The 132,500-nt window shown below is 37.6% G+C and overlaps 6 protein-coding genes across 14 annotated transcripts in view; 3 read left to right on the forward strand and 3 right to left on the reverse strand.

Moving 5' to 3' along the window:
* The window catches only part of LOC127657957 (tyrosine-protein phosphatase non-receptor type 6-like), a 28,542-nt gene extending 7,884 nt beyond the window's left edge, over nt 1-20,658 (reverse strand). The window contains exons 1-7 of one of the 5 annotated variants that reach the window (XM_052146992.1): nt 20,625-20,658; nt 17,140-17,168; nt 15,899-16,021; nt 13,651-13,845; nt 4,993-5,173; nt 2,184-2,300; nt 1,725-1,856 (exon numbers count right to left, since the gene is read on the reverse strand). In XM_052146992.1, coding sequence (XP_052002952.1) covers nt 1,725-1,856; nt 2,184-2,300; nt 4,993-5,173; nt 13,651-13,845; nt 15,899-16,021; nt 17,140-17,147 — 756 coding nt within the window. In that variant the 5' untranslated portion in view covers nt 17,148-17,168; nt 20,625-20,658. Of the gene's footprint in view, nt 1-1,724; nt 1,857-2,183; nt 2,301-4,992; nt 5,174-13,650; nt 13,846-15,898; nt 16,022-17,139; nt 17,169-17,456; nt 17,862-17,906; nt 18,040-20,624 lie in introns of those variants that run through there. The other 4 variants (XM_052146990.1, XM_052146991.1, XM_052146989.1 and 1 more) reach the window with 4 other exon arrangements.
* A 1,746-nt stretch (nt 20,659-22,404) lies between these two features.
* On the reverse strand, nt 22,405-62,606 carry LOC127657595 (chromodomain-helicase-DNA-binding protein 4-like). Of its 3 annotated transcripts, XM_052146454.1 has the most exons (41): nt 62,364-62,606; nt 61,727-61,799; nt 55,509-55,624; nt 53,405-53,662; nt 51,912-52,030; nt 51,453-51,757; nt 51,158-51,276; nt 50,920-51,040; nt 47,217-47,386; nt 46,798-47,046; nt 46,366-46,569; nt 46,028-46,239; nt 45,802-45,933; nt 45,610-45,706; nt 43,702-43,893; nt 43,300-43,500; nt 42,943-43,080; nt 42,710-42,831; nt 40,189-40,362; nt 39,784-39,925; nt 39,519-39,650; nt 39,270-39,387; nt 39,000-39,124; nt 38,758-38,850; nt 38,356-38,497; nt 37,381-37,550; nt 37,115-37,292; nt 36,989-37,021; nt 34,136-34,222; nt 33,942-34,033; nt 33,722-33,855; nt 33,479-33,623; nt 33,078-33,234; nt 31,971-32,068; nt 31,514-31,763; nt 30,021-30,083; nt 29,774-29,938; nt 29,581-29,689; nt 29,088-29,220; nt 28,542-28,737; nt 22,405-23,729 (listed from the first exon to the last, which is right to left on the reverse strand). In XM_052146454.1, the coding sequence occupies exons 2-41, from the start codon at nt 61,773-61,775 to the stop codon at nt 23,554-23,556; spliced, it is 5,916 nt and encodes a 1,971-aa protein (XP_052002414.1). In that variant the 5' UTR covers nt 61,776-61,799; nt 62,364-62,606; the 3' UTR covers nt 22,405-23,553. The 3 variants fall into 3 exon arrangements, with proteins under 3 accessions (XP_052002414.1, XP_052002416.1, XP_052002415.1); XM_052146456.1 differs by lacking the exon at nt 36,989-37,021; XM_052146455.1 differs by lacking the exon at nt 36,989-37,021 and having other exon boundaries at nt 37,103-37,292.
* Nucleotides 62,607-69,681: 7,075 nt separating this feature from the next.
* LOC127657596 (protein Wnt-4-like) lies at nt 69,682-75,208 on the forward strand. Its single transcript, XM_052146457.1, has 8 exons — nt 69,682-69,891; nt 70,300-70,453; nt 71,234-71,318; nt 71,597-71,728; nt 71,817-71,959; nt 72,326-72,466; nt 73,146-73,308; nt 73,885-75,208. The coding sequence occupies exons 1-8, from the start codon at nt 69,803-69,805 to the stop codon at nt 74,052-74,054; spliced, it is 1,077 nt and encodes a 358-aa protein (XP_052002417.1). The 5' UTR covers nt 69,682-69,802; the 3' UTR covers nt 74,055-75,208.
* Nucleotides 75,209-75,339: 131 nt separating this feature from the next.
* On the reverse strand, nt 75,340-82,311 carry LOC127657597 (cell division control protein 42 homolog). Its single transcript, XM_052146458.1, has 6 exons — nt 82,242-82,311; nt 81,158-81,262; nt 78,316-78,388; nt 78,076-78,185; nt 76,963-77,160; nt 75,340-76,856 (listed from the first exon to the last, which is right to left on the reverse strand). The coding sequence occupies exons 2-6, from the start codon at nt 81,260-81,262 to the stop codon at nt 76,767-76,769; spliced, it is 576 nt and encodes a 191-aa protein (XP_052002418.1). The 5' UTR covers nt 82,242-82,311; the 3' UTR covers nt 75,340-76,766.
* Nucleotides 82,312-86,141: 3,830 nt separating this feature from the next.
* Nucleotides 86,142-94,884, forward strand: LOC127658230 (myeloid leukemia factor 2-like). Its single transcript, XM_052147411.1, has 8 exons — nt 86,142-86,904; nt 88,821-88,929; nt 89,537-89,578; nt 92,239-92,292; nt 92,754-92,882; nt 92,969-93,128; nt 93,255-93,472; nt 94,448-94,884. Exons 1-7 carry the CDS (start codon nt 86,861-86,863, stop codon nt 93,467-93,469), a joined length of 753 nt encoding a protein of 250 aa, XP_052003371.1. The 5' UTR covers nt 86,142-86,860; the 3' UTR covers nt 93,470-93,472; nt 94,448-94,884.
* Nucleotides 94,885-102,280: 7,396 nt separating this feature from the next.
* Nucleotides 102,281-120,102, forward strand: LOC127657519 (atrophin-1-like). Of its 3 annotated transcripts, none has more exons than XM_052146345.1 (10): nt 102,281-102,616; nt 104,959-105,102; nt 105,487-105,588; nt 106,478-106,597; nt 106,698-109,390; nt 111,987-112,203; nt 112,629-114,066; nt 114,428-114,571; nt 114,667-114,847; nt 119,385-120,102. In XM_052146345.1, exons 2-10 carry the CDS (start codon nt 105,076-105,078, stop codon nt 119,416-119,418), a joined length of 4,956 nt encoding a protein of 1,651 aa, XP_052002305.1. In that variant the 5' UTR covers nt 102,281-102,616; nt 104,959-105,075; the 3' UTR covers nt 119,419-120,102. The 3 variants fall into 3 exon arrangements, with proteins under 3 accessions (XP_052002305.1, XP_052002308.1, XP_052002307.1); XM_052146348.1 differs by having other exon boundaries at nt 112,632-114,066; XM_052146347.1 differs by having other exon boundaries at nt 106,701-109,390.
* Nucleotides 120,103-132,500: the final 12,398 nt, after the last annotated feature.

Consider the following 132,500-nt stretch of genomic DNA (forward strand, 5'->3'; position numbering starts at 1 on the left):
TGTGTTTCATTTTTTTAAATGTATTTTAAAAATTCATATAATCAGTTATTTCATTAGAACTGATGGTTTTGGCTAAACAAAAATTGGGGCAAATGGAAAAAAGGGATAAAGAATAATGCTACATGGTAAACCAACAGACTTCTGTTAGGGTGTGTGAATGTACCTGAAGCATATGACCTCTCAACTACCACACTAAAACCATTCAGAAATTCGACCATGGGATAGAAACATTTACTCTGCATGCATTTGCGGTAAGACTACTGTAGTCTACAGAACTCTTTGGTTTTGTTGTATATAATGGCGCCAAAAGATATTTGGACAATTTTGGACATTAAAGTCACACTTAAAAATGTCTGAATGTCATTGCATCAGATAACAATATATCAAACCAAGCATCATTTGCAAACAAATGATTACCTTTTCTACATATCTACACCTCTCTCAGCCATTTCTCTAATGATTTCTATTAAGAGATTTCTAGCAGGTGCCGATTTGTAATGGATGTATGAAGTCTGTTCCCCTTAAGTTCAAACAAGTGTCCTAGCCAGGTTGGTCCTAGCAGAGTTACCACAGGTATAGTTTATCACATTAAAGAGATAGTTCACCCAAAAAGGAAAATTCACTCATCATTTAATCACCCTAATGCCATCCCAGATGTGTATGACTTTCTCTCTCCAGCAAAACACAATCAAAGATTTTTAGAAAAATATCTCAGCTCTGTAGGTCCATACAATAAAAGTGAACTGTGGCCAGAACTTTGAAGATCCATAAAATTCAAATAATCCATAAGACTCCAGTGGGTTAATCATTGTCACCTGAATCGATACAATTGATTTTGGGTGAGAATAGACCAAAATATAACTCCTTTTCACTATAAATCTTGACAGCAGTCTCCTTGCAGATCATTATTTCAAGCTCGATTACACTTCCTATAGCGCCATCTTGCATTCTGCTCATGTGTCAAGCACTAGGAAGCGTAATCGAGCTTGAAATCATGATCGTGTCTAGATATTGCAATGGCGAGATGTATAGTGAAAAAGGAGTTACATTTTAGTCTGTTCTCACCAACTGGTTTAAATGAATGGATTTGAATGGATTACTTAAATGTTGCCTTTATCTGCTTTTTGGAGCTTTGAAATGGCCTATAGAGCTGAGATATTTTTCTAAAAAATCTTTGTATTCTACAGAAAAAAGAAAGTCATGCACATCTGGGACGGCATGAGGGTAAGTAAATGATGAGAGAATTTTTATTGTTGGGTGAAATATTCCTTTAACAATGGACATGCTCCACAAAGTTTGACAACCAGAAAGTGTCAAAATATGTTTTGCCATAATTTTGAACAATATTTGAAGTGTTTTATAGTTTGAAGTCTAATAAACTTTTTTGGGGTGAAATGTTTTGCTCAAAAATTGTGTTTGTGACAACTTTTTCCAAAGTAAATGCCACTCAATTTAATATTTTGTTATATAATGCAAACATACTCATAATGTACATTTTGTAGTGTCAGTTAAGTATAAAAATACTTTTTGGGGACATTGTGTATAATATATTGTAATTTCTGTTTGTAATTATGTTATGTGTTATAAATGAATTACTGCACAATTATTTAAATGCATTGTTGAAACTAATTCAACGTAGTTGTGATTCCAATGAGAATAGAACTTGGTTGATCCAAAGCATATTTGAGGAGCACTGATGTAGAACCTTTAAATATGCCACTCACATCAAACTCTTCCCAGAAGCCAGCTTTGAGCTTTTTATCAGCTCCATCCATGTTCTCTCTTTCTGAGGTCAGATCGAGCTGCTTTACTCTACTCTCAATGTCAGCTGCATTCAACCTCGTGGAGTAATACGGCTGTGGAAAAGAGAAGTGGGTAGACACCAAAAGACATAGGGAGAAAAGGCAAGATGTCAGCAGAGACAGACAGCAGAGAGTAGGAGATAGATAGACAGACAGAGAGGGCAAAGATTAATCACAACATTAAAGGTTCTTCCCACAGTCATTTGTGATGTGCCATTGTGTCACATTGTAGCGCACAGTAAATAACTGAGTTTTACAGATATTTTCCAGTCCAATCTGTTTATGTAAGCAGAACAAATGTTATTAAGTTTACATTTAAGTGTAGGTTGTCACTTAAACACATATTGGGACTAGATAAGAACAACCTGAAAAGTTATTTACTTGTTTGAGGTAAACCATTGTGCCAGATATCTCCTCGATACCAGTGCGTTTGAAATGCTCCACAAGGTCTGTCAGTGTGTCAAAAATCTCTTTACCGCCAACTGTGTAGCGGTCATTCTGAAAATGAATAAAACATAAAATACGTTCAGAGGGAGTCTTGCATATCGAACCTGCTCTTTGGGTAATTTCAGGTTCTGTGGCACCTTCCAACGTATTCGCTCTCACACATTAAGAACACACAAACAGTTGTTCTGCAATTGATTCTACATTCAGTTTACAACCTCGAACTCAAATATAAGTCAAATACTGTATATACTTGACAGTAATGACTGCATCTGTCTGTGCTGTGGAGTAGATAGTAATTTGTTTGCATATGTTTGATTTTCTGTCTCTAATGTCCCCTAAATAAAAAAGGGCACCACACTTTTCATTAAAACTTCAAATAACATAAACGAAAAAGTCACAGAGAAAGCTCTATGTGTCTTTAAATCAGATTAACACAAGCTGGCCATTGGTGAGGGCTTACAACCTCTTGGGGGAAAAATAGGGTTAACTTTGGCTGGTTTAATATGTTTAGGCCTTAACTGCATTGTTTGGTTCTCTGAGCTGATTAGAACCTTCTTCACAGAACTGAGTTTGTTCTGTTAATCTGTTCACAGGGCACGAAAATGCCGTGATGGGTTTTTTTCTTTGAACCTCTGGTAAAGTACACAAACGCACATACAGTGCTTACTAATGGAATATATAAAACAAAAGAGTAGCAGTGTACTGACTTGATTTTGCCTGAGACTTTGGTCATAATCTTCCACTCACATTTCCACAGCACTACAATATAACTCTTTACCTGAGTGGAGCATAGCCACCCCCACTACCATCCACACACACTCATTACTCATGTCCAGTCCAGTTGTTTAGGTAAGTGCAAAAATCTCTAATGCCGATGTGTGTATATGTATATATATATATATATATATATATATATATATATATATATATATATATATATATATATATATATATATATATAAATACTACCATGTACACAAGTGCAACAGCAGGTGAAAGGACAAATATACACAGTGTGAAAGTCACACTGTGTATATCTGTCCTATTCTTCCCCCAAGCAATCAGACTTTTGAACACTTGATCTCTCATGATCAACAATCAGCACTGCACTTTATTTACCTTCTTAATCTTCATCTTATTATCTCACACTGGACTGTCAAATATATTCCCCTCAATACAACTACTGCATATATATATTTTATGTACTCTTATTTTTAAATGTTTTATTTTATGTGTATTCTATATTGTGTGTATTGTTTACTGTACATTGTATATTATTATTGTGTTGTGTAAGTATGTGTACATTTGATATGTAAATTGTGTTTTGTAAATATGTTGTTTACTGTAATTGGTATATGTCTCATCACTGTCATGACTGCTATGTTGCTCGGAACTGCACATAAGACTTTCACCTACTGTTGCACTTGTGTACATGGTAGTGTGACAATAAAGTGATTTGATTTGATTATAACTATTATATCAAAAAAACGTTTAGTGGGTCCAAAAAGGCATTTATGAGTAGGGTGGCCAATGGGGTCACGGCCAACTCCCCTATTATCGATGCCGCTGAAAAAAATTCACTTTTCTCATAATTTTTTTCCATATAAGACATCATAAAAGAGTTTCAAGTCATGAACAATATTAACAGCGAGGTGAATCTAACATTGCAAACTTTAATTTGAACCAAAATAATTTGAAAATTGGATAAAACGTCAAGGGAACATGACTTAACGTCTTTAATTTCGTTATTATTACCCCATGAAGTATTGCGAATTATGTAATTAAAAAGATTGAAAATATAAAACTCTTTATTTAAATTTTTTTATTAGAAGTATATAAACAATATATTTACATTTTATTGAAAAATGTACAGATATATGCAAATATATAACTAGTTTGAGATTGTAGGGAGACCGTCTTGATGTGTTTTGTCATTCAAAGTGCGTTGCTCGTTTGTGCGATGCAGAGCTTGTTTGGCATGCTTTGTTTGCTGCTATTCTCTGATTGGTGGATTGTTTCCCTTCAGGATCATGGGTAGTGTAGTTCTTCACCCAAAAAATATCTGCCATTAAAAAAGGTCTGTATGTAAAAGTTTATAAGTTATCGTTAAAAATCTATTTGCCTATGGATAAAATTAATAGGGTTTTTACTTCTGAAATCCTACTGTTGTGTTGTATAACTGAGGGGTTACTGAGATAAAGTGAGTAGTATTTGGCTGGTTATGTGATCTCAATGTGGCGGTTTCCATGAGGCAGCTCACCTCCACGTAAAATAAAACAGCCTTTGTTAGGGTAATGATATGACTGGAGTCTTTATATTGTGTGAGTGTACATCTTTTTATATAATTAAAAACTATATTATCAGTTTCTTCAGTAGTAAAACTATTCGAATTAAGAAAGAAAAAAAAAACACCATACCTTTGATCACAGTGCTAAGATCTACAAAACTTACATTTATTACGACACTCAAGAAATCATAGTTTCAGGTGACCTAAGAATTTATTTGTCTCCTCAACATGTAACAGGTTTCACACTGAATTGAACCATTCATGCTATCTGACAAGACTGTGTCAAAGTAGGTTTGTGTAACATTTTTGTCCAGCCGCTTGCTTTTAAAATGATATCACAGTGGTAAGCTTGGCAGATTTGGATATAAAATGCCACAAAGGCGGACACATTAGTGGCTTTCTTTGACTCACAATCATACTGTGCACGTGTATGAGCTCAAACACACAAGCACTTACATTGCACATAATCTTGATGTGGGAGACCCTCCTGCCAGCACTGGTCTGATCATCAGTGAGTACAGACAGCACAAAGTCTCCTGGTTTAGAGAGCGATTCCCTCACCAGGAACGTTCCAGGCTCATCACGCTCACGGAGCAGTTTCTCAGCATTTGGCCCTGACAGGTGACCATGATACCATCTGAACAAAGACACAGAGCATACAAAAAGGTTTGGCCACTGTGATGTTCATATTAGGTACTAGTTATATTGTTCTAGATGTTCTCATATTAGAAAACGTAGAAAGTAAAATAATGTTATTCTTATGTGAAAGTGAAAGATGTTTTCCTGTGCTGTATACTGTATCTAGAGGAGACCTGAGCTAGTTTTACTCCAGTGAATATTTCTCAAGGTAGGTTTATATTTCAGTCAGTTTCTGTACAGGCACATACCTTAAAGTCTTGGCTACCAGAAAGCTAACAGAACATTAGCATGTTATTGCCCAGGAAAAAAAGATACAATAAATAAAAATATATGATGGTAAGTTGTCACAATGGAACCTGCCATTGAACAACCTATTATAGGAGTTTCAGCAAATGTAAAATTTGTAACATATAAAACTCTTGTGACAATTTGCCCCAATATATATATTTTAAACCAATATACAAAACCTCTGCTATTGAAAACATTTGTGCATTTGGACTTTCAACTCAAAACCTTATAGTTACTGAGAAATAGCACATTTCAGGGCCATAACCACAATATAATTTGTGACACAATAATCAGATATGGTCAGCAGTCGAACACGCTCATCAATGTCATATAAGAGAGCCAATCAAATTGATGAAGGCGGGACTCAAGTGTTTGACACTAAGCAGGAACCTTGCGGATTTTCAGCAAACAGATCTGATTAAGAGTCTTTGTTATGTGAGATTTAAGTATCTAACTAAACATGCATTATTTGCCCAAAATGTTATGATTGAAATGTTGTACAGACCAACGGTAATTTCCAAGGGTGCAAACTATTCACCAATTGGTGAAATTTGACATGTACAGAATGTACAGAATGTGATTTGTATGTCATTCATAACTGTGAATAGCTGAGTAGTTTTCAGCATATCAGGCTTAAGACAAGGAGCGAATGTGGGTTTATTGTACAGGAATTGAATGAATGTGGTAATCTGGCTGGCTGTTGAAGTAGCTTTTAAGAAATGTATCTAGAGCATTATCACCCAGATCAGAACAACAACATGATGAGACCAGTGACTTGTGACTTCTACTGTGCTTTTAGGTTTTGGCAAATATTATTAGATAATAATTTAAAATCAATTTAAGATTTTCTAAATAATATCTTTGTCTTTAATTCATTTAGAATTTTGTACAGCATCTTCTAAGAGTCTTAATTTTAAGAGACCGTTTTTATTTTGAGTATGTCTTGTCAGGTTTGTGCTGCCGCCATTTAAAGGAGAAGTTCACCTAAAAATGGAAGTTGTACTTTTACTCACTTATTTACTCACCCTTATGTTGTTCAAAACCCATATGCTGGAATTTTGCTTGGAACATAAAAATAGATATTTTAAGCAGCTCTATACCATAGAATAACCATTTATAGTGAGCAGCAGTTTTCAAGCTTCAAAAAGGACAGATACTATAAAGCACTATTAAATGTTCAGTATAAAGACAGTATACTGTAGTCCATATGACTTGTGCACTATATTTCAAGCTTTCTGGGGCATACAACAGCTGTGTGTTCCTATTGACCACTGCTGTCGAGGTCCAAAAGAGAAAATAAAATAATTATAAAAATACCAAAAAAATTGTCCATTATGGTATTTTTATAATGATTTTATTTTCTCTTTGGACTTTGACAGCAGTGGTCAATATGAACTGTTTTTGTATGGAAAAGAGCAGCGTTAGGATTCTTGAAGAAAATATTGAGTTAAGATTCTACTGTGAGGAAAAAACAATGAGGGACAAGTTGAGGGCAAGATATACAGTCATTTTGTGTATTTTTGTTTTTGCTAGCCAGCTGATCTAGTCATGCCATTTTACAGATACATCAATGATGAAAAGAAATAGAAATTATATTCATCTTTTCTATGAGACAGCACAAAAAAGAAAGAAAACATGACTGAAACAGGCAAATTGCTAGCAATACAGACACAGTGTTTGTCTTGTACTGTGTTAACTTTAAAAATACATGTAACTTTTAAAACCAAATATTTTAACATTTTGGGCCTTTATCACATTTCAAGCCTTTATTCGGATCTCCTCTGTTCATTTTACTGAAGTGAATAATTAAAGATTTGGACACAATGAAAAGAAACTGAAGCCTCTGATGCACACAACCCAAAACAGGATATTTAAAGGTTAGCATAGCTTAAAAATAAAAGCCCTTAGATCCAAATTCAGAAGCACCACAAACCATTGCAGACATAGACTCAAAACTCAAATACAGTAGCCTATTTTTTCCAGATATAGATTTGCAGTGTAAATATGTTTGAATTTAATACACCATAATCGGGATCATGATGCCAAAATACAATGGCCCTGAAGCACTGGCATGCTAAAATGTGAGCTAACAAATAGGTTCAGTTCTCAATTTCTACATCTCAGCTTCCTGTACTGCGGTCGGAAAATTTTCTGATGACAAGATTTCTTGACTCGAGACTATGGTGTATTTTTAGCTTGTCCTTCCTTCTCTCTTCGTTTGAGAAAAAAGGCTTGCTAAATCACCCTTCTGGGGGTTCTTCCATGATTGCTCTGACATCGAATTGTTGTCACTGTTGTATAATATTCAAACAATCTTGATTAAAATCCTGAATATTAGACTGTACAATAAAAGGGTAGTTCAGTTATAATTATATTCTAAAATAAAATAAAATCTATTATAAAATGCAATTTGGAAAAAAAAAACTACGGAAATAAATATTAGCAATTGGTAATATAATAGTGCAAACTGTGGTCAACTGCATTTTGTTAATGCTGATTCTGAAGTCCACTAACCCTGGCTAAAATTGCCTGCTGAGACTGAGCAGTAATAAGCTTGTAATAGAGCTGTTACAAATAGCTTATTAAACATTGTCAGTTTTCCAACTTTGCATTACAACACAAAGTGAAAGTTCCCTATAAGTTAGTTTAAGGACACAAAGACCACAAACTAATTGAAAATGTGAAGCAGTTTCATTCACATTTTATGTGCAGTGTGTATACTGCATCTCTGGTAAGCATTTTTTCCATTTTGATTCAATGACCAGCTAATTAGAGGAACCAAGTGTGAAAAATTTTTGAAACGCAAGCTCAAATTCATCAAGATTTACATATCGCGTGATGATATGGGAAAATATTCTTATCTTAATCAAGAAACAGTGCTGTTAAATTGAAGTCATTTTAAACATGCATGAAATCACCGACAACAGCTTTAACATAATTTATGTAATAGTTTTATGTTTTTTTATATACAGTATATATAGCTCAGTAACACTTCACAGAAAGGTTGCAGACAGGTTCTTTTTTTACATTAAGATTAGTTAACGCATTAGTTAACATGAAATAACTCCAGTCAACACTTTTACATCATTAATAAATGTTGGTTAATGTTAATTTATGTTGACTATTTCTACATATACTAACACATTTTTAACATTAAAAGTTGTAAAAAATGTTAACACCAGTAAATGCATTATGAACTAACAAGAACTAACAATTAACAATAATATATTTATATATTAACATTATTAATCTAGATTAATAAATGCTGTAAGAATGATATAGTTTAATGTTAATTCATGGCACCCAATTATATATTATATAATGTTAACTTATACAACCTTATTGCACAGTGTATCTAATATCTCTAAAGTTTTGAGAATGCCAGAAGTGCCGTTGTCTGCGCAGAAAGTTTATGGAACATAATGTGACAAAGAAGAATGACTTTCAGAGAAGTTCACAAATGTTAAACATGGTAACATGAGAACATGACATTTTCAGTGCTTTGTGCACATTGACACATTTATTTATTCAGGTATGGCATTTAAACTCACATAGCCAAACAGACAAACACATATGAGTTTACTTTTATGGCTCATGCATGTCACAAATTGTCACACTGGGCTTGGCTGTGAACTGACAGACAGCCGGAGTAGACAGTTTGTATATTCGGTCTGTTAAAAAGCACACCCATCAAACAGGTCATCATGAATATGACCAAAAAAGAGAAAGAGAAGAGTGGAGGACAGAGTGAGATAGAAGAGGAGAGATGAAGAAAGGCCTGAATGGGTCTGGTCACTGTTTACAAATGTGTCAAAACTAAAGTTTCCAACCGCAGAACAGAAGAGGAAGTCAGATGCATTGCAGAGGGAGGCATAGAGTTTTGTTTGCAATTCAAGGTGCTTGAACTTGAAATGATGGGCAGCAAAATGTAAAAATGAAAGTCCAAGCTTATTAGTGGTTAATATGTTTGCATGCTTGTACCTACATGTGAGTTGTCCTAATATGTCTTAACATGAAACAACTTAATGCACCATGTCCAGGAGTTACCGGTCCAAGCATGAACTGCTAATTCATTAATAAAGCAGGTGAACAATAATTAAACAATGAGCATATGCGGTGTAACCATTTTAAAACCGTTTTATCTTACATTAATCATTAGATAGGCCTAACACGCCAACATAGATTTAGTGTGACTGATAGAAGCATCATGGAGGTCATATCTTACAATGACCTATAATCAAATAATGTTTTCTCTGTATTTTTACTATCCTATATACAATTTTTGTCCTTTATCTGCATCACAATGTCATTAAATATCATTATGACATTAAATAAAGTTACATAATAAAATAAAACTAAATAAAACCTTTCACACACATATTAGGTAAATTGCTTCACTTATTAAAAGAATATATTCTGTAAATTAGTAAAAAGTAAATGAGGTAAAGTGGGTAAAAATGTGAGGTTTTTAAGTGCTATTTTAATCCTGTAAAGAGGATTTGTGATTTGACCAGTTTGAGAGAGAACTGAGAGGTTTTGTTGTGTTTTTAGTTGTGGTCCGAAAAATCCAGTATTTTCCAGTGCCATTACACAAAACATTGACATGCTCATGGGTGTATGATCAACTAATGCAAAGTGCATCTTACATCATGAGCTTTAGAGTAGCAGTGCTGATCCAGGTTCAGTGTGTGTACAATCCATAAACTGAATTTATTTGGGATGTGGCCAGATTAAAGCTTTACTTTTTAAACCATGTGGTCAGTAAAAATGCGGCTCCTGGAAGGATTCTCATTACCTCTCTGATTTGCTGATCGATAATTTGACAAGTAAAAGGAAACAGTCAATTATTTATAGTCATGTTATCACGTCTAATAATGCCCAACACTTGTGCATGCAATGAGGTCTAATCATTAAGCAATCATTAAGCAATCATTAATCATTAGTATTTGTTCTTGCCTCATGTCATCTATGTTTTCTGTCAAACTGTGTAAATGCACTGCTGTTTGTAATTTGTCAATGGGCTGCACTGTTGTGTGCCTTGGGATTCATTAAGTGGACAAAACAATGAAAATATGTCTTTCAAAAAATATTCAAGTGGGCATAGGAAGTCCAGGAATTTTTTTTTTATATATATATATATATATATATAATTATTATATGAGAGATGTGACTAAATGTGTCACATGGACAGCAACAATTTGATTATTGGGTCCACTTTAACAGTTATCTGAATATTCATTTTCTAACAGCATTTTACAATTACCCAAATAATCCTATGCGTCTTAGCATTACAGTTAACATCACAAAATGAAGTTGCATAATACAAGGCATGGAAATAACACGTTCAGACTACATTTGTTTTTCTTTCTTTTTTGACATGTCAAAACATTGACAATGCATACTTTATTTTCCCAGATCCGAACATATCAAATTTAAATATGATATTTAAATAACAAATGAAACCTTTAAAACCAACTGAAGTTGTGTTCCACAAAATCTGCATGAAGATACTTGAAGAAAATATAATGATTGCAACCTAAATAATTGCAATTACATATTGCTGAGAAACTATATATTGGGATATAATGTTGTAAAATGAGTTCTATAAGCAGCTTTGTCAACATTGAAATAATAATATTTTACATTGTCATGACAGGAGTTCTGCATATATCTTTGCATAGACAAGTTAGGTAAATTATTTTATCACAGTATAGTCTCAAGTTAAGGTGCATATGAAAGGTGCAAATGCCCCCACAAAATCACAATTTGTACAACATAATTTACTGATCTTGTGAATCGGTTTTGTAGCAATGCTACTGCAACCTGGCATACTTTGCTAGAACTTTACAGCATTGCTCCACCACTGTGATTTAGGCACCTGAATCAGCTCTTCAAAATTCAAAAAGTGCTATTGTCTATACTGCACATCTGGAAATGGTTACAATGCTCTTCTCCATGATTTGATCATCATTTGATAAACTACTACTTCCATGATCACTAAAAACACATACAAAAATCTCTTAAATTCCATTTACTGCCCACTTTCCGGTAGCACGGCAGGCAAATAGGGCTGAGGTTTGAGAATGAGGCGCAATCAATGAAAACCCTAATTTAGATAGAAAGAAGCCCATACAGCAAATGCTTAATTTAAACACAGAACAGTGCTATTTCAGCACATTTAGTTTAGTTAAACTGGACTGGGAGTGGTCACTGAATAAGTGTTGTACACAAAAGTGTCTGAACTGTTCTGTGAATTTGCCCAAGTGTTCCCCTGAATAAAAGATTTGCAGGCCTACTTTCACCATACTAATACCACCATGAAAGATTCAGGGCTTCATAATATTTTCTGATGAATGTTCATATATCAAAGGGACAAGAATCCCCCATACCATGCCACCCAGGATGACAAGACAACTGAGAACAGTGAGATATCGCCGACATATCAATGAGTCCTATGGTGTTTTGTTTTTAATGTCCCATTAGGCAAATATATTTGATAATATTGGTAAACTCATCTTGAAGACCTTTAATGGTAATGATGTTACAGAAACCCTCAACACAAAAGTCACTGGGACAATCAGTGGCGATTTCTCAGGGCCAAACATGCCAAATAAAATTCTCAATCACCTTTTTCTCTATGTATTTTTAATCACGTTCTACTCTTAATTAATCTAAAAACATATAGAGAAATTCAAAAATCTCATCCCCGAAGCAGCACGTGAGTTTTAGCTCCACCCCATCAGGCCTTCAGAATTTCTTCAGAATCCCTCAACAGTGCAAATGAATGAGCAACTAAAGTCAGATTGTCAGATTCATCAGCCAATCAGATTGATTTATTTGTTCTTGGTGGGTGTGATCTTTAGGATATGTCCTGGCCGAGGCCCTCTAACTGGCCTTGAGTGACGCAATCACGCTTTAAGTGATGTGCGTAATTCAAAAGCTAAAGCGTGAGATTAAGCTGTCTGACGAGTCGGCTGTCATTACTGCTGGTTTCAAGATTTTCTGCATGACTGTGTGATTGCTTAGTTTATTCATTTACAATGTTTTACAGGAAAGGAGGACTGATTTTCAATTCAAGAAAATTGGTAGGTGCTTTTTCATCAGGAGTTTTAGGCTGCTGGATCATTCAGTGTCGGATGAAGTTTTAAAAAGTAGTGCTGTGTTCCATTCAACTCGGAAAGTCTGATTTTACAACTTCCTACAAGGAAAAGTGCAATGGAATGCATCTTAAAGTCAGAATTCCAACATGTAGGCTTGTGCAGAAATTCTCAACTCCGAATTCACAGAGATGCAGGGGCATGATGTCACACAAACATGTCGACACTCAGGGATATATATACAAAGTAAGTGATAAACATTCAGTTTATTAAGTAATATCGATAAATGAGTTTGTTTCCACATTACATGATATTAAAGATTGTTTAACAAATGCCTGCAGAAACAGGTGTACAAAACACTATCATCTCTTTTGATAATCGTACACCTGAAGCACAAATGCTAGCGCTGCAGCACTGTTTATCAGTTTGGTTGCTATAGGAGACGTCTCTAATGAGAGTCAAACCCTTGCTAAGCTAATGGGAGCATTGCAGTTTAGAATATCGGGGAATGGAATGCATTTACGGTCAGAGATATCAAGTAGGAATATCCCTCATCCAACTTGAATGTAACGCAGTTTAACCGTGTACCCTGACGAAACGAAATTTATTGCAAGCAACATTTAAATCGCAAATATCATTAGATAGATTTTTCCAGGAATTATAGACCTACTTGGTAGATTTATATGAACAATTATGATTTTTGACGTTCGTTTCACAAAACAGTCATGCTGCGGTTAAAATTAGGCTTGCTTGAGCATTAAGTGTTGTTTCAAGTTCTGGCTTGCATGCGTGGACATGTTTTTAAAATGTCAGTTGGTATTACAAGTTAGCTTCGACATAATATATGATGCCCAAAGTCATAGGGCGTCTTATTAATTGTGAAACTGTGTTCTCTTAATGGCATGAATCACACTGAAGGCCTAGATTTTAAATGCACGGCTTACCACTGGTGAGAATACAATATTGGTGACAATTTATGATGGTGCAAGGCACAATTAATCAAATAAAACAGATTGTATTTAATTTCTGCCTCAGTACATAATACACCTATACTCTGATTTTTCCTGGTTAGGGGTCAAACATGTCTTACCTCTCAGTGGTGGGGTCTGAGCAGTTTAAAGGGTATTTGAGCTCAATAATGGTCCCGTCTTTATCCTGTAAAACTCCATGGTCTGCGGTGTAGTATTCCACAAGTTCGGCCAATGTTGCAAACTTCTCCCCACCGTACAGGTCATAATAATCACCTGTGTTCTGAATCCGGATGTGTGTGATCATATCCCTCAATCTGAGAGAAAGTGTAAGAGAGCATAAGGGAGATTGAGGATGCATCATGCCAACTAAGTAACATTGAACCATTACTATTTATTGAATCTGGCACATTCGCATGTTCAAAAGATGGAAAGGAAAAGATGGACTGAACATGGCAACTCAAAATAATGAATCCAGAATCCCATTCATAAATAATCAGAGTGATTTAGGCTTTCCAGAGGCAAAATCCAAAACTACTTAAGCATTGACATCAAGACAAAATGTCAGAGGAAGTGGAGTAATAGTAACTTCACATAGTGTGTAGAAACAATATGTGTGTAGTAACTGCTGGACCTGAAGTCTTATTCAGAGGGGACAGATTGCAATACACAAGATAATGATTAGCCGGATATGTGAGCATTATTAATCTAAATGATTCCATAATCTAACTACGTTCCAGTAAACCATCATTGGTTGTGGGATTTGGAACACATAAATATCATGCATTAATTTAACTAATCAAAAGGAATTTTACACCAAATTAGTATGTTACTAAGATCATTTGGTTTCTCGTGATGTTTAACAAACTAATAAATCCAGTGTGCTGTATACTCAGATGGTCCGTATTCATTACTAATCTGTCATAATTGTTGATAATGTTGTAACTTAACCAAAATAAAGGTTTCATCTACTACAAATGCAACAAATAAAAGTATTTTCTGATTTTAAGACAAATGAATACTCTTTTAATAGAGAATACATTACATGTTTATTCTATCCTTGATGTACCTTAATGGAAGCATACTGTACTTTAGAATAGAAAAAATTGTTGGAAACTTTTGCTTGTAGTACTAAATGTGCTTCTTTTCAGTTGCTAATCATTTCTTTGCCCTTTAAAAATTAAGTGCAGTAACACCCAACATTCTATCCATTATGCGACTATTCACAGGATTATTTCCAACAATTTGACAATCTCAGCAATCCAATTTATTTCCATCAAGACCTGATAATCTTTACCGAATTGTACTGATGTTGTTCATCATTTAACAGACACGTTTTATACAAAGTTGATATTAGGAAATGCAATAAATTGTATATATAAAATGTATAGTGTTAGTTTCAGTCTCATGTACAGACACGTGTCTGGAAATTTGGCAGTCTACAAGTTAAATAAACAAATTAGGTATAACAGTGCATGGAAATGCATGTAGATAAATATGCATGTGTAAAATTGCATAATGAAAATTTTACATCTGTTAATGGCAGTTGCATGGCAAATAATGAGTAAAATAAAAACAAAAAGGTTGAGTTTAAGAATGTGTTATGTGTGACGCTACGGTGCTAACTCGATAAGAATATTTGTTCATAGAAGAACCACCCACAAAACACCTCTAAGCAGAGGCAAATAAATAGCCATTTAGAATATATACATACAAAACCAAATTAGCACCACACAGTAGAGAGACGTCTGTCTAATGGTAAAATAATTGCCTGCTATTTTTCCCGAAGATGATCTATTAATCGGTTTCACGGAGAGTAGCATGTATAGTGGGGTTTCCATTGAAGCTCACAAGATGCTTTTTTTGGAACATTTTCAAAACGTGCTGGAATAATATGGATCATCAGGTTTAGCACAAACCTGTGGATTCCATGCCAGCTCAAGTACATGCTTTCATTAGAGCATAAGGGGAAATACCAAAAATACTAATAAATTCTGACATTCAAGTTGCAAAAATGCAAAATAGAAATTGTAAAGGTTTCCTAGTGAATAATAGAACCAAACGCAGTAAGACAAATCAGAGGAACAAAGTAGAGCATCAAACCAGACAAATACAGTGAAATCTTCCCCTTAGTCCTTTGATGACCAGAGGAAGAAATGAAAAAGAAAAAAAAAAAACAATATTAGAAAGTAGGTCTTCATCTAAGCTGCTGGATGACACTTTATTAGCTAATCAGAGCTCTTCCATCAGCAGACAATCTTTTTCACAAACAAATATCCACCTCTAAATGACATACAATATGGCTAAGGAAGAAAATATATTGGCTTTGCAGCATTTTCCGAAAATATCATCACACTAATAGTGCTGTACCTAACAGAGAGGGAGAAATCGCCCACATTCTTCTTGCTGGGTCGGGCAAGGAAGCTGCCATGGACACCTCGGTTCTTCAAAACGGTCTCTGCATCTTTACCAGACAGATCTCTGTGGAACCACCTGTACAACACACAAATGCACATTAGTGTCAGACACACTAGAGATGATAACATAACAACTGACACTTGCAAAAGGGATTCAAACACATGCGTGTCGTACAACAGACCGTAAGTGCTCCTTTACAACTGGAAAGATTGAAAAGAATTAACATCTAAATTCACTTTGTAGTGAATAACAAAATAGTGGTGTTTATTTAAGCAAAGTCAGCTCACAAAACAAAAATTCTAGGTTTTAGAAAATAAATTGTTTGGTTTTAAATTACAAAATTATAGATATACTGTCCAATATTAAGATAAAAAAAATGCAATAACTTTCTGGTTTTCAAATTTTGTGAAACGTGTAAGTCCAATAGTTAATTTAGGTTTAGACTATGTATTTACTGTGTAACTACATGCTGTTCTGCAAAAATGTACTGCTACTGAGGTTGAGGGTGTAGGTTTAGGAGTAAGGGCAGGGTTAGGATTAGGGGTCAAGTTAACTGTGTAACTACAAATTAAATTAAATGCAAGTACTTTAAATGTGATTACAATGCAACAACATGTAAGTACATAATAAGTACATTAATGCAATTCAGTTGAATCATATTTAAAAGTGGCTTAAGTGTCCAAATACTTTTTATTTGTCTCTGTATGTAAAAACACCAAATGCCTGCCTACTGACTAAATCTATTAGGCTTTCCAGCACTTTAAAAAGCAAATGAGCACTTATGCAAATTAATTTGCTCTTTAATGCTGTCATGACCAGAATCATGTATCTATACTTTCATAAGCACATGCAAAAACAAGCAAACAGTCTATAAACAATGGCTCTTTACTCTTTGAAGTAAAGGTCTACTCCGTACCTAACCACAGTGTGTATTTGCAAAAATGCACACACACACAATTGCAGCCAGGCACGCATCAACATACACCTTGCACATTTATGGTGACATACAAGAATAACAGCAAAAAAGTGAAACTTAAAAAATGCCTCTTAAAACACACAGGCCTATTGCAAAACACACATGTGATAGTCTGCGGTTGATAACATAATAATAGCAAAACTAAATAGGGAAGATGAGGATTTGAACGAAGAGTGGAAAAAGTGTGTGAAGTTCACAGCAGCACGTCTCAACTTACCGAACCATCTTCCTTTTTCAAATGTTCCTCTTCCAGTCAAAACATACAAACAAACAAGACAAAAAATAAATGTAGTGAAAATTAATATTGTAATAGATATGAAACGTGCACAAACATGAATGAATCCAGAACAGTACTGTACAATATCCTTCCCTTGGTCTGTCTATTTGTATACCGTCACTCTCACATCTGCACTCACTTTTTTCACACCCCTCCCCTCATTTGCCTCTCTGTCTACCTCCTTTTAAAACCAGTGCAGTGCCATCCCTCTAGAACCAACCATGACCCATAATCTTTTTCCCCTCTGCCATACCTACCCTGCCCTCTGTTCTTCTCTTTCTCTCTTGAAACGTAAGCAGTCTTTGCAGCGCTTTGAAGAGCATGTCCTCCTGACAGTGTATATAAGCCTTTACCCCTGCGATGTCCCTCCCTTTCTCACTCTGTCTCTCTCACTCTCTCATGTACTGTCATGCTCCTTCCTTCCTTTTTGTGGCTTTTTCATAAAACAGTGAAAGCAACATAGTAAGAGAGGTAGAGAACAAAAGAGAAAATTCAGAAATATTTCTTATTACTTTAAGGTATGTCAAGCACTTATCTACTGTAGCATGTGTTCCACTAGAGACATTAGAGTACCTGTTACCATTATCAGGTAAACAGCTAGCTCACCATCTTAGTGCCTTGTGAATTCAGACATTGGCACACAAAACACTAATAGAGGAACTGCAGGCTTTGCATAATAACGATGACAACAATGGAAAACGAGTTACCCTCTCTTACAGCCTCATGCCTTCAGCCCTTACCATCTGCTTTCTTGATCAACTTTTACTAATGTTTTCTCATCTTTACTAACATCTCTCTTCCTCGCTTGCCTATTTCTCAGGTTGCGTCATTGAGTCTGACAGTTAAAGTCCACACAGTGTAAGTGTATGCACTTCCTTATTTATAGACCTTCCCCTCTCTCTCTCTCACACACAAACACAAAGTTTACATAGCTATCTAAATGGGACATGTCATAGACTTCTAGCATTTTTACATAAAACAAATGAACACTATAGACTAACCATAATCCACACCATAACCCTATCTCTAAAATAAAACTTTATATATATATACACAATTAAAAATAATTGTATTTGCTTTATTTTTGGATATAGTGTCCTATTGAGGACATCCCCAAATGTCCCAAAAAGAACATTAGTAATAAAACACATTACAATTATATAAACTAATTATAAATAAACTAATCTTAGCCTTCCACTTTTTCATTTTTTAAATAATACAAATATATTAATAATATGTTAAAAAAAAAAAACAAGTATTTGCTTTATTTATGGATATATTTTGCAAATGTCTTCCAAGTCACAGCCAAGTACAATGCGCACACACACGTGCAAGCGCCTGAGTAAGCACTATGTCTGCTGTATGTGTTTATATTATTTAGGTCATAACTGTAACATTTTCATAATGCATAACCATGCTAGCATGCCATTTAAAAAAAGAAATACATTACAGCACCATCTGAAATGTTTTATTAAACTCACTGTAAATAAATGTATGGTTAAGCTTCAAATTATGAGAAAAGATCAAATTTACTATGTTTAAAATTATCAATAGTCTAGCCAGAAAGGGAGAGTGTATTTGCCTTGCAAATGCTGTCCCACTAGCCTCTACTTTGTAAACGCAACTTTTGAATACATGCAAAATCCAGGATCTAGTTTCAAAATAGCACATTACAAAATGCTTCTCAAAAGCTGCCCTGAGTGTTTAACTGCATCTGCTTTATATGCAGGTCAAATACAATTTCACGTTAATACAATGTAAAACATTTAGACATCATTTACACACCCTCATGTTGTTCTGGGTTTGCAACAGCATGAGAGTGAGTAAATAATGACATCATTTTCATTTTGGGTGAACTATCCCTTTAAGTCTTCTCTGAAATATAGTTAGCAACATGACAGCTCTTGTAACTGCATTTGGGGGCAAGAGCAGAAAGGTTCCTGTATTTATGTAGATAAGCAGGTGTCTTTTTAGTAGAGCGAAGGGTGGGTTACAGTTAATTATAGAGTCTGAGCTGGATTTTTGTAGTTGGATTATGACTTTGAAGTTACAGGGAGCCAAGCAGCACTGCAGACCAGAAACTGGTATCTGGAATCTGAATGGGGCATCAACAGGAAGCCAATGGAAATGTGAGAGTAAATAGAAATACGGGAGCTTAAACAAGTTGAGCAGCAGCATTTGAGGTCCATTTGTTGCTTTGGAATGATACACTGTAAAGATATCTATAATTTAAAAGTACAAAAACCTAAATTGGTTAATGAGTAGTTAGCATTTTTTATAAATTTAAAAAGACAATACAAGTATTTTTATGGAAAAAATTAAAAAAATATATTTTACATACTTTTTTTAGATGTAATAAGTATGTTTTCCCCATATAAGTAACAGTTAAAATTTATATTTTATTTAACTTGAGTAAATTTAATTTTTACGTTAAATTATTGTTAAAATTACAGTAAAAAAAAAACTGTAATCGGGCATTCCCAGAATTTCCTGTGTGACCATTCACATTTAATTATATTTTATGGGAATAGTTACATTTATTCTTATTTTTAATATCAGTTATGTACTTTGGGGTGTTCTGTGCTCTATTTGATGTAGTTTAGTTAATGTTTATTGCATTATTTTAATTTCACAAGTGTTACCCTGATGGTGTTTAGTGTTAGTGTGAGAGACATTGAGCACTGTCTCTATATGTTTATTTGTCATTGATCCTGGAAGGGTCACTATTGATGACTTCATGCCATTATGTGCCCTTCTGTAATTACTACAGTGATTAACAATACATTATAAAGTGAAAAGCAGATTTTTACAGTTTCAGAAGGTTAATATATTAAGTTTATCATTTAATAACAATGGTACTGCACCATAAAATATACCGTAAAACAAGTTTTAAACTGTAAAATGTACAGGTTGTTCTGTAAAGTTGTTTACATTTTTACTGTATTTTTTTACATAATTATTCTGGCAACCACAGCTGGCAGTTTTTTATTTATTGTTTTGTAAAAATGAAAAGAAAAAAGAAAAAAAAATGCAAGGTGAAAAGTGTTATAGAAATAAAATAAAATAAACTGAATTGAAAAGCCAAGATGATAACTTCAAAGAGAGTGTCTCTTAAAATTAATTATGAAGTCATACTTCAGTGTCAAGTTAATATACACAAACAAAATATCATTCAGTTCCATAGTATTACCATTTGATGCCATCACTGTACAATGACACAGGCAGAGTATTTTTTGTAAAGCATCACCAATTATTTGCACCCCAAAAGTGAGGATAATATATAAAACATGGATAAAGAGAGACCTTTTTTTAATCAGATCCTGCTTGGGGCACTTAGATGTATGTATTCAGGGAAATTAAATATACTTTTACACTCACAAAACATAAGCACATACTGTATATAAGGAAAGAAATCTGTCTCTCACCTGCATGGCATGCTGCTGTGTCCTCTTCTTTTCAGTACTCAGGGCGCAAACAAGCACACACACACACAAGCACGCACGCACGCACTTGATTTTACTATACTTGTGAGGACATCTCATAGACTTGCATGTATTTATATAGCAGGCTAAAGATATATTCTATTCTAAACCGAACCCTCACAGAAACCTTCATTAGATTTAAAGTTAAACCTAATTTAGCTGATTTATGGGACATTTTTTTGCTTGTGAGGACCAGCTAAAAAGGTCCTCACAAGAAGGTTTTCTCAAGTTTTACTATATTCGTGAGGACATTTTCAAAAATGTGGTCCACACAAGAATAGCTAAACACACACACACTTTTTCTACACTTAAGAGGAAAGATGGAACAATTCGAACGTGTGCCTTAACATGGAATTATACGGAACAGGAGTTGTCTAACCAAGCATGTTCATTCTTAATGGAGTTACAACCATCTCTTTCGAAGCCTTCAGTCTCCAAGTCTATGGCTCTGATAAGTTATCTGCCTCCACCCACCCATTTGCCTTAATTGTCATAATTTCCCCATCCTGTCTGTTTTGGTCATTCATACCTCTTTATCATCCTCTGACCAAACACTGGTTTTCTCCCCTGCCTGCTTACTCACTCTGATCAGAGTTGAGCTCCATACATTGATGTTGAAATCAAAACTCAGTTCTCAAACAATTCAAAACCCCATCACAACTCATGGAAACATGTATTGCTTGCACAATTACCTTCTACTGAAACATAATCCATTAATGCATGCAATGCAGTGTGACTGCCCACAGCCTGTTTGCTGACTGTCTGATGCATAATGCACACAACCCTAAAAAGCAAGCTGACAAGCTCAAATCTAATTGGATCAATTTATACAACTTGCGGGAGTAAAGGTACAGGGTGATTTATCAGTCTGTCTGGAAAGTCGTGTTTACAAGACTGATACAACAAATGCTTTTGAGTATCAAATAATATATTTTGTGATATAAGTTACACAAGGATATCAAATTTTTTGTTTTAAGGCACTTGAAAGCAAATTACCTAGCTATCGACAAGCACAACTGTTTATTCTGCATTGTGAAATAATTTGTACTTATTACTTTTGTATGATCAAAAATTCTATTCAAACTTTTTACATAGTATTGTAATTACACCCATTCGCAAAGAGAGACGCTTCAGTACCAACGCTGCTTTTTTTCCATGCCAGTCTATTTTTGTGGTTTAATCTAGAGGTCTGCTTTGCCACAGGACCCAATTAGATTTCTTGCAGAGCAGGATTACATTTAAGTTCAAGGCACGAGTGTATGGTACTTCCATGAGACGTAGATGGGAGCTGGCGATCAGAGAAAAGCCTGAAAAATCAGATGTGGATATCTTTTTTTATTATTTTATTAATAAATGAATGCAAAAAACAAGACTTGTTCTATTTTAGAACTAATTTATTTTTGAAAACAATAATAAAAAAAGAAAATATGATGTAAAAATGTGAGCATAGCACGTGCATAAAGTTTTTAGAGCAGGCTATGCAGGTAGTCAACAGCGCTTAAAAGAATGGCAGAGAAAAGCAAATTGTGGTTGATCACGTTACATGTCGACCATATGGTCTCTTCCTTTCGAGGTAGACAGTTCTTGACCAGAAAAGGCTACGATTTGGACCAGACTTGTTGCCTTTAATATGACATCTATCTTAAAATCACTGATGAAATCAACCCTCAAAGTAAAACTCATCATGCTTGGTCTTAATAAAGAAAGAAAAACTCATTGCACATTTTTGTTACCTTTTATTGCAGGTCTGAAAAAACAGAAACAGAGGACATAAAACAATACAAGGGCAACAACAATAATTACAAAGTGAGATATTTAAACTCTTGAATGTGTAAAATTAGAAGTTAAATTAACAGCTGTATGTTGTCACCTGTGCTAGGGGGATTTTTATATTATAAGACTGGCTTATAGAACCTTTAAATACATTGCTCAGGAGCCAGTCCGAAGAGAGGACGGGCAATAAGAGTGGATTTTTTAACAAGCACAGACTTCATTCATAAACAATGGCTAACATGGGACAGAACAACTCTTCTCAAAGCAGCAGTTCTCATAATTGAAAAAAATCTTGATAATATATATATTTTTTTAAACTTTACAAGTATGAAAGGTCATTTGATGGCCATATCATAATAGTCTGTGTGCTTTTACATTTGCATAAACCTTTCAATCATCTTCCAACTGCTGCCTAAAGTACTTGAAAACAGCTAACGGTGCTTACAGTACAGGCAACATGAAGACCACATCATGATTCAGAGCTCAAACAAGAGCATAATTATGGAAATGCACAAACACAGTGATTTAACTAATGTGAATTACAACACAAGTACACACCTGTGGAAGAAAGAGTCTCAACTGCAAAGATCTTGCAAAGCTTTCACTCCAATCCGTGCAAGGTCGAAATCCACACCGGGTCTTTAACCTTGCCCTGTATGGACATACGGTGTGGATGAAGTGACATGAAAAACCTGAAGAGGTTCTATTGGAGAATTATATTGCGCTGAAGAGTGGGTGCTGTGTATTTTAATATGCTAGTACATATCTCTGGTCAGCAGGTGTTGTTTCATAAGATTTGGGGTGGGATGGTTTTAAATTGACTGGAGTTTGACAGAAAATGTGAGGGAACCACTGTGTGTTAGCTAGGGACCCCTCTCCACTATCCTTCTATCCAAACTAGTGCAGGCAGCCTGAACTTATTATCATATAAGATAATAAGTTCAGGGAAACCGCACTAGTATATATATATATAAATACACATATATACATACATACAATGGATCACCTAAACCAGGTGTATGTCTGTATGTGTGAGAGAAAGTCAAGTCATTCCTCGTCGCTTTTAGGAGATAGCGGTGAAAAATGTATCCAGGGGTCATCAACGTGGCGCCTGCGTCTGTGTGACCTCTGGTCCTCGGCTGGCCAGCCTACTAAGAATGCTTCTCTCAGACATCTGCAGCCGTACGGCGACAGGTGGTATCCGAGCGATTGTTGCCGGTAGGCGGGTGACGTCAGCCTTCATGTCGCTGAGTAGCTCCTCCAGTTGTTTGAGAACTGGTTTGGAACGAATGGAGAAAGGACAAGTTTTTTGAACATGACAGCATTTCTTTGCACAAGCAATGCCAGTGATATTGTCTAGAACATTTGAAATGCATCATCTCAATCACTCTCTTTTCATTTATGGTTCTGCACATAAGTACTACAGCTACAGGCAAGTAATCAAGTCAAATCTGGCATGTAAAGCTGTAGAGTTACTAAATGATGTGAGAAGTTGTGTGGCTTTGTGCTGTTGTGTGACTCTGAGGTGTTAAGTGTGTGATATAGTGATGTACAAAGCAATGAGCAATTAAGCCATGTGAAACGGCTAAACAGTCCAGATATTCTGAACAGCGCTGACGAGGGAAAGAGAAAGCACCTGCCCTGCACTAGCATCAAATACAAGACTTTTCACATATAAACATCAACTCCCTTACTAACATTTATCACAGTATACAGTAACAGAATTTTTTTAATACAACTGTAAACATGGACAGCACATACGTTCCTGTTGGAAACAAGTCGTGGTATACATGTATTTTGGATTGAAAGACTTGCTTGACTGTTGTAGAGATGACAAATTGTTACTGTATTCCACAAGGCAATGAGCTGTCATCAAATGATTGATGATCACATATATGTGACTTTGTTTTTTATATGATTTTCTTTTCTGCATTATATTTTGCTGTGGAAGTCCCAGTGTGGATACTGGATTTGCATTTTTCAGAGAGCTCAATAAAATATTCAAAATATATTTTGATTGCATTTGTGATTTTGATTCAGGCATAGTTTTATTTATATATATATATATATATATATATATATATATATATATATATATATATATATATATATATATATATATATATATATATATATACATACAGTACTGTGGGTTGTGCAAAAGTCTTTATTTTTGCATTATTTTCACAAAATATTTTCACTAACAAATGCATTGTTTTCACACAAAAAAATTGTCTTAAAATGGTTATTTTATATATTCAGCTTTTGACAAAAGCCATTAAATAGACAGAAGAACATCTTTCAAGAAGCTTAGAACATCCTGTCTACCAACAACCTTTTTTATGTTTATTGGAAAAAAGTGCCTAAAATTTATATTTATACATTTATACAAAATTAATATATACTGCTCCAGAATTTTCAGTTTCTCTGGATTTAGGTATATTTTTGAAAAAAAAATAATATTTTTATTTTATTCTATAAATACTGACAACATTTACCCAAATTCCAAATAAATATATTGTCATTTAGAGCATTTATTTGCAGAAAATGACAACTGGTCAAAATAACAAAAAAAGATGTAATGTATTCAGACCTTGAATAATGCAAAGAAAACAAGTTCAAATTAATGTATTAACAACACAATACTAATGTTTTAACTTGGGAAGAGTTCAGAAATCAATATTTGGTGCAATAACCCTGATTTTCAATAACAGCTTTCATGCGTCTTGGCAGGCTCTCTACCAGTCTTTCACATCGTTTCTTACATGCCAAGACACACAAAAGCTGTGATTGAAAATCAGGTTTATTCCACCAAATTTTGATTTCTGAACTCTCCCCAAGTTAAAACATATTGTGTTGTTTAAAAATGTATATTAACTTGTTGATGAATATAAACCATTTTGCGAGGTGTGAAAACTGCATCTTTTTTGTTATTTTGACCAATTGTCATTTTCTGCAAATAAATGCTCTAAAAGACAATATTATTATTTGGAATTTGGGAGAAATGTTGTCAGTAATTTATAGAATAAAACAAAAATGTTAATTTTACTCAAACCACACCTAAGTCCAGAGAAACTGATAATTTTGCAGTGGTCTCGTTTTTCCTGGAGCTTTGTATATTAGGGCTGGGTATCAAGTTCGATTTTAGACACCGACCGAACAATCAAGTATGCCTCTAAACAATCAAGTATCGAAAAATGTCTTGTTGTTTAGTACCAAATTTCGATACCTACGGGGTTAATCTCATCAACGTCAGTGATAAGCAAGTAGCATGCTAGATGTGCCCAAATCTAAAAGTGCCGTTGACTGACTGCATTTAGGCATCAAGGAAAAACACTAGTTTACGCTGGTTACACCAAGAGACGCGACTCACACGTGAGGCTGTAGTGTGTATGCGTCTCAACACCCATAGATGAAAAGATCAAAAGTGTGGCAACATTTCACCAGGTTTGATGCCAACAGCTCAAAATGCAATATTTGCGCCAAGATATTTGCTGTCGGTCTTGGCAACACAACAAATCTGATGAAGCACATGACAGTGCACAGAATAAACTTAAAGAGCAGAAAGTTGCTCTGTCTTCGACTGCAAGAAGACTGAGCCGGTGCAGTCATCCTCTCAGCGCCCTCCTGCCACAGAGCTTCCTTCAAAACTACTGATGAATGCAGCGGCGCTATGACTGGGACACCGACAGGCTGTCAAGGTTAATGTTTAGCAGACAAAATCGGCTAACTTGTAATGGTACTTGCTTGTGTACATTTTAAATTAACATTTCTGTGCACAGTGACATATAGTAGTCCAATAAACTGGGACCTAAGTAACGTTAGATATTGTTTGGATGTATGGCTATAGATAGCTAGCTAAATCGATGCTAAAAATGCTTTACGGTTGACAGTAACTGATCAAGTTTAACGTACATTAAACTAGTTATCTTGTTAAACCGTACTTATCCTTAGGGTTAGCTGAATTAACAGTTTCGCTTTCTAGGTCACATTTATGTTATAGCCTCTGCCCCTGCCGACCCTGGCATGAGGAGACAAGAAGGCTTTGAGTCTGTAAAAAAAGTCAACAAACTGAAAAATTAAAACCAAAGTTTTTTGAGGTAATGTTTGTAATCTTGTTAAAATGGATTTCATAAAATTTCTAGCAAAAAAAAAGTATAATTTAGGAACTGGTATCGAAGTCAAGGTATCGGTATCTAAATTTTTTTAACGATACCCAGCCCTAGTGTATATATATATATATGTGTGTGTATATATATATATATATATATATACACACACAGCTGAAGTCAGAAGTTTACATACACTTAAGTTTCATTAAAAAGTCATTAAAACTCATTTTTTAACCACGCCACATATTTCATATTAGCAAACTATAGTTTTGGCATCACAATTCCAGTGGGTCAGAAGTTTACATACACTAAGTTAACTGTGCCTTTAAGCAGCTTGGAAAATTCCAGAAAATGATGTCAAGCCTTTAGGCAATTAGCCAATTAGCTTCTGATAGGCTAACTGGAGTCAATTTGAGGTGTACCTGTGGATGTATTTTAAGGCCTACCTTCAAACTCAGAGCCTCTTTGCTTGACATCATGGGAAAATCAAAAGAAATCAGTCAAGTCCTTGGGAGCAATTTCCAAACGCCTGAAGGTACCACGTTCATCTGTACAAACAATAGTACGCATATATAGTATAAACACTATGGGACCATGCAGCCATCATACCGCTCAGGAAGAAGACACATTCTGTCTACTAGAGATGAATGTAGTGCAAATCATGAAAAACCTGAAGAGGTTCTATTGGACAATTCTATTGGGCTGAAGAGCGGGTGCTGTGTATTTTAGTGCAAAAAGTGCAAATCAATCCTAGAACAACAGCAAAGGACCTTGTGAAGATGCTAGAGAAAACAGGATGACAAGTATATATCCACAGTAATACAAGTCCTATATCAACATAACCTGAAAGGATGCTCAGCAAGGAAGAAGCCACTGCTCCGAAACCGCCATAAAAAAGCCAGACTACAGTTTGCGTACGCACACGGTGACAAAGATCTTCCTGTTTATTGTCTAATCCTCTGGTCTAATGAAACAAAAATGTAACTGTTTGGCCATAATGACCATCGTTATGTTTAGAGGAAAAAGGGTGAGGCTTGCAAGCTGAAGAATACCATCCCAACCGTGAAGCATGGGGGTGGAAGCATCATGTTGTGGACTGGTGAACTTCACAAAATAGATGGCATCATGAGGAAGGAAAATTATATGGAATTTCAAGCAACATCTTAAGACATCAGCCAGGAAGTTAAAGCTCGGTCACAAATAGGTCTTTCAAATGGAAAATGACCACAAGCATACCTCCAAAGTTGTGGCAAAATGACTTGAGGACAACAAAGTCAAGGTATTGGAGTGGCCATCACAAAGCCCTGACCTCAATCCGATAGAAAATTTGTGGGCAGAACAGAAAGTGTGAGTGTGCAAGGAGGCCAGAAAACTTGACTCAGTTGCACCAGTTTTGTCTGGAGGAATGGGCCAAAATTCCAGCATGGCTTCCCAAAATGTTTGACTAAAGTTAAACAATTTAAGAGCAATGCTACCAAATACTAACAAAGTGTATGTACATTTCTGACCCACTGGGAATGTGATGAAAGAAATAACAGCTGAAATAAATAAATCTATCTGCTACTATTCTGACAAGTTACATTCTTAAAATAAATTATTTATACTAACTGACCTAAGACAGGAAATCTTTTCTACAATTAAATGTCAGGAATTGTGAAAAACTGAGCTTAAATGTATTTGGCTAAGGTGTATAAATATATTATTTTATACATTTTAAAATCAGGGTTTTAAACTATGTTTAGACATACGGCAAATTTTAGTGTCAGGGTTACAAAGGTTGCAAACCTCAAATAAAAAGTAAATAAAAAGCTAATTTCATATTTATTTTGGCGATCAACATTTCCTCAAGGTTAAGAACCTCCTTTCAGTGATGGAAAAAAATACTTTTATTCATTACACCCTATTCATGGAAATCTCCAAAAGTTGTGGTGTGCCTTATTGACTTGTGTAGAGTTGTATAGGGAGTTTATCGTACCTTTGTGCAGTACTGCATTAGCAGGCTTGTTTCCTGACATGGACTCTTTGCTGAGGTGCTGGTGTGACTCGGCCAGACACTCCACCTCACTGAAGCGAGTGTTGAGTGCCATGGAGGGGTGAGACGGGTCCTCTGTCATATTCAGATATGCTGCACGTCTGAGCTGCTCCTCGATCACCAGAGCTTGTTCCAACAGCTACAGATAGACAAAGAGATTAGCCAATCAGAGTTGAAAGAAGAGCTAACTTTGTAGCTGGGCATTGTGTGAAGTACCCAGCAAAGCTAAAATGCCGTTTTAACCATGCCAACCCTGAAACTGAGAAAAATGGCTATGAAGTTTTTTGAGTGCAGCAAAATGTGGATTATAAAAATGTCTTACACCATTTTCTCTGAATCTGATCATTAATGAGTTGATCCAAACCCGGCTGTCAGAGGACAAATCATAGTCAAAGTCTCCTGATTTCAGCCATAACTTAATTTTGACAAATTTGTTACTTCTTTTCAACTCTACAGGGCAGTTTAGTTGAATATTTTTCTGTCTCTTACCTTAAACCTGCGAGCAAGAAACTTGTTTTTGATCTCCAAGAAATTTCCTCGACTCATCTCTCCTTTAAACGGCTCATTGAGGATTGCGAATCTCGGGTCATTCTGCACATCCTGCCAGCGAGCGTAGCCATGACTGATAGCACAGAGGTGAAGGACTCAACAAACAGTTTCTGATCTTCCACCAGAACTAGCATTTACCTTGACCTTGATTTACCTGCAACATGAATCCAAAATAGATTTAGACTATTTGTAAAATAACAGATGTATAGTGGGGTCCTAGACCACTAGCGAAAATACTTCTGTTTTGCACTATTTGCATTTAAAATAATTTCTTAATTACAAATGATATACTTTGCATAAGAATTTGAGTGAAAAGTTGAATGGAAAATGTATTTGCACTTGGTATGTCCCCCTATTGCTTTGACTGCAGCAGGACCAAGATTCCACACATCCTATAACAACTGGCTAAATGACGGTAACTGGTTTAGGATACTGTATGATACCGGCCAGCAGCCAGTAGTCATGGCGACGGTGCCAGATCTCGTAAGTCTTCTTGGTGACCGTGGCAGCTCGCTCTTCATTCTGCCAGAGAGAGTGAAGCTCTGGAGAGAGAAACAGAGAATTCATTCATTTCAAATTTACCAACACATACACATACACACACAGACAGTAAATTCCCAGTGTACCTGTGAAACCTCCATCAGCAATGTTAAACATGAACCTCTGCTTCACTGCCTTCTTCTTCTCCTCACTTATTCCATCTCCTCCTCCACTTGTGTCTTTTGCATTCTCTCCATTTTGAAGCTTAGCAGAATCCTCTGTCTTTGTGCCATCCTTCTCCTCTTTCAACTCTGCAAGAAAAAAGGATTATTGAATATTAGAGTTAGATAGGTTCCTGTGTGGAATAAGTCTGTTATTTGAGTCAGTGAGTACCTTTCTTCTCTTCTCCAGCTGGGCAAATGTCCATTTTCTCAGCCTTCTCTTCAGAAGATTCTTCTGCAATGTAAGCGTGAGAGGGATTATGACGAGCTTTCACATAAAAAAAAATAATTTATATATATATATATATATATATATATATATATATATATATATATATATAGATAGATAGATATATGTGTGTGTGTGTGTGTGTGTGTGTGTGTGTGTGTGTGTGTGTGTGTGTGTGTGTGTGTGAAGAGCACCCATTGTCTCTGTCCTGCCAGGATGTAACATTGCGGGAAAGGTTCTGTATTGATGTTGTGTTTGAACAAGGCTGTAATATTACAAGCATGATTGGTTAGGATGCTCCAGCCTAATAAGTTTGCTTTAACCAATCGTCAATGTTCTGAAGGAGCTGATACAATTATTCTATGCTGTTTTCTTAATGTGTACATTTGCCATTACAATGTGGACATGCGTCGTGTGTAATGAATAAGCGTGTACTGCTCCACACAATCAGTTTCTGCTCTAGGATGTGCTGGTGAGTCGAGCGTGCACCACCTGAAATCCATCTTTTCTTTAGCCACAGAAAGTGGGGAAAAACATTAGTGAAGTTTCGCCCATTGTACAAAGTTGCCTGGGATTGTTTCTGGCAGGCAGCAGATGCCCTTCCCATTCCCCTCCCATATTCATAAACGCATGGAGCCTGTGGCCGAGGAGCCTGCCAGGAATAACTCAGGACACCTTTCTCTCATTGTGTGAAGTTTCAGTAAGTAAAAAAAAATGGACACTGCATTATTTTCGTAAAAATAATAAATACTCAATAAGCAAGAAATATTCACAGAAATTACACGTTAAAATCCCCAGCCCTCATTTTTAATTACTGAAAATGTAAATATTGGCTATACCATATCAAAATATCAAACATACATACACAAATGAAATAACATATGCTTAAACATTTTCAGGGAAATGACAGATAGAAATAGACCATTTGACAAGTTTTTTTTTTACTACTTTGACTATAGAGCAATCTCTGGTATATTAATGGTGAATTAACAAATAAAATGTATAAATAGTATAAGCAGTAACAAAAAAACAATAGATGTTATAAAGGTTAATTAAAACAATAATAAGAAAATTAAAGAGCAAAGACGTAAAATGAAATATAGTTCCAAAGGTTAACATTACTTAACATATCAGGGGGTATTCAAGTAATTCATTTAGGTCAAAGGGGTTCGGCTGGAATAAATAAAAAAAGAAAAGTATGGGAACCCCTGGGGAGGATTGCACACAGAGTAAAAGATCGATTATAGGATTTAAGAATCTATATCGGGGTTGTTCAATTGATGATCTACATGCATTGGAAAATCTATATTTTTTGCCACAACTAGTGAAACTGGCTATTGAGAAGTTTCATAAGTACAGCTGAATGTTATTTGAAATGAACAAGAAATTCATGGAGTATTTTGGCCATTTATGTGTTACTCATTGCATTCACTCACCTTTAGTTTTGGATGTATCTGCACTGCTTGAGGTCTCAGAACTTTTAGCCTTGACGTCTGAAGAGATGGGGTTCTCCTTTGATTCAGCCGACCTTTCCTCTCTCTCTCCATCCTTCTCTTTCTCCTTGTCTGACTCTCTGCTCCCTCCATTCTTCTCCCCTGATGGTGATGTGACCTCTTTCTCTTTTTCATTTATCTCCTCTTTCTTTGGACTGGGGGGTTTCTCACCTTCATCAGGAATCTCAATGATCTGAGGGATAGACAGATAGAGAGAGAGAGAGAGAGAGAGAGAGAGAGAGAGAGAGAGAGAGAGAGAGAGAGAGAGAGAGAGAGATAGATGAAGACAAATTAGGAAAGAGAAAATGAAACAGACAGGTGTTTACAAAAGAAAAGACCTTAAAAATACATTGATGAACACAGGACAATGAAGTGAAAGAGTGAAATTTTAAACAAGTACCTCATCCTCCTGTCTGGAGACCTTCGTCTCCTTCTCTCCGTCTCCCTCTGTCTTCTCCTCCAGCTCTTTGCCCATGTCCTCACTCTTGGAAATGTCTTCTGTTTGGATAAAAGAGAGTGTCAATAATTCTTAATAGATGCAGATATATTGGACAAATGATCTGTAAAAGAAAAGCAAAGGGAACAAATCTAAATGTTGCCTATGTATGTTTGAACTATTACACCCCATTCACACAGACAGTAGTAATCTTATTGTACTTTCGTAATTATTGGTTGCTACTGGGCATCCCTTCCACTGGATGCCCAAACGTTGTTATTATTGGGCTGCGCAACTGGTAATATGATGTTATTGGCTGTTTAAGTAAGATGTCGTATTGCGTGGCTGCTTATTTGCATAATCTTTAACTTATCTCACCAGCTCTCATTGAAAATGAATGACGTTCAGAGTGACGCTACAAGTTGCTGTCAATGTAAATGGGGCTTTGCTGAAGATTAACTGTTCAGTGTAACGCTGTGAGAGTGTGTATGTGTGTGCATTTAACTAGGCATGTAACGACACACAAATTTCATAATACGATAAAAAAAAAAATTTAAACTGTCTACAAATGTTTTGCTCAAACTTATTCAAGGATTCAACAAAAATGTCTTTTAAATCATAAATGACAAAAAAGTGTCTGACATTGGCAACAAAAAGTACAGCTTTCTGATAAAGTAACTTAAATAGCACTGCATTTATTTTGTTTGAAAACCTCATACAAAATAAAACAAAATTATGTTTTTCGTGAGAAAAATGTGTTTGTCTACACTCAAGACATTAATATTTGTATAGCACTTCTCACAATACATATTGTTTACAATAAACATTACAATCTACTTGCTGCTTGTCATCATTCCTCTCGCCTATGTACTGTAGATCTGTTGCCCTGTGAGCATTCAGCGAAGCCTCTCTGGGAAGGCGACTGTTTCGCAGCTCTCAATGGTGCGCAGCTTGTTTTTAATTACATTGTAATATGCTTATGTATCATCCGATACATATGGTATTGAATCGTGAGTGCCGTATCGTACGATACAATATGATACAAGATTTCTTAACACCCCTAGTGCATACCTGGTGCTGGTGTGTTAGGCTGTGTATCAGCCGGTGTTCCAGTAGAGGGTGTTTTTGGATCTTCTCCTGCTGCGATGGCCGCTGCTCTCTTGCTTTCCTCCAGTTCTTTCATCCAGGGCATTGACCACTGACCGTTCACGTGCTCAAACTCCTGCACCTGTAAATGTTCCAGATAGCCAATCACAATTCAGAACAGACAGAAAACAACTAATCCCATTACCGCACCACTGTACAATCCCATGTTCAATGTGTACCCCCAAAAGAACCAATCATAAACCAGGACAACCACATATTAGAAATCAGTGTAGTTACTAAGTAACTAACTTACCCATCAGAAATCAGAATCACCCAATATTTCGACATTTAACCAATAAAACGCAAGTGATCTCAACTTCACATACCTTCTTGCGAATCAGTGACATCACACCTATGCGTGTGAGGACATGTTGTCGTGACAGCCCTTCCCGTGGAACGCCATCAGCGAATGTTTCCGCCCCATCAGCGCCTGGCTCACACAGGTGGCGCATAAAAAGGGACACATATGCCCTGAGAAAAGACAGAGACAAAGTGTCCTTAAATAAATGAGGGAATGCATTCAAATGACATGTTTCTGACACAGATAAATTACCGACAATCAGACTCACTTGAACTCTTTTTCGGATTTGCCTCGCAGGTCTCTAACGAGCCACTGGGTGGTGAAGGCGTCCTGTGGAGGCATGCCATAACGCATAACTGCATTCAGGAAGGCCTTCCTTTGACGAGCATTGAAACCCAACACCTAATGGGGTGAGAGACATGTTTTAAGGCTATTACTTAGAAGATGAACAATCCATGAAAAAAGATAGGAGATATTGTAGATTGAACCTCAATATTTCCTCCCACTCTGGCCAGTAGGGGGGGCAATGGTTTGTCTTTGTCGTTCCTCAAGCCTTTGCGACTCGGCCTTCGAGAGTTAGCTATGAATAAAAGAGAGGATTGTGTCACTAAAAATATATACATCTGTATAATAAATTGCTTATTCAATTAAAGATGCATCATTGTTTAACTTCTTATCTCACCTTCAGAATGTTCATCAAAGTCCTCATCACCCTCCTCTGAAGCCACAGAGTAATCTGATTGGTTATCAGACTGATCATCCTGCCAATCTGAGAAGGCAAATGGGCAAGGCAATACAGTGATGAGCAGTTCAGTTCTCTTGACAAAAAGAAAAATTTAAATTGAGGGAACAACACATAACAAAAATCATGCAGACATCTAATTTGTAAATTTAAGACATGATTTAAAACACCAAACATTCTTTTCCAAAGAAAATATCTATAACGGGCCTCATTCACAAAACACGCATAAAACAATATTTTGTGTAAATCGCTCGCCACTGAAAGTCTTTTATTTAGTGCTGTCAATAAATTTAAATATTTCAAATTTTTAAGCAATTAATCAAACTCATTCAGTTCTAAGTAAGATAAATAATTGGCCTATGTGTGATTATTGGGTTCAGCACTTTGTGGATGACATCCATAATAGAGGTTGACCAACCTGGTGGGTAAAGCCAATAACCGATTAATTGGCTGAGTTTTTATAAATAGATTTATAGAATAAAAAAATATATATATATATATATATATATATATATATATATATATATATATATATATATATATATATATATATATATATAAATAAATTATAATTGCTTGCCATGACAGGCACAGACATAGAGGCAACAAGAATAAAATCCCAGATGCAGTTTACAGTTTAACCACAAATAACCAGAAAACAATTACGATTTGGTGCATAAAATTTACTTTTAATTATGAACAAGCCCGAAACACACCGGGGACTCTTATTTTGAAATGGCAAAGATTTGGCTCAGTTCCAATGTTCTATATTTAAAGGTGCAATATCTAACAATTTTTATGTAATATTTTTTTTTGCCAATGTGTGAACAGCTTCTAACGCAACTTAAAAAATTAGCCCTTCCCGGACTTCCTAGGTTGCCTATTAAAGCCTGTAGACTAATTTTCATGCGAAGGGAGCGGGTCAGTTTTGCCAGGAAAAACCAAAGGATGGGATGTTTATGTGCACTCCTGCGGGAGGTTTTGGGGATCAAAACAGACCCTGAATTGGCATTCTTCTTATTGGACAGATAAGTTTACATTACTGCAAACATGTGAAATATAGTGCCATAAGGATTTATCTGTGTAATTTTAGCTAGCTTGATCTTGCCTGCTAACGCTCGCGAATTGCAAGCTACCTTGCTTTGTAACTTTCAAATAATAACTCTTTATACTAAATGTCAGGTATACAGGATAAATTTAAGCAAATACGCAGTTTTTTTTATCATAGTACAGCATATGACATATAATAGTGCAATAAAACATACAATAATGCAATACCAGTGCAGTGCAACAGTAAACTGTCTGGTATAGTTCGGTAGTATGTAGCTGTATGCGTGTATCAGTATGATATGTTAGCTGATAAGCAGTTCTAGTTTAGTCTCAAAGTTTGTAGTAAAACAATCTTAACTGTGTAATTTTAATTATGCTACCTCATCTGTCCGCATGAGGTCGGTGGATCATGTTCAGTATCTTTGTACGTTACGACACAGTTTTGGCCAATCCTCGCTCGCTCGTGTCCCTGTGGAGTGTGTGCACGAGCGAGAGCACGAGCAACAGGCAGCTGGCTGCAGTTCATTTAACGGCCACTTGTGTCATTAATAACAAGGGTCTCTGAATCTTACATACTGCACCTTTAAGTATTTTCCAAATTAAGCTTTTATAGCCTATATATATTAGTCTATAATATAGGTGAAGGGCTTTGTATATATATTTCAAGGAATAAGGTTTATTATTCTTCACAAGCTATGAAGTTGGAGATACGATGTCTGTGCTGATGGGGCATGTTTCCATATAGTCAAATGTTTTCTTTGCATGTTATTGCTTCAATTTAGAATACTTGATTTTCTAATCAAAATAACAAAATATGCATTAAGGTGAGGATAAAAATATGGATAAATATTGCCAATGACGAAAGATTTAGAAACAGCAAATCCCCAGTCAGACTGTTTTTATTTCACTTCTAAAGGCCACTGTTTCACAGTAGAACCAAGCCGTTCTAACTGTAGAATCCATAGAGGAACATGGAGGAGAGGAACATATGAGGAATAAAAAAACGAAATATCGGCAACAGCAACTATCGGCATAAAATTTTGCAGATAACCGATAGTTCCAAAAAGCAACTATCAGCACAGATTATTGGGTAACCTAAAATGTCAGTCTACATCTAGTCCATAATGTTGTAGATTTATGGATTAGCATTCAACTCTCAAAGGTCTCAAACTGCATCAAAACAAAGGAAATGCAAACAAAAAACTCAAACTTTAAGGATGTTTTCATGTGTAGAGATGCCGCTGGCCTGTGCAAAGTTCCCTACTGTTTTTCGCATTTCTATAAATTACTGTTTCGTTTATGGATGATATTTCACTTGTCATGCTTAAATAATGATTAAATTCCACAACACAAAGAGTGAAAATTACTTTTTAACTTGTTAAACATCTCATCTGGGTTTGATTTTTAAATAACCTGTAGAGGGTTTCCATCATCACTTGCTGATAAAGATGCTCCGTGTACATGTGTGTGAGAGCGAGAAAGAGCTAACTCTGAAGATTCTGATCAGTTATTAAGAATCACACAGAACAGAATCAAACAGTGATAATGACAAACTGAATAAACGAATCATTAAAAAATACTAATTAAATTATATTTAATCGCACGCATTAACGCATTAATTCCAGCAGCTCTAATTGTATTCCTTATTTACTTTTTATTTATTATGATTTACACAGCAATTCGTTCTGCTCGCGTTTCATGAATGAGACCCACAGATATTACAACAACCAAAAATTAACCTACCAGACTCGGTCACAATTGTACGCTCGTCTTCATCTATAACAATAAACAAGTACAACTACACATGCACACAAAAGGAAAGATTAGTAAAAGAAAGCATTAAAAGTGCGTCTGTACCCCGTCTACTACCTCTGTCCTCCTGTGAGCAGTCGTTGTAGTTGACAGGTTTGCGTGGCCGTTTGCCTTTGCCCAGATGACGAGCCAAATCTTCTTGCTGCTGCTCGTAATGATGACGCAAGAGTTTCTCCCAGTAATCGGGATCTACACTCTCTTCCTGTTTAATGATCTCTCTATCCACATCCTCCTCCTGACACACACAACATATGATACAAATCCATAGATACAGCACAGACAAACACATCACAAACAAACAGGCACAATCCCACATGGCTTACCTCCTCTTCCTCATCTTTGACCACATACTGGGCCACTTTAAAGGAGCTGAGGTATTCATTCATACTCTGCAGCTCTGTGTCATCAGTTGCATCCTGGTTCCGATCCAACAAACGATCAATCGCCTTGTCATCATAGTGTATCACACTGCTGTCCTCCTCCTTACTGTCACCTGGATGAAAAAGAGAGACATAGCGAAAAAGACAACATTATTCATGCAAATAGTAGTTTAGAATACTCGACCTACCTTTTTGCAAAGTATTTAATATGTGCCAGGAACAAATATGTATATTGTTTATTAAATATAACATTTATGAATAAACAAAGAACTAGGTTTTCTGTAAAAACCAAGGACAGCTCATAATATAACTATAATATAATATACTTTACAGCTCATAATATAACTTCATGAACACTATACAGTAATGTTATAAACACACTTTTGCTGGAAAACAACGGCTTCCGAACAAAACGTTATTCATTGGTTTATCTTTTTAGCCCATCCAATCTGATGCTTCACAAAACTATCACCCTTCATTTCGACAAAACCTCATTCTTCACATCAGCCAGCTAGATACATAGATTATTCACAGCAATGTTCAATACAACACAGAACACCATATGTATGAGTTTATAAGGCATAATAACACAGTGCACAAGATCAACACATGTAATATTAAAGACCACACAGCACTGGCTGATAGGGCAAGTCAATAACACTGGCCTCAGTTTTTGTGGTAATCAACATTATGCCACAAATGCTGTCGCTTGAGCTTAACTTGTACTGAACCCAGAATATTCATTTGAACAGAACCTGCTGAACATTTGTTACTTGGCCAAAGTTTGACTGAATCTCTAAATATTCTACATTTTCTGATCTAATGCCACAGAGACCTTTAAGATCACATCCTGAAGAAGGAGGGCTCCTTAAAACAATATCTGTTCACTGATGTTTCATGTTAAAAATACTCTCTCACCTTCTCCGAGCTCGCCTTTAAAAAGCTCCTCAGTACCAAACTTCAAGATGTCATCCAATTCCTGTTTGGACATAGATCCAGCCTTGGAGCCCAGACCGGGCCGCACCACCAGGTGGGTCAACATCATCTTCTTCTTTGCTACCTGAGATGTGAAGATCATGAGGCAGAGAGCATTGATGACTCTGAGATAATGACTTTGAATGTGAAGTGTTCGTTTGTTTGTTGACTAGATTTATCACATTTAACATATATTTCCCACTATATTGTGTAGTCATCTTTTAGGCCACAAACACAACACACATTCCAGTAGTTATTGCCTACAAATGGAATTCAAGACACTAATTACTTCTCTTAGAATTTGATTTGATCTTTACATTAATGAATGTCAAATTCATATCTCACCTGCGTAATTCTTTCCTCCACAGATGCTTTAGTGACAAATCGATAGATCATCACCTTCCTATTCTGACCAATACGATGAGCCCTGCTGAACGCCTGAGAAAGAGAGAGCAAGAGACATTTTTATGTTAGCAATGCACAGCCACAATTCTATCGAAGTAAACATAATGTACAATGCAAACTTCCAAAGAGGGACAGAGAGACGTTTGGCAATTTTTGGGTCAGATATTTGAGGTTGCCTCTACCTGGATGTCATTGTGCGGGTTCCAGTCAGAGTCATAGATGATGACAGTGTCAGCGGTTGCCAAATTGATGCCCAAACCTCCTGCTCTGGTGGACAGGAGGAAAACAAACTGAGGCGCACCAGGAGCTGCAGAGAGAGCACAGTTGATGTCAAACAAAAACAACTGCTGTTAAATAAAATGTGAGCCTTTTTAAATGTTCCATATTTTAAAACAGTAGAAACCAGAAAGTAATCTGAATAAAAAATAGAGATGGATTTAATTTTCTCTCACCATTGAACCTATCGATGGCTTCCTGTCTCATCCCTCCAGTCACCCCTCCATCTATCCTTTCATACTTGTATCCCTCGTTTTCCAGGAAGTCTTCTAGCAAGTCCAACATTTTTGTCATCTACATTCAAGTGTGAGAGAACAAGCACAAAAGAAAAATTAATCAGTGTTCGTGTGTGTCTATGTGAAATTTAACTGTGCAACAACAATGTGCTTCTTTATGTATGTAGCTTTTCTGGTATGTGTGTGTACCTGTGAGAATATAAGCACTCTATGTCCACCATCCTTCAGTTTCTTCAGCATCTTCCACAGAAGCATCAGTTTTCCCGAAGACTTTGTAAGGGCACTGCCATCATACATGCCATTGGGCATTTTCGGTGCTTCCTGTAAAAAGTTTTGTAAAATCAACCAAAAATGTCCTTGCCATTAACTTAAAACTAAGAGAGCTACAAGTCCCCCCTGTTAAGACTGTAAAATGGTACAGTGCTAAGCTGAGAGGATGTCAGCAGAATCTTACATTAGCAGCTGTGGGGAAGAGGTAGGGGTGGTTACAGCACTTCTTCAGGTCCATAACTACATTGAGCAAAGACACCTGGTTTCCTCCACCACGAGTGTTCAAAGCTTCAAAGTTGCGTGTCAGGATGTATTTGTAGTACTTCCTGTCCCCGAAAGATTATCAGAAAAATTTAATGAGAAGTCTTTATAAAAAGGACTCGCATTCCTGTGGGTATTTCTTTGATACATTTAAATATATATTAAATGGACATTAAATGGATCTCCCAACTGTAATATAAAAAGAATCACCAATTTAGAAGCTATCAGTTATACAATCGAACTTGCTTTACTTAAATATGGGCTTGTCCAGCATTCAATCTGGTGAACAACAAAACAATGACAGATTCAGGATTTGCCAGTCTCATACTTCTGCATGGAGCTCAGCTCCACTCGCACGATGAGTTCAGTTTTTGAGGGCATGTGTTTGAAGACATCAGCTTTGAGTCTTCTTAGCATGTGTGGACCCAACATGTCGTGCAGTTTCTTAATCTGGTCCTCTTTTGCAATGTCAGCAAACTCCTCCAGGAATCCTTCTAGGTTACTAAAACACACACACACACAAAACTGTTCATCAGAAAAGGTGGGGACTTTCCAGCATTGACTTCTTTTGTTTTTGTAGTGAGATAATCATATTTGCTATTCCCTAACCCTACCTCTAAACTTAATCATAACAGAAACGATTTTTATATTTTCATTAAGACATTATTCATTAAGACATTATTGAGTCCCCCACAATGTAGGTGTACAATATTTCAGGTTTTACTGTTCTTGGTTACTATTCATGGGACCCTATTTTAAGAGTGATATGCCTTAAGCATAATGTGATGCAATACATCATGCGCATACCTGTCAACACTCCCGTTTTTCCCAGGAGTCTAGCGTATTTCACACCCATCTCCCGTCCCCCTCCTGTTTTATTATTTCTCCCAGGAAACTCCCGTAATTTGTATGGCCCAAACAATGAATGAAAAATTAAATGCATCCTACTCACACAATCGACACATCATACAAATTTCAACCCATTTGTGACCGCAACCTGGCAACCTACAACACAGTTGCGCTGTTGATATTTGCTCAGGTAATTGTCACGGTTTCGTGTCACCCGCACCATGTTTCGTGTCACCTGCACTGTGTTTTGCATCGTCTGCACCGTGTTTCGTGTTATCCGCCCCGTGTTTTCTGTTTCACCCGTCACTAGTCACTTTCCATGTCACGCTCCCTTGTTGTCCGCCCGTGTTTTCTGTTTTACCGTTCACGCTCCCTGTCATGTCTTCCTTGTTGCCCGCCTGAGTCTCACTGTCCGTATGTGAACTACACTTCCCTTCTTCCCGTCGTTTCCGGCCCTGTCAGTGTGTTATTGTCCGCACCTGTCTGTCATTTTGTCATCACCGTGTCTCTTTATTTAAACCCCGCTGTTTTCCCTTCCTATTGTCGTGCGTTGACGTTCCATGTTTTCGCTCATGTCTGTTGTGACTCGCTCTCTCCGTTCGTGTTCCCTGCCAGTCTGTCTGTTCTTTCGAGGTTACCCTCATGTCGTTTCGGGTTTACCCTACCCTCCATGGATGTGCGCTGCTCAGCCACTCCTGCACCCCTCCTGTGTTTAATCCGGTATTCTTAGTTGGTGTTTTCCCATCGTGGACCTTTTACTTTGTTCCTGAGTTTGTTTATTTTTGTGCTTATTCAATAAAACCGCTCTTGGATCCTAACCACTCGTCTGCCTCCTCCTGTTCCTCACAAGTCATTACAGTAATAGATGCGATAGATGCAATAGAAGTTGATTCAAGCATCATTGGTAGATGGGAGAAGACAAAGGTGGTGCTCCGGCAAAAAAAAATAATAATAATAATAATAATTATATATATATATATATATACACACATGTAACTTTCACAGCTGGATGGAAGAATTTAATTTCATATCTCAAAGCCATATCGACAATGCCCACGCCTTTTGCAATGTGTGTCGCACTGATTTTAATATCGGTCAAGAGCAATTTCTCCAGGTTATTGCACTGCCTGCATCTTATGTAAACAAAGACAGCACATTCATAAGAATTTGGCAGTGTAAATGGGCTGTATGCAATTCATCCCCTGCTTTGTGACTGTCTTTTTCCCTGCTATGCTCCAGACCAAGATGTATGTGTTGTATATGTTTGGCTCTCACCTTGCTCGCCTGTGTCTCACCTACTTAAAATAGTGGTGGTGTAGTGGACTAAAGCACATAACTGTTAATCAGAATGTCGCTGGTTCGATCCCCACAGCCACCACCATTGTGTCCTTGAGCAAGACACTTAACTCCAGATTGCTCCGGGGGGGATTGTCCCTGTAGTAAGGGCTCTGTAAGTCGCTTTGGATAAAACCGTCTGCCAAATGCATAAATGTAAATGTAAAATAGGCTTAGCTTCTTTCCTATTGTTCATTGTTTTGTAATGTATATTTGTTATACTGTATAATGTTTTGCGTTCAATTTCTGTACAGCGCCCTTAAGCTTTGGAAACCGGTTATACAAAAACTTATTATTATTTATTATTTTATCATTGCTCTACTGACACACAAATCATGACAAGTATTAAAATATCATAGCTCATCCTCAAATATACAATACACCCATAGATTTCGCACATACGGCCACAGATAGTGCAATCACTTCCATCCTCACGCACTTGTCCTTTGTGCTGGCAACTGTGCTTAGATTTTGCCCACATACACACACACGCACACACACGCACACACACGCACGCACGCACACGCACGCACACACACACACGCACACACACGCACACACGCACGCACACACACACACGCACACACACACGCACGCACACACGCACGCACACACGCACGCACACACGCACGCACACACACACACGCTCACACACGCACACTCACTTAAACCTCTCAGGCGTGAGGAAGTTGAGCAGATGGAAGAGCTCCTCCAGGTTGTTCTGTAAAGGAGTGCCTGTCAACAGCAGCTTATGCTGGAGGGGGTAGTTATTCAACACACGAAAAAACTGAGAAAAACCATAAGAGAGTGCATGTTAGCTCAACGCCATTAACCATTTTGATTCTGGTTTGTTGTATTAAGTAGTGGATATTTTGGTTATCTATCACATGTTTCTTACCTTTGATTGGTTATTTTTGAGTCTGTGGGCCTCGTCTACCACAAGACAGGCCCAGTCGATGGAACCCAGGATGGCCTGATCGATCGTGATAAGCTCGTAGGACGTTAACAGCACGTGGAACTTCACAGAAGCCTCTTTCTGCAGATGAGATGAAGAGAGATTCAAAACCAGAGGGACCACACAGGGTCGGCAGATAAAGACAAGGGCACATATAAGAAAATGTCATCAAACCACACAGCAGAGCACTAAGATGTGGCACAGAATTAAAGAATCCAAAAAATGTAGGGTTACTAGCTTTCTCTATCATACGTCACTTTCTAAATTCTTGCCCTCCAACTGCTTTCTTTCTCCTCCTACCTTCATTCTGGAGGCCTTCTTTCCACCACGGATGGCATTGTCCTCAAAGGAGAATTCATTCTCCCGTATGACAGCCCTGCTGTCTTTATCACCCACATAAGTGACCACGTACATGTCTGGGGCCCACATCTCAAACTCCCTCTCCCAGTTAATGATGGTGGACAGAGGGGCACTCACCAGGAATGGTCCCTTCGAGTGGCCCTGAGAGAGAATGTTAGAATGTAAGGGATTACATCTAAGGCACAATTCAAGCCATTTTAAACGGTTTGCACCAACTCCCCAGAAACCATTCACATTTCCAAAACTAATAAAAAAATAACACCATTACAAAGATAAAACAAATGGGAATTACGCAATATGACAAAAGTTACTGACAAAAGGGATGTTAACAAATGCACACACCTCTTTGTAGAGCGAGTAAAGGAAGACGGCAGTCTGAACAGTTTTTCCGAGACCCATTTCATCAGCTAGAATGGTGTCAGTGCCCTGAGCCCAAGAGAAACGCAACCAGTTCAGTCCCTCCAGCTGGTATGGGTGAAGTGTACCACCTGTGGTGTCCAGATAATCTGGCTGCCTGTCGAACTTAATGGTTGGCTGTAAGAAAAAGAGAGAGAGAAAGAGTTTTGGACCATTAAAGGGATAGTTCACCCAAAAATTTAAATTCTCTCATCATTTCCTCACCCTCATGCCATCCCAGATGTGTATGACTTTTTTTCTTCAGCAGAACACAAACAACGATTTTTAGAAACATATCTCAGCTCTGTAGGTCCATTTAATGCAAGTGCGTGGTGATCAGGCCTTTGTAGCTCCAAAAATCACAAAGAAAATATAAAAGTATAAAAAAGTAACCCATATGACTCTCTGCAGAACACTACTAAAGTAATTTTTACTCTAAATCTCCACTTTAACTTTCAGATGTGAAAGAGAAACTAAACAGGCACCACATGTGACTTGCAGATGTAAAAGTGAAAGTGGAGATTTAAAGTAAAAAAGGATTTACATTTTTAGCTATTTCTCACCCACACCTATTAAATCACTTCGGAAGATATGGATTTAACCACTGGCGTCTTATTGTTTACTTTTATGTTTCCTGTGAATTTTGGAGCTACAAAGGCCTGATCACCATGCACTTGCATTAAATGGACCTACAGAGCTGAGATATTTTTCTAAAAATCGTTGTTTGTGTTCTGCTGAAGAAAGAAAGACATACACATCTGAGATGGCATGAGGGTGAGTAAATGATGAGAGAATATTCATTTTAGGGTGAACTAACCCTTTAATAAGAAACAAATTTTGTCTTCCTCAACACCTATTCTACACAGGCATCAACTATATCATTCAGTAACCAAAACAAAACGGAACCTCATAAAAGACTCATTTAAAAACACTCTAGACAGGCAACAGCCTGAGTTAATGGTCATGCACAAACAGTATATATATAGGGCTCATCGTGTAAAGCAACACAGTATTAGCTAACAACTCAATTAAATTCTTAATAATGTATATTTATAATTGACATGAGTTTGTTGCATTGCATTCTGAGATTGCCTTACTTGTCAAACATGCAATAATGTTTCAAAATTAGACAAAACAAGGTATCTTATAAGGTATGCTAAATATGTCTTAAAATTTGGTTTGATCTTCAAGTTAAAATAATGAGCAAACACAATCTGTTTTAACTATTAACACACAAATTATTGTATTGGAATTGTACATACTGAATTCAGCAATCAAACATTTACAGTTTAGTTTGGAAAAAAATTGTGAACCCCTAGGCTAATGACATCAACAAAATATGAGATGCTGAGGAATGACCTCAAGACAGCAGTTCACACCACACATCCTCAGAATATGGATAAACTGAAGCAGTACTGTAAGGAAAAAGGGTCCAAAATTCCTTCTGAATGTTGTGCATGTCTAATATTGTTGCTAAAAGAGGATTGATCAAGAGTTCACTTACTTTTTTCAAAAGCACTGTGAATGTTTAAAGGGATGTGTTCAATAAAGACATGAAAGATTATAATTGTTTATGCGTTGTTAGCTTAAGCACATAGTGTTTGTCTATACTTGTGACTGATGAAGATGAGATCACATTTTATGATCAATTAATGCCGAAAACCAATTAAAGGGTTCACATACTTTTTCTTGCCTACTTTTTTCTTTCTGCCAAGGTAGGCAGTTCAATAGGTTTTAGAACATGGCTTATATTTCCAAGGAGCCTAAATATGTAGTTATTTTTCTCTGCCAAGAGCTAAGGGGATGGAAGCTGATGTTGATCAGGCATGCAAGAGTTGTTCGACTGTTCCTTACATCCACCACAGGATTAACAGGAGGCCTCTCTGTCTTCTTCACTTTCACCTTCTTAAGCTTTTTACCCGGTCTGCCCTCCTCTCCAAGCATAAGTTCCCTAACAAAGAGAAAGATAGAGCCATTACAATGTAATCAGTATTATGTCATACTTATGGCATGTGTAAATTTCTGAAGAGTCCTCTGTGCATGTACCTGTGGTTCCAGTAATGCTGTTTGAAAGTTTCAAAGTCTGGTATGTCCATGTCTTCACACTCCCAGGTTGACTGTTCATATTGCAAATCCCTCCATTTGATCAAATAGTGAACATTATTTTTCTTATCCACACTGACAGAGAGAAAGAGAGAGAGATGAATGCCCAAGTAGTTCAGTAGATGTTATTTTTCACAGCACATATGCCTCAGTATCTGACAGCTCTCACCTGTGGTTCAAGATTCGGTGGATGAGGAGCCACTCAAGCTTTACGCCAAAGCGTCCATACTGATCATCCATACGTGCATAGAAAGGATCTTTATTCTTCCTCTTACAGCTCTTATCCTCGTCTCCTTCAGCACCCAGCTCCAGATTGGGGGGCTCCTCCATATCTGTCTTCCGCTGGTAGTTACGGAACATTACTTGACAGTTCAGCTCCAACTATGGTGAGAGAGAGAGAAAGACATTTCTGATTGGAAGAATTTACTACTAAACACATCTTCTGAAACACATTTGTGCCTGAACGTCTATGTTCAAGAAAGTATGTGTGTTTTATTTGTATTTTACCTGTAGTTCTTGGACCCAAGAACAGTGCCAGTATGACATGTTGGACCACTTCACAAAGAACTCTCTCTCCTTTCGACCAATCATAGGAGGAGGATCCGGGGCGTGAACTGGGAGGTCTGCAGGGCGGGGCACTGGCATAGGGGGAGGGGCTTCACCCCATCGCCAGGTCAGAACTTTCTGGACTTTGCCCTTTAGTGGAAGACTCTGAGAAGACAAAAATACATTATATTCTATGTTTTTTAGAATTAAACCAATAAAGCTTGAGATTAAGGCAGCTATAAGACAGAACCAGTAGTGATGAGCAACCCATTCATGTTGAATGAATGACAATTAATTTGAATTCTAAATATTTCAGTATTAGCTTGTGACAATACAATTTTATGAAGTAAACCAAATGTAAAGGACACTAGCACACTTTACTATCTCTCTCACCAGACAGCGAGGGCAGATCCACTTTCCGTTGGGGATTTCTGGCAGAGGAGGATTGAGACAATGTAAATGGTAGGACGAGGGGCAGGTGTCACAGCACAGAAGCTCTCCTCCATCTTTACACACCCGACAAAACTCCATGTGATGATCATCCTCCTCTTCTGCATCTCCTTCATCCCTTCTTCCATCATCATTATCCTCTTCCGCATCAGAGCTTTCCTCACGAGCCTCCCACTGAATTCCCTCCTTCTCCTGAAAGACATTTACAATGCATTATCAATTGAATGCAAAAAAGTTAATCTGAGTGCACACTCAAACACAGAATTTGGGTTTTACTCAATGTCTATACAACAGAATAAAGACAGTCATTCTATTTTGGACACAGGTTTAGGACAGTGCTGTTTGAAGTGAAGTGTACATACGCAGTGTGGACAACTCCAGGTGCCCTCAGGGGCTCTCTCCATTTCAGGGTCTAGACACACCATGTGATAGGCTCGTGGACAGGTGTCACACAAAATGATCTCACCACCTTGTTGACACACCTCACAGTAGTCCTGATGATCAGTCTCATAGCCGTCAGCCTCCTCATCCACTATGAGGGAGAAGGAAGGATAAAACAAATATAAATTAGGGATGAGCACAGATGGTCGATATTTAGTTAATCGTGCGATGTGCAACTAATCCAACATCAAAATCACTATTCGGTCATTCTACACGTGCAATAAAGGGTCTTCAACCTGATCCAAGCTTGACGAGTTCCGACAAACCTTCAGGTTTTCCAGCCGGGTTTTGGTCAGATTTTCAAGTATAGGGCGAATATAAGCACCCCAAAGAGGCTATTTTACCACAGCAGTGGAACTCACTCCATGCACATTACTTTTCATTCAATGATTTAGCCAAGCCTAGTGCTTCTTACAAGCCCTGTGTCATTTGAACAAATGAACTGCTCAATCATTAAGAAATGGGGCTTTTCCACTGCAAGGTACAACTCAACTCGACTCAACTGTTCTCGCTTTTTGTGATATTTCCACTATGGATAGTACCTGGTACCTGATAATTTTTTTAGTACCACATCGGTCGAGGTTCCAAGCGAGCCGAGCCAATACTAAATGTGACGTCAAAATCCAGCATCACTGATTGGTCAGAGAGAATCGCCTCTACCAGCGTCACTGGATTTCAGATACCATCCGCTAGTTTTAAAGTAGCAACAGCGATAGCAGTATCATTTGTTCACGTGATTTTCTAATTGTGAAAAAAGAAATGGCTGAGCGCAAAACCACGCCGTGGTCAATAAACAAGGTGCAGATGGTCCACATGTTAGTGACGAGCGAATGGAAAAGCCTTTCAGGAAGTGTTTCAGCCACTGGCAACAACTCTTGCGTACAATGAACTATGGACCTACCAACAGTGTAGGGAAAAGTAAAAAAAAACGTCAGAAACATCAAGGAAAAGTGGAAGAGGTTTGACCAAATGGACGCTATCTAAACTGGTGAGAAATGGGAGGAAGAGTGCCCTGGACTCACGATGGTATGTTTTGTTACGTTAACTCTATACTCTGCTTGAAAGCTTCATTTTATTTAGTTGACCAGCAACTGGAAAGCTTGCTTCTAAAACAACCAGGCCAATTTAACTGTTACACTTGTGTAAAATCACCATGCAACAACTGCTTTATGCAGCACAATGAGCTAGTAGCTAACAGCTAGCGGTCGTGTTATTGTTTATGGTCAGTAAAGTTTGTGTCGTGTTTCATATGATGTCACGGCAGTAGAGGTGGCACAACTATGACGATCAGTCTATAATCCCACCCACGTTGAGGCGGCACTAAACTGCAATAGAAAAGCAAGCTTATTAAAGTAAAGTGAGTAGAGTCGAGCTGTAGCATGCAGTGGAAAGGTGCCAAAATACTTCTGTTACTATTGTTCTTGCCCATGAGACAGCAGCAGGAGTTAACAGCACACTTTCCAGAGTTTGTGGAATTATTGATCTTTGAATATGTACCCATGCATGAGAGAGTTCACTAGGGCTGCAAATAAAGTTTATTTAAAAAATGTACTAATCTAACAATTATTAGTAAGATTCAATGTCTATTTGGGCGATTATTGCAATGATTAATAACCATCTCTGAACTTAATTTCCTGCGTGTTTACGCTAAAATTGAAAAGCGTACAATGAACTGTGGAATGCTGTACGAAAGACAAAAAGACGCAGTAGCGCCGATTTACTCACGCTGATTCTGGAATTAAAAAGGAACACAAAATTCCTGATTTCATTTTGTACATTTGTGTGGTTTCTTTTACAAATGCTTAACTACTGTACATGTCAGCATGAATACATGTGTTGGGGAATTTATAGTAAAAAATAACTTCAATATTGATTTGTTTCTTACCCACACCTATCATATCATTTCTAATGGCACATATTTAGAGACTGGAGTTTTATGCGATATTTTTATACTGCCTTTGTGCTTTTTTGGAGTTTCTAATTTTTGGAACCTGTTAACTTGCATTGTATGGACCTACAGAGCTGAGATATTCTACATAAAACCTTTGTTTGTGTTCACCAGAAGAAAGAAATTCATACACATTTGGGATGGCATGAGGACGAGTAAATGATGAGAGAATTTGTATTTTTAGGTGAACTATTCATTTAAAATCAACAAACCTACTTTGGACACTTAAGTCACACTGAACGATTTATGAATGTCGTTGCATTAGATAACAAAGTAGACTTAGTCTGAGAGTTATTTAGGACTTTGATCTGACAGGGAGAATTATTTAAGAGTACCAAAATCTAGTATAGTAAATCTGAGTGTTATAAGAAAAATAATAGCCCTTTTCCACCGAAATTGCTATGATTCTCATGCTGGTTCATGGCTGGGGCAATCTGGAGCCTATCATAAACCGGCAGCACTGTTTCACAGACCAAAGAGCTTAACGGTGACATAATGGGTTACTGTCTATGTGGTAGTTTCATGTGACTAGTTCAAACATAAAATAAACATGGCACATCACAGTGTGTTTGTATACAGCTTTTACACTTGAGGACATATTTAAACATATGGATTAATGCAATACATCGTTATTACATTGCTAAACAAGATTGTCAGTGATGACATCTACACTAAAGACGACAGGTAATGTAATTACATTAAATTGTATGAACTATGGCTTAACTTCCCAAGTTCTGTAAACTGATACAGTGCAATCATTATTAACATTGGTGTAGCAGATGGTAGTGGATTTTTGCCACAGCATATAATATTACTGAATGAGAATCCCACCGTTTTACTTAACAGATAGCCGCGATCTGCCAAACTTAGCGAGTAGCTGTTTAAAAATCCCCTTACATATCAAAACAATGCACAAAATAAGATGACAACAGTGTAAGAAAAGCTAACAAAGTTACACAATATATACACAACTTACTGAGTAGAGCTGCAGAGGACACCAGCGATTCACTGTTTATCATGAGAGTTACTGGCTGAATTTAATGCACTGGTGAGTTAGCAAGCTGGTAGGTGTTCGAGTCCAAAACATCATTGCTCCGCCCACTGTCTATTTTGCTTATGTCTTTCTTATGGTCCCTGTACTCCCTTAAGTGTTTTTTAATTTGTTTATGATTTTGTCAATTGTCCGATTGAAGGAGTTGTGCATTATTTCGTGCTGTATCTACATTCATTTTTTTCCTTTGTTATCTCTCTAGTTTATCTCGGATCTTCGTAAATACCATATTGCTAGTAGAGCACTTGTTTCGTCATGTTACCTGAATGCTTTTGATGTCTGATAATTTTGTGGGTTTTTTATTGTTGTTATAGAACGAAGAAGTACTCCTTGCTGCAGACGGTATTTTCTGTTGTTGTTTGGGAAAACTTTACAATGGTGACAAAACATTATCCCACCCTCTGTCCCTGATGTAATCACTTCCTGCGTAAAGACCAGCAAGCTTTTGGGGCTAGAGTCAAACCAGGTTTTCGGCGCAGGAACAGACTTTTCTTTTATGTGCTGAACAGTTCGAGAATTCGCACTGGCCTAGGAACCCGCACACAAACCATGTCGGTGAAAAAGGGGTAAAAAGAGTGAAGGTGTTTGGCACACTTAAACTGAGTTTTTGCTCTCTTTGACTCACCTATTTTCTTTTTCTTGGAGCTCTTGGATTTCTTACTTTTGGACCGGCTGCCACGACTGTTGGAACCATCACTGACAGAGAAACTGTCAAAATCGCTTTCACCTTCATCATCCTCACCACTCTGAGAGAACAGGACGGTGGGTACAAAAAATGTTATGGTGAGTATAGTTTGGCTGGTTTCTGATACTGACTTTTGTAGAAGTAAATATAGGCAGACATGAATGGAATGGATACAAACAGAGGAACGTTTTCTCTTGAAGTTGCCCAGCTTAATCTTGAGTGGAGCCACTTTCTTCACTTTAGACTTTTTGTCCTGGGGCTTTGGGGTGGGCTTGGACCTCCTTCGTGCGTTTGGGCCTAAAGCACATATATACATGTCACATGATGTAGGTTAAACATACATACATTTAACACATTAAAAAAATTCATTTTCATTCATTTTGTCAGTCATAACTCTCTGATATTGTCACTTTAATTTCCAACCAAATACCAAATCTACAATTGTGTCTCTTTTTTTCCCCACTCTCGCTGACCTTTGCCCTCTTTGGTCTTGGCTTTCCGCAGGGGAACAGCTGCGGGCTGTTGGGGTTGGGGTGGAGGGGCCGGTGCAGCAGGAGCTGCTGTCGGTGTGGGCATGGCCACAGGTGCTGCCCCTCCTCCATCCACTCTAGTCACCATACTCTCCACTGCAGCAGCTACATTGGCAGCTGCCAGGGCTGCGTTGGCGCTCGCTGAGCCTCGCATGGGATTATTAGTGCTGAACTCCCGCCATTTAGCTCCCAAAACCACCATCATCTTTGACACAGCGATCTTAGGGTTTTTAGCAGCTATAAGAGGCCTAAGCAGAAGGAAAGACAAAGACCTCTTTTAGACCAGCCACATAAAAAAAAAATCATATATATATATATATATATATATATATATGGATGTTTACATGAGGCAATACCATAAATAGGACAAACCAGAAAGAAAAAGAACCTGCATTGTTCTACCTGACAAACTGGCTGAAAGCTTTATAATTGGTGAGAGAGGTATAGTCCTCCTGGGTGAAGGTGTAGTAGATGTCTTTCATTCCCCAGTCTGCTAATAGCTGAGAGGAGGACTTGGGCTCCTGTGAAGGGAGAGGATAACAGATGAAGAACAGAGGAGAACACAATCATAAGGGGAACCAGACACGTATTGTATCATTTGACCTGTACTTCATCCAACACCGCCTCCACACATTCAAAAGTATGCAAACAACGAGTTTATCTCATTAAATTGCAGCCTCTGCAGTTTAATAATAACACTAGGACATGAAGTGATTTTAATTTGTGCGCTGAATTTGTACAGAATTACCTGTTAGACCCATTACCAACTAAACTCCTAAAAGAGGTGTTTCCTGTAATCTCAGAACCTTTTAATATTATTAACTCCTCATTATCGTTAGGGCATGTCCAAAGAAACTTTAAACTTGCAGTTATCAAACTGCTTATCAAGAAACCACAGATTGATCCAGGAGAATTTGCTAATTATAGAACCAGAAACACTTCTCTTATTCTTTAAACCTGCTTTAAAATGAATGGCATTTATGCTAATTTTATTCTATTTCTTTCCCTGTCTGAACCTCAGGATTATATCCCGAGGTTACCAGAGCCTGCCAGATCGATCTCCGGTCCTGCCTGATGTCTGACTCTGTGTCACTAAGTGATGATGACCAGCTGCAGCATGTGACAGCCAGACTTCACTTCAGTCTACTAAAACAGACTTCACAGAGGATGAATCGATGCACACTCAAAGACATGGGATTCTTCAAGTGCCACTGTCCAAAGCATGGGCTCAGGATGGAGTTCCCCAAAATGACCTGCCATTAGCTTCCAGTCGGACTGCGATGCTCCCCACTGAATAATATCTATATCAACTTGGTCAAAGGAGGGACAACACTCATATAGTTCATACAAAATAATTTTGTTTAATCATTGACCCACAACACTTACTTAGTTTAGTCATTATAACCACAAATAGTTCTAAACATAAAAAACTAATATTGGCATTATATTCATTCATTTTCTGTTACAGCATAATTTCATGCACAGCTGCTTTGAAACAATGCCTGCTGTGAAAAGTGCTATACAAACAAATTTGACTTGACTTCACATTGGAATGTCAGATGGTATCGGCTTTTGGTATCTGAGCATTTTTATGAGCACGAGAAAAAGTACATGAGTGTGTATCGGACCAGATTGCGATACCAGTATTGGTATTGGGACATTCCTACTTTCAAGCATGCACAACGCATGGTTTTCCATTACTGTGATTCCGGTTGAAGTAGATTTATATTTGTGCTGCATTAAAAATGCATTAACATGTCCTCTATGATGCTTCAGATGCGCCTTCTTTGGACAAGGTATACGAATCCAATCGGACAACCAAATTTGTATTGTGGTTATCCCAGACAATAGGAGGGTTTAGGTTTAACAGCAACCACCTATCTGCCACACCTTACCTGCCCATCATCATCATCGTCATCATCGTCTTCCTCCTCAGGCTCTGGATCTTTACGTTTACTTTTTCCTCCAGATGAGCTGCCAACCTTCTCTCCTGCTGAACCCTTCTTTCTTTCCTTGGAGGAGCTTGATATCTTTTTCTTCTTCTTGCTTGGGGCATAATCACTTCCTTCACTCCCAGATTGCACCACTCTGTCCACCTCTTCTTCTTGCTCTCCAACCATTCTGATCACTTCAGGAGAGCTGACAGGAACTTCCTGCACCACAGAAACCATGAAAGGATAGATGACATGTATAAGATCTGACAGGGATGAACCCTTAAATTCACTGTTTGATCCTAAAATCATGTTTAACTGTTCTAAACATGTTTAACCTTTATGAAAAGTCCCACTTAATCAGGTGGTGGTGTAGGCTGTTTAGTGCTGGTTTGACTCTTGTCTAGCTGGCAGCCCTGCAAAGTCATGCTATTCACCAGCAAACTTTAACTGGTGAAACTGGTCGACATGTTTGGTAAATACATGCTTGTTAAAGGAATTCTGTAGTTCAGCCAAAAATTATAACTCATCATTTCCTCGTCTTAATGTCATTTCAAACTCGGTTTACATTTTTCTGAGGAACACAAACAAAGACATTTTGATGGAGATAGGATGTATGTTTGTCCACACAATCCAAGTGAATGTTGACCAAAACTTTAAAGCTCCAAAAAGTACATAAAGCATAAATGTAATCCATATGACCCCAGCAGTTTAATACAAATCTTCCGAAGCAATGATATTGATTTTTGGTGAAAACAGACCAAACTATAACACCTTTTTCATGCTGCCATTGCAGTCTTTAGGCACCATTCAAGTTTGACTACACTTCCTAGTGCTTGACACATGTGCAGAGCGCTAGATGGCACTAGGAAGTGTAAACAAGCTTGAAATTATGATCACCAAGGAGAATGTGAAAAAGGAATTATATTTTGGTTAATCCTTGCCCAAAATCAATTGGGTCACTTCAGTAAACTTGGATCAAAACACAGGAGTAATATGGATTAAGTTTATGCTGCATTTATGTCACCACTCACTTTGCATCATATTTTTTGGTGAACTATTCATTTAAGCTAGTCAAAAGTCTTGTAGGAACCTGGAACACCAATATGCTACCATCTTGATTGTGGACCGGCAATCAAAACACAACATAAACCGATCAGCCATAACATTAAAACCACCTGCCTAATTTCATTTAGGTACCCCTAGTGCTGCCAAAACAGTGCCAACCCGCATCTCAGAATAGCATTCTTCTCACCACCATTGTACAGAGAGGTTATCTGAGTTACAGTAGACTGTTGTTCGTGAAAATCCCAGAAGATCAGCAGTTACAGAAATACTCAAACCAGACCATCTTGCACCAACAATCATGTTACACTCCAAACCACTCAGATCACATTTTCTCTCCATTCTGATGGTTGATGTGAACATTAACTGAAGCTGCTGACCCATATCTGTATGATTTTATGTACTGCACTGCTGGCACACGATTGGCTGATTAGATAATCACATGGAAGATCATTGGTGCATGATGTGCTGGTTTGAGTATTTCTGTAACTGCTGATCTCCTCAGATTTTCATACACAACAATCTCTAGAATTTAATCCGAATGGTCCATCCAGTAAACGGAAGTTCTGTGGACAGAAATGCCTTGTTGATGAGAGAGGTCAACAGAGAATGACCAAACTGGTTTGAACTCACCAAGTCTACGGTAACTCGCATAGCCTCTCTGTACAATTGTGGTGCTATTCTGAGATGCATGTTGCCGCTGTTTTGGCAGAACGAGGGGGACCTACACAATATTAGGCAGGTGGTTTTAATGTAAATGGCTGATTGGTGTATGCTGGTGATAATCTATGCGTTTTTTTCTGCAGGGAGTATGAATATCAATGGCAAATAATGGTTTATGTGGGACAGTAAAGTTGAAATCAAAATCCATCTGAGCTTTTCTGCCCTGAGCTGTTTTATAGCAAATCCTTTGGTTTTGAATAGCAATTTTAAGGTCCATTCCACGGGTGTGAAAGTCATATAAAATCTTGGGCCATCTGGATGCAGGAGGTGCTCCACTAACCTCTCGGAGGGCTTTCTGTCGTTTGCTTGTCCTACTTTCACGACTTTTCTTTGCCTTCTTCTTCTTTTTGGATTTGGGAGTCTCTATCTCTGGTATCGGTTCATCTGCATCTTCATCTGTCCAAAACACAGCCAAGCATGCACACAATTGGGCATAAAACATAATTAAGCTCTTAAAGGATTAGTTTACCAAAAAATTTAAATTCTCATTATACAGTTGAAATCAGAAGTTTACATACACTTAGGATCATTAAAAAAAGAATTAACCACTCCACATATTAGCAATGTTTAGTTTTGGCAAGACACAAATAATTTTTCAACAATTGATTACAGACAGACTGTTTCACTTTTAATTGACTATATCAGAATTTCAGTTGGTCAGAAGTTTACATACACCAAGTTAGCTGTGCCTTTAAGCAGCTTGGATAATTCCAGAAAACGGTGTCAAGTCTTTAGGCAATTAGCTTCTGATAGGCTAAATCAGTCAATTGGAGGTGTACCTAAGGATGTATTTATAAGGCCTATCTACAAACTCAGTGCCTCTTCACTTGACATCATGGGAAAATCAAAAGAAAACAGTCAAGACCTCAGAAACAAAATTGTGGACCTCCACAATTCTGGCAATTTCCAAATGCCTGAAGGTACCACATTCAAACAATAGTACGCAAGTATAAACACCATGGGACCATGCAGCCATCATACCGTTCAGGAACAAGACGCATTCTGTCTGCTAGAAATTAATGTAGTTTGGTGCAAAAAGTGCAAATCAATCCCAGAACAATAGCAAAGGACCTTGTGAAGATGCTAGAGGAAACAGGGAGACATGTAGAAGTATCTACATCCACAATAAAAACAAGTCCTATTTCGACATAACCTGAAAGGCTGCTCAGCCAGGAAGGCACCAATGATCCTAAACGGTCATAAAAAATCCAGACTACAGTTTGCAAGTGCACATGGGGACAAAGATCTTACTTTTTGGAGAAATGTCCTCTTGTCTGATGAAACAAAAATGTAACTGTTTGGCCATAATGACCATAGTTATGTTTAGAGGAAAAAGGGTGAGGCTTGCAAGCCTAAGAACACCATCCCAACTGTGAAGCATGGGGGTGGCAGCATCATGTTGTGGGGGTGCTTAGATACAGGAGGGACTGGTGCACTTAACAAAATAAATGGCAGCATGAGGAAGGAAAATTATGTGGATATTTTTTTTTGTTTGTTTCTCCCCTATTTAGAATGCCCAATTCCCAATGCACTCTAAAACCTTGTGGTGCCGTAGTGACTCACCTTAATCCTGGTGGCGTAGGATGAATCTCAGTTGCCTCCGCATCTGATACCATCAACCCACGCATCTTATCACGTGGCTTGTTTAGCACGTTACTGCGGAGACATGGCGCATGTGGAGGCTTCACGCCCTGGGATTTGAACTTGCAAACTCCAGGCCCCCGTGGATATATTGAAGCAACATCTCAAGACATCAGCCAGGAAGTTAAAGCTCGGTCACAAATTGGTCTTCCAAATGGACAATGACCCCAAGCAAACTTTCAAAGTTGTGGCAAAATGGCTTAAGGACAACAAAGTCAAAGTGGCCATCATTAGAGTGGCCATCACAAAGCCCTGACCTCAGTCCGATAGAAAATTTGTGAGCAGAACTGAAAAAGCGTGTGCAAGCAAGGAGGCCTACAAACCTGACTCAGTTACACCAGTTCTGTCTGGAGGAATGGGCCAAAATTCCAGCAACTTATTGTGAGAATCTTGTGGAAGGTTACCCAAAATGTTGACCCAAGTAAAACATTTAAAGGCAATGCTACCAAATACTAACAAATTGTATGTAATCTTCTGACCCACTGGGAATGTGATGAAAGAAATTAAATCTGAAATAAATCACTCTCTCTACTATTATTCTGACATTTCACATTCTTAAAATACAGTAGTGATCCTAACTGACCTAAGACGGGGAATGTTTTCTATGATTAAATGACAGGAATTGTGAAAAACTGAGTTTAAATGTATTCAGCTAAGGTGCATATAATATAAACCTCTGACTTCAACAGTACAATCATTTACTCACACTCATGCCTTTTTAAATGTGTATGACTTACTTTCATCTGCACATCACAATCTGTAGATCCATACAATGCAATTCATTGGTGACCAAAACTTTGAGGCTCCAAAAAGCACAAAAAGACACCATTAATGGCATTGTTTTAATCCATGTCTTCACAGCAATCCAATACATTTTGGATGAAAACAAAACAAAAAAACAATTCGGTCACACTTCCTAGCGCCATCTAGCACTCTGAGCATGTCAAGCTCTAGGAAGTGTAATCAAGCTTGAAATCATGTTTGTGCCAACAGGCTACAATTGCAAGATTTACAGTGGAAACAGAGTTATATTTTGGTATACTCTCACCCTAAACCAATTTGATTGCTTTAGGAGACATGTAATAAACCACTGGAGTCTTATGGATTACTTTTATGCTGCCTTTTATGCTGTGCCTTTTAGAGCTTCAAAGTTTTGGTCAGCATTCTGTTGAATTGTATGGACCTACAGAGCTGAGATATTCTTCCAAAAATAATGTTTGTGTTCTGCAGGAGAGAGAAAGTCATACACATCTGGGATGGCATGAGGGTGATTAAATGATGCAAGAATTTGCATCAACTAACCATTTAAAGGGTTATTTCACCCAAAAATGAAAAATCTGTTGTCATTTACTCAAAACCTGAAAGACTCGCTTTCTTCCGTGGAATAAAATTAGAAAAATTAGTTTCTTAATAAAAAAAGTGAATGGTGACTAAGGCAGTCGGTTCCTAACATCTCTTTTTGTGTTCCATGGAAGAAATAAAAACTGATATGGGTTTAGAACAACATGAGTAAAGTAAATGATGACAGTTTTGACTTTTTGGGGTGAACTATATTCCCTTTAACATGATGATTACAGATAATATAATAACAATACCTTTAATTTATAATGTGCTTTTCTTACACTCAAAGCACTTCAAGATTGAATACTGTAAACACATAACATACAACAGCAACCACACATAAAACTAATATTAATAAATATTAAAAGACTATTAATATTAAAAATATTAACTTCTTAAAACAATCCAAGGGTGGGGGAGTTTCTAATAGTAAAAGGAAGAGCATTCCATAGCTTAGGGCCTCTGAAAAGGGAAAGCTCTTTCCCCCATAGATTTAAGTTTGCAGGAGGGTTGCTGAAGTGCAAATTAATTGGCAGAATGAAGAGAACGGGAGGGAGTGTAGGGTGCAACAAGACTGCAAAGATACTCTGGTGCAATACCATGAACTACTTTATATGTTAAAATTAGAGTTTTAAAATCAATACAAGCATGAATGGGAAGTCAGTGCAACTGTGAGAGCACAGGGGTAATGTGTAGACATGGTGAGGTATGTGTAAGAACACAAGCAGAGTTCTGAATATACTAAAGCCTATTTATGTTTTTTGCTGGCAGGCCAGAAAAGAGGGCATTGCAGTAATCTAGCCTAGAGGTGATAAAGGCATGTAACAAGCCTTTCTGCATCAGCCAGAGAGAGGATGGGCCTAAGTCAGGCAATGTTTTTAAGGTGTTAAAAGGCATTTTTGGAAATATTTGTAATGTGTGCATCAAATGTCAACTGAGCGTCAAAGATGACACCCAGGTTCTGCACTTGGGAGGAGAGAAACACAAGGATGTTGTCAACCATCAATTTGAGATTTAGGTCAACTGTATGTGTAGCAGCCAATGTACCATGAGCTCAGTTTTGGAACAGTTCAGCTTCAGAAAATGATGCTGCATCCAGGTACTAATTTCATGCAGACACTATGTCAGCACAGTTAAAGAGCAGTTAATATCAGGGTGTATCATCAGCATAGCAGTGACCAAGGCCATACTTCCCAATAATCTGCCCGAGGGGAAGCATATAAATTAGGGCTGTCGAGTTAACGCGTTAATTCAGTGCGTTTAATTTTACAAAAAATAACGAGTTAAAACAATTTACGCAAATAATCGCACTTCCCCTGGACCATAATAAGGAACAGTCCTGAGAAATGCAAGCTTGTAGTACCACCTACTCCAGAGGGCAGTAAGTAAAATTTCAGCTGTATGAGCAACGCGCAGTTTATACAGTGAAGAAAACACTTCAATAGGCAGAACAACACAAACATGCGTCAGGTTCTTGTGTTCAAAACACTTGAAGGACCACAAATGCGAACTAAGGGATCTCAAGATGTGTGGAAAAAAAGACTGAGTATTAAACTATATTTAACTTGAAACAGTGACCTAAACATTTTATGTTTATGATGCAACGCACCCGAGACACTACACAAGCATGTCTGACGCTGGATTGAGATGATGAAAAATTTGGAAATTACCGATAAATATTTAATCACGAATAAAATCAAAGAAATTTCCTTCAAACTTATTTATAAGTACTACCTCACTAATTATTTTCTTGTATAGAGATTTAATTGTGATGTCGATATATTCTGTACATTTTGTGGTCTGCAGGAGGAAACATTTTTTCATTTATTATGGAGATGTCCCTACTCGACTTGTTTTTGGTCTGATTTCTGCAAGATTGTTAGAGATCATATTATTCCCAGCTTTCAACTTTGTTTTGAAAACGTTTTATTCATTATTTTTAGCTATGACATGTCTCTTTATAAGGAATATTATTTGATAAATGTTCTGCTTTTGTTGGCAAAGTTTAGTATTCATAAATGTAAGTATGGTGGTTATAAACCATTAGTTTTCATTTTTAATTCAGAGGTTCAGCAATACCTAAGAACAATTTCCAATTTGAGTAACAAGAAAGCTGTAAAGTGTATTGAAATATGTAAACAATTTGATAATTTTATTAAACTGTTTATTTATTTTCCTTTTTGTTTTTGTTTGTTCTCTTTGGCTCTAGATGTAAAAGTTTTGTAAGCATTAATAAAAAAATATGTCCGACGCAGGTGTAAATTGACGGGTCCTTAAATAAGCCCTCATAATAAATCTCCAAATGATTTACAAATTCACTTGTGTAATGGATTGCTGTGAACTGTATGTCAATGATTGACTTATGATCAATAATATGGTAATAAACAATACATTGTATTCTAAAGCCACTTTTTGTATTATCTTATCAATGATTAAGAATGTAACGCATTTTAATTATCTGAATATTATTTATATATATATATATATATATATATATATATATATATATATATATATATATATATATATATATATATATATTTAAATATTTAAAGATAACTATGTATAATTATATATTGATATAAATATGTATAATCATTATATATTGAATTATTGTTAATATAAGGGGCTTTCTCAGCAAATATTTGTATATGCGATTAATCGCGATTAATTAATCGGGACACCATGTCATTAATTTGATTAAAAATTTTAATCGATTGACAGCCCTAATATAAATGCAAAATAGAGTGGGTCCCAACACTGACCCCTGTGGAACATCCTGATGCACTGGTACAGTCTCAGACTTATTATTATAATTATTAATATACAGTAACAGGTAAATGTAGATCCATTGATTAACACAGTTGTAGGCTTGTAGAATAGATTATATCAGTGCCTTCCTGTCAACGATGTGAGTGTACTGTCCAAAAATGTCAGCAGCAGAGAGAACTGGGGCATAAGACTTGAAATCATTCATTTTATAAGCGCTCTGCTGATTTGCTGTATTGCAGTACCAACGCCATTTACCAAAGCGGCCAAAAGAGGTAAGCAGAACAAATGGGTTTGACACACAATGCTAAACAATATCTCGGATGACATCATCGTTATAGTGGTACCCTTGAGATACCTAAAGGGTCACTAAAAAGGATTTATCTTTTATTTTAACAGCAGCTGTTTTCACTACAGCCTGTGTAAGGCGGCAGAATCAGGAAGTGAACACTTTTGCACGCAGGTTGCTGCTGCTGTATTACGAACTGATCTTTAAACGATTTGGCTTTATGTGTCATGCAGTAAACGTGCATTAAATAAACAATCAATGAAGAGACCGATAGTTATTAAATGACAGAAAGCTTTTTCTTAACAGACATGGCCATGTGTTGTCTGCAGATAATCCGCAGTTAATATGCATGTTTTTGGCTCATTTTGGGAGGTTATGTAACATGACGTGGTTAATGAGGGTCCAGGCTCTGCTCAGAACAGCAAGTTGGTCAGCTAAAGCAAAGTAGCTCAGCTTACCATCTCTCATGAGTCCAAAATGGTCCCTGTCGTCTTCACTCCCCGACATAATGCTTCAAGAGACGTCCGGACACTTGATAAAATAGAAATTAAAACAATAATGTATCTGTTTTTACATGCTGACACACAGAAGTGACAGGGCAGGCTAACGGTTTAAACAAAACACTTAATGATTATGACATTTCGAAACTACAACATCATCCAGGCTGTATTGTTGAAGGAGCTGGAAGTAATCGTGTCATTTCGGCTTTTTTCGTCAACTTTCTCGTTCGTTCGCGTTAAAGAAGGCTACGCTTAGCTGTCAATCAACTTAGCAACATTAGCAAACAGAAGAGTCAAGTGATCCGGCTGCAAGGAAAATGGCAGCCGTCAGGGTGAGTTGAGTTAAAGCGCTTATCTCCCTTCATTTCTGCTGCATTTACCACTTTTCAACTTTCCTCATGTAGAAATCGTACGCGGAGGTCGCGAGGCCACGGTCAAACACCATATGGCGCTTTACAAAGCGGTGTGACATACGTGAAATAGTTATCAACAATATTAGTTCGTTTGTGTAATATGTGGCGCAACAAAAAATACAGGTTTATATATTTTATTTATCTTGATAGTGGTCGGAGGTGGGTGGAAGGAATTGACTTACAGGTCAGTCGAAGGTGTAGATAGACTTAAGCGAATCCGTAAGGTTATATCGATCACATATAAATAAAAAAAATCTTTGGGCTACGTCGTCCACTCTTCTCCTCTATCTCCAGCGTCATTGACCAGAAGCGAACATCTTCACATACACACAAAGAAATTCGGTAGAGACATCCCATAATAATCCTAGGCACGCTTCCCCCTCCCTACAAGACTCACTCAACTCTGCATAGTTACTTCTCAACCTACAGACCATAATAATTCTTCCCCCCCCCCAACAATCACTACCAGCAAGTACACACTGCCTTCCCCTTTCTTGGTCCCTGCCCCCTTAGCAACCACGTTGCTATGGAGACACTGCCCCTTCCCGCCCTCTCTTGACATCCCATAATAGTCATAAGCAGGCCACTCTGACATCCCATAATAAACACAACTCCTAAAGAGAGGGAAGAAAAAAACTACACTAGTGCATGTTTTCCAGGGAAGCCACTGGCAACAGACCATAATAATCTCGGACTGTCTGTCCAAATTGCTTGGTTTTTAGTGCACCCCATGAGCGACAAAATGCATATAAGCACCTGGCTGGATATAAGGCACAGTAGTGGTGCAAAGGACTCTGGTTATCTGTCAAATGTCACAGACCCTTAATGACACTTAAACATTTTCAAAGGTGACGAAATGTCAAAGTGACTCCTATAATGAGTCTGTGTTGAGATGGGCTGTTTGAAGCAGTGTTAAGTAAACCCAGTGTAAACACTCACTTTTATGAATAGATTGTGCTGTGAGGATACCAAAAATGGAATCTCACACAATAAGCCAAGTTTAAGTTACTTACCTACACATAACAGGTTAAGCGGAATTATAAGAACTCGATCATGAGAAATCCAAGCAAATGAGAAGTGTAAAGAAATTGTGAGGCAGATATCATTGAGAACTGTGAATTAAATAGTACAGCATTGCTGGCATGACCGATAGACGTATGTTTGTACATCCATCCAGCATCATGCAGGGGGCCATCAAAAGAGTAATAGTTGTGAGAAAATAGATCTGTTTTTTAACTTGATCTTCACAAAGACAAACAAATTTTAAATGTGAATTGAACTGACCCTAATCTTGAAACACATACTTTTGAGTCCAGTAACATGCTGGTGCAACAACACAAGGTGCATCATTAGATTCAGGGCAAAACATTTATGCAATGTGGAATTATTTATGAACTGTGTTTTCTGGATGAGCCACCTGTAAATTCAGACTTGAATGCATTCAGTGTGAGCAGATTGTTTTAATGATTTGTCCGGCATCATTCGGGGCCCTGTGAATAGGGGGGCCCAAAAAAACTGCCTTCACCCATATAACTTTGAACTTTGTCCTAGGCCCCTTGAATTCAAGCGATACATCAAGCATCACAAGAGATGACATCTTAATGGTAAACACTGAATAATGTACATTTTTCAACAATGAGGTTTATGTACCAACAAACATGAACAAATATTACTATTCAATAACAATGAATTACTTTGTTTAGAGGAACATTACTTTACATGACATTAGATCAGAAGGTCCTTATGTTTCACTCGTTAAGTTTACATGCACAGTTATAAATGAGCTTAAGCAAGTGTTTGCATGTACATACTGTAACACAATGCAAAATCTAATATTTGAAGGAAGGATGTCAGCTGATGAAGTGTTAAATGCAAACCCTGCTTCACCTCTTGCAGGGCATGCGCACAATGCTGAGGCCAATTGTGGTCCGATTAATACATACTGGATGAAGCTGAGCTACAATCTCATTAAGTAGGTCTGTTTGTCCTGTCTGGTTCAAATTCAGTCAGACGATTTCAGTTGGACTAAATCATTTACATGACATTTTAAAAAATGACAAATTATTGTTTTTTTATTGTGACTGAAATCACACTTTTAAAGTGCATGCAAATGTACTGACTGTTCCCAACTGGATAGTGTGTATATTCCGATGTTTTATGAGGGAGTCTGCAGTCCTAAAGAGGCTTACAGTATTCCTCACATAGGATACAAGCATATTCTGTTAAGTTCATATACACTGAAGCTCTTTCTGTGGCATAAGTAGAAGATTGCTTTAGGTTTCACCTATTTTGCTATCTCCAGGATTCTGTGTCCTGTTCACTAGCCTGTGACAAGATTCCTGTCCTATTTCACATTGCAGTGCATGTTTCATCTCTCCTTTTCAGCGCTAGAAATGCATCAGTGCTTTAGGTGCATGCTACCCAACACACACATAAACACACATAATGTATAACCTTCTGCTTAGAGCAGATCAGTCACCATGGAGATTGGGTGATGGGTTGGTCGAGGGGGGCTTAGGTAGTCACCAATCGTGACAGACCTGGGTGGGGAGTGTCAACCTGCAGCCGCCAGCACCAGAATTACTCTATCTGACATCCCATAATATTCTCTTGAAGATCAGAGGAACATTAGCTCTGCAGACCCAGTTAACAAATTAGGTGTCTGTATGCTTTTGCTAGTAAAGGTCTAAATAAATGCCAGATTGTTTCAGGTGATAACCCATATCTACCCTCCAACAAGTACATAGACACATACACTAACATCAACTTCCTCTTATCAAAGGAGCAGTGAGGACATCCAGTGGTGAGGTGGATGGATGAGACCGTCGCAAACAAAGAAATACCAATTTCCAACATGAAGATTTCAGTTTTGTTCCCAAAGACCAGTGCAGTTATCACGTAAACATGCAAACACACTGAAGCACATAATTAGAGAATGTTGCTTTTGCATTCCTTTAGTCCTTTCAGAACATTGTTTTGTTCTTGTGATATTGTGTTGGGTGGTGGAGGAATTGGTTGATAGGAGGGCTGTCATTTTTATCCCATAATATCCTCTCAGTGGTCAGCAGTAACCCAGGGCAAGCCTGGATGAGGTCAACAAGCCATCCAATAATAATCGGTGTGTGCTGTCCTGTTGTGCTCTTGCAGCGCAAATGCATGCATGCATTTCCTCCATTACACATTCTGAGATGCATACAGATTTTTTTATTTTGTATAAATGTGTGTGTATATACAGTACAGTAAACTCTATATAGCTCATTAAATTTATATATATTTGGTTCATTAAATGAAGCTTAATATTGTCTTTGTGTTTGTTTTTGAGTTGTCACAGTGTGCAATAGACTGGCTATTTTTTTACACAATGAATATAGGATGTATTTGACCAAAATTCCCATTATCTTCAGCAAGATGACTAACACTACATTACTGCTTGGGAGTTGTGACAGACGCAGGTAATCACATAATCTCTCTCTCTCTCTCTCTCTCTCTCTCTCTCTCAAACACACACACGTCCTTGTTTCTCCAATAACTTGTTAGATACAGTCCAAGCTGTAATGTCTAATTATGAAGTGACATTTTTTAATCAGTTACAGAGGCTTGTGCGTATCTTTTATACTAGCAATGGCAGATCATGATCCGTGGCATAAGAAAGTAGTTCCATGCACAAATGTGCTGTTTGTTTTTTTTCCCCCAGGAGATCAGCAGTTACAGAACTACTCAAATCAGTCTGGCACCAACAATCACCCATGCGATTATCTAATTAGCCAATCGTGTGGCAGCAGTGCTGTACATAAATTCATGCAGATATGGGACAGGAGCTTCAGTTAATGTTCAAATCAACCATCAGAATGGGGTGAAAATTTTCCGGTGATTTTCACACACAACAGTCTTTAGAATTTACTCAGAAAAAACAAAAACATCCAGTGAACAGCAGTTCTGTGGACGGCAATGCCTTGTTGATGAGAGGGGTTAACAGAGAATGGCCATACTGGTTTGAACTGACAAAGTCTACGGTAACTCACATAGCCTCTCTACAATTGTGGTGAGGAGAACATCATCTCAGAATACTATTATGAGATGCGGGTTAGTGCTGTTTTGGCGGCATGAGGGGGACCTTCACAATATTAGGCAGGTGGTTTTAATGTTGTGGCTGATAGGTGTGTGTGTGTGTATATATATATATATATATATATATATATATGATCAAATATTTAAGTGTATTTGTATGTATGATGAACAAATTTAGGGGAGAAAATGCTGCATCATTCTGCTCCAATGTTCCAATTCCTGCCTTAAATTTTGCCTTTTCTAATTTAATAAAATGTTTTCATTACAAATTATATAGTCAGAATAACCATTTGAGTTAAAAATTAAATTGAATGATTAAAATTTTCTTATTATTTGGTATGCCCCCCTTTTGTTTTAATGACAACATGCAATTGAGACGGTATAGTCTCCACAATTTGTGTAAAACCTGTTGATCCGTTAAATAAACAGGCATCCAAATTACATCCTGTAAAGCCTGAAACATGATCAGCAAAAATTTTTACACTCAATTTCTGGCAACCACAGCTGCCGGTATTTTACTGTAAATTTAACAGATTCCTTTGTATCTTATTTTGGCTGTCTTTTGCCTTTTGTTGTATCTCCAGTCCTGTGAATCATTATAGTCCCTGCAATTGGGTTCAACGCATCTTGTGTGTCTGTCAGCTGTCTGACATACACGTACAAAGGCCTAATAATTTTTCATCATAGAATCTCCAGATAATCTGGATTTCTCATATAATCAGTAACAGTCTCAAAAGGTGTAAGTAATTTTTGGGTCACAGTACAGCACAGGTGTTCACTTAAACCCCATGTTAAATCATACTAAACAACCACAGTTAGCTACTGTGACATCTCAAATGAGAAGGTAAAACAGATTCCGACAGATGGAACACTATAAATATAAGAGATTTTATTTAGGCGCTGGTGTAAGTGGATAGAGAGATGAGAAGAGAGGCGCCAGACATGACATAGGGGTGCAGGTCACCATGGCGTTGTCAGGGGAGACAGTGTAAGGCGTCACTGCAAATGACGGCAGGACACAGAGAGAATACGACAAGAAAAGGGGTGAAAAGGTGCAAGAGAGAGAGATAGGTGGCACTGCTCAAATGGAGGGTAAGGCAGTGAATCTGTAAAGGGGCACATTTATTTATTTGCTTGTTGAGGTGCAGAAGGGTTCAGTGGTAAAGACAGACTTGTTTAAGAGATATAGTCAAGTAAACATGATTCTGTAACCTTTCCACAAGATCTACAACTGTACAGATACTAAGAAAATGGAATGTCAAAAAGAAGAAGTCTGAAATGAAATTAAGTTTTATAAGAATACCAAATACTGACCATCTTAACCACCATTCATTTCCATTGTATGGGAAAAAAGACATAATGAAAGTGATTGGTGACCATTAGTTAGCTAATAGTCCCTAACATTATGACTAAGATCTCCTTTTGTGTTCTGCTGAAGAAGATCTAATGGGTTTGGAATGATATGAGTGAAAATTATGACAGAAATCTGATATTTGGTGAACTATTCTTTAAATTCAGTTTTTAAACCGTTTGAAAGAAAAACAATGCTTAATTTTACAAATGAAATTAGTTATTTGTAGGGCTTCATAGTGCTTGTTATGCACGCTTATGATAATGTGAAATCGTCAAAATAGAAACATCAATATTGTCACCAAAGAATTTATTTAAAAAATAAATGAAAAAGTGTTTATTTATATGGAGCCACAAATCCTGTTTTTAGAGCCATTAAATACATGATATTGTCCTCTCCCTCTCTCTCTCTCTCTCTCTTTCTCTCTCTCTGGTGATTTATATGCCTCAGTTCTAATATTTGTCAGCACTGTTTTCTTCTCCTTGTCTAAATGTCATCCCTTCTTCAAAGACAATATGGAGAAAGAAGGAGCAGGGCAGTGGGAGGAAAGAAAGGGGAGGGGTACACATAAAAAAGAGCAACAAAAGTTTGGGAAAATTAAACATTAGGTAAGACACGTTCACATAGGCCCGTTTCGGCACAGGTTGTTGCCTTCCCCTGCTGTGTTTATCTATCAGGTTATTTATTGTAAAGGCACATAAGTCTTTTGTGATGGTCTCAGGATTTAAGGGCAACATTTTCTGATGCACGCTTCACTGATACTAACAGATACTCAAGTCACATGCATTCAGGAAAGAAATTCCCTCCCTCTTTCGCTCACCTCTCTCTCTCTCACACACACACACACACACACTCATTAGCAGATGTATGCATTTAGACAGTGATTTGGCACTTGTCTTTTGGACACTTGCCCTCTTATTGACGCATACACAAATACAAACACACATCCAAGTGCATTAGCATTTGTACAATCCCACGATTTGAGGTAACCATGTAGGACTCAGCAGTCGTCATTAAGGAGAGGTCACATATTACGTCCAGAGTAAATTGGACAATGAGTGCAAGCTCATCCCTCAACGTTTATGTACTAGGGTCAAACCTTCATCACTCCCCTCCCTGATCTCTCCAACCCACCCACCCTCTATTCATCCTTCCTTTATAACCCCACAGCCATCACTTCATCCACACTTATCTGTTTTTTTTTACCTTTGGATTGCTTTCATTTTGGTGGACATATTGGATTATGGATTGAAATGGGATCTTTTTTCCACTAAACTGATGTCTGAGTGGAGTTGAAGTGCTTTGTTAGGATAACATTCAATCATTGCGATATTTTTGAGATAAACATTTTTTGGCTTTTTTGTTAATTGGGACCAGGGATAGCTGTTTATTAGAGAACTGTATGTTTTCAGTCACTAATGGGATATTACCATGGGATTATGAAGAGATTGTAATCATTTAGCTATGTAATTAATACATTTATTTTTTCCTGCTCTGGTTCTTTTTATTTGATAATTTTTCAATATGGATGAAAATGACATAAGATGAATCTCATTCTCTGTGACAACAAGATTGCAGTTTAGAGGCATTTTATCTTCAAAACAGAAGTGGAAATAATTTCAATTAATCAGATTCATGATAAACTGGAATTAGGATATTACTACTTGATTTGAGAGGTTCACCGACAGGAACAATTTTAACCATTTTTGGACTTCAAATTGGTAAACATGTATTACCCCTCTTTTACCTTTTGTAGTGACCGACTGACTGAGATTTATTAGATATAAAATATCAAACATTTATATTAACGGATAACCATTTGTTGACTATCTGTTCTGCTCATTAAGCAACTAAACTGTTTTCTGCTGATAGAACTGTGATTACGTCATAAATCTCTGAATATGTATGCTAAATGCTAAAAAATTACACAGAAAACAAAAAATGAAGTAGAAGTGTTTTAAGTTTGATGTAATAACACATTAATAATAAATGGTATATTTATAAATATAATTAATAATATAATATTAAAATAAGTTTTATTCTATCATTTAATAATTGAAAAAGTAATTTAGTTGCTTTTTTATTGATTTCAACAGATATGAGGGGAACAACCCCAACGTAACAGGGACAACAGTAAAATTTAAAGAAACAGATAACCACTAATTCAGAGGCAGACAGGTAGACAGACAGACAGACAATCTGATGCCAACTGTGTCCTCTGTGACTCTCACGGGACAACTCCTCCTGCTGTTGCTATGGGCAACCCACCTCACCATGGCAACCAATTGGCTGTAAGTTGGCTTTTGTGAAAGTGTTTGTTATGCCATAACTTTTAAAAGATAGAGACATGGCTCTTTCTCTCACACTTTCTTGGTTCCTTTGTGTTTACTCTAACATTCTTAAAGGGACAGTTCACCCAAAAATGAAAATTCTCTCATCATTTACTCAACCTAATTTTGTTCCAAACTCTCATGGCTTTCTTTCTTCCATGGAAGACAAAAGGAGATGTTAGGCAGTGCATTATTTTCAGTCACCATTCACTTTCATTGCAGTTTCCCCCATTAAATGAAAGTAAAAAATGACTGCGGCTGCCTCCTTTAAGTTTTCCTCCCTTTGTTTTTTTTTACATTTCTGGTATACCTCAACATCCAAAATATTTTCATATTTTTTACTGCATTATGTCATACCTCTCTCTGTAGCTCTCTGGCACGTTTGCCACGCTCTCGTCCTGTGTCTGGTGCAGGACTATGTGGCCATCTGAGGGGGTTGTCGCCAGGCCAGGTTGGGGTGTGCCGTGCACGGGGGGAGGTCATGGAGTCTGTGCGAAAGGCTGCCGAGATGGTCATAGAGGAGGTGAGAAGGCCCGGAACACAATGACTCTCAATTTTGTGAGCATTCTGCCATTTATTTTAATAGGATTTTCTGATTATGCCATGGACATGATGGGGTCAGAAAATAATTACCAAGTCAAATAATACAATGAGATTCACATTGATCTGGCATTTATCCCATTTACTGTAAATCCCATTTAAACCTTGAAGGAAACAGCAAGTTTTAAGATTTTGATAATATCTGATATTCTGTAAATGTATGTAATGTAAAATAAAGAAATATTTAAGATTCTGCACTTTTTCTAGTTGACTAATCACATGAATGCAAATTTGTGACTGACCAAATTAACTCCTTTGAACTAAAGATCAAATTTCCTTGCTTCCATTGAAGCACACAAGATGTTATTCAGAATATTAGCAAATCATACTCGGATAACATGGATCATCAGGTTTTGCACAAACTTGTGGAGTTCATATCAGTTCAAGTGCATGCTTTTGTAAAAGCAAACTGGGGACAAATTAATTTGCATTTTTCAATTAAACGTTTTAAAATATAACAAAGTGTCTGTCTGCTTTCCTCACTCTAGTGACAGTTCTTCTGGCACCGCTGCTCCCCATCTACACCTTTCTATTTCATAATGCCTATTTCTTTATAATTAAAAAAATCTCTTTCTATTCCTATTACCTTAGATAATTATAAAATCATTCAATTTGCCAGTCTCAATCTGTTAGCAAGTGGTCTATGTATACTACACATTTGAACTCTGACATCAGGCTGTTTGTTGTGTTTCCATTCCTTTAGTGCCAGCATCAGTTCCGAAACAGGCGGTGGAACTGTTCCACCACCACCCGTGGGATCAATGTGTTTGGACGAGTCATGAACCAAGGTTACAACATGAACCATGCATCACACAACAGGACATAATATATCCATTATGTTATCTTACAACTTCACAAATACAACATAACCTTGAAACTGTAACATGGTACAGTCATGCCTCACATTTTGGAATGTACAGAACACTTTAGCATAGCATTGGCAGCAAATAATAATGAATACCTTGGAAAATGGTCTTATTTGTATTACCAACTACACAACCACAGGCCATACATTTTGACTCATAGTTCTAGTTCTATCACCTGCTAGGTTTATGTATCTCCTCAGGTACCCGTGAGGCGGCCTTTGTCCACTCTCTTTCGTCAGCAGCGGTTGCCATGGCAGTGACTCAGGGCTGCAGCCGGGGAGAGCTGGAGAGATGCGGCTGTGACCGAAAGGTCAGGGGAGTCAGCCCAGAAGGTGAGAAAAGAAAAATCTCAATAACAAAACCACACAAATGATTATAAACCAAACATATGCCTCTCTTCCGCCCTTTCACTCCCTTAAGGTTTCCAGTGGTCAGGCTGCTCTGATAATCTGTCCTATGGTGTTGCATTCTCTCAGACCTTTGTGGACGAGCCTGAGAGAGCTAAAGGCATGTCATCAGGGCGACCACTAATGAACATTCACAATAATGAAGCAGGACGAAAGGCAAGAGATAAGAAATTATAGTTTTGGTAACACATTAAAATAAGGTTCCATTTGTTAACATTAGTTAACATAAACTAATAATGAACAATAATTTTACAGAATTTGTAATCTAAAATATATATATATATATATATATATATATATATATATATATATATATATATATATATATATATATATATATATGTATATATATATATTTTTTTGTTCATTGTTAGTTTGTGATACCTAATGCATTTACTAATGTTAACAAATGTAGCCTTATTATTACTGTAAAGTGCTACCATAGATTTTATATGTGCAACTATGTGCAAACTGTCGAATCCTCACTCTTAATTTTCATGTTTTTTCTCTTTTCTTATTCAGGCTATCCTCCATAACATGCAGGTGGAGTGTAAGTGTCATGGCGTTTCCGGGTCCTGTGAGCTCAGAACCTGCTGGAAGGTCATGCCCCCTTTCCGCCGGGTTGGTTCTGTGCTGAAAGAGCGTTTTGATGGGGCCACAGAGGTATGTTCCTTGTGCAACCAATATGCATGCAAGTTTATCATCTCTCGTGTTAAAGGGGGCATACTGTTGATTAGAGGACAAACCTTCAAATATCCTCAAAAAGCAGTACAAAATCATGTTCTGCATAATTATCCAAAAAGATAAAGAAGATAGTTGCTGCCATTTTTAATGGATCACTTGTGTGTCTAGACGGGTCCATACAGAATCACCTTTGTAAGCCTCTTTACATCACAATGGCTTTGTACCAAAACCAAACTGCCTACTGCCTAAATGGGTACTAGCATAATGGAACCTCATACAGTAAGTGACTGATTTGGAATGCTCTAAACTGGCAACAACTCTGTGTGCCACACAGGACACTGGACACTGCATGGTGCAAGCATGTTGCTAAGCTAATAACGTGATATTCTAAGCATTAGAACACATTCAAATTTTGGCTAAAATAGTCAATTTTTATATTAGTTTTTGGCCACAACAAGATACTTTAAAAAGTAGCACAATAATGCTGCCCATCTTTCCGGACAGCCTTTGCAGTTGGAGACCACCCCTCGCAATGCTGCTTTTGGAGATAGTTCACTAGGATTAGGAGCAAAGCAAATGTGTCATGAAAATGATTGTGGTGTATATACTGGTAATCACTTGAATAGGGTAAAGTTTCATGCCCAGCTTTTCTGCTTAGGTAAAGCTTACACGTGTGGGCTCTCGCACAGCTCTGCTTCCACGGGACCCCCAAGTGAAGCCACCAGCCACACGGGATCTGGTCTACCTGGGTCCTTCACCAGATTTCTGCCATTTAGACCCAGACAATGGCATCCCTGGCACTGCAGGACGACGCTGTAATGGTAAAAGTTTCAAATCAGCCAACAGAATCGCTAACCAAAATAAACAAATGTAAATAATGATCTCTTATGTTCTGCTACATCTACTAAATTCACTTTTGATCTGGCAGAGGAACACTTAAAATCAACTTGAAATTAAAATTGACCTCATTTACTTTTTTAGTGCATGTTCCAGGTCTTGTAATGTGTGATTCATTCACCTGTGAATGTTATTCCATTCCATTTATTTCTTTATTTTGTTGGTCTTTGTAATCTTTAATCTAAATGTAATAAATTTGATCTTAATCTGCACAACTTTCTTTTTCCGCTGATGTCACCTAGGCCGCATAAACTTTTGGATAATGTTAACCAATAGCCTTACAGCTTTTTAGATATTGTTTTAGCAAATGTGCATTCAGGTCTAGCTCCATTTATTATGAGCCCCATTCTACATCTGGTAATCAATTCCCGATGGATATATTCTGTTTTATCATAAATATGTCAATCTACAACAGATAGACAGGGTTTCCCATTGACTTTTATATTTATTATTCATTGCCTGTCTTCTCTAAAATTCCTGTTGTCTCTTGCTGTCTGTAGGAACCTCAAGGTTGGCACCAGATAGTTGTGAACTGTTATGTTGTGGCCCAGGGTTTCGTGCGGGCCGTGCAGAGGTGGTACAGCGCTGCTCCTGTAAATTCTCCTGGTGCTGCTCAGTTCGCTGCCAGCAGTGTAAGAACACAGTGCTCATACACACCTGCCGAGAATGAGACACGTACCTGGAAAAAACGCACATCATCTCAAATCAGAACCAGATCCATCTCTCCTAGATCAACAGTGCGATATCACACACCTATATCTCATGCCAGCCTGCACTAATATATGCTAACTTGCCTCTTGTCAATTCCAGTTACTTGCAAAACAGACTCCCAATTATCAATGAAATCAAGGATTTGCCTAATAATGGTGATTAAGCAGATATCCTTTTCAATATACTCCATGTGAACTTATGGCTGTGAACAACAGCAGAACAACCCTCAAGATTGTTTATGGAATAGTGTTACCCAAAAATGAAAATTCTCAAAAGCATTTGGCTTTCCTCCTTCCGTTGAACACAAAAGTAGCTTAGAATGACAGTCTCAGTCACCGTTAACTTTCAAGAAGATGCAATGAGAGTGTATGGTGACGGAGGTAAACATTCTGCCTAGCATTTCCTTTTGTGTTTCACACAAGTGCGTGTTCTGTATAACATTGAAACAAGAGTCAGTAACTGAGGACAGAATTCTCCTTTTTATTATATGACCTTGCACTAGATCATGACAAGCTAACAGTACAAAAATGGCAATTAAATCATCTTATAGTTAATTCAGACATATTTAATAATCATTCATTTACAAGTTCAGATTAGTAGGACTTTTATTCAGTTGAATTAAATGTTGGCTATATTTGTTCATCAGTTGGGAAGCTTTGAGATGGAAATAAGGTGTGTGGGATGGTAAAATATTATTATGTTTCAATGTATAAATGGGATTCTTTTAGTACATCAGATCAATTGGAACACAGAACTATAACATTTCCTTATATGATCAATTACACAACTATTTACTTTCTCAGACAACGCTCTTAAAGCTGAGATTAACCCCAGAATAACAGAAGAATAACGTTAGTATTGTCTACAAGGCCTTCAGAATATAGTGTTATACCCTAATAAAAGGTTCCTCTTTTCCCATTTATATATATATTAATTTTGCTGATTGTGTTTATTTATTTGAGTCTGTTATGCCTGTATGACATTATGGAAAATTCAACCAACATACTCGACCTGCTTCATTTACCAGCTGTTTGTTTTGGCTTTTCCTATTATTCCTTTTTCCCATAGTGGCTCTTCTCATTTTCTATAATATTTACTGTCTAGTAAATTAAAGTGTTTTTCATCTCAAATGTTGCAATGTATTGGAACATTTTTCAATGTCTTCTGTTCTGTTTGCCAGCTGATACACACCACACAACCAGGTATGCAAATACAATGAATAAGCAGGAAACAAACACCATTTGTGTCAGTCGCACCACTTTTATTACAAATATAGTGAGATTCCAAACACCGCAGAACTTGACTAAGAAAAGGCCACAAAGCTGACCATAATCATCATCATCATCGGTAATCCTCATTTGTACTCGCACGACTGCTAAGATTGGTTATTCAAAATATTACATTTAAAAGTGTTATTTTATTAATAAATCACAATCAAATGGTATTCTAGCAAAAAATAAAATAACAAAAATAAAAAGTCATTAAAAAAACCTCAAGTTTCTATGTGTCACCACTAAATTCTTTTACCCCAAAGAAGAACAATAATACATTTAATACATCATACAAAAAGGAGAACATAATATAAATTCAGTTTTCTAAATGGCCAGCAGAAGGCACTGCATGGCTCAAGAGTAAATGCACTTTAAGACAGATTCTAGGAGCATGAACCACAGAAGAGGAGAACAGTTTGGCTCATACAGAAACAAACAAATGGTGTTAAATTAAGCTTCCATTGACTCACACATAAGGTCCCAAACTCTCTTACAAATCAAACAGGTCACTCAGGAGGGGATGTGGCCACAGAGAGTCTGGATTCTGTGGTCATAACACTCTAATCCATTGAAGGTTCCGACATAGTTTAAAACTGTTTTGAAACAATTGTTAAAATCTAAAAAATAAAAACATTTTTTCATTTGTATTATTTCTGTTTCAATGCCATTGCCAGTGATTAGAGCTAATTAAAAGCTTAATCCAATCAAATAAGCTTGCTTTTATGCCGCATAACACACAACATACATTTAGGGAAAACTGCTTTTAAACCCGCTAAGATTTGACAATGTATCAAAAATGCTGTACTTAACAGATTAGAAATCAGATCTGAAATCAGCTTACTGCATACACACTGTCCATAGGTTAAAGAACAAATAGCTGAGCTCCGCAGAAGCATTAATCAGAGCAGCCAGCCTATTCTGCTTTACACTAAGAAATGTGGCTTAGAGGAAAGCAAGTATCAGGGGCAAATCCAAAGTGTTGTCTAACATTCTTAATAATTTTTTTTTTATGGTAATCAGAAACCTGAAGCACTTAATGGATAAAAAAAAACAAAAGAATTGGGTGTTAAAAATCACATGAAACTGCAGTGAAAAAGACACCTAAATCAATAAATTGGATTCAAATGTTGCTCTGCAAGATATCACATGCATAAAGTGTACATTTATCTTTTCTATTTCAATTCTTATTTTTTAGGGCTGTTGTTGGTTTTAGGGTTATTCAATATCTACTGTTGTTCTTGAAACGATTAGAAAAGGCACAAAATTTATTTGTTTGCAATACCATTTCTTTGCTGAATTCCTCCAGAGCCAAGCCCTACCACTCTTAAAAACCCTACCAGAAAATTTCTATTCCTCCGCCTCTCTTGTTGGAGTGAGTGCATCACTCACTCTTTGTGCTCCTACAAGAGGATGCAGCGCTTCTTGGGTTTGGTCTCTGGAGGTTCAAGAGCTGCAAGTATTGCCTCGTCAAATACATTCTTCAGTCCTCTCTGTGAAAAAGACAAAGTCAAATGAAATATCAATATCATAGAGTAGGTCACATGACAATTGAAGAGAGCTGTTATGTCATATTAGGTGTGCCGCTTGTCTTTTAACCTGTGTGAGGGCAGAGCACTCCACGTATTTGACAGCTCTGAGGTCTCTGGACAGTTTCTCGCCACTCTCGGGTGATATTGGGCGCTGCTTGTTTTTGGCAAGTTTTTCCACAGTGTTACTGTCGTCCCTCAAGTCTACTTGAGTGCCCACCAACAGAAATGGAGTGCGTGGACAGTGGTGTGAGATTTCTGGTACCCACTGAGAAAAACAATAGCGAGAGGAGGAAAAGGAACGGTAAGACAGTGAACAAAAAAGCTAGAAATCACAGCAGAATCAGAACAAACATCCCACCAAACTCAGACAGCCTACTGTCTACAACACTAGAACAGGCAATTATAAAATGAATTATCATAGAACACGTTAACCTGTTTACAATGTTCCGTACTGAAATGGTACAGAAAGGTTATTCATTCTCTAAGAGATTATACTGCCTATTACATAGCTACAAACCAAATAAATAAATGGATGTAAATTGACACATCAATAAATACTTTATAATATAAGAAGTGATCACAAATTGATACAAGACACATGAAACTAGCACAACTATGGAGGAAATCAGTTGCCTGGTAAACAGCCAATTAGTCCTTTTAAAAGTCATTGCGAAAGAATATTTGACCAATCAGAATCGAGCATTCCAGAGATACACCAGAATATAAGGCTAAAAGAAGACAACTGACAAACATACATCCTAATGAAGGTGAAATTTCAACATCTCTTTCAATTTCTATGCAAAAATGCAGTCTGTCTCAGAACTGACTGTCCTTTTAATGCATGCATTGATTAGTTTGAATACACGGAAAAGCTATTCATTTCAGTTACCAGTCTCCAAGTGCAGCAGGAAAACCTGGTACCGGTAGAGACAATGTTTTAATGACACCAAACAGCATGTGACTTAGGTGATCAGTCATCAAAGACAAATCGGATTGTATAAGCCATACAGTGTAAAGCAGGTTTCAACAACGTAATGGATCAGCATGTGATACAGTGCAAGAGAAGTGGGGGAATAGTAAACAAATGTCAAAAGTTAATGTCAATAAGCCTAATTGAGAAAGTCGGCTCTTCCATGTTCTGACCACTTTAACAGGGAGACAAGCCGGAAAAAAGACCCACCTTCTCTTTCACATTCTCAAAGGAGGAAGGAGAAACAACAGAGAAGCAAACCAGGAAGACGTCTGTCTGCGGATAGCTGAGAGGCCGAAGTCTGTCATAGTCTTCCTGACCTGAGGAAAGAGGAACAGATGCAGCTGTTCTTTTTTTGCTCTGAGTCATTCAAGATGGGACTCTTGAACAGAAAACTAAAAACTAGAAAGTAACAAACTAAAAATAATAAGACTACAATCTAAGAATTACCTGCTGTGTCAAAAAGGCCTAATGTATATGGTTCCCCTCCAATCATGACTGTGACAGCATAGTTATCAAACACCTGTAAACAGACCAAAATGTATACTGTTACAGGAGTGGACAAGAGCACTTTTAATTTTAAATCTTCTCAAAGTGAGAATAGTTTGGACCTCAATTTTGACATTTTTTCTGCAGAACACATACAAAGATTGTAAGAATATCTCAGCTCTTTAAGTGCACACAATGCAAGTGAATGGTGACCAAATATTTGAAGCTCCAAAAAGCACATAAGGGCAGCAAAAAAAGTAATCCATAATACCCAGTGTTTTAATCCATGTCTCCTGATGAAATGCAAACGGTTTTGGGTGAGAACGGACCAAAATACAACTCCGTTGCACAATAAATCTTGACATCAGCAGTCTCCTTGGTGATTGTGATTTCAAGCTCGATCACACCTCCAAGCGCCATCTAGCGATCAGCACATGCATCAAGCACTAGGAAGTGTAATCGTGCTTGAAATCATGAGCATGCCTAGAGACTGTAATGGCAAGATGTACAGTGAAAAGTAAGTTCCATTTTGGCCTGTTCTCACCCAAGTGGTGAGTGGTGGTGGTGTAGTGGTCTAAGCACATAACTGGTAATCAGAAGGGACACTGGTTTGATCCCCAGAGCCACCACCATTGTGTCCTTGAGCAAGGCACTTAACTCCAGGTTGCTCCGGGGGGATTGTCCCTGTAATAACGCATCTGTAAGTCGCTTTGGATAAAAGCGTCTGCCAAATGCATAAATGTAAATGTAAAACCGATTCGATCGCTTCAGAAGACATGGATTAAACCATTGCAGTCTAATGGATTAATTTTATGCTGCCTTCATGTGGTTTTTGGAGCTTCAAAATTCTGACTACCATTAATTTGCATTGTATTTGTGCATTGTGGACCTACAACCCTAAGATATTCTTCTAAAAATCTGTGTTGAATGTCTTTCAGGGATGGCATGAGGGTCAGTAAATTATGAGAAATTCTGATGAGAGAATTTGATCATACTAGCACAGAAAAACTGTTGAACTGCACACTTGCATCTCAAACCAGAAAACACTGTGTATCTCCAATAATCTTATCAGATACCCTACCAAATACACACATACCGTGCATCCGCTTCACTTTTCCACATTTTATGTTACAGCCTTATTCCAAAATTGATTAAATTCATTATTTTCCTCAGAATTCTACAAACAATACCCCATAATTACAACTTGAAAGAAGTTTGTTTGAAATCTTTGCAAATGTATAAAAAAAAATTATAATATATATTTTTTTTTAAATCACATGTACAAAAGCATTCACAGCCTTTGCCATGACACTCAAAATTGGGCTCAGGTGCATCCCGTTTCCACTGATAATCCTTGTGGTGTTTCTACAACTTGATTGAAGTCCACCTGTGGTAAATTCAGTTGATTGGACATGATTTGGAAAGGCACACACCTGTCTATATAAGGTCTTACAGTTAACAGTGTATCTCAGAGCACAAAACCAAGCCATGAAGTCCAAGGAATTGTCTGTAGACCTCCGAGACAGGATTGTATCGAGGCACAGAAAGATTTCTGCAGCATTTAAGGTCTCAATGAGCACAGTGGCCTCCATCATCTGTAAATGGAAGTTTGGAACCACCAGGACTCTTCCTAGAGCTGGCCGCCCGGCCAAACTGAGCGATCAGTGGTGAAGGGCTTAGTCAGGGAGGTGACCAGGAACCCGATGGTCACTCTGACAGAGCTCCAGCGTTTCTGTGGAGAGAGGAGAACCTTCCAGAAGAACAACCTTCTCTGCAGCACTCCACCAATCAGGCCTGTATGGTTGAGTGGCCAGATGGAAGCCACTCCTCAGTAAAAGGCACATGACAGCCCGCCTGGAGATTGCCAAAAGGCACCTGAAGGACTCTCAGACCATGAGAAACAAAATTCTCTGGTCTGATGAAACAAAGATTGAACTCTTTGGCCTGAATGGCAAACGTCATGTCTAGAGGAAACCAGGTGCCGCTCATCACCTGGCCAATACCATCCATACAGTGAAGCATGGTGGTGGCAACATCATGCTGTGTGGATGTTTTTCAGTGGCAGGAACTAGGAGAATAGTCAGGATCCAGGGAAAGATGAATGCAGCAATGTACAGAGACATCCTTGATGAAAACCTGCTCCAGAACACTCTGGACCTCAGACTGGGGCAAAGGTTCATCTTCCAACAGGACAACGACCCAAAGCACACAGCTACGGGACAACTCTGTGAATGTCCTTGAGTGGCCCAGCCAGAGCCCAGACTTGAACCCAAATGAACAACTCTGGACAGATCTGAAAATGGTTGTGCACCAACGCTCCCCATCCAACCTGATGGCGCTTGAGAGGTCCTGCAAAGAAAAATGGGAGGAACTGCCCAAAAATAGGTGTGCCAAGCTTGTAGCATCATACTCAAAAAGACTTGAGGCTGTAATTGGTGCCAAAGGTGCTTCAACAAAGTATTGAGCAAAGGTTGTGAATACTTATGTACATGTGATTATTTTTTTCCCGTTTTTTATTTTTAATAAATTTGCAAAGACTTCAAACAAACTTTTCTTTCACGTTGTCATTATGGGGTATTGTTTGTAGAATTATGAGGATAATTATGAATTTAATACATTTTTGAATAAGGCTGTAATATAATAAAATGTGTCAAAAGTGAAGCGCTGTGAATACTTTCCTGATGCACTGTACCTTAGAGCTTAAACAGCACATAAAACAATAATAATAACAGGCATTACTAAATCATACATCACTGAGCCCCCTCCCCCTAAATCTCAGACCCACAACCCTTTGCTTCGTTACCGTGGGAACGTATTCAGATGGGAATTTATTAGTTGTGTAGGAGATGAGGAGGCAGGTCTTTCCAACAGCTCCATCTCCAACCACCACACACTTTATGGTCTGCATCTATGTGAGGGATTGAAAATGGTGTTACTGTCAATGCCATTGGCTCTCGTGGGATTCAGAAATAACTCATTTGTTTCACATGAATCATTTGTTTTGAGTATTTCCAGCTTTCACTGTCACCATTGTGTACAATTACGCCATGCAGGTTGAATTGAACAAAATTGCCAGTAAGTCCGAAGTGATGGGGTTTGTTTTGAGAAACAAAGGCAGACATACAGAAAGACATTACAAGAATGTGTCGATTCTGAGAATATTTGCTTCCGCATATTAACGCTGCTTAAGAGGAAGACTCGACTTTGCCTCTTTCTCATACTCGCACTAACATTATCGCCAGTTTTCAAACACCTTTACAGTTTGTTTCATCACGATGTTCTTTCGATTGTTTATCATTGGACCTTCTGTATGCCATGCATCCTTATTCATACCAACATTTGTATAAAGAAAGCAACTTATGGAAGAAAGGAAAACTAACAAGTGGCTTAAATAGTAAAACTCATTAACGTGTTTATCATTTATTAAAAGACCACTCAAGGTCTAATTAATTGCTTAAAAATTACCTAAACATTGCGTATTTTATTAATCACAATTGTTTTATTTTCACTCAACAATCACTTAATCCGGATCTCTTTTTCCTTGCCAATAAAGTTTAACAATTTACAAGATGAATGTACCCTGTTTAAACCTAAAGGAACGACGACCACTTACTCACGGAAGAGGAGTTTGTGGCGATTTAAAAAAAGAAAAGAAACACATGTTCTGAAATATTTTTACGCAATCAACTAAATCAGAGTTTTGTGTAACGAAGGCGACAGGATGCTGCGATGCTAAAAGCTAATACGCAAGCCCTGTAGAGAGGGCCACACGTTATCCTAAATCAACATTGCACAACGGTAAGGTCTGAATTAAAACATAACCTATTTATCTACAAGTTTATCGGCTATATAACCAATAAAATACTGAAAAATCACGGATTACTTACCTCTCCGGCGAATAGGCGTTGGTTACGTCCGGGTTTGTGAGAAGTATTAATGTGACGTAAAAGAGAGCGAAAAACGTCCTGACGTAGATGCTGCGTTATCCAGCATGCCCACTCTGTATGGGATCAAAATCCCGTCAAAAACACTGCAGTCACGGATCCAAAAATAAGAGTGAATAAAAAATAAGTGCAGATAAAAAATAAGTGCAGATCAAAATAACAAGTGTAGATAAAAATAATTAGCGCAGATAAAAAAAATAACAAGCATGAATCAAAAATATATTAACACATTTAAAATATGCTGCAAAAAAGAAAAGAAAGAAAGATTCAAGCAAAGTTATCAGAATTGCAAACAAAATCATATTTTCCTTGATTATAATACTTTTTTGTGGTCTGACAATTTAGCAAATATAAACATTTTTTGGTACGCTTACGCTATATTTTTCTTTGCTTTTGTTTCCAAGTTCTGCGCTTGGTTTTCCAAATCTTATGAGTAGAGTTTCATGTCAATCAGGGTGGTTTTGTGTCCCCATTGGTCCACTAGTTCTTGATCGACAGCTCCTCCTTTAGCCAATCATTCGAAGAGGGGAGGTGACATCACTCTAATGTGATTTCGACGACTGATGCTCAACTGTATGATGGTAGATGAAGATGGATAATCGTCTGTTGGCAAATCCTGGACAATCGGAGGTAATTGAATATAACTATATTATTTGTGGTTGATAGATAGATCTATTTTGAGTATTTTCTGCAAACTCTAGGAAACAATGTGTTGTCCGATCATAGTCCGTTGACACGTATCAATTCAGCTGAATTTAGTGAGCATTGTTTTAGTTTAGGCATTATTTAATACTTTATTGTTTGTAGGTTATTGGCCACATACCTAAAAAAACAATTGCCGTGAGTTCAGAACCCAACTTGATCTGCTTTTCCATGTTGCTGAATGTGCGTTATGTACTGATCCAATGGCATCATTGGCACGGCTACATATAGTTTATTTTTCCACGATACTGCAGCGAAATCAGAGACAAGTGAAAAAGCATCCCCACATCAATAAATAATGTAATAAAGTTGGCTTGATGTTGGACGTTCATTATTCACAAGTAGTTGCAAATTTGTGGATCATCTCTAAAGATACAGGCAACATTCGAGCATACATATCCAAAACATTTATAAACATTTCCATAACATAGAGTGTATTCAATAATATTTGAAGCAAATTACTTAGTCATACAACCAACTCCAAAGTGTAGATTTTTGATATAATAAAAAACAAAATCAAATTATAAGCATTTCTATATTCATCAGTATTGTAATAGACCTTGGTGTCGGGATAATTTTTGTATTATATCAAAAATCTAAAAGGTGTGCATTATTGCTGACACCTACATGCACACTTTGGAGTTGGTTGTATGACGTTAAGTAATTTGCTTGAAATATTATTGAAGTTGTATTCTCTATGTTAAGGAAATGTAGCAGCATATCTATACACCACAAATAATATATCTATATTAAATTACCTGTGATTGTCCAGGATTTGCCAACTGATGGTTATCCATCTTCATCTACCATCGTGTGATTGAGCAGCAGTTGTCAGAGTCGCATTAGAGTGATGTCACATCCCCTCTACGAATGGAGAAGGAGTTGTCGATCAAGAACTAGTGTACCAGTGGGGACACAAAACGCCCCATGATTTACATGAAACTCTACTCACAAGTTTTGGAAAACCAAGCGAAGAACTTGGAAACAAAAGCAAAGAAAAATATAACGTAAGCGACCAAAAATTTAAATATGAGCAAAATTGTCAGAGAGCACAAAAAACAGTAATATAACCAAGGAAAACATGAATTTGTTTTCAATTCTGATTACTTTGCTTGAATATTTCTGTTGTTGTTACTGCAGCATATTTGGTGTATATATTTTAGATTCATGCTTGTTATTTTTTCATCTGTGTTATTTTAATCTGCACTTTTATTTATTTTTGGGCAAATTATTTTTGAACTGCGCTTATTATTTTTGAATTCACGCTTCTTATTTTGATTCATGCTTATTACTTTTGGATCCTTGACCCAATACTTTTAACGGGATTTTGATCCCATAACTCTGCGCACACACCCAACATAGAATGCAGTTCCCATGATGCGGTCGCTAGAGGCGCAACGCCATTTAAAATTACGCTGAAGTGCTCTAGGTGCGCTTTGCCAAAGATACACTGGTAGAATTGCTATTTAAATGTTTTCTGAGCTCGAACAAATAACCTGAATATAATATAGTATAATATTGAGCTAAAACGACAGCTATAGGGCCGTGGTTCAATTAGACGAGAGTGCAAACCGAGGGGAAATGTTGCTTTGCTTCTTTCTATGATAAATTATTTAACCCTTTTGCGACCTTCGGTCCATTTTGCCAAAGGTGTGTAGTTTGGGGGGAATTCAGTAACTATATTATCCACAATGTGGAAATGTGTCTTCGGCTTCACCGTGCACAATAAATACACCAACACATCACATTAAACAGAATAAAAAATATAAATATAATCCAATTCTAAATGGTGCGCAACCAAGGTTCTACTTCAGAGATTTCCTGCAGGGTCTTGCTTGTAACAACGAATTATTTGGTTTTATTCACATTAATCTCATACTTATCCAACACCAATTCTGGAGGGAATTTACGTGTGTTGTGTTTGTGTTTGTGTGTGTGTACACGTGTAGGCTATTTATCACTTTGTGGGGACCAAATGTCCCCATAAGGATAGTAAAACCCACAATGTTTGACGTAGTGGGGACAGTTTGTTGGTCCCCATGAGGAAAACAGCTTATTAATCATACTAAATTATGTTTTTGAAAATGTAAAAGATGCAGAATGTTTCTTGTGAGGATTAGGTTTAGGGGTAGGGGATATAATATAAAGTTTGTACAGTATAAAAACCATTATGTCTATGTAAAGTCCTCATAAAACTTGGAAACCCAACGTGTGTGCGTGCGTGTGAAAATACAACAGTGGCATTAAACATTAAAATGGGCATTTAAAGGGTTACAATTCTGAAAATGTAATATTTGGTCGTTATGATCAGGAGTGATGTTGGTTAAAAATTCTAAGTCAGTGAAAGTGGAAAATAATATCAATATACAGTATTTCTATGGCAGTTTTTTTTGACGCGGACCTCTGAGGAACTTTTTTTATTTTTTTAATTGACGCACAAGGGTTAATCGCGTCCTGTGCACTAATGAGGATTTGTCACGATAAAATACTTTTTATCACGCTCTTAATTTATTCCGCTATTTCCTCACAATTTTCAAAGTTATCACTAAAGATACGAGTCTTGCCAAAAGTTATATTTATTATACTGATGATAATCAATAACGTCAGACCCATTAGTTTTACTTTATTGTTATCAATATGATATCTCAAAAATAAAAATCTAAATGGTTGATTTGTTTTTGTTACTGTGGAGTGATGAAAACCCAATTTTTCACATTTCCAAACAACCCTTGTTATTTATTTATTATTGTATTGTAAATTTTGAAAAAAATCTAAAAACAAGAATTAATTGTTTAATGAATTGCTATATGTTTGTGATACCCTTTTATTTGTTTCATTTTTATTTGTATTATGTATTTGTACTGTATGTGTCAAAAGGTATGACATCGAATTGTTTTACAATATTATGAATGTTGTGAATGTTCAATAATAATAATAATAAAAAATACCCACTGGTCACGAAAATAACTGCAACTGAACCAATCACAGTAGCCGAATATAAATGTATATACCGCATTATACAGGCCTAATTAACGACAGTATATCCCTTTGAATATATTGTTTTTCTCCTGATCCCTGCATACTTTTATCTTCCTTCACCGGAATGTGCTCATCGCTGTTCCCCTCCTCTTCCTCCTCCTCCCATCTCTATTTTCTGTTGACGTTTGGCTTTTGTGTCTGTTTTACTAATTGCGCCCAATCTTCCTATCAAAACCACATCTTCTTTGACTGATTTTATTTTGTTGTCGGTAGCGTATGACCTGGTACCGACTTGGTCAAGCGCATTAAGAAAAAAAAAACGCGTAAATCTGTCAGAAACGAAAGATTTTCGCCCAACATCTTCAAGGTTTCGTTTCCTTTGTCATAGTGTCTTCCTGCGCTCATCTGCAGAGGTTATTTCCGTCGGTCGGTCTACTCTTCGTACTGCTGTTTTTCTCTCCACTCGGACAAAATTCATCTTGACCAAAGCTGAATTTAATCATCGAGCGTTGTTGTGGTTTTAATTCATTCAGGCGTGCATGTTATGATGCTATGCTAACCATCCGAAATAGCTTAAGGCTGTTTGGATCAGCAGCTGTCTAGAATATTCGAGAGGATTCGCATAGGCTTAAATGTTCTGCAGAGCTACTTTAGTTTGTCAGTGTGTGTGTTATCTATCTCGCCTGGTAAATTGATGGTGTGTATTGTGGTTAGGCCCATAGGCCGAATTGTATAACTCCGTAGTGTTTTGCATATCTGGCAGGGGGAGCTTGATGACTGGTTGACCAATTACAAGCCCCTGAGCTGCTGTTGTGTTGGTTTTGATTAAAGAGTCGTAAGTTCAATTAACGGGTGAACGTTCAACCAGTCAAGGTTGCAAAATGTTTCGCTACCTGAGTGATATGGATGACAGCCCATACATGATGTAAGTATCCCTTATTAATATGAGACGATGTATATATACACTGATCTGCCACAACATTAAATCCACCTGCCTAATATTGTGTAGGTCCCCCTCGTGCCGCCAAAACAGCACCAACCCGCATCTCATAATAGTATTCTGAGATGATATTCCTGTCACCACAATTGTACAGAGTAGTTATCTGAGTTACCGTAGACTTTGTCAGTTCGAACCAGTGTGGCAATTCTCTGTTGACCTCTATCATGAGCAAAGCATTTCCGTCCGCAGAACTGCCCCTCATTAGCTGTATTTTGTTTTTGGCACCATTCTGAGTAAATTCTAGAGACTGTTGTGTGTGAAAATCCCAGGAGACCAGCAGTTACAGAAATACTCAAACCAGCCCATCTGGCACCAACAATCATACCATTGTCGAAATCTCTGAAATAAATTTTTTTCCATATTCTGATGGTTGATGTGAACATTAACGGATGCTCCTGAACCGTATCTGCATGAATTTATGCACTGAACTGCTGCCACATTATTGGCTGATTAGATAATCGCAGGGATAATTGTTGGTGCCAGACGGGCTGGTTTGAGTAGTTCTTTAACTTCTGGTCTCCTGGAATTTTCATGCACACAGTCTCTAGAATTTACTCCGAATGGTGCAAATGCAAAAAACATCCAGTGAAACGAAGTTCTGCAAACGGAAATGCTTTGTTGATGATAGATGTCAACACAGTATTGCCACATTGGTTAGAACTGACAAAGTCTACGGTAACTCAGATAACCGCTGTGTACAATTGTGGTGAGAAGAATATCATCTCAGAATACTATTCAGAGGTGCAGGTTGGTGCTGTTTTGGCGGCACAAGGGGGACCTGCACAATATTAGACAGGTGGTTTTAATGTTGTGGCTGATCTGTGTATTTGTGCCTTTGATGACGTAGCTTGCTTAATATGATTTTAAAAAAAAAGATTTTTCTAGACAGTCTAGGTCAGTGGTTCTCAACCTTTTTGACTCTGAAGGCCCCGACTGAATTGTATTTAAAAGACCCCACTCAAAAATGATCACAATCGTGTAATCATGATTTCTTTAAGGGATAGTTCACCTAAAAATTAAAATTCTCTTATTGTTTACTAACCTTCATGCCATCCCAGATGTGTATGACTTTCTTTATTCTGCTTAAGTTAGCACAAATGAAGATTTTTTTGAAGAAAAATCTCAGCTCTGTTGGTTCATTCAATGCAAGTGAATGGTGGCCAGAACTTTGAAGCTCAAAAAAGCATAAAGGCAGCATCAAAGTAATCCATATGACTCCAGTGGTTAAATTAATGTCTTCTAAAGTGATATGCAATTGTTTGGAGAGAAACTTGTGAGAGAGTCCTTTTTTACTATAAATTTTCCTCCCTGCCCAGTATGTGGCGATATGCACGAAGAATGCGAATTGCAAAAACAAAAGAAGAAAAACTCTTTGGGCTATTTGAGATTGGAGATTTATAGTAAAAAAAATACTTAAATATTGATCTGTTTCTCACCCACACCAATCACATACAGTAGCTTCTGAATATATACATTTTACCCTGGAGTCAGATGGATTAGGCTTTTTGAGCATAACATTTTTGCATGCTGTTGACTTGCGTTGTATGGACCTGAAGAGCTGAGATATTTTTCTAAAAATCTTTCTTCTGCAGAAGAAAGAAAGATATATACATCTGGGACGGTAAGAGGCTAATTAAATGATGAGAGAAATTAAATTTTGGGGTGAACTATTCCTTTTAACGTTTTTAATCAAGGTATTTTAATATGATTTTAAACAATACAAGTTATTTTGAGGCCCTCTTGTGGGATGAGAATCAATGGTTTAAAACATCTGTTTATTTGGTGTAGAAACTTGGATGCTGTGTGTAGGGCTACATTTTATGTATGTTTTGTTGTGACAGGGATCCATTCGCCGCACACAGGCACCAGATGAGGAGTATCTTCGGGTCATTTGGCATGGAACCGTTTCCTCTCACCCCTCAGATACAGCATCCGCGTGCACGCATGCAGGTACCCATCAGAATCAACAGTGCTTCAAAACCAGGGCCTGATTTGCATACTTCCATAATTTTCAGGTGATAGTGGTGCTGTTACTCTGCCAGTCTGATACTGAATTTGGTACAAGTTCTCTGCAGTTTCTAACGGTACTCAGTAATTTTTTATGCATGTTGTCTTGGACTTATACTGGCTCCTAGTGGCGTGGATGCAGCATCATTCAAACGCACAAGTTTTCAGATACCAATGCAATGTCCTGTAACAGGGCGGTTACTGAGATTAAGCGAGTAGTATTCGGCTGGTCATGTGATCATAACATGGCAGCCCTGATGAGGGGACCCTCTCCATGTAGAATAAATCAGCTTTTAAAAGGCTACTTATATGACTGGAGTCTTCATCTCATGTGAGTGCTCTAGATTTTATACATATTTTTCAAAATTACAATTCCTTTAAGGAGTACACATTTTATGGTGGAAAAAAAGTTGTACTCCTTAAAGGAATTGTAATTTTTTTGTAATTGAAAAAAAAAAAATTACTGAGTGCACCTTTTATTATTTGTGTTTTTAGAATTGTATTGAAAATAAAGTCAAAGTGACCAAGTTTTGTCGTCTTCCCTTTGTAGCCACAGGCTGGAGCCCTCTCCCCCTTTGGCATGATGGGAATGGTATGGCCTCTTTTGTCCTCTTTCTCATTTTAGACCAGGAATACACACACACACACACATCTATATATATATATATATATATATATATATATATATATATATATATATCTATCTCCAAAATCAAATTGATCCATCTACATGCAGAGTTTTATTCCAACCCTCCATTAACACACCTGCTGGCAATTTTCAAGTGAACCTAAACATAGTGGCTATGTTTTGAATGGAATACTAATATAATGCTGTATGTTGCTTCTATTTCTTTAAAAGTATGTGAAACAGAACACATTATCAAGCAAGTTTCAAACAGGAGTATGATACATTGTAGTCAGATGACCTCATTATGTTGCGTGTGATTGATGTCCAGTTTAAACAGACTTGGTTACTTTGCATGTTTAATTCAAGTTTGATTTACTAATGTTTGTGTAAACAAGTCGGATCAAATAATGAGTCAAGAATGAGATATAAAAATCACGGCTGATATTACTTTCGCTCATTTATCAACCTTGAAATGCAAGATCAGGTTGAGCGCAATGCATTGTGTTATTCTGGGTTCTTTGTTGAACACTGCACATTTTGGGAAATGTAGAGCAGGGTTTGAAAAGAAGGCTTTGGGCGAAAATGCCACCAAGTGACGAATATGCTCCTGAAATTAAAAATGTGCAGGCAAAAAAATGCCTAATATATTCTGAATGTAATTATTCCGATTGAGGATGTATGTTAATGAATTTATTTAATTTGACACATATACATATATATATATATATATATATATATATATATATATATATATATATATATATATATATATGTGTGTGTGTATGTGTGTATATATATATGTGTGTGTGTGTGTGTTAACTGATAAATGTAAAATACAGCTGAAACTCAAAGCAAGGGAAACTTGGAGAAATTAATTTCTGACACTGATGCAGAGGGTTATTCAGATATTCCATGCATAACGAACTTGTATAATATGCACTATATAAATACACTATACTGTTGAAATAGTGAGAGTAATATGTTAGTATGCTAACATAGCTCTTGTTTAGATGTTCATGATATGGTCGGTCAGAGTTGGAACCATTCTGTATGTATGTAACAGGATTATACATTCCTGTTTTAGACCAATTTATTTTAGATCTGCCATTTGTTTTTCTTTGCTCTAAAGCTTCACAATTAGTCAAATAAATAATCAAGAAAACAGTTACAGCTGCTACCATTAACAAATCGTGAAAAGCGTCAACTACTGCATTCTATTTATGTGTACTACCATTTCATCAATATTCTATTTAAGAGGGAACATTGACACATCCAGTAATTCTTCAACAGATGTCAGATGGATAACATAAAGTGTTTAAGTACAAGAAAATAATTTAATCGCACACAGTTACATTAATCCAATTAATTGATTAACAGTAGCAATGCTACATTTAGTTAATTTTCTATTTAAAACATGTTTTTTTTTTTTTTTTTTGCAGTGATTGTGTATTATAACCAATCACAGACATTTCTGTTGCTCAATTTTTGTATTAAATATTTCAAAAATTTGAACAACTGTTTTGGTTTTCATGCAGAAAATAGGGCCAATGTGAAGTTCACTATTTAGGGACTTTCTTGATATGCAAAAATTTTGGATGTATATTATACATTACACAAAATAAGTATTTTAATGCAAATTCTACAAATCGAAATTAATCGTAATTGAACTTTTGCTAAGCTCCACCCCTTTGTGTCCTTTGCTCACTGTAACAAGCTTTACAAAAACTTCCCATTGGAATGAATGGGAGATTGGCATGAACAGTGTGTTTTTTGGGCAAATTATTCTCAAATGGAATGGATAATTCTTCGTGGGCTGGAATAAAAAGTGCCCATGTAGGGCATATTTATATAAAAAAAAAATGTCAAAATAAACTTAAATGAACAAACGATTATCACAGTCACTTGAAAATAGAAGCGTTATTTGATAGCAATTACACACCTGATAACAATGGCATAAGTGAACATAACTGCCCATAACGTCTCATTACACACTCCCTATGATGCTGTGATCTGTATTTAATATTGCATTTACTATGACCCAAGAATGTAAATTAATTAATGTTAAGTTATTAGCTCCAATTTACCTTGGAGCGAATGTAGGTGTCTTTTCTGATATTACACATATTTATTTGGAAATGAGGATTGACACAATTTAATTCATAGTATGCTCTTCTCAAGATTTATCATAAAGTGAATGAAAAATGCGTATCCTCCCTGGGTACCTTGTGTTACTGTTACGAGTGACCAAGCAATAACAATTATTTGTATAAAATTTTTGGGAAAATGTCTATAAAATTCTGCTTAAAACTACTCAAATAATAATCGTTACTCCCAACAAGCCTCTTTGGAAACAAGCAAATGCTTGACAGAGAAATGGTGGACTGTAACAGTTGCTAAGTTAGGACTGGTGAGAAACACTTAAGGTGGGGCTTAGTGAAGGGTCCATTACAGTGTCTATAGAATTAATCAACAATTACATAATTATTATTGTTATTAAACATTTTTTATAATCGTGTCACTCTACTTTGTTGTTTCTTTCCCTGTTCGGTTTCCTGTCCATATTTTTAAAACAGTAGCAATGAAGAAAGCCACTGATTTTGGAAATGTTGTGTGTTTTGTTTCAGGGTGGAGGGTTCATGGACATGTTCAGCATGATGGGTGGAATGATGGAGAACGTGGTGAGTTTCATGGTGTTACATAGAAATACTGAAACAGAAATACAAAAACAGCACCATGGTGACAGTTTTGAAATGTGGGTGGAGCATGAAATCTTTTCCTGCTGAAGAGAAGAGAAAAATACCTGTTACAGTGTCACATACAGCTTATGAGATGCAGCAAGTGTAGTTAATGATAAGTATAAAGAAAGGAGACGTGTAATCGTAATGCACAGATATTTTATTTCAAGTTTTTGTATTTCAAGTATTTCTCAGGCTCTGCACTTGATAATCTCCCAATCATTGATAATGTTCACTATTCAGAAAGTGTTGATTCAATGATGTTTTGAGAGCATACCATCCTACAAATTACTGTGGTCATCTGCCAGAACAACTCAAATCACACTTCATTTTCCTCTCGACTTTGTCACCATCTCATCAAATGCCTTTTGTAGGTTTTTCATAACCTCCTCTCTCTCTTGTAGGAACGGATGTCTGGTTCTCCAAACTGCCAGACCTTCTCTTCCTCCACAGTTATCTCATACTCCTCCACAGACCCAGGAACACCGAAAGTCTATCAGCAGACCAGTGAACTGCGCACTGCTCCCGGGGGTGTAAGACATGCATGCACATTCTGAAAAGTTTTATATGTTTATGATACACTCACTATGTGTTTTTAAAACTGTGATTGTGTCTTTAGATCAGAGAGACACGTCAAACAATGCGGGATAGTGAGAGTGGCCTGGAGCGAATGGCTATTGGGCATCACATCGGTGAGAGAGGTCATGTGATGGAACGTTCAAGGAACCGACTCACGGGTGACCGTGAAGAGAGACAGGACTACTTCAACCTGGAGGAGTGTGAGTCAAATAAGACTTTCTCTATTCTTTCCCCCCTTAAACTGCCAGCAACTTTTCCCTCTTTTTTGGGCTCAGGCATTTAAGAAATGTCCCTTCCTTTAATCTGTGAAAATTGTTCTCTTTCAGGTGAGGCAGATGCATTTAATGAAGAGTGGAGAAGGGAGGTGGGGCGGTACCGCCCCCCTAATGTTCGTAGTTTAGATTATGGGCGTGACCGGAGTGGAGGGGTGGGTCAGCAACTGGCCCTTACAGCTCCTCCAAGCTCCTCCGCCTCTCCCTCGCCTCGCCACGAGTCACCACGTCATCATCCTCCCCACTCACGCCCGCGCTATGACTGGTGAGAGGTACGAATCTTAACTCCAAATTATTGTAAAAGTTCAAAGAAAAATGAAAATTCTCTCTTTTACTCATCCTCATGCCATCTCAATCTGGGTTTTTTTTTTTCTGTGAAAAACAAAGGAATTTTGAAGAAGTATGTCGTGTTGTTGTCAATACAATGTAAGGCAATGGGGTGCAAAAGTTTCAAGCTCCAAAAAAGGACATTATGGCAGCATAAAATTTATCCAAACACCTTGAGTGGTTTAATCCATGTCTTCTGAAGCGATACGATTGCTTTGATTAAAAAAACAGACCATAATTTAAGTCCTCATTCACAATAAATTTTTACATCTGCAGTCTCCTTAGTGTGTTCGCAAGAAGTTTGTTTACACTTCCTCATGCTTGACGCAAGCACAGAGCACTGTACACAAACCAGACACAGCGTTGCCAGGTTCGAGGTTATGCCCAGATGGGCAATTTTAAAAATGCAGACGGCTGTTAAAATGATAGTAGCTTGTTTTAAGTTTTTTAGAGATATTTTTTAAATGTACCGTGGTCACCAAAAGGTTGAGTGTAAACACTAGAATAAAAAAATGCAACGTCTCATTGATGTATAATGATACCTGAAATGAAATCCTGGCAACCATGTGCGTTGAAGCATCACCATCTTGAAGCCTGTACTGGGAATAATAACTAAAATTATTCTCACCCAAAGCGATCGCATGGATCTTAATACACCTCAAACATTCTTCAGTATCTTTGTATGAACTTCCACTGAAGAAAGTCATACAATTTTGGAATGGCATGAGGGTGAATTATGAGAATTTTCATTGTTTGGGTGAACAAAGCAACTGTTTTGGTAACTTTCTGGTGAATCTGTTTGTTTTTTGTGTTTTATTTTTTTTTAATTATTTCTTAATAGAGATACATATATATTTGTTCTTATACTAGTTTATATTCAGTCCTCCCTGTTTACATGCTCTGCCTGAATCTGTTTACAGGGAGAGTGTAGAAGTTGGAGAGGAGTAATCTACATGATGCTGTGAAAAGAGAGAAGGAAGTGATTTAAAAAAATAAAAGATAATTGGAACTGATGGGTCAAATGTTTGATAGATATGAACTGTCTCTATGTGTAGTCCACTCCTTACAGGGCAGTGTGCTAGCATGAAGTAACATAACACAGGCTGAAATTATTAGATTGCATCTCTGTTGTGTGGAATTTCGCCTGGCCTGTGTACTTCATAACAAGTTACTACTCCCAAAGCATACACACCAGCATTCATCATAACTCAAACAGCTCTTCTACCTTGTGATAATACACACACACACACTTGCACGCACTCAAATCTTTGTATTTAAGAGAATTCTCATGCTTCCAATATTTCAATATCCAAATATTTAATAATACACTACACACACACACACACACACACACACATGCATTCACACACATTCACTGTAAAGTCCATAAATGTTTGTGTTGACACTAGGGTATCTGTGGGTATAACTGTACAATGCTGACTTATTAACTAATAAAAAAAGACCTTGTTGCATCATTGGCTTTCTCGTTATATGCAATGTTACATCTATGCCTTGACAGATGCCAGTCTGCTTGCAAAATCCCACTGTTACTGGTTAAAAATAAAGTGTCTCCCCATAAGATATTCTTATATTGTTTTTTTTGTTTATGCCTCATTTACTGTTTACACACTATATAAATTAATCACCGTGAGTGAGATGCATTCTCATAAATATTAAGCTCTATCAACAGCATCTGTGGCATGCTGGTGATCACCACATACAAAAGTGTCATCTTTCAACTTTAAAAAATTGTGTGTGCAGTAATACACTTACAGTGAAGGAGTATGGGGTCTAAATCATCTTTTTGGTGTTATGATCTAGTATTCTGGTTATATGTAATAATAGACATAATTCCTGTGGATGGAGTTTTAACAGTGCTTTACGAACAATTACATCACACTTTTTTGTGGTATCCTTAGATCATGCAAAAGTTACAGGTATTATTACATTGTCATGATAGGATTTGAAAGGAGATGGATGTAACTTTACACAGGCAAGGTAAGCAATTTTGTCACACTAGTATCATGTGCGGTACATTTTCAAAATATTATTTTAACGTTACTCTGGGGGTAATGGTTTGCCCATACAGTTGAGTTGTAAATGTATTAGGGTAAATGTGTTTTTACAATTTTATTTATTGTAGCTGATACAGCTATTTGTCTGTGGGTGGTTTTCCAAAATGTTTGTCTTGGTGATCTTTTATTAAAATGCTTTAACTTATGCCGGCTCTGATTGAACCTTCTTTTCAGCAGCATCACCAAGCCCTCTTAATTTTCAACACATCCCCTCCAACCACCTGTCAGAGATACAATTTTCACATCTAATCAATTCCTGATGGATAAAATAAAATCCCACTCTATTATAATTATTTTTTTTGTCTTTGAATAACCTGTACCACCCAGAAATACAAAACATTATTGAAGTAAAAGGGGTTGTGAACTCTTTCATATTAACTTAAAATTAGCTTTTCCTCTGATATATGTTGTGTTATTTTCTGAAGTCTGTTGTCTCTCTCTCTCAATACAAACATGCTTTATTGGCATGACTGTATAGTTTTCTAAAGCAATGGCCATTAAAAGAAAATAATACAGTATAAAATATATAGGTGGGGAAAAAAAATGCAAGCTAAAAAGAAAAAAAAAACATTTAAACAATTTTGAGCATACACACACATGCACATTTGATAATGTAATCTCTCTCAAACGGTTTGCCATAGTTTTCTCTGTTGCATTATTGTGATATTTTACAATATTTAGTTTTTCTTCTTTGTTTCTTTCTCTATACTCTGTCAGCAAGTTTGCAATTCCATTTCTCTCTGCCACCCATTTTATTTGTTCTGACTCCATGACTCCTTCATCAGTGCAAGCATTCGCCTGTTTTTCACACATGAATGTTTGCAGTTCCCATGTTTTCTTTTATCCTCCTATTCATGTCTGTCCAGACATCGATATAGTAACAGACTGTAATCCGCCTTGAGCCTGTTCTTTTTCAAATTTACCCATCATTTTTTGGTCAAGGTACACTTTTAACTTGCAACAATGTGTGACAAGTCCCAGTCAAAGTGAGGTTTATGTTTTAAAGGAGCACTCAGAAATTTCTGTTTATGTTGCTCTGCTGGTATGGCAGTAGTCTTGGAATTGGACTTTGTCGCATGGATGCAGCAACACAGAAAAACAGAATGTTACCTTAAATCCCCATTCACTTTCACTGCATCTTTTTTCCATACAAAGAAAGTGAATGGTGACTGAGGCTAACTTACCTTTCTGTGTTCCACAGATGAAAGAAACTGTTTCCAAACAACATTACAATGACAGAATGGTCTTTTTTTGGGGGGGGAGATCTGTGACAAACACACTTCATCTAACTCTTTGCCGAGAACATGACAAATAAAATGGCCATCAAACCACAATGGACATATTATATGTCCACCACTCTACTGTATCAAATAACGACAATTTCAGAGAGAAAAAACAATTGTTCAAGAACTTGTCTTGAGAAGATCATCTCAGCTAAGTACATATCCTCGGTTCCCTGAGACGAAGGGAACGAGACATTGCGTTTACTAACGCACATGGGAGTGCCTTCATACACCAGTGTTTCCCAACCTTTTTTCTGCCTCGGCACATTTTATAGGACTAAAATATTCTACGGCACATGACTATCCCACATAGGCTAACCATCATCAATATTTTTCCCGTTCAAGAACTGTCCATGTCTCTGTCTTAGTAGCGTGTTTACTTGTAATGTTTGAAATTCGTCTATGACTATGCAACAAAAAAAACATGTTTCATCATCCGTCATTTTTAAAGACAGGGTCGTAAACATTCGTCATAATCTATTGTTACCTGTAATTTTAATTTTCATATTTTATGTCTATTAAAGACATTTAATAGCTTTTATTTTCATTTACATTTTCATTTTTAATCATGAATTTACAGGACGAGCATATAGCAGATTATGCATATATTTATGAAGAGAACAGATGAACAACAGACCACACAGATGAATGTTTTTTTCCCCCGCAGTGACAGCGGAGGCCACTAAAACACGGCATTTTAATTTTGGTACTAGAGGCTGAACCCAGCGTCAAGCACCGCATCACAAGAGTTGCATGTCACAGAGGGGCGATTTTATGAGTTTGCCACGTAAAAAAGCGTGAGGTGTGCACAATAAACATTGAAAACATATATTTGGAAGAGAGAAAAAAGAGCAGTTGCTTTGATAGCAGAAAGTAATAAAAGGCCTTGTTTATGTTTAGGTCTAAGCGTTATCTTGGTGAATTTGAATCAGTTCAATAATTGGGGTCTCTGATATTCGTAAACGATAAGTTAATATTTAATTAAAAGAAATTATGAGACATTGAATGTCTCTTCACAAATTTGGACAGTTTTTAAATATTTCTTGTTGCTTAGTACTCTCAAAGACATTATTGGAAAAGCAAAAACGTGTGTGAAAAACACTTTGGTGTAAATTTACTTCATAGACTTCAATGTATTCTAAAGCGCTGACGCAAGTCATGTGAAAGACCCTTAACGTGTATAAATATCACTCTCTTTTGCACAATAATCATTGCTTCGAACAATCACAAAAGTGAGCGATTATGGTTTCAAAACAGCGAATTTCTCCAAAACGTGAGGAGTTTGGATCCCTTAAATAATTATTATTTTCTTTTTTAATGTATTTATTTATTTTGTGGAATTTGATAATTTTCCACGGCACACCTGACAATCTTTCATGGCACAGTGGTTGGGAAACATTGTCATACACGACCTATTTGAAACCTCTCTACAATAACGGCAATATTATAATATTGGCTATGGTGTTTGAGCCCCGCCTGCTTTGGCACAAACTAACCGCTTGTTTTGGTGCGAACTGACCGCTATAAAACAGGTGCACAGACATCATTTCCTCAGAATGTCTGACTGAGAACAAGGAGCGCATTGCTCATGCTTCAAGAACTCGGAGTCTTTTGGTGCGGCTAGCGTTCGCAATGTCTCGTTCCATACGTCTCAGGGAACCGAGGTTATGTATGTAACTGAGATGTTCCCTTACGACTTCAGTCCACTTGACATTGGGTTTATTAACGCATATGGGGAACAGAATCCCATCACGCCACACTACTTAACATAACTTCCTAGAGAGGAAACATGGCAGCGCAGTCTTATGGGACGGCGACCGACATGTGTATGCCGCACTGAGTGATCCTCATGATGGCCAGGAGGAGAGCACTCATAATGAATATATGAGCTATAGCCATATAGTATGAATTACTCCTTATGAACCCGACCAGGAAGGGAGTTTATTTATAAAGAAATGCTTGTGACTTATGGAGTTATATAGTGTAAATTATGCGGAGCCCTATTTAAAAAGGTGGGGCATAAGTATATATATATTTATATGGCTAATGAATAGCAAGTGCTTTAAACAGAGAGGACTTGTGAAGAAAGAGACGTTACTTCTAGGTTACTTCTGCGAACGTGTTTCGCGAGGACCATCCTACTGTAAAACACGTGTCTTGTCAGGACACACCATTCATAACAATTTGGATATGGAAGTACGCATCCTTCAGATCTATCGACGCAAACAAACCGTGTGGGTTTGCTGCTTCAAAGTGTTGAGCCCATCAGGAGCGCTTCAGCTGCGTGGGGGAGTTCCTCCTGTCGGTGCGAGGTGGGCGTTGATGCAGCTGCTTCCATCTGGGCTAAGGCTTGTGTGGCCTCACTGGTGGCGGCCAGTGCAGGCGCTGAATTATAGGGCATGGGTCTTTTAGCCTGGCGCTGGCTTGAGACAGAGCGGGGGCGAGCTGTCTGCGCTATGCTCCGTTTGGGCATAAAGTGCCTTATGGCTTGTGAGTGCTGCGGAGTCGTGACGTACTCACTGCGCCGCTGGAGACACTGGGGCAGCCAATAGAAATGTCTACTCTCTGTCACTCATCTCCGTGAAGGTCAGCCATATATCCCTATCCAGAACAACCAGGTTCCCCATGGACTTTCCGTTGGCCTGCGCAGTGACTATAGTGGCCCGAAGCTCTTTAAAAGTCTCCGGATCAAAGGCTTGCTCATCCATTTGTATGAGGAGCTTCGCTTGGAACACAAGGAGCATTGCCACTTCATGGAGTGTTGATCCAGCTTGTCCTGCCGCCTAGTAGGCTTTTCCTGCCAGTGTGGACGTCTGCCTACATGGCTTAGAAGGATAAATGGGGCGTGATTTCTATGCCATGCTCCTCGTTGGGCAGAGATGTGCCGCTACCGCCTCCTCCACCGGTGGTAGTTGGGCATAGTCGTTCTTTTCCCTGTGGTCCACGTTCGTGAGAAAGTAGTCACTGCGTGTGCATGCTGAGAGGGGTGCGTGCCAGGACTTAGTTCGCTGTGCACCTCGGGGAAGAATGGGGCAGATCTGCGGGGCGCAGCCGCTTGACGGCGTCCGGAATGCAAGAACCACTCATCAAGGCGAGACAGGTACCTCTGGGGGAGACAACTCGAGATTGAGTTCTTCGACAGCCCTTGCAAGGATGTAAAGGATCTCTCTGTCAGTGGTGCGTACACGGTCCTCGCCCTTGCAAATGGGAGTGGCGGTAGCATCATCCACAGACCAGTTGCCCGATGCAGCGAGAGACATGACATTGTCATTATCATCCTTATCATTCCCAGCATCAAATCCACCAAACGAGATGAGGCCACACATTGCTTCAGAGGGCCGGAGCTCGTCTCGCACATAACATATGGGGAAATATACGCATCGTGGAGATTGAGGGGCTCGTGGGGTGTGTGCCTGCATGAAATCCACCTCAAGTTCGTTCTGCTCGACCTTGTGGCCCCGCCGTGCCTCCTCATGTGAACCTTCAGGTATCACAGAAGAGGCAGGTGGGAGGGCGTGAGAGGCTGAATCGTCCCTCAGAACGAGGGTGATTCGTGAGCCGTCTGACTCTGCGTGGGCGCGGCCCAGACAGAAAACGCAGCTCTTATGCTTGTCTGACGGCGGGATGTGTCTCTCACATAAGGAACACTTACGGAATGACATCTTCAAAAAGACGCAAACACGTAAGTGGCTCTTCTAGATATATAAATATAGATTTATATAACTTATACAACTTATATTTATAACACACAAGTACAATTTGTTTAAAAGGATACTCTACAGCTGTCAATGCGCTGCGGAGAATCAGGATAAGAATAATTTTTCTTGATTTAAGCATGAACCCTAGAAAATTTATTTAGAATTATTTAAAAACAAGGATTACTATTTTATGTAATTTTGCTTTTGAAGTAAATTAATCTTGTTTAAGAATGTTTAGAGAGAAAAATACAGTACAGAGTTATAAATACTGCTAGTACAGAGTAATAAACACTTATAAATGCTCTTTCAATTTTATATTTCTGTTACATTTTGTTTTGCATCTTATTCTGTAATAAAGCTATAGGCTAGTGTGATGTTTATAAACAAATTTCAAAATGTAATTTATGCTAGCATTTCAAGACACTTAATCACTGGACCAATTATCTAAGCTATAACACCCCCAAGTTGTGTAACCGTAAAAAAAAAAAAAAAAATAATAATAATAATAATAAAAAAAATAAAAATAAAATATATATATATATATAACCTGTTCAAAAAGGTTGAAGAGATTATGGATGAACATGCAACTCCTTCGTTTTTAATGAGCTACAAGAACTAAAGTCTGTTGCATCAGATTTATGAATGTAATATGTTTTAAAAGAGGTGTGAGATGTGTGTTCTTTTGTTACAGGTTTTCATGACGTCTTTTGAATCCACTGTGCAAAAGATCTCTTTAATCCTGATCATGTGCTGTAACAAACGACAATCCGTTACAACGCTGTTGAAAGTGAACCCCTCACCCAGTTACACCTGCAGCGGTAAATCAGTGCAGAGCACCTCTGCAGCCAGTCCTCTCGCGCAAGGTCGGTAGATGGAGCGCTTTACAGCCATGACAACGCACGCGCACTTGTGCAGGTTTTGTTACTATGGTTACAACACAATGGGAGCCTGGTGAGAGGTCTGCTCGAAAGGGTTGGAAAAAAATGCAAGAAAGACAGACTGAGCGAGATAGATAGTGTTTGTCTTACAGAGACAGAGACAGAGAGAGAGACCGCTTGACTGTTCAGTCCATTACAGTCTCTCTAAAGTAAACAGAATTAGGGGCCGCTCAAACAAACACGTTATTGCACTAAAATATCTAGTCGCGTGTTTAAAAGTTTAAGTTCTTTTAACTTAACACGGCGTCTTAAGCACGGGGAATCGGTCAAAGTCGTACGTTCAACACGTGTTTACACTGAAAAAACAAAGGGAAAACAGCGCAGACTGACGCAAAATCGTGTTTGCTGTGAACGCCTCTTGAGGAATCTCTTTCAGAATGGTAAAATGTAGGTATGGGAAACTAAAATGTGCCCCGTGAAACAAATAGGCGCTCAGGTTAACACTTGCCTATTTCCTTTAACATTACAAGAATATTGGTATCCCTACCTCATTAACATACTACAATTAAGGCTAATTACTGCCATTTACAAATCAAGCGGTTCTATGTTAATTGTTAATTAAGTGTCTGTAATCGACAATTAAATAAATGGCAATTTACATAATTAAGACATACCCAGCCATATCTCTACAGTTTCAAATCGCATTTTTCCTATTTCTTCATCTTTTCCCCTAAAGAATAAGCAAAATCACGCCCCGCCTTTTCACCCTCGACTTGCACGAGTGCTCGCGCGTCCCTCACTCACCCCTCCGTGAAGATTTGCGCCCGTACATACGGTAAAAAAAAGAGTGCAAGTCGTCTTGACAGAGGAGAGGGAAAGGGGCAGAAAAGAAAAGGGGGTGGGGAAGAATCAAACGTACGCATCAATTTGTACAGTCTTCCGCTGCACCCCGTTTTCTGCTGCGCCGAATTCAGGGGGAGCGGCTGGAAAAAGCAAAAAAAAAAAAAAAAACGCTGCGTTATTTGCGAAGCCGCAACAATGTAAATCTTTTCGCGCATCGTGTCGCCTGAGTGTTTCAACTCGCGTAGGTCAATGTACAGTACAAACAGCAGAAGGAGAGAGAAAGAAAGGGAGATACGCATCGCTGGATTGTAGGTAAGGGAATAGGAGAAAATGGATGCTTCAGTTTTTACTCTTTCTTCTTGGCCATGGTCTGTACACCTTCTTCGCACTCTCCGTCTTTATGCTTTAATGTGCTTAGATTGGGTTGAAATCGTTTATTAAATCGGGTCGCATAACCAAGCATGTTTTGAGTGCACGCATTCCACGGAGTTGCGCGATCCGGCGAGCTCGACAAGAATGCCATTCGCCATTCTGATTCCAAATCTTCTTCATACGTGAAGAAAACATAGAAAGGGGGGTCAACACCGGGGTAGCCTACATGCGACCCTCTCTCTCCTCGTCTTGTCAGGCTAGAATTTGCCGTCGCTTTTTATTAGAACAACTGTAATCCAGACGTCGTCTAGTACAGTAGAGCACAGCCTCTCTGCATGCCTATCAATAACAAGCAGCAGAAGAATGGAAGAAAGGAACGTTGCAGTGCGTGGCCGAGACTGTCGGAGGAGAGGCACAGAGATGCACGTTCTGGTGCCTGACTCTCCACCTTTTGCCATTGTGCATATATTGCGTGCTAAAGAATTCCAAATCAAAGCCAATTGTAGCTCAGTGTGTGCGTATGTGTCTGAGTGTATGCATGAGTACTGCTGATTGCTTACATGCAGTGGGAATAGTGGAAGGCTCTTGGTATGCATGGAACCCGGCCAAGATCTTGGTAATGGACTCCTGATGAATAAGGTTCACCTCTAGACAGACTGCTGGCAGCATTTTTTGTCTGTCATTTGGATATATTACCTTGTGTACACTGTATGGAGCACAAATATGCTGATATTACATTTATGGGATATGCATAAGGTGGACTAACATTAGCCTAATTTCTATTTTACAGATGAATATTTTTATAATTGTGGTCATGATAGAGTAGCCCGTGTATTAAACTGTGCTGTGGTTTTTCTTCTGTGTTCAGTGGTTTGGGTGTAAATGTACAATTAGGCCTAGTAGCTTTGAAAGTGGCGCTAAATACACTCACTCATTTAACCCAGTTTGTTAGTGTGCTATATATAGCCTCATTCACAATAAATGAAGTGTGTGTGTGTGTGTGTGTGCGTGTGTGTGTGTGTGAGAGAGAGAGAGAGAGAGAGAGAGACTCTGCAGGCTTAAAATTGTGAAATTCAGGAGTGACTTGAGTTAACCTCTTAACCACACTTCATGGATGGCAAAGCATCTCTCTTCTGTCTCTCTCTCTCTCTCTCTGTCTCTAATTATTTGTCTTCTGTCTCTTTCTCTCCAGCCGTATGTGTGCGAGTGATAAAAGGCCAAAATGGGCCTAGATACTTGGAAAACTTGAATTCATTATAATTTCAGCTTGTAATGAGGTTAATTAGCATTACTACTGAATGTTAGTGTTTTATTGCATTGTGACTGAACATTGCTATGAGATTGTGTTTGAATTGGTCCAATATTGTCAGTGACTAGTAGTGAAAGCATTATTTGAGAAAAATAGGCCTGTCCTCAAAATGAAAAATGCATTGATGCATTGCTGTGTGGGAATAAAAAAGAGAAACAAGAGAAGGAAATCCTAAAATGGAAGGAGATCAAAAAAGAGGGGAAAAAGGATTCAATGCATTTGCTTTAAAGGAACTAAAGTAAAAAGGAAAACCTCTCTGACAGTAGTAAGAATTTCTGAACTGCACAAAAGAAAATTTTGATTACGTACAAGAGGTGTTTGAATTAGTAATACGTTGAAAATGCTTAACACCTGAAACATGTGAAAGATTCTTTAGTATGTTTGTGAATACATACAGAATGAGTGTTTTTATATTCTGAAGCATGTATTTACAGTATGTGCATGTTGCATTTCAAGGTTTATGTGCATATTGATGTTTTGGGGAAGCCAGTACGTCACTCCCTATGTTGGCTGCAGTGGACGATTTCTGCAGAGCTCCATTCAACATTGATGAAATGCTCTAAAGCTCTGCTTCAGAGTACAACAAACCCTCTGAAGTACCATGCAGTCCACAAAAATATATTTCGTACTGTATAACAACACTGTTGCCCACTGCAAACAGTGTAATGTAATAGCATCAAAATAGTAAACAGCATCATTTTATTATTAACTATATAATTTAATGATAGACCATTTCACCACAGATAATTATATAATTGAAATCATTGATCATGATAAAATCATAGATATATCAAAGACAATTTTATCAAAGATTCTCATCCCATACTTCAGATGGACACACCAATTTACTCAAACATGGACTAATACTTTAGACCTAGAAATGTTCATTTATTATATTATTCTATGTTATGAGTTTTATTATATTATCGTAAAGTTTATTTGAACTTTATTGGTATTCCCTCTATTCCCACAGGATTCAAAGATTCAGTGGTATGATAGTAAGCCTGTAGGCCAACCATACTGATTGTGGTCACGCTCCAGCTTTCTGTAATGGCGGATTGGAAGGAATTGGCCACATAGAGAGCTTGTCATGAAGACCAGAACTCACAAAGAATCGGTGAGAATGTTACTGCATATTAAGATCAGGCTCAAAGGTGGACCAAATGCAGATTTTCTTTACTACTTGCGCCTATGCCATTTGAACAAGTCTGAAAAAGTTTTGTGACATTTGAACAAGTTGATACTTAATCTGAACCATGTTTAAGGACACTAACATCAAACAATATAAAGTAAGTGATTCTGAATATAAATTTTCGTTCAATGTGTAAAATTCCTCTTCTGTAAAATAGTATTTTTCTCCATTTTGAGCAAAGGATGCTGACAGTTTCTGACAATAATTGTATTGCCTTTTCTGTTTTTAATCTTGCGCTGTCATTTTGTCTTTCTGTTACTCTTTCTGTTTGCTTTTGCCCTCCCTCGGTTATGCTGGGCATGGCCAAAGATGCCCGCCCGCAGTGGACGCAGGAGGGGGGGCAGCGAGGAAAGGAGGGGTAGACGTCCTCACCTCAGCCCCTCTCGAGCAGAGCGCAATGAAAAGCAAACAGTAAGATTTTCATGTCCACTATTCCACCATCTGTCTTTATTTCTCTTTTTGTACTACTTTTTATGATCTTGGTCATTCTCTTCTTATCTCCTCCATTTGTTCTTTTTATTCATTCATGGTGCCTAATTTAAGTTTAGATTATTTTATTCTTAATGTTCATCAGGCTTAATAGTCTTTTTTTGTCATACCTTAAATATAAATTCCACACAGTTGTGCATATATATTGTGTCTTAAAAGGATGGTTCACCCAAAATCATAATTGACTCATTATTATGTTGTTACAAACATACAGTATACAACTCTTTCTTCCAAGAAACACAAAAGAAAATGCCAGGCAGAAAGACCCCCCCCCCCCATTCACTTTTATTGTATGGACATATGATTCAATGAATGTGAATGATGACTGAAGTTGTCAGTATCTATCATTGTGCCTCACATCTCCTTTAGTGTCCAAAAGAAGAAAGTCATATGCATTTAAAACAACATCAAAGCGAATAAGTTATTAAAGAATTTTCTTTTTTAGGTGAGCTATTCTATTAAGGGATTTATTTTAATTTGTTAATTTGTGCTTGTGGGCTTAGCGGCCATTCACACAGAATGTGTTTTTGCATCCATGCTGTTATTACATTTTTTCTCAGTGCACTAGATGGTAGCTAATAGTAATTGCTACAAATTTAGTTGTTTTCTTCAGCATCTTAAACAGGAGCACCACATTATTTTAAATGCTGTGTCAAGTTAAGCTTCAACAGTTTAAAACACACTTAGAGACACCTACGTTCTAGTCACTGCATTTTTTTTCTAAGCCCCTTTTGAACATTTTTGTTCCTTTTTGATTCTAAATATAAACATACAAATATCTCATATTATGCAAAAATTTTTTACTATTAAGCAAAGAGCTGCTGGAGAGGAATTGGATGTTGGGCGTTTTAGTCGTCGATCTCAAGGCCATGATTCATCAGAAAGTGAAGGGGAAGAACTTGTGCCTCCTCCCAAAAGACAGAAAGTCCAGGTACTGATAAATTGTTGTAAACATCTTTATAAATACATGCTAAAATTAAATTTGATAAATACACATATTACCTCTATGTGTACATGTTTGGTTTTGCCAGCAGGACACCTCCTCCAATTCCCCAGCTCCACCACTTTCAACTAACACTCCAACATCAGCCCCACCCCCAATGTCAAGCAACAGTCAATCAAGGGAGAGTGACAATGAGGATGGCCAATCACAGGGCAGCAGGAGTTCAGTTGGAGGCAGCCTAGCCAATAGTAGTTGCAGCATAAGCAGTGGTAGGGACATTGACCAGGACAATCGATCCTCCTCTCCAAGTCTCTCTGCTTCCCCATTGGCTAGTTTGGATTCTGAATCTGACTCTCCAGATTCCCCAAAGCAGGGTGACAAAAACAAAGATGAGGGGGCATCAAAATATGTACCAGAGGAGCGGAGTGGCTTAGGAAGGGGCGAGGAGGGTAGTGCTATCGATCAGAGGGACAATGAGGGTGGAATGGAGGCAGATTTGAAGTCCTCATCATCTGTTTTTCCATCTCATCATAAAGTGGTGGACACTGCAGGTGATACAAGTAGCACCAGGAAGTCATACTTCCCCCTAGATTCCAAACTTGTGAACAAAATGGAATACACAGGGCAAGGTGGCACTGAGACACTACAAACCTGCAATCGCATCACTTCTAAAGCAGGCACTCAGTGTGGGAAGCCTGGAGTGGGAGGTTTTGAGTATTCCCATGGGAATTCAAATGCTAGTCATGCACCAACACTCCCACCTCCACCTGCTCTGAAACCCTTAGAGGTGGGGCAGAATGCTCCAGGTGGAGAAAGTAAAACAGACAAACCAGACAAAGGTGATAAGTCTGCTCCACCCACCTTGCTTCCACAAACTAGCCCTGTTTCCAAGCAACCTCCACCTCCCAACACTCATCATTACACTCCCACAAGCTGGTCAGGGGGACCTCCCTCTAGTTGTCCTGGCAACTGGGGATATGTACGTTACCCAAGTAACCACCACACACATCCAGGCCAGCAGCCCCCAGTGCAGCAACAACTGCCCTCAGTCTACAATTCTCCTTCCTCTACACGGCACACCTCTCACCCACCTTACCTGCCTCACCCTCATCCCCACCCACACAAAGAGTACCTGCCCAGGTATGGTACTCCAGCTGAGCGGGAACGGGGTGGGAGGGAGTTTGGCAACAGAGACTTCGCTACTAGTAGTAGCAGTGCAAACAGCAGCAGTGTTAACACTTCTGGTAGTGGAGGTCCCAATTCTAATGTGGGTCGGGATTTTGGAAACCCACTACCAGGACAGAGCAGAGAATATGTTGGCATTGGCTCACATGTATCAAACCGAGAGGGGCCTTCAGGACCACCAAGTGGTCGTGAATATGGACCAGGATTCAGAGATCGTGAGCGGGGATCAAGTAGAGAGTTTACATTGCAAAACCAGCAACTTCAAGCTCAGGGCAGAGAATTTGGATCTCAAAGCACAGGAGAATGTCATCCAAGAGACAAGGACGGCAGATGGGGAGAGTTGGCAGGCCAGGTTAGAGAGGTAGGGAGTAACAGTTATCCCGGTAATGCCAACCAAGCACCTGTTGGTGGCCCATCATCTGGGTTATCTTCAACAAAACTGTTGAACCATGACCCAACCAGTTCACCACAAAACGGCTCTAGCCATCCCCCTTTTTCCTCTGCCATTTCAAACCCCACTAGTAGAGACTTTCCCCCTCCTACGGATGCAAATGTGCAGCAGACATCGCAAGGAGAGACCCCACTAAAACCTTGCAATACTGCAGATCTTCCTCCCCCACCACAGTTTTTGAGAGAATACCCCCCTCCAGGAGCTAAGGACTACCCACCACCTGGAGCGACCTCTTCCTCTGGTCCACATTCTGGTGTGCCCAGGGAGTACCCGAGCCCACCTGGATTGGTCCCCAACATACCTCGGGAATATCCTGGAGGACCTTCACATCCACATCATTCTCAATATCCTGGGCAGACAGCCTTGGCTATGCAGCATAGAGACCGAGAGAGGGACAAGGAAAATCCTGCATCATCTCTTCATTCAAATCGCAATCAACAACCATCCCTTTCTCCTTCATCAGGTGGCTCTGCACATGGACATCCCACTTCTACTACTTACCCACCTCCTCCTCCCACTACTAGTTCACATGGTCAGCCACCACCCATCACAACCCTTCCAGGCAGTCATTCTCGACAAGGCCCATATCCTTCATCCAGTCAGACTCCAACTCCACTCTCTCCTCTTCCGAGCCCCTCAAACAATCAAGTGGGAGGGTTTACTTCTTTTCCATCAACCTCTGTTCCCCCGATGCCACTTCCTGCATCAGGTGTGCCAACCTCTTGTCCATCAGGTTGCAGACCTACTCCTTACCATGGCACTTTAAGCAGTCATTCCCCTTTCAGTAGCTCTTACCATGGCAACGGTAACCATGGAAATGCTATGGCAAGTAGTAATGCCATTGACATTGGTCCCAACAATAGCAATAGCACTAACACTGAATCACAAGTGCAATCCCCTCAAAACTATAAAATACAACCACATTTTGGTAATCCAGGCCACAATAACACTGGTCCAGGTCCCAGCACATCTGCTGGAGGAGATGGCCACTCTGATTCATACTCTGGCCCTGTGCCACCACCAGTCATAAAGGAGGAGCCAATAGAGGAGAGGGAGGAGTCAGAGAGCCCACCTCCAGTCCTCCAAAGCCCCTCCCCAGAACCAAAACCTGTTGACATTCCAATCCATGCCAGCCAATCAGCTCGGTAAGATCGGATTTTTCACTGCAATAAAATCTAATAATAAACATTAGAATTGAGAAAACAAACCATACAGAACTACATTGACAGTAATATCAAATGTGCAATTTGTGTTTTGCACAGCTCTACACCATTTTGGGTTTAATTAAAAGTGTCAAGTGATTCCAAATAACAGTGTTATATAATAGTTCACCCACTAATTCTGTCATCAGGTCTAAAACATTTAATTATCCAGGATCTCTTTAAAAATTACTTTAAAAATATATACCTAGTGGAAGAGTCAACTGGAAAAATCATGGAAATGCATTGGTCAAAAAAGTGTGGAAACCCTGTATTTATTACATATCTTAAACGACAACAAATTAATGAATGAAAATCGATTGATCAATAACAATTATAAACTCTCAGTGTTGAACCGGTTGAATCTCAAAAAATACAACTTCAATCAAAGCTTTATTTATACAGTTTAATTTTGACCGACCAACCGTTCTATTGCAAACATAAAAACATAAATGCTCCATTGCAGAACAATTCCTAACTGTAGTCAGAAACATGAAAACATGAAACATGCACTCAAGTATGTGCATGTAGCCCACCGTTTTAAAATAATTGAAATAAATACACTTAAGAAATGCAAGTGTGGGTATTTTCCTCTTTATAAATGTTCTGTTCAGTGTATTTTTTTGTACCTGCATGCAAGAACTGACTTGATTGCCAGTGTGGATTTCAAAGGGAGACCGATGGATCAACAATTCTTGTTTTCATGTTGTACTTAAACACACTATCACAGTTTATGCAGTAAACATAATGTTCATCTGCAGAGAAACACTCCATAATTACATTGACCCCCCACTTCTTCTCTACAAGCTGTGTTTTATATTTTGTATTGCTGACAGGATGTGATGTGCAGAGTGCAAGCAGCAGTGCGCTCTCTAGGAGTGGATGGTTGTTTTTCTTTGCTCTATCTACTTGCATGATTGCTGAACGCATTTGGGCTAAAATGTATTATTCGCCAAACGATAAGGTTGATCGATCAAATGAATAATGATGAATAATTGATCATAAATTATAAGTATAGTTACTTTTTGTATTGGAATATTATATATATATATATATATATATAAGTAAACATAAGAGTTAATCACTGCAGCACAGCATCAAATTACTGACAATCGGGCCAACCAATAATCAATTGTCAGGGACACACAATCGATTAAGTGATCACATGATGTCCTACTTCAGGCTTGCTCACAATTTTATGTCATAAGATCTACTTTTACAATATGATATTACAGTAAGATCCCCCATGCACAATTTAAATATACATTGTGTCGTCACAATACCAACATTTCAGTAGTTGGAACCAATACCAGTGAATCTGGATGATTCTCGATGCAAAAACTAATATTAACTAATTTGTTAATTGAGTAAACATTGTTTCAAGTTCTCAATTAATTATTCAAGACAAGGAAACAGTCATTAATAAAACAAGAACAAAGAAACAAGAAAACAGTGCTTAATTTCTAACAGTAGTATCAAGAATTCAAGTAAACATTCTTACGTTCTCGTGGATTACAGGTCTTCACTGTATGATTACATACATATTTTAAAGCTACTAAAGTTATCAAATCACTTTATTGTCACACTACCATGTACACAAGTGCAACAGTAGGTGAAAGTCTTATGTGCAGTTCCGAGCAACACATCCAGCCTAAAGCAATGGCTGGTTTTCTTGTTATTGTTGTTAATATTAATTACATGGACAGTTGCAGATCAGGCTGCATTTACACTGCAAGTCCTAATGCACAGATCTGATATTTTGATACACATCCACTTTTTGTTTACACTTAAAACATAACTGACTGTTTGTATCAATACCTTGCCAAGACATTTTGAAATGTATTTGGCCGTATCCACATTGATGGAAGGGGAAGAGTAATTTATATTCATGTAGGGGCATAGATTCCGGGGAGGGAGGATGGGGGAGAGGTAACCCTCCCAATAATAAAAACAAGCAATTAATATTATTAAAGGAAACATATAAATGCATTATGCATTTCAAGCCAAATCTACACCCTTGAAGCGATACCTGATTGGATGATTCAGTCATATTTATCAGAAAAGCGCTACTTGTTTGGTTGAAGAAACAATAGCCCGAATCTTTAATCATAGCCATAACTAATCAGTAGAGCTTTCCTTATAAATATGAATGAGTGTTCTATGATCCAACGTTGCAGAAATCCACCCGTGTGGGAGCTGATTTTTAAGAATTTCGTTATTTGAGTAGTTTCTCTCTCGACTCCCTTTACCGTTTGACCTGTTAATGAGATCGACATAATGTAACGAGCACACCTGTCCAACCTGATATAAACATTCAATTGCAGCTTAGCTGTGTGTGCATGTGTTGTTTATACTAGCAAAAAACAAGCAAAAAAACAAAAACAAAACAGTGGAATATGAATGGGTACTCTGGTTGTAGAAGGAAAGAGAGCAGAGAGAAAATCTGAGGAAATAATTGATTATTCCTATGCCATTTATTTGATGTGATTGTATTGTATATGGTTGTGTTGTATTGATATGTATTGCAATTCTTTGGATTCAGGTTCCACAGGGTTCTTGACCGGGGCAATGGGAACTCTTGTGCACGTAGTGACGTTCTCTTTGTTCCGCTTGATGGTTCTAAGCTTTGGAAGAAGAGGAATGAGGCCATAGAACGGGCTCGTAGAGAAGTAGAGCAACGAGCAAGAGACCTGCGAGAGAAAGAGAGGGAACGGGAGAGAGAAAAGGAAAGAGAAAGAGACTTGGATAGACATATGCTGGTAAGAGAAAATACAGAGAAGGAATTAAAACTTGTGAAAAACCTGGAAATATCTGGGAATTTTTAAATTGTGATATCCAGGCCTGGAAAAGTCATGGAAATTATTATTGTGAATATAAATGTTTATGGGTAGTTGACACATAACCTGTCCACAAGCTTTTCTCAACCCCATTGTCAACTACCATTGTGCAATTTAAAAAAAAAAAATGTATTCAACTGCAAAGTTTGCTGGGTGAGCGCTATCTTGATCAAATTAGATATAAAAATCCTTATCCAGTAATCATAAAAAATTTGAAAAGTCATGGAAATTATTTGGTAAAAAGTGTGGGAACCCTGAATTAAGGATGGATGGAGTGCAGTCAAGTGTAAAAAAAAATTATGTGTCGCATTCTTTGTAAACCTTTTGCTTTCTTGCTCTCTTTTTAGCAGAAGGACAGTTGTTCCAGTACAGGCTTAGGAGCTACAGGCACACGCCAGGGCTCTTCACTATTCTTTCCCTCTTCATCCTCCATCCTTCTAGACCCTTCGTCATCTTCCTCATCCTCAGTAATTCCCTCTCACCCCACAGCCCATCCACAGCACCACCACTCTCACCATGCTGCCCACACCCTTCATCCCTCTCATCCTATGCATCCGTCTCTCTCTCACTCCATTCCTCACACTCTTCTCCTCCCATCTATGGCAGGGGGCTCTGCAGTTGTTGGGGGCCCTCAGGGTGTTCTTGGCATTGGGCTTGGGGGTCCATATTTGGGCCCTGATACCCCAGCCCTGAGAACCCTGAGTGAGTATGCCCGTCCTCATGCCATGTCTCCGCTGGGAGCTGCCGGACGCATGCAGGCACACCACCCTCATTTCCACCACCACCCTCACCCACATGCACACGCTCATCCCCATGTGCATCCTTCGTTTTTCCTGTCCCAATTCCAAAACCCGGCCCTCGCACACCCGCACCACCTTCCGGCTGATGCTGCCACAGCTGCTGCCATTCTGGGCTTTTTGTATGGAGGTGGGCTGGAGGGAGGCCCCGTCCATCCAGGGCTTGGTCCTGGGCATGGTGGGTTAACAGGGGCGGGGCTTGGAGGTGTGGGGTTCCCTCACGCTGTAGCAGCTCACAGAGAGCGTGTGAAGCCAGGATTTGAGTTTAAGAGTGAGGAGCGTGTCTACACAGCTGGAGCCTTGGCCGACCCGGCTCTAGCTTTGTCACACACACACTCACACGCACACTCACACTCCTTGCTGCTGGGGAGCGGAGCCGGAGGCGGGGCACCCAGTAGTGAGGTTGCCCTTTACGGTACAACTCCGCCTCCTGCTCCACCCCCTCAAACTCTTGCCACAGCGGCTAGGAATCCAAACCCCTTTCCTCAGCCTTTGTCAGGCCCACCCACCTCCTCTATTATCCCGGCCACACTCCCCACCCACCAGACTCCTGTGGCAGCCTCAGTGACGCCAGTGACCCCTGCCCCTCCCCCTCAACCTCCTCCTCTACCTCCTCCAACACCATCATCTCTTCTTCACCCCTCCCCACACTCAACCTTTCCAAATTCACACCCTTCCTGTCCACCCCCAACTACCCCAACTCAAGCCCCACCCTCTGATGGATATACCACCCCCATCCGTACTCCTCCAAGCACAGAGTGTGCGAGGAGCGTGGAGAGGGAGAGAGTGATGCCTGCCGCAGAAAGGGAACGAGAGAGGGAAAGGGAAAGGACAGGGACAGGTGGAGGAGCAGGAGGAGGCACAGCAGCTGCAGGAGGTACAGGAGGAGGAGATTCTCTTGGTCGACTACAGATGCTGAATGTTACTCCTCATCATCACCAGCATTCACATATTCACTCTCACCTTCATCTGCACCAGCAAGACACAGGTATCCACCATACACACACACACACACACACACACACACACACAGCACTTTAAACAACATTCTACATAACAACATATACATGTAGACATATTTGAAAAAAATATATTAATTCTGTCACTATTAGGGATGAATCAGAGAGTCAAATAGTCTTATAGTCGATTTTTCCCTATTTTTTTAGCGTTAATATTTTTAGCTGCAGGGGATACATTTTGAAATATATAATTTCTCTTATAGTTTTTCAGTAACTGTGAGGCTGTCAGTATGGTAAACACACTAAACATTTTACCTACAGTGCTACCGGGAAACTGTGCTACTCTTATTAAATTTCCCACTTTTGTTTTGTTGCGTATTTGGGTGGCAGCCGCGGGAGGGGTACACCCCCTGATGGATCCGCTGGCATCAGGGTCTCCCCTGGCCCGTCTGCCATACCCAGGGGCTGCTCTTGGGCCTCCCATCCTGGCACACTCCCTCACTGACAGTGAGGTTCTCCGACAGCAGATCTTTGGTAAGGCTGTAATAAATGCTTTGTATTACAATATACAGTATTTATTGTTCTTTGTTAATCAATTTCTCAAAATGTTTTTTGCATGTTATGTACAGGTGGTCCTTTCCGTGAGATGCCCCAGTCCTCGTCTTTGGGTGGGTCCATGTCTGCAGCACACCAGCTCCAGGCGATGCAGCAAGCTCAGAGCGCTGAGATTCAGTTCCAGAGACTGGCCCTGGAACAGCAGTGGATCCACCACCACCATCATCACTCCCTCGCACAGGACGAGTACTATAAGTGAGCTAACACACACCCAGACATACACAGAGTGGGGCCCAAAGGTCTGAGACCATATTTTTTGCATTTTTCTCATGTAAAACAATTGTTTGTTTACAATTTATATTGTAAGTCTAACCACATGAGTGAAAAGTTTTGAAAAATTAAAAGCATAGTTAAACCAAAAATGTAAATTCTGACATACAGTTGAAGTCAGAAGTTTACATACACCTTAGCCAAATACATTTAATCTAAATGTTTCACAATTCCTGACATTTAATCATAGAAAACATTCCCTGTCTTATGTCAGTTAGGATCACTACTTTATTTTAATAATGTGAAATGTCAGAATAATAGTAGAGATTGTGATTTATTTCAGCTTTTATTTCTTTCATCACATTCCCAGTGGGTCAGAAGATTACATACACTTTGTTAGTATTTGGTAGCATAGCCTTTAAATTGTTTAACTTGGGTCAAAGGTTTGGGTAGCATTCCACAACTTCTCCCAATAAGTTGCTGGAATTTTGTCCCATTCCTCAAGACAGAACTGGTGTAACGGTGTCAGGTTTGTAGGCCTCCTTGCTCGCACACGCTTTTCAGTTCAGGTCACATCAGATTGAGATCAGGGCTTGTGGAATAGCTTGATTTTGTTTTCTTTAAGCGATTTTGCCACAACTTTGGAGGTATGCTTAGGTTCATTGTCTGTTTGGAAGACCCATTTGTGACAGCTTTAACTTCATGGCTGATGTCTTGAGATGTTGCTTCAATATATCCACATAATTTTCATTCCTCATGATGCCATCTATTATGTGAAGTACACCAGTCCCTCCAAGAGAAAAGCCCCCCCACAACATTATGCTGACACCCCCCCTGCTTCAAGGTTGGGATGGTGTTCTTTGGCTTGCAAGCTTCACCCTTTTTTCCTCCAAACATAACAATGGTCATTATGGCCAAATAGTTCCGTTTGTTTCATCAGACCAGAGAAAATTTATTTGACTGTAGTCTGGCTTATTTATCACCGTTTAGGATCATTGGCATCTTCCTTGCTGAGCAGCCTTTCAGGTTATGTCGATATAGGACTTGTTTTACTGTGGATGTAGATACTTGTCTATCGGTTTCCTCCAGCATCTTTACAAGGTCCTTTGCTGTTATTCTAGGATTGATTTGCACTTTTCGCACCAAACTACATTCATCTCTAGGAGACAGAATGCATCTCCTTCCTGAGCGGTTTGATGGCTGCTTGGTCCCATAGTGTTTATACTTGTGTACTATAATTTGTACAGATGAAAGTGGTACCTTCAGGCATTTGGAAATTGCTCCCAAGGATGAACCAGAATTGTGGAGGTCCACAATTTTTTTTCTAAGGTCTTGGCAGATTTCTTTAGATTTTCCCATGATGTCAAGCAAAGAGGCTCTGAGTTTGAAGGTAGGCCTTAAAATACATCCACAGGTACACCTCCAGTTCAGCACACCTCCTATCAGAAGCTAATTGGCATATTGTCTAAAGGCTTGAAATAATTTTCTGGAATTTTACAAGCTGCATAAAGGCAGTTAACTTGGTGTTTGTAAAAGTCTTTACTGAAATTGATATTATAGTCAGTTAAAAGTGAAACAATCTGTCTGTAAACAATTGTACGAAAAATAACTCATGTTATGCACAAGGAAGATCTCCTAAACAACTTGTCAAAACTATAGTTTGCTAAAATGAAATCTGTGTAGTGGTTAAAAAATTAGTTTTAATGACTTCAACTGAAGTGTATGTAATCTTAATTCAACTATAATTTACTCACCCTCATGGTGTTCCAAACCTGTTTGACTTTCCTTCCTCCATGGAACTCAACAGATGTTAGGAATAACATTTCCCTTAGTCACATTCACTGTAATTGCATCTTTTTTCCCTACGTTAATGGTAATTAAGGCTAAAATTACAAGTCAAACTGCAGACAGTGTGTGATTAAAACAATGGCAAAATGTGATGAATGGTAAAAATATATATAATGTTTATGAAAAAAATAATGTACAGTATAAAATAATATGATCACATGTATTGACCACCAGCAATATACAGTGCTGGGTAGGAACAGATTACATGTAATCTGTATTATGTAATCCAAAAACAAGTACTTGCAATTGGATTAAATTGCATTTCAGATTAGTTACTTTTTATAGATTACATAATTACATATTAACAAGGTAACATCAGTAAATTGTTTTTAATGTATTGATCATCTTAATCATTCTCTTTTTTTAATCTTTTACATTAAGTCTTCGAGTGTTTTCGGAAGAGATAGGGAGGGTTGTGTGTATTGCATTCAGAACTGATACTCGCTACTAGCCAGCCAGGTGAAGATGGAGCTGTCTATCTTAGCATTTAACCACTGGATCTATAGAGATCATTTCATTTTTAAGAATAAAATTACACCAAATGGTGTGCAGATTACACATTAAACTTAATTGGTGGCTTATACCGGAAGAGGTCCACATTCAGGGTTGTAATGGCAGTGCCCTAGTTATGCTGAAAAATAAGGTGGCTAAAACAATGTGCAGTGATATAAATACACGTGGAGTAATGTACATTAAAGGTGCAGTATGTAAGATTCAGAAACCCTTGATATTAATGTCACCTGTGGCGATTAAGTGAACTGCAGCCAGCTAACTGTTGCTCGTGATCATGCGCACACACTCCATAGGGACAGGAGTGCCGACCAAAACAAAGGGACTGAACGTGATTCTCTGGCATCATACTGACAGATGAGGCAGCATAATTAAAATGACACAGTTATTATTGTTTTACTAGAAACTTTGAAACTGCATATTATATTTGACTCTCCAGTGCTGGAACAGGGCTAAAACAAAGTGTGAATCTGTGATTAAAAAAAATGAGTTAATCACTTTTCTTTGCATGATACATTGACTGCATTTATACGATGCCTATGTCAGCATTAGCTAGCTAGCCAGCTTTATCAATAGCTGTTAGCTAAATTTGGTGGATGATAACAGTAGCTGTTTATAAAATAGACTGTACTTTAGAAACATGTTGACACAATTCAGTATTGATGTGATTTCATCACAACTGTCATTTTGATATATCGATGTGCTATTGTTTTATAATTATAGAATTTATATATTTTTTGTGTAACCAAGTTATGTTACACTAATGAATGTGTCTTTTTGCGTGATCTTGAACATTGTCTAGCATTCATTTAATGTATTACTGTAGTTTAACTTACTGAATAATTACAGATTAACATTGACATTAACCTGACATTTAGCATAAAGAGAAAATTGTTTAAATTAGTTATGAAGCAAGGTAGCGTGCAATTCATCAGCGTTATCAGGCAAGATCAAGCTAGCTAAAATTACACAGATCAATCCTTATTGCACTACATTTCACATGTTTGCAGTTATGTAAGCTTACCTGACCAATAAGAAGAATGCCAATTCTGGGTCGGTTTTGATCCCCAAAATGTGTAGATGTTCACTCTAGCAAATCTTTTCATTGAATTCAGTGTTTTTGTGCATGAGATGAATAAAAGCACCAGAATACACTCACTGTCTTCATGAACATTTATAAAGCATACACATTTCTTATAGCTTAAGCAGACTTTCGAAATCAGAAAAAGTATATTTTTTTTATTACAAAAGGTACATGAACTGCAATTCTTCAGTTAAACATTTTCAGTGGTGTGTATCAGCTGCACTTCATATGGCAGTGTTTGTAAGTTAATTAGTGCCACCACCATACTGGATTGAGGAGCTGCAGTGACTGTGGAAAAATGACAATAAGCTCTTATCTCATTAGTCAGTTGATTTTCATCACAGTCCGAAGAAAAAAAAGCACCTTCGCATTGTCAGTGGACGATTTGTCGGACCCAATGTGAATAGCACCATAGGAATGCATTGTTCCTATACAAAAGCTCGTTTGGAACAAACATTTGTCCTGAAAACACAGACTTGGTGTGAATAGGCCTTAAAGAGTTAGTTCACCCACTTTCTTTCCTTCACTTCACTGATTCACATTCTTCATGCATATAACCTCCTACTGGGCAGGGAGGAGAATTTATGATTAAAAAAAAAAAAGTTTTGGTTTCTTACCCACAACTATCATATTGTGTATCATATGAGCACATGGATTCACTCTGGAGTCATATGGATTACTTTTATGATGGCTTCATGCGGATTTTGGAGCTTCAACATTTTGGCACCAATTCACTTGCATTGTATGGACCTACAGAGCTGAAATATTCATATAAAATTCATAATTTGTGTTCTGCAGAAGAAAGAAAGTCATACACATCTGGAATTCCAAGAGGGTGAGTAAATCATGAGATAATTTTTTGGGTAAACTGTCCATTTATCATATTTTGTTTTCATGTACGAAATAAAGTCATACAGACTTAAAACAATATGAGGGTAAGAATTTTCTTACAGATTAACATTTGCAATGTGATTTTTGGACCCCACTCTATATAGACATGAATGTACAACATTAAGTTCACCATGCAATCTTTCAGTTATTTTATTTTTTACCTGTTACAATCTTTTCTTTCCATTGCAGCCACCTAAAGAAAGAGAGTGACAAAACGCTGTAAGTGAGAAACAGAGACGGAGAGGAAGAAAACATTAAGGGATAAAGTGCAAATACAAATACGGTCAAAACTCAGCACTGAATGAAAACAAAACTGCATAGAAAGTGTGGATCTGACACCAGAACACATAATTAAATCAGAATGAATCTAAACAGGTTCATCAAAAAATGTGTATATTCCAAAAAATGTCAAACATGTAACTCTGGCACAGCCTTGACACTGTAGCACTGAACAGATATTCCCAAACGTCCATGGGCGATTCCTTATGTTATTTCATACACCTTACAGAGAAGTTTTGGCCTTGGTTCTGTATATGTACACTACATTATGCCAGAAAGAATTGAAGTTCTGAAAAATTAAGTTCTCTTTTGTGTCCTTGCATGTAGCTAGATACAAAAAGCCCAGTGGGCTAAAACTCTTGTTTTGATTTATTTTTTGAAAACTCTACCACTCTGAAAGAGTGTTTATGAGAGGATGCATGAGATGAAAAGCTTACCTTCATAATCTGTTTCTTTATTGTGTTCATATGAAAATGATTAATGTTTGTTTGTTAATAATTATATGATTATATAAACATGATTTTTTATATATATATTTTTTTTTTATATTTTCCTGTTACCGCTGTTTATTTTTTTATGTTGAATTTACCTTGTGGGGGAAAAAATGCAAGATAAAAAATTATGAAAAAGAAAAATCTGGAAATAAAATAAAAAACATTTTCTATAAGTCTGTGCTTTATGTTTATTAGAGAGAGAGTGAGTGATTTGCTGGTTTACCCTCCATCTCTCTATGAGTGCCATTTATGTCTAACATTTATTGTTGAAATGACAAAGGAATACAGTAATTCACTGAAAAATTAAAATTGTCATCCTTTGCTCACCTTTAGTGTTCCAATCCAAACCCATATGACCAACTTTCTTTCAACTTTCAAAAAGTGATTTTGAGCAGAACGTTAGCCTCGACAGAATTCACTTTAATTGCATCTTTTTTGCCATACAGTTAAAGTGAATGGCGACTGAGAGTCATTCTGCCTTATAGACCGTTGGATAATTTACAGAAATTATTTTAAAAGCTGGTTATAGATGTGGCCATTTATTGTTTTTATTCCGGTAAGAATCAATAGTGTTGTATTTTTAACACTGTAGAGATGGGAAGCAGGTCATCTGTGAGACATTCTTGGAGTAGTGAAATAGTGTTCACATTCTACCATAGGTTAAATACTGTGATATACATTTATTAGCCCAGGATTTGTTCTGTCCTCTCTGTAAAGTGTCAATTGAGAAAGTGGGTCAGTTAGTTCTGTCACCTTGAATAAGTGTGTTAAATAGCCTTATATGGTCGGATCATCAACTGTCTCCATCTTAAGGGATAAAGAGCCTTTTGTTCTGTATGTGTTGGTTGTTAGTAAAAAATGTATGCTTGTTAGTAAAGGATTTAAAGAGAGCTCCCAAACCAACAATGACATAAGTTCAAATCTGCCAAAAAGCATCACATACACCACTATGCTAAGAAATACTGTATAAGGTAGACTATATATATATATATATATATATATATATATATATATATATATATATATTATAAAATAATATATGATAATCAAACCTATCCTATTTAAATAAGTAAATTCACACAGCAACAAGAATAGCCTGACCACGCTGAAGCTCACACTTACAGTATACAGTCTGCTAAACAATGTAGTAATATCTGTTTGATAATATCAATTGTTCTGATATGGGCCATGGCTGGGCCTATGTTTTGTACTACACCACTAGATGTCAGCACCATCTCATTGTTTGGAGCCAAAGCATTGTTGTTCTAAAAATATGAATAAGATATTCTGTGCTGTTTTATTTTTTTTAAAAGAACCCTCTGGAAATCCTGGACACCTTTTAAAAGAGCCTCATATATACTGCTTATGTCATCATAAAACTTCAAGAAATATTACAAGGGCCTCGAAGCCTTATGATGGGGTTACTGAAGGAACTGTTAATAATACAAAAAGTTATTTAAAAGTACTTGCAAGAACTAAGAGGAAGTTTGGATGCCTGGAAGATTTTCAGAGGGTTCTATTGGTGTGGCATTTGAGGAGCTAAAGTTCAGCTATTTGTGGTGCAAGCTGATATGGTTCTTGTTATCTGCTAGACTATTGGCTTGCTCACATGTGACATGTTAAGCCGTTCTGCTCGACTGATGTAAGCTGATTGGTCCTTTGACATGTAATTGGTTAGCCAATCAAATTGCATCGCTCTCTTTGTCTAAAATTAACCCTGTTCTAAATGGAATAAATCTGCCTTCAAAGGGCACTGCTGACGGTGGCTGCCATGTTGAAGGGCCCTTCAAAACGTGCTTTTCTGTAAGGTTCGACTGATGGACACTTCGCTGTCAAGCGGGAACCGGACCATATGTCATAAGTCTGCAGATTTGTTGTAAATTAATCCAGCTGCACCTCTAAACACGCTCTGGTTCTATAAATATGTGGTTTATAGTCTTTTAATTATAATAAAACTGTATTTTGCTGTGTTTGTGTTATTTTCATATAAATTAATTTGATCTGTTATTCTAATTAAGGAGTTGCATTTTATTTATTTAAAAAATTGAACATAGACTGTACATTTGTATACTGGTAAATGTTTATTTTTTTTAAAGAAAACAAATATTTTTTGTGTAAATATTCTGATTAGGTGTGGGTGATTGTCATTAGTGTCAACCATTGTGCCACAGCGGCTCCATTGGCTTGGCTATATGATGCGACTTGCATTCTGAATGACTGACATTTTTTAGCCATACACCCTTCAACCCTATGAAGCTCTCACTCTGGAGGGCAAACCCTCTAAAGGGTTTAGGGCATAGGGATGAGCCCTTCAGAATGGAACACACCCTTAAATTGCTCAGTTTTGCAGATAAGCCGGTTTCACTGCTGTGCGCTGCAAGTTTTTTCTTTGAAAAATGCTATTTGCTCAGGTGGTTCCTGGGGCTTTTTCTATAAGCCTGCTCAGTAAGGTCTGCATTTGACCATGACACATAGAAGTGTGTCTTTAACAAGTTAAGCCTTTGCCAAATCTGGCTGGCACACATTGCTATTTTAGGTCATTAGATTAAATAAATCCAAACAATGCTAGTCTAAGTCACTAGTTAAGGTAAATAAACTCTTTTTTGGCTTTCCTGTCCAGGTACACATTATGAATTAACTAGTTATTTAATTCATTAGTTTTAGCTATTCGGCTAAGCAGGCCAAGGCACACATAGAAATTTAGTTCATTAGCACAGATTCATTTAGTTCAGATTGCACTTATTTATTGGAAATTTTATTTGGAATGATCCTACCGAATGGCTGCCATGATTGTTCTCCATGATTGTGCCCTAGGCTGTGAAGCACAATTTGTGCCATTTGGACACCTACTAGTAGAATCAAACCTGTAAAGGCTGACAGGAATCCCATTTGTTGAGCTTTCAAATCAATATTCAATTGAAAATGAAATTTTTGGAATATTCAAAATAGATAGAAACACAAACATGCACTCCTGTTCTGTAAAAGGAACTGCTAATCGACTATCTAATAATTGATGTAACACTCAAATATGATAAAATGTCAAACTCAATTTATAAATGAATGAATCCACTTTGTCTTGACATACTTTTAAACACTTTGCTACGCTAGGCTAAATTCAAGTCAGATTCTGTAATTGTTTTTTAAAAGGTGTTTATTTTTATTTATGTATTTTTTGCATCATATACACAAAGAGCAATGAAACTATAATAGGCTTCCAACATTAACCACACATTTTTTTAAAGTTCCATTCAGCCTGTGCATGGGCCACGGTTTATTTTAAAATGTGTAATGACAATAAATCACCTGACTGGGTGTGTCTGGAAGTTGTCGTCCCACCCCCAACAAGTGAAAACAACAGAGTAGCCTGCTTTGTATACCAGGAAGAAAATAAGTGGAAATCAAGCAACACAAACATGTCTTGTGAAATATCTTCTTGCTGTACATGCTTAGATGTAAAAAAAACCTGTTCCCTTTTATATTCAGGAACATGTTGAAATAGCCAAGTTACGACAAACTACATGTGATTTCTTTTAAATTACATCACTGTAAGTAAACCTCAGCCATACAGATATACAAATAACTGGTAATGTTTAATTTAGGACAAATGAATAGTGGGCAATAATACGCATTATGCTATCGAAGAGAGAGAAATCGGAAACACACCAAAACCACTATCTTGAAAGCAGCTATTGTTCTACCAGACACATTTGCATATTTTTTTTTTTACACAATTTGGGAATATTTCACCTATACTGTAATCATCTTACTTACATCTGAAAGCCACCAGACCACAGACTAAAACCAGGGGGACCCTGACAGGAGCCTGGCCACCCCATGTGCCCCCCCCAAAAGGTAACATTCCAAAAATTCCCCTTAAATAAAAAAATGTTTAAATCCAAAACATCAGGGTATGTTTTTCAATATACATTTATTTTCTTACAGCATTATGAAAGAGCTTTTATTTAACATAACATACATTCTTAAAAATCTATGAATTACAATGCATTAGATAACAAAATATGAATATAATATTTGAAAATATGAAAAGTTCTTGTCTATATATTTAAATGCACTTCAAGACAGATAAAACACAAATATAGGCATAGAGAAAGATAGAGCAATAGAGAAAGGTAAACATGGAATAAAAATGCCTTAAAGTTCATTTTTCAGACTATACTTATAAAATGCAAAGAAAAGTTGTTTGAAACTTTCATTTGTAATTTTATTTCTGGTTACTTCAAGAATGGGTAAATGTACTTTTCTCTCATTTTCTTCAATTTTATTACTTCTAAATTGCGACTTTAGAAATAATTTTTTTAATAAGTTTTATTATTATTTATTATATATTCGTTTTCATCGTTGATGGGTTTTCGAGTGGGGGGATCGCTCAACCTTAAAGCCTAGGGCCACAAAGGAACCTGGGCACTGGCCCCATTGGCCCGGTCTGTAATCCATCCCTGCCCTAGCGCGTGCTAATGGTACAGCCCACAGCGCAATTTGCAAGACACACAAAATAAATGTAAAATAGAAAATTGTTTATGAGTCAATTTGGATTATGAATTGCAAAGGCCCCATTATCTCCAAGGCCCCCCCCCTCCAAAAGTTGTTGACATTTTCTCTCATCATCAACATTGTTCTCTCATCATTTACTCCAGCCCCAGCAGGGGCTGTATGCATGAAGAATGTGAATCACCAAAAACACAAGAAGTGTGATCTGTTTTTCACCTACACCTATCATGTCATATTGATTTAACCACTGGAGTCTTATGGATTACTTTTATGATGACTTATGTGATTTTTGGAACTTCAAAGTTTTGGCATCCATTCACTTGCATTGTATGGACCGAAAGAGCTAAGAAATTCTTCTAAAAATCTTAATTTGAGTTCAGCAGATGAAAGAAAGTCACACATCTGGTATGGCATGAGGGTAAGTAAATAATGAGAGAATTGTCATTTTTGGGTGAACTATCCCTTTTAAGTACAGTATAATTATTATTATTATTGAGTATAAATAATATTATTCAACATGTCTAATATTGTTACAAATAGTATAATTAGTTAACTGTTCATTATTAATTATATTAAGTTAATTATTTGTATATAATACATTTTATTTATAATGACAAATATTTATTATAATAGTTCACGTGGTTATCTAATCCCTGAAAGTGGTAAGAGGTAAACAGATTTGCCTTGCTTAAGAGGCCTGAGCATGAGACTTGACTCAAACTCAGAGTCTCTCTCTGGACTTCTAACAATAATTAAAGTTAGTAAATATACAGAGGTTTGTTCCAAGAAAGCTGGATTGTGTTGGGATTGAGGTAAGCAGCTTCTTATATGTGCTTCAAGACTAACTTGACAAGCTCCTCCGAACCTTCGTTTAGAACTCCATATAATTTTATATTATTAATAACATAACAATTAAAATATATCATGTATAATATTTAGGGAGCTTCCACAGTTCCTATAGTATAGCACAAAAATAGCTCTCTTTCTCCTACTGATCTAGAGTCAGCAATAAATTATATTAATTTCCTATTAAACGTTATCTTCTTGTTCAAGATTTTCAGTAATGGCAGGAAACACTTGATAAGAACCTGTTTCTGATTAAAGCATGGAACAGGCAGTGACAAAGTAAGACACGTGAGCATAATAATGCAAGAAATATCTTCCAAAAGTAACTTTGTATAAAAGCGTCTGCTAAATGAATCAATGTAAATATAAATAAATGTAAGTATAAATGGATGAAAGGCAGAAGGGCATCAAACTTGTGGATCAACTTCAGCAATTGAGGTTTTGTGCCATGGGACTGCAGACAGGCCTAAAAACATTCAAGATAACAGAAAATAAGGATATGTATTATTTCATTGCAGAGTACACAATAAGCCACAGTGCAGAAGTAATAATCAACATGCTGCATTTTAACAGTCTGCAAGCTTTAGTATATGGCTCATCTTTTCTTTATACCTAAAATTAACATTTGATGCGTGGGACTTCTTTTTCTTTGACAATAGGCAATGATGCTGCCACTGCCGATGATTGCAACACTTAAGACAATGATGAGGATAATGATGAGGATAATGATTTTCTTGTCTACACCAGGTGCTTCAGTGCTGTCATTATATGAGCCTAGAAAAAGAGAGAAACATGATTTTAGACTACAATTAAAACCTTTACCTATGTTTAACAAAAGCAAAAAAACAAACAAATTAAATAAATAAATAAAAACAAAAACAAAACACTACTATGACTAATATATTTTATCTCACCTCGAGTAGTTCCAGGGATTTCGGCAGCAGCACAATGATCTGTGGGTGTGTTCCAAACATTGTAGTTGTCATACCACTTAACACAAGAGTTAATAACTCTAGCAAAACTGCCAAGGGCAAGATCTTATCAGAAGATTATAACAAGCAACCTGAAACTGGGTGTTCCACAAACACACATACAATCTTAAATCCAACAAATTGTTGGTATAAAAGTCTTGTATATTCGTTTAACGAAAGCATTCCTTTATAGGGTGGGCAATGATACGAAACTCTTTCCTCCAAGGGAAAGGTAACATTCTAAGAGTTCCCCTTAAAGTAAAAAAAACGCAGGGTATCCGGTATAACTACTGTTAACTGATTTTCTTGCAGCACTATAAAAGAGCTTTTATTCAACATAGCGTTTACTGCAATCATGATATATGTGAAGATGACTTGAGGAATTAAGCACTTCCATTGTGTTCTAAACAGAGTTGTTGAATATGCTGCTAGATCATGACATGACATCCACACAAGATAAAAGATAGTTTTGAGGGATAGTTCACTCAAAAATGGAAATTGTTTCATCATTTACTCACACTTATGCCATACCAGATGTGTGTGTGTGACTTTCTTTCTTCAGCAGAACACAAAGTTACATTTTTGGAAGAATTTCTCACCTCTTTTGGTCCATACAATGCAAGTGAATTGGTGCCAGAATATACATTCTCCTCCCCTGCTCTGTCAGGCTGCTCTTTAACTTTAGCTTTCACATTCTTCTTCTTGTGTTTTGGTGATTCACATTCTTCATGCATATCGCCCCTAATGGGCAGGGAGAAGAATTTCTGACAAAAATTTACTTAAAAATGTATCTGTTTCTCACCCACACCTATAGTATCACTTCAGAAAATATGGAGTAGGCCACTGGAGTCTTATGGATTACGTTCTTGCTGCCTTTGTGATTTTTGGAGTGTCAACATTTTGGCACCCATTCACTTGCATTGTATGGACCTACAGAGCTGAAATATTCTTCTAAAAATCTTACTTTGCTTTCTGCAGAAGAAAGAAAGTCATATACATCTGGGATGGCATGCAGTGGGGAAATTATGAGAGACTTTTCATTTTTGGGTGAACTAAGTGTACTGAACTATGTAAGTGAACTGAATGAGGCCAACTTACTAAGACATTCTGCTTTGTAGGCGAGCTATTGAAAGAGTGGGGGTAGAAAAAAGGAGACAAATGTTACAAAGCTCTAAAGACTGAACAGCATTATGTATATTACATTTTCACAGTCCATGTTTAGTTAGAAATACTAATGGCATTTACATACCCCAGTCAGTGGACAGTCCTGATGGTACGTGACCTGTTTCACCTTGTCGTTCATGTTCCCTATCAGGATCAATTTCTGGAGCTGATAACATGCAACTGTATTCAGATCCACATTCCCACGTTCATCAACAACAACCACATCCTATAATCACAGACATACATCAACAAATGTTCCTTCCCTGCTTTTCACTGAATACTTTTTTTGCACACTAGCAATGTTGCCTATGTTATGTTGCTGACAGTATCGATCACTACAGAATGACAAAAGAATATTCCATGTTCAGACAAGTTAAGCACAATCGACAGAATTTGTGGGATAATGTTGATTACCATAATAATTATTTTGACTAGTACCTCCTTTTCTTTAAAATAAATAAATAAAATATCTATTAAAAAAAAAAAGAGAGTGCAAAATTTCAGGTTACAGTGAGGAACCTACAATGAAAGCAAATGTGGCTAATTGTTGGAGGGTTTTAAGGCAGAAATGTGAAGCTTATGATTTTATAAAAGCACTTACATTCATTCTCCTGTTAACTCTTGTGGATTATTTGAGCTGTAAAGTTTAAATTGTCATTTTTGCAGGATTACATGTACACCTCATGTCAAGGCAACAAAATTGTAAAATTGGATATACAGATATAACTTTACACAGGAAAGGTTTATCACACTAAAATCATGTTAACACACAAATCCTTTATGTCTTGTGGCTATAATTTTGAAACAGTGAGTATTTTAACCCAAATTGTAACCCAGAAAGTGCCATCATTTTGGCAGGTCCATGGTTCATTGAGACATTATTTTGTTAAGCTGAAGAAAAAAAAAAAAAACTTAGAACGTGTATATACAGTACATGATCTATAAACTCACCTCTACTGACCACATTGAGGTGCAGGAGACCCCAGGTGGTTCACTGAGTTCATAGGAAACCGACTGGTTTTTCAAAACTTGAAAACAACAGTTCAAGCTTGAATCAATTCCCTTTATCAGGCAGTTCAATATCAAAAGTAAAAGGCCTATATGAAAGACAAAAAATAATGTGGCATCAGTTACATCTTTTTGTAAATTACACAATATTGGATCAACGTACAGATGGATGTGTAAAAAGGATGTCACAATTACTGCAGGTTGGGCTAAACAATAAGGATGGCCCACAGCCCCTAGCCCACATCCTGTATGAGAGAGAATTGTGTGACAGTTTTATGCCTTACAAAATAAAACATTTCTTTTTACATTAATCAAATTCGAATTCTGATGACTTAGGCATTAAACTGGCTAACTTAAATGAGGTTTTGTTGAAATTGCAAAAAAGGCTGGTGATAGTCATGGAAGCATCAGCAAAATGAATGAAAAATTACAAACCAATCAGTAATGTTTTGCATTACTGTCCATTGATGTCCAGCAAAAATGTGTTTGTGAATAGCTGTCATGGTGTTACACTGTAGTGTTTTTCTGGCCAAAATAAATTTAAAACATGTGGTATATATGTTGTACATTGCAAATTAATTTAAATTTCAGAATTGAAAATTCATTTTGTTTAAACCTAATTTCAAAATATTTAAATATTTTTTTTATTGAATATTGATGGAGCAACATAATTTCTGTGAAAATAAATAATAACAGAAGATTGCTTTGATTAAAAAAAGGTGGTGAGGGAGCCATGCTGGGGGAAAAGGCCCCTTGGGGGTTTATAGTAATATCATGCAGAAATAGGGGCAATAATCAGGACAAAATTGTCAACTAATGCAAATCATTTTGGGGGATTTTTACCCTTAACACTATCTTTTAACTTCTTGGACGATTATTGAAAAACGTTTAATTGAATTGTTAGACCTTATTCACAACAGTGCCATCTTTTATTTTTATCCGGAATGGCAACAACGCTGCAAGGGATCGATGCACACTCTCTTTAATGGGCTTTACTGCAGTTTAAAGTGTTCTTTGATCGTCCTGTGGACAAAAGATTGAAAATATATCTTTCCAAGGACATTCAGTGTATATATATATATATATATATATATATATATATACACATATTAGGGCTGTCAATCGATTACAATTTTTAATCGAATTAATGACATGGTGTCCCGATTACATTAATCACATATACAAATATTTGCTGAGAAAGCCCCTCATATAACAATAATTCAATATATAATGATTATACATATTTATATCAATATATAATTATACATAGTTATATTTAAATATTTTAAAATTATAAATATATATATATATATATATATATATATATATATATATAATAAACAAATATTCAGATAATTAAAATGCATTACATTCTTGTAGCAGAAGAGTTAATCATTGATAAGATAATACAAAAAGCAGCTTTATAATACAATGTATTGTTTATTACCATATTATTGATCATAAGTCAATCATTAGCACACAGTTCACAGCAATCCATTACACAAGTGAATTTGTCAACCAGTTGGAGATTTATTGTGAGGGTTTGTTTAGGTTAAGTTATCAAATCTGTGAAAACCAAATAAAACGTCTTTATAAAGCAAAGAAAAACTAGTTAAAATAGAGGTACGTACAAACAAACAAACTTTTCATCACAGCATTACAGAAGGAGCAAAGTGGATCTATTTCAGGGAGCATGTTTCTTAAATAAAGATTGACTGGGTAAAAACAGTGTAACAGTTTACAGGACACCTCCTTAACCTCGTTGGTAATTAAATATGTATGAGGTAAAGACCATACGACCTGCGTCAGACATGCTTGTGTAGCGTCTCGGGTGTGTTGCTGAAAAATGTAATGTTTAGGTCACTGTGTCGAGTTAAATATAGTTTAATACTCAATCTTTAAACACATATTAAGATCCCTTAAAGATCGCATTTGCACTCCATCAAGTGTTTTGAACGCAAGAAATAGTTTTCTTCATTGTAAACTGTGCATTGCTCACACAGCTGAAATTTCATTTACTGCCTTCTGCAGTAAACAGGTGGTACTTGAATTTCTCAGTTAAGCATTGCGATTAAAGTGCGTTAATTTTTGTCAAATTAATCGCACGTTAAATCGACAGCCCTAATATATATATATATATATATATATATATATGTGTGTGTGTATATACAAAGATCCCCCATTTAGCCTTAACAGACTGTAGGGGCAAGTGCTGTTAGCGAGCACCTATGAAGGCCAGAACGGTACACGAGGGGGTGGGTGGCCAGCACCACACCCAACTGCCTTTGTCTCCCAAGTGGCGATGTTTACACACCGCACCAGGTACTCATTTCAGGCTGAGTCGACCTAGGGGAGGCCCGGGACCGGTTCAGATAATCGTCACTGGTGTTGGCCATGAGTGGGAATTGAACTTAGGTCGCCAGGTTCGCCCTAATATATATATATATTAGAGATGGGCAATTGTACTCGAGTACTCGAATGTGACAGCCACGATTGATCATAAAAACAATGATCGTGAGTTTAAAAAAGACAGATTTTTCATATTTTCTGATTGGTTATAGCAGAATTTTGGGCGGCACCTTGAGCTCTGATTGGTTAGCGTTGCCAGAGCGTGCGGTCCAAAGTCCAGACCAAAGAACAGAGAAAAACATGGCTTCAAAGTTGCATAGTGATGTCTGGCTTCAATTCGACAAAATTGATGCAAATACAATTCAATGCAAGATGTGCAGCGCCAAACGGTTACACAAATACAATGCGTTATCATCTAGTATTTGTACATAAAATGTCTTGCGATACCAGCGAGGCAACTCAGACGAGCATCGCATCTTTTACCGTCAGACAGAAATGCAACGTAGCCAGAGTCCCATGACAACAGCAGAAAGAACCTGAACACAAACTTATCCAGTAGGCCTACTGTCGCAACATTGGATCCAACACACAAACATCTCAAGTTTCTTGAGACAGAGCTTCAAGATAGAGAGAGAGAGTGTAAAGGAGCATCTGAAACAGCTTTACAACACTTACAAATTCTGTCACACCCATACAAAGTGACTCTCTGCCTGTTCGAGCAGCAATTACGGCGCTCGACACACTTTTTGGTGAGGGTAACGGCGCGAGTAATTTTTGTTCGCGTGACAACGAAATCTAAAGTTACTTCAGTGAGCCATGAATCTCCGTAAACCAGGATCATTTTCTGTGGTGGAAGGTAAATGAGAATCGGTTTACAAGATAAGCATTGTACTTCGCTGTTCCTGCGACATCTGTTCCAGCGGAGCACGTTTTTTCCACCGCCGGCCTAATTGTGAATAGACCCCGCACACGCCTCTCACCTGTGCAGGTAGACGACTCCTTTTTTTGAACAAAAATATGTAGGATGTAGCCTATGTTTAAGTTTCATCAGTCGTGGTAAATATACAGGATGTTTTTGTTTTGAGTTTTATAAATCATCCTGTCTGTTGTATTTACAATTAGCAGTTTAAACTTGTTAAAACTTTTCTCTGTAGCTTTGAAAATAAAAACTAAGCTGTTCGTTTTTGTTGTTGTTTCAAAAGCACAGTTGAAATACGCTGCTAAAGTAATAGGCCTATCGAAGACAACGTTTAATTAAAAAATTACAGTTGAATAAAGTAGCCTATAAAAGCAATCATGTGTGTTCATTTTTAAATCATATTTGATAATAAAAACACAGAGAAAAGTAATATTAAATAAATTAGAAGACTTTACAAGATAATATATTATAAAACAAATGAATTGGCTCTAGTTTTACTTACAATAACGAACGCAGAATTAAGGTTTAGTATTACAGAAATAGCCTATATTCGGAGAGACCGGAAATCAACACCTTTTTGTCACAGTTTTTATCTCGTAATGAAAATATCCTTTAAATTATATTCATAATTCATCAATAATCATCATGTGTTGTTGAATAATTTAAGTCAGTTTTACTCCGACTAAAATGTCATAATTTTAGCCAATAGCCTATATAGGCGATGTCAGCAATCACTTGATAAAGTAGATGAAAATACTGTAATGTA

The sequence above is a fragment of the Xyrauchen texanus genome, chromosome 17 (genome assembly GCF_025860055.1).
Source record: "Xyrauchen texanus isolate HMW12.3.18 chromosome 17, RBS_HiC_50CHRs, whole genome shotgun sequence".
Taxonomy (NCBI): Eukaryota; Metazoa; Chordata; class Actinopteri; order Cypriniformes; family Catostomidae; genus Xyrauchen; species Xyrauchen texanus.

Coding starts and splice junctions, on each gene's coding strand:
- LOC127657595 (XM_052146454.1), bottom strand. CDS start 61,775: ATGTCGGGGAGTGAAGACGACAGGGACCATTTTGGACTCATGAGAGAT. Junction 55,625..61,726: donor TTTTGGACTCATGAGAGATG/GTAAGCTGAGCT, acceptor TGTTTTGGACAG/ATGAAGATGCAGATGAACCG. Junction 29,221..29,580: donor CTGCTGGCCGGTATCATACA/GTATCCTAAACC, acceptor CTGTGCTATCAG/TCATGGCTACGCTCGCTGGC.
- LOC127657596 (XM_052146457.1), top strand. CDS start 69,803: ATGCCAACTGTGTCCTCTGTGACTCTCACGGGACAACTCCTCCTGCTG. Junction 69,892..70,299: donor ACCATGGCAACCAATTGGCT/GTAAGTTGGCTT, acceptor CTCTCTCTGTAG/CTCTCTGGCACGTTTGCCAC. Junction 71,960..72,325: donor ATAATGAAGCAGGACGAAAG/GCAAGAGATAAG, acceptor TTTCTTATTCAG/GCTATCCTCCATAACATGCA.
- LOC127657597 (XM_052146458.1), bottom strand. CDS start 81,262: ATGCAGACCATAAAGTGTGTGGTGGTTGGAGATGGAGCTGTTGGAAAG. Junction 78,389..81,157: donor CATCTGAATACGTTCCCACG/GTAACGAAGCAA, acceptor GTCTGTTTACAG/GTGTTTGATAACTATGCTGT. Junction 77,161..78,075: donor TTGAGAATGTGAAAGAGAAG/GTGGGTCTTTTT, acceptor TGTTTTTCTCAG/TGGGTACCAGAAATCTCACA.
- LOC127658230 (XM_052147411.1), top strand. CDS start 86,861: ATGTTTCGCTACCTGAGTGATATGGATGACAGCCCATACATGAT. Junction 88,930..89,536: donor ATCCGCGTGCACGCATGCAG/GTACCCATCAGA, acceptor TTCCCTTTGTAG/CCACAGGCTGGAGCCCTCTC. Junction 92,293..92,753: donor GTGGAATGATGGAGAACGTG/GTGAGTTTCATG, acceptor TCTCTCTTGTAG/GAACGGATGTCTGGTTCTCC.
- LOC127657519 (XM_052146345.1), top strand. CDS start 105,076: ATGAAGACCAGAACTCACAAAGAATCG. Junction 105,103..105,486: donor CCAGAACTCACAAAGAATCG/GTGAGAATGTTA, acceptor GCATGGCCAAAG/ATGCCCGCCCGCAGTGGACG. Junction 114,848..119,384: donor GCACAGGACGAGTACTATAA/GTGAGCTAACAC, acceptor TTTCCATTGCAG/CCACCTAAAGAAAGAGAGTG.